This window comes from Falco cherrug, chromosome 6, assembly GCF_023634085.1.
Source record: "Falco cherrug isolate bFalChe1 chromosome 6, bFalChe1.pri, whole genome shotgun sequence".
NCBI lineage: Eukaryota > Metazoa > Chordata > Aves > Falconiformes > Falconidae > Falco > Falco cherrug.
Window position 1 is genome coordinate 89,016,235 of NC_073702.1, and position 124,933 is coordinate 89,141,167.

At 46.4% G+C, this 124,933-nt stretch overlaps 1 protein-coding gene and 2 long non-coding RNA genes across 7 annotated transcripts; 1 reads left to right on the plus strand and 2 right to left on the minus strand.

Moving 5' to 3' along the window:
• Positions 1–19,571: 19,571 nt before the first annotated feature.
• Positions 19,572–30,901, minus strand: LOC114015840 (uncharacterized). 2 transcript variants are annotated; one of them, XR_008732970.1, is made up of 4 exons: positions 29,505–30,901; positions 28,305–28,458; positions 27,491–27,582; positions 19,572–19,812 (listed from the first exon to the last, which is right to left on the minus strand). It is a non-coding gene; the product is annotated as an uncharacterized LOC114015840 (long non-coding RNA). The 2 variants fall into 2 exon arrangements; XR_003560004.2 differs by lacking the exon at positions 19,572–19,812 and adding an exon at positions 25,983–27,047.
• A 770-nt stretch (positions 30,902–31,671) lies between these two features.
• Positions 31,672–114,134, plus strand: SERTAD2 (SERTA domain containing 2). Of its 4 annotated transcripts, XM_055714120.1 has the most exons (4): positions 93,243–93,551; positions 93,811–93,938; positions 94,991–95,100; positions 110,977–114,134. In XM_055714120.1, the coding sequence occupies exon 4, from the start codon at positions 110,981–110,983 to the stop codon at positions 111,923–111,925; it is 945 nt and encodes a 314-aa protein (XP_055570095.1). In that variant the 5' UTR covers positions 93,243–93,551; positions 93,811–93,938; positions 94,991–95,100; positions 110,977–110,980; the 3' UTR covers positions 111,926–114,134. The 4 variants fall into 4 exon arrangements, with proteins under 4 accessions (XP_055570094.1, XP_055570095.1, XP_055570097.1 ...); XM_055714122.1 differs by lacking the exon at positions 94,991–95,100; XM_055714121.1 differs by lacking the exon at positions 93,811–93,938.
• An 827-nt stretch (positions 114,135–114,961) lies between these two features.
• On the minus strand, positions 114,962–119,241 carry LOC129736348 (uncharacterized). The gene is made up of 2 exons (XR_008732806.1): positions 118,510–119,241; positions 114,962–118,055 (listed from the first exon to the last, which is right to left on the minus strand). It is a non-coding gene; the product is annotated as an uncharacterized LOC129736348 (long non-coding RNA).
• Between the last annotated feature and the right edge of the window lie 5,692 nt (positions 119,242–124,933).

Here is a 124,933-nt window from a genome sequence, read left to right on the forward strand (position 1 = left end):
AAGCAGGTACCAGGCGCTCACCCGAAGGACTTGTGGATAAGAGAAAAACAGCAAAAGAAATTCCAAAAGAAGAATAAGGGAGGGAAAGAAAGCACTTACGGTCTCATTTCCAGGCTGTCATGGTGTGAGCCCTGCCGGGCCAACAAAGTCGGGGTTTGGAGGGATTTACCAAGGTGTGCTCACTCCAAACATAAGCTTTCCTTCAGCTACTGAACAGCAAAGCGAAGTTAATATACTCATGTAGTTGCATTTATATATGGATCCGTAGTATCGTTATTAACACAGTCAACCCCAGGAGCTCTATTACTTGATTCCCCTGGGAGGGACACGCGTCCCAAGGTGCCCTGGGCACAAACCCCATTAGCCTGGAGCTGCGGGTGGCTTCCCGCAGGGCTGGGAGGGCTACAAAGGGTGTCTGTGCTCGGGCTGACGGAGCAGACGGGGTAAACGCCCTCGGCCCCAACTATTATAGGAGAGGGTGAGCCCAGAGCCCTGACTCAGTCCCCAGGAGACACCCAGCAGAGGAGCTTGTGGTCACCCGTGCATCCCTCCTGCCCCACCGCTCGCCTTTGCTGTGGCTGCAGCTGGCCCCCTCCCAACGGCTGAGCCTCTCCGACCTCTGCTCCCGAGGGACTGTACCCCTCCTTTCCCAAATTCACCCCACTTGCCTCCTGCTCCTCCTCCCGGGCAGCCCCAGTTTCTCCTTTGGGTGCTCCCTTCTCCATAGCGGGGACTGGAGGTGATGGAGCTCCCTCCGGCCAGCCCCGGGTTAAGATTAGCCCATTGCTCCCTACTTGTAGTGTTTATCTTGCTGTGTGAGAGCTGAGGTGGAAAAAAATCACTGGAAATAAATCCAAGTTAACTCTCTAAACCCCCTCCCTGGTTTAAGCTTCTCCGTCAGCCCCACAGCCTTGCCAGCTTATTGAGCGACAGCCACACCATCGCGTCGGGATGGTCAGGAGGAGGAGGAAGGATGAGGGAGCAGTGCAGCAGATTTGTCCCAACAAAGCAAGTTTTTCCTCTGTGCCACCTTTGCTCCTGCTCCCCTCCTCCCGGCCCCTCAGCAGCCACGAGCTGAACCCCAAACCAGCCCCGAGGCTCTGTCCAAGGGAGCAGGAACCCGCTGGGAGAAGCACAAGTGTTGGGGTAAAGGCTGTCCTGGGTTCGGCTGGGATAGAGTTAATTTTCTTCTTAGTAGCTGGTGCAGCGCTGTTTTGGGTTTAGTGTGAAATAACCTTGGTAACACAGGGATGGTTCCGTTGTTGGGAGCAGTGCGTACTCTGAACCCAGGACTTTTCCAATGTCCCAGGCTCTGCCAGCGAGGGTGCACAAGGAGCAGGGAGGGGACACAGCCAGGACAGCTGACCCCAAGCAGCCAAAGGGATGCTCCATAACACAGAGCATCATGCTCAGTGTATAAACTGGGGGGAGCTGGCTGGGGGCCACCGATCGCTGCTGGGGGACTGGCTGGGCATCGCTCAGTGGCGGGGGAGCAACTGTACTGTGCATCACTTGGGTTTTTTCCCCTTGGGTTTTATTCTTCCGTCTCCCTCTCCTGCTTCATTACAATTATTGTTGTCACTACTATTTTTACTTTATTTCAATTACTATCTCAACACATGGGTTTTTCCTTTTTCCAGTTCTCCTTGTGCCACGGTGGGGGGTGAGCGGAGCGAGCAGCTGTGTGGTACTTAGCTGCTGGCTGGGGTTAAACCATGACAAGGGAGAAAGGATCTCTTAAAATTATTTTTAAAAGGTCAATTTACAAAAGGCTACTACTTAATTTAGAATATATTTCTAATGCAAATTGCCTGGGTATGTTGTACAGACTACTAGAAAGTCCCTTCTATACCTCACAGTTAGCCTGACTATTTAAAATCCCCTCTCTCCCCTCCCCAAATACCTCCTCGACTGCCACTGCTTGCAGGACATCTGCCAGGGAAGGATGATAAGACAAAGAAGCAAACATAAATCACAGCCGCTAATTGCAAAGCCATATGTATCTGTCCTTGCCCTTTTGTGCCTTCACCTTCAATCCACAGCTTGCCCATCCAATCCATCTCCCTGTCATTACTGCTTTTTCGCATCTCTCTGTGCTGTTCCCCTTTATGTTTTGAAGCACAGCCTCTTCTTCTCCGTAATCAGCTTGGCTTCGTGCGTTGCCATCCTTGAACACCTCTGGCCTTCCCTTTGCCAGCTCGTTCGCTCCTTTTACATTTCTCCTCTTCTTCCTCTAGCGTCACCCCCTTCCTTACCTCCCCGCTTGTCTCTCTGAGCAGATAACGTGAAACATTTTGCTGTTGCTGTGTTTCTTCATACATAAACTAATTATGGTCTACAAGCTAGCAGGTCAGCAGTATGATCCTTATTTTTGCAGCCCTTGATCCCACTATGGCAATGCAAACATGTGCACAGAGGAAGGATGAAGATCTTTCAGGGACATGGTCAAACCTGGCCACCAAAAACCTGTAAAACCAGTAAAAAGGCTGCTTCACACCTTAGAAGCACTCCCTTGTCAGCACAGGCTGCTCTTGGTGCTCAGGAGGAAAGCCACGTCAGCTGCAATTTAACGTCCAGAAATATTCTGGAGGCAAAGCTGCCAACCTTGGGGTCACCTCCTCATCCTTAAAACACGAGCCAGCTCCCAGATTTTGAGATACAGGGTTTTAACTGGCCAGAAGAGTGTTGGGAGACTATAAGAGGCCACAGTTTTACTTTCAAGTGATTTTTATATATATATATATATCAGGGATAGATCCAAGGGAAATAAGGAAACCCCTTAGGGATGGATGACGAGGGGTTAGTTTAGCGCGTCCCTGGGGGGAAAATAAATTGCTGGGCAAACCAAGAGCTGACTGTCTTCGTGGCTGTGTGTGACTACCCGCAGCAAACAGTGCCTGACATTTGCTGCCAGTGCTTTGTTCAAGCCTGAACTGCCTCCACCTGAGCAAAGTTGCTCTGCAGGTTTCAAACACTGAAAAATCAGAGGGAAAACAGGGTTAAAATACTTAGGGGAACAAAGCAAACCAGGGAAGTTCTTCCCTAAGCCAAATGCCACTCTGTTTTGCAGCATTGGTGGGAAACTTCTGGACTGTGGGACCTCAGCGTTAGCAAATCTTGTTAACAAGCTGCTCAAGTGTTCATGTGAGGCACCAGAAGAATGGGTTACATGTCTTATTGATTTAATGACAACTATCAGTGCTAGGAATTGATGCTTTCATTAGAAAAAGCAGATTAGCAAAAGGCTTGTGGATGTTTGGCCAACTCAGGAGATGGCAGGGTACGAATGGTTTCCCCTGTCGAAATATAACTTACAGGCAAGATGTAACGGAGGAAGGATGTAACCTGCTAATACCACAGTGCTGAGACACAGCCCTGCTTTAGTGGATTAAAAAATCCCATAGCTGCTGATACCCACTGAAGATTAGGATCCCATCCCTCCGGAGAAGAGTGGCAAAATCCCCGATGGAAGGTAGCGCTTGTTGCTAAATATCTGTCTTTGAAGCCCCAGGAACAGGATTCGGTTTCCCCATACTGGAAATCTTGGCTGATGATGCCTAGAAAAATATAGGCAATGTGAGGCAGAGGCAGCTTCCTCAGTCGGATAAAAAATAAATCAGAGAGTGACAGAGGGGTTGAGGTGGGAAGGGACCTCTGGGGGTCATCTGATCCAGCCCCCCTGCTCAAGCAGGGCCACCTAGAGCCAGTTGCCCAGGACTGTGCCCAGACAGCTTTTAAGCATGCCCAAGGATGGGGACTTCACAACCTCCCTTGGCAACCTGTGCCGGTGCCTGGTCACCCTCGCAGAGAAAAAGCACTTCCTGATGCTCAGGAGGAACCTCCTGCATTTCAGTTTATGCTCATTGCCTCTGGTCCTGTCCCAGGGCACCACTGAGAAGAGCCTGGCTCTGTCTTCTGTCCTCCCTCCCTTCAGGAATTCATACACACCGAAGAGATCCCCCCTGAGCCTTCCCTTCGCCAGGCTGCACAGTCCCAGCTCTCCCAGCCCTTCCTCATGTGAAAGATGCTCCAGTCCCTTCATCATCGGATTGGCCCCTTGCTGGACTCTCTCCAGTATGTCCATGTCTCTCATGTAGCGAGAAGCCCAGAACTGGACCCAGCGCTCACCAGTGCTGAGCAGAAGGGAAGGATCACCTCCCTCCACCTGCTGGAGGTGGATCCTCTCTTCCAGCCCAACCTGTTGGCTTGCTTGGGCACAAAGACACGTTGCTGGTTCATGTGCCACTTGGTGTCCACCAGGACCCCCGGGTTCTTCTCTGCAGAGGTGCTTTCCAGTCAGTCAGCCCCAGTATGTACTGGTGCCTGGGGTTATTCCTCCCCAGAGGCAGCACTTTGCATTTCCCCTTGTTGAACTTCATGGCAGCTCAGTTCTCCAGCCTGTTGAGGTCCCTCTGGATGGCAGCACAGCCATCTGGAGTATCAGCCACACCTCCTAGCTTTGTGTTGCCTGCAGATTCACTGCAGATGCACCCTGTTCTGTTCCTGAGGTCATTAACGAACAGCACTGGCCCCAGTGCCAACCCCTGGGGTGCACCTCTTGTGCACCCCCAGTAGACTTCGTGCCGCTGACCACAACCTCCTGGACCCAGCCATTCAGCTGGTTTCCAACCCACCCCACCAACCACTCATCTAACCTGTCTACGAGGGTGTTATGGGGTGTCAAAAGCCTTACTGGGGCAGACAACATCCATTGCTCCCCCGGCGTCCACCCAGCCACCTCACTGCAGAGGGCGACCAGGTTGGTTAAGCGCCATCTCCCCTTCGCATTCCCCTTTTTCTGCTGAAATAGTAGCAGAGCCCAAGGAGGTGGTATTTTAAGAAAACAATGAGATTAAAAGACTGACGCTAAGTGTTCACAGCACTTCTGACAGAGATAAACTGCGGTATCGGTTTCTATCAGATTGAGAGCACGCGGCCGCACTTCAGGGGAGAGGCTTAATGATTTAATAGGGCTTTCCCAACCCTCGCTATGAGCTTCAGCAGCACACATGGGTATGGGAGCATCAAGCAGTGACAATCGCAGATGTAAATAAATAATTAGAAGCACTCATTTGGAGACCAAGTGCTGAAGGTGTTGCTTGGGCGTATTTCACACAAGAAGCAAAGCAGGTTTCCCTGTGCCAGGTTATGTCCCACACCTCCTGGAGGGGGGATAACAGTTGGCTCTCGTCATCCATCTACCGGCCCTGGGGCTACAGCCTGTGTTTCGTTTGGTGTTTTGGGCTTTCACTGGCACATAGTGTTCATGTGAGTGCACAGTGATCACACACGTGGTGGGAAAAGGGTCAAAGATGAGTTTTCCAGCTCCTGCTTCCTCTCTTTCTTCTTTTTCTTGTCTACCTCTCTTCCCACTGTGGCCCCAGTTCCTGTTTCCCAGAGGAGCTACTCTACGTTACCCTGCCGAACAAGGACATCTAGGGTTCAGCTCTGAGTCGCCATGCATCTGTGGCCTCCACTCTAACATTCAGTTAGGTGGAAACCTTCTACCTTCAAATAGATGGAAAAGGAAGAAAGAAGAGAAAATTCCATGTGGTTGCTTGTGGTGCTGCCTGTACCATGTTTGCTGGGGGACAGGGACTTAAATCTCTGGCATCCTCACTGACCTCATTACTGAGGAGGGATGTCCTCTGCAAGCTTCATCTTCACTGCATGATACTGAGGCTTTGGCCACCAAGGGACAATGTTTAATCATTTAAACATGACAACACGTGTGGACCCAACAAGACCTACCGAGTTTTATCTGCAAGGAGAAGGGAAGCTCGCAACGGTACCAACTGCTCTATTTCCCCTTAACTCAGCATCATTGACAGGTATTTACTACAGCAGCTAAAAATCACACAGTTTTGCTTGATAAAATTAAGGAAGAGAAATGGAGAAGGACACAACTGAAGATCAAGATCAAGTATATAGATTGACAGAGAGTAAAAGTCCTGAAAATGCCACAAAGCTATCAGACTTCCTTATTGCTGCCACTGGGGAAGGTTTTTTTAAGTGCAATAGCAGCAAATAGACCAAAGAAGGAAAAGGAAAGATATGCCTTAAATGACCCCCAAAGAAATCCTCCTCCTTGCAGGAGTCTCTGTGAAGCTTCACCTTTCTGATTATTTTTTAACACCCTGCTTAGACCACCATACTGACTATGAACTTGATTAAGTTGCCCCCCAAACTTAAAACCAGGAGATCTGTGTTAATTAACACGCCAAAAAGCTCTAGTTCCAAATCCCACATAAGAGGCTCCGGCACCCACAAGTTTCACAGGATTTTTGGGTGCTCACCACCTCCCAGGCAGGGTGCGTCCTCAAATGACAGAGCTGAGAAGGAAAAAAAAAAAAAAAAAAAAAGAAGAAAGAAAGAAAAAAAATACTCTCAAAATACAAGTAAAACATGCTTCTGATGCAAAATTAGCATTTGGCAGAGAAGTGACTCACAGTGACTGAGGGCTTCATGCATCCCTCCTCTGAAGCAGCCAGGATCTTTTTCTGGCTTGTGAATCACCAGAAAATGGTAGATGAGCACGTCTTGACCTAAGCAAAAACTGAGGGTGTTAAAGAAGATGAACGGCTCTGCTCTGCTCTCTGAAAGAGCGCTGCTGGCAACTTCGCGGTGCCAGGAAGAGGGCGAACAGCATTTCCAGGAGTCAGTTAAAAGGCAGAGAGCCTCTTTTACAGTGAATTCTCAGGCTTTGGAAAGCCTGACTGTGAACTAAAGGTGGATTCAGCTCTACGTGGAGCAGGCTCCTGCACGTGAAGGGGATTTTTTTTTTTGCAGGACCCCATCCTTTAGAGGGTTTGAGGTGTTTTCCAGATGCTTTTGTGACCCATAACCCCCTCTCACAGTTTAAAAATCCCACTTTCAGGCTCCTCACAAAACCCCTTCAGACTCCTTGGAGAAGAAGCGGTGGGAGTGGGGACAGGGGAAGCAGCCGAGCATCACCTGAAAGCCCACCTGTGTGCTCCCCCTTCCCCACACAAGCAGCACTGGGGCAGCAGAGCCAGATACTCAAGGACAGGCCACATGAATTGCAGTTTTACCTGCTAAACTGCTACAGGTCAGAAGGAAGGAGACATCTATATGTTTATTAAGTGGAGCACATATATAATTAATTTGGGTTAGAGTCTGGCTGCATGAAACCAGGCAAGCACGGCACCTCCAGCTCCACAACATTTTGGCAAACCCTTTCTGACCAAGGCAGGGCACTGCATGAAGCTGACAGACACATCTGGCTGTGCAAACACTACCCTGACACCCCAGATGTGCTGCTCTCTTGCTTTTTGCCCCCGTGGGTGTGCTCTGTGGGGTGGCGGGGCAGTGACCGCAGGAGCCCTGGCTGTCCAGGCAAGGAGAGGTGTAGAAATACCTTCTGTTTGTGAACAAATAGCCGTCCTGACTGGGTTTTCTGATTGCTAAGGTGAAAACTTCAGCCCTTGTTCTGCTCCTTGTTTCATAATTATCCTTCTTGTCATACATTGTTCCTACATCTCCTTTAATTATTTTTTTAATCCAATTGACTCCTCACAGCAACATCTCTGACTTGAGCAGTCTCTCATCCTGCAGCACAGAGAAATGTTGACGATGATCTTTTTTGTTTCTCATCAAGTAGAATTAAGTGCCAGCTTTTGTCATGGCTGCAAAACAGTCTCTTCTCTCAGCAGAGGATTCCCTTCGGATAATTGCTCATCACAAAATAGTACCTTCCCAAGCATCCCTCATTAATTATCCCCCTGGTCAAGATTTCCAGGACCTACAAAAACATCATGACACCAATGTCATGGGTTAACCTGAACTCATCTTAAACAATCTAGCTCAGGTTTTGCAGGAAGCATAGCCACAACTATAGAGAAACACTGAGGGTAAATACTCCAGGTGGTGGTAGGGAAAATCTTAGCTGGGTTCTGTGCTATGGCAGCACTACGGTGTCGGTGCTGCTAGAGGCGCTTGAAGGATGCCCGGGCGAGCGGCTGGGTGCATCATTCCTTGTGACTCCAGACATCCAGGTGCAAAACCCATTTTTGCCACTTGTGTCGCGAACACAGGCAAGGGACTTCAGGCTTTTGGGCTTCCCTTCTTCAGGCTCTAAAGGAGGGTGAAAATCGCTTCCCGCACCGCAGAGAGCCGTACAACGCTGCTGCTGCAGGGGGCCCAAGGAGGAGCCCACAGAGGCTTTCCACAAGGATGCTGCTCGGTAGGATCATCCACTGCCCTAAGGTACCTGCTGAAGCTTTTTGTTGAGCAGCAAAGGAGTGATGCACAAGCGATGTCAGGGCAGCTGTGCAGATCTGAGCACAAAAAGCTGCCTTAGCAAGGCTGCCACGCTGAGCTCTTCAGCTAAGCATGGCAACAAAGACAGGCAAAGAAAGAAAAAAAAAAAAAAGGAGTAAAATTCAAATACTGCCATGGCTTTCATGGTAATCAGCACAGCATTATGCAGAATGATCTGTAATTTTACACTGACGGCTATTATCTTCTGACAGCCACCATGACTTAAACAAATGTCTGATATTGCAGAGGGCTGAGGGTTTTGTGCCTTTGACAAGAACCTCACCACAATAAGGAGCCCAAAGAGAGGGAAACGCTGTTCTGCAGCCTCCGTTTCTTTCCTGATGTATGAATCGTGGCAGTCCTTCCTTGGCGCTTATTAAGCTTGGTGCTTACGGTAGCGCTTTGATGTCAACCCCGCTTGAAGTGCCTTTTGCATAGCAATAGAAGAAACAAGCCCTGTGGACTCTGCTTGTAACATTCTCCCTTTCTTCAGATGGAGAAGCGCTCGGAGGGAGAGAGGATGCAAGGCCGAACTCCACAGCTTGACCCAACATGACACATTTTGAATATGAACAAGTAACGTCAAAACAATATTTAAATTATTTTTTTAATGCCTTCTAGATGGGCAAAGCAGGTAGCAAGTGCCTGGGTGATATGTAATTAAATAACTCTTCAGACGTACAGGTTCATGGCAAAGCATCTAATCTTCCTTGTAACTCATAAAACAAGGGAAGCAAGAAAGCAAGAGGCACGAAAGAATCCAGAGAATGAGAAATACTCTCATTTACCTTGACTTTTATGTTGTCATTTCAACCTAATTTCTTAGGAATCCAAATTGTGAACTGCCCCAGTGACTGGGAGAGCTTCAGACTCACAAGCTGTCTGGTCCTGGACACGGAATAGCATCGCTCACCAAATGGGACGGGGCGCCAGGGCCGGACTGCTCCACTTCTGCTTCATTTATAATAATAATATTTCTCCTGCCATCAGGTCTTGTTCATTCAAGATGCCAGGGTTGCTCAGGCTCTCCCAGCAACCACAAGAATACCCTGCCAATCCACAGGGATTTCCTTTAGCACTGTTTTTACAAAAAAATTAGAATTTTTAATCACAGAAAAACTGCTTAGGCCAGCGTTCCATCTGTGTCAAGCCTGGCTGGTTTTCAATCAATCTTTTGATTAAATTTTCAAGTTTTGATAGAAAAGAAAGAAGGATTGAGTACACTCTCTAGGAAAATTTCATAGGGAAAAATTTTGCCTTTCAAGCTAACCAGCTGTAATTTGCCCAGAGCTGATCCACACTCACAGAACTTCTTTGATTTCTGGGGATATTTCTAGTTTTTGTCTGGCTACTTTTCATGGTTTATTTAAGGTGTTGTTGGCACGAGTGAAGTATTTCTGGGCACTTTTTTTAAAGCTTTTAAGTTTGGGGTTTTTTTGCTTTTATTCTGGAAGCGTTCACATGCCCAACAGCTGACAAGCTGTTTCCAGCTCTAGTGGCTTGTCCAATAAAATATATTAACATCCCCTACGGCCTTGATACATTTCTGGGATGCTCAGAAAAATAAAGAGCTGGCATTCCCACCTCAAAGTCTCTTACCAAATACTCTGTTTGACATGTAAAAACCCCGCTGTCCTTAGGCATCTGTAATTTAAAACTGAGGGGATATAATGTACTATCCCCTTCAGTTCCCATTGGGCCAGATTCAAGTTCATCTCCCCAGTAGCTTCAGGAGTCCTTTGGTGCAAAGTCCATGGCTTCCTGTTTTATAATTATAAGCCCCTTCTGAAAATTTTGCCTGATACCACCCAACAGTCCTTAGCCCAAAGGAAGGTGTTTTGCAAAGTTGTTTTTTTCCTTGCAATGCTTTTTTTTTTTTTTTTTTTTTTTTCCCAGGTGGTTCTTTTTTAGGGCAGGGAAATATTAGCATCTTTTTGAGGTGTTGCATGCTGGCAAACACATGAAAGCCGAAGTGAGGTGGTTCAGTGGTCCCCCAAGGCAGAGGGACAGCCCTCCCAGGTGGCCACAGCACATCTGTCGGGAATTTTGTGCATGGTGGCCCCTTGGGTCTGCAGGCATGCAAGCCCAGCCAGCTGGTTGATCAACATCAAACCAGCCTCATCCAAGTAAAGTCATTTTTATTTATTATAAAGACGTGACCACTCTCCCCCGCTGCCGGCAGTAGGCACAGCTCCGTATCCTCTCCACCCCCCTCCTCCTCAAGCCTTGGCTGGGCCCTGAGGTCCTCTAATGTTTGAGATCTTCCTTTTGATCTCGGATTTAGCCTTGAGAAGAGTAAACTCTCTGCAGTCTGGCTGGAGCCGGCCAGGAGCTACTCCCCAATAAACATCTTCTCCTTTGTTTTGCCCAGGAATGTTATCTGGGTCATTGTTTCACCTTTCCTGCTCCTTCCAGCTCAAGGTAACCCGAAAACACATATAAACCATAACACCGGGAGCTCCTAGATTGCAGGGTCTGTGTTCACCTCCCCTTTGGATGCCTGCCTTGCCTTCATCATCCTATTTTCCACCACGTTGAGAGCTCGTGAGATTACTCACTCCTGGTGGCGAAGTCTCACCAATCCCCTCATGTGTAGGATTTGCTGGGATAACTCTGCACAGAGGATGTGGCCAGATCCTCATCCCTCTATGGCATTTGGTGGGGAGTTAGGATGTCCCTCATCCACCCGAACAGAGTCCCTGTAAAAAAAACCAAACCAACCCTAAGGCTCAGCTCCATAACAGCAAGCAGGTCTGTAAAGAAAAAATAAAAATACAAATTCAGAGAGAGCTGACTTTTATTTCTCTACTCAGTTTCGTGTTTACTTCTAACATCAGCACTCACGGCAGGGCTCCTTCTATATAACACACACACACACCCTGCCATAGATAATTACACTCACTTGCTAGTGTTGGTGGTGCAGATGTCTGCCAGGCTCCACCATGATTATGGCACTTGGCCCGTGAGCAGGTCCACCATGCATGGTCCAAGCTGCATCCCGAGGATGCTCTGCTCCACTGGCAGCTCTGGGAAAATCAGAACCACCCATGATCTGTTCCAGTAGGATGCAGAGGTCTGCCCCAGCATGCAGGCAACTGGGGCCAGTAGTTTTCTAGGAGGTGGGAATAGTCCCTTTCATCTCATCAAATTAACTCCAAAGGACAAGATGGTGACGGAGCCGAGAGCAGCTGAGTTTATCACAGCTTTTAATTTAGAAGAAACCGGCTAATGTGCGCTCTGAGAAGATGGATATGACAGGAGCCAGGGTTTTAGAAAGCATTCCCGATTTTTCCAGACTTCTCAAGACCTTCCCATTACCTTTTTTTAGCCTCATGGAGATTGGCAAGGGCCAAAGTGGGATGGTGGTGGAGTGGCAGCCAGGGAAATGTAGGAGGGACTGGCTGGCAGTCCTCCAACCAGGACAGGGAGCATGGAGGCTGGTGTAACACTTGCCCTGTGAGGATCTGCAATAGATAACCCCCTCCCATGGGCAGGGGATTTGGTGCTGGAGCTGTTGTTCCTGTGCTCACCTGCTTTTCTCCCCCAGAAAATGCCCTCTGTGAGGGAAGGACCTCACAGAGCTTTCTGAAGGCAATGGCCTGGCCCCAGCAGATAATGGAGATGCCAGGTTTGCAAAAGCCTCTAAAGCGTTTTTTTTCCTTCCTTGAATGGAATACGAAGAGAATTCCTATTTCTCTGTCTTATTTTTCAAGACCTTTGCTTGCTCTTAGATTAGTTTTCCAAATGGCCAACGCAGCAGGAAGTTTAGCTAGGGCTCGGTGTTCACCCCTTGGAGTACAAGCTGGGGCAAGTGGGCACACGATAACTCATTGCTTCCCTGCCTGGCTGCTCACTGAAGGACCTGCTCATCGATGCACACAGCACCAGGAATTAGGGCTTTATTGCCAAATCATCCTTCATTCTTGAAATCCTCTACCCCAGCACCCTGAAATATCAAGAGATAAATGCTAATTTTGGCGATACCCCGAGATGCGTTCACAGAGCTTGTTCACGGAGTTTATCTGTATCACTTCAGCCAAAAATTGTCATAATACTTCTTGGTAATTATTTGGAAAAGCCACCTGCCTCTCTGCACAATGTGCCTGTCCTGTTCTTTTACTGGCAGCTATAGGAACCAGACGCCAAGGTGCAGAAGGTAATTTCCCCATGGCAAGGAACACTTGGCTCTTCGGCAAACTCAAAAGACCATCATGCTGACCAGCCTCTCTGGTCTTGCTTTTGGTTGTACATGAGTTGGCAGTAAAATCTTGCTCTTCCAGGCACCTTCTGTCTTCAGGTGACTTTTGAATGTAGAGGATTTGTTGCCTTGCCCAAAGGACTTGGTGTCTTGAAAGCTTCTCAGCTTATCTGTGCCATCCTTGTTTCTCAGGTGAACATTTTTGCTATCCTCTAACCTAACCACCCTTCTGCTGCTTACAGTGGCCTGGTCTTTCTTTGTAAAAAGTTTGTTAAGTACTACACCAAGATTTGCTGACCTTTCCCCCCCGCACCTCACTTCTGCCTTGTTTGTCTCACCCATCTTCAAGCAGTTCTCTGAACAGCCTAAATAAAGAGTTTTGTCATCCTGGGTGGCCCTTGTAGTCAATGGCCCAGAAGACACAAGAGACATTTCTCCCAGCCGGAGTTACAGCTATGGGGGATTGTCTTCTATAGGGTTTCTCTTTTGACTGGGTCTAGGTGAGGCTTCCTAGATGCCAAGATGGTCATCACGGTCCCACCTTGGACAGCTTAGCGATATGCCATTAGCTAACTTGTAATTCACTTATGATCTGATGATACCAAAGATGCTTTGTCCAGACCTCAGCCAGGCATCACACAGGTATCTGGGCTGAGATCTGGGCTATGGACAGGGTGGGACTCTCCAGGTGTCAAATGAGAAAGATATTGTGGATATCTGCTTTGAGGATGCAGGAGGAGTTTAAAAGAGCCAACAGCCACATGAGGTGCAACGCAGTGAAGAAAGTCGCCTTATACTAATGTCATTTTTTGGCTGATGAAAAATATGCCTTCTGTCTTCTATCAAACACACTGAAATGTAGAGGTATTAAATTAAATAATCTTCTCCTCTTTTTTTTTTTCTTTTAATACCTAGCAGGTTTTTTCATATATTAACATTTGCTATAGTGGAGTGGTGAATTACTGTGGTAGAGCTGAACTGCTGTGGCTTGAAGAGTTTTGCAAAAATAGTTTTTTTATATTAGACAAACATGGAGTTTTGCTTAGTCTGAAGTAGCAGTGAACGAGGCAGAAATAAAAAACTTGGAAAGTTAAGAGACTGTGCGCTCTGTTCATTTTGCTACTTATGTAGGAGGCATTCTTGATTTTATAAGAAACCTTCTTTATGCCCCTCCTTAATCTGATGTTGTTCTTTGCTAGGACCTGGAACATGAAAATGAAAAATAATGGACTGTCCTGCATCAATTATGAGACATTTACACTTTGAACACAGCCTGTTGCTATTATTAATCTGTTATTAATCATCCTTTTCCCAGTACGGATCAGGAAAACCAGGCTGCTTTGAAAACAAGCTTCCCCTGCGTGTTGATGGAGTAGGGATACTGGATGTGGCTTGGGATCCACATCTTGTTGCTCCTGGGGCACCTCCTGCCTGTTCCTCCCGCCTGAAGGGGAGAAGAGGAGCCCAGGAGCACAACTGCCGGGCCAGAAGTCACAGTCTTCACTAGGTTCCTCCCCAGATCCACCAAGATGCTCATGCAGGAGGGTTTCTCCCTTGCAGCTGTCCTTTCGGCAGCTCTAGCTGAGCAAACAGAGAGGGCCCACCAGGTCCCTATCACAGCTGTGGGCAACAGCCCTGGGAGAGCAGGTCAGCGCAAAGCTAGGTGTGGGATAGCTGCTCTCGTGAAATGGCTGCGGGTTAAGCGTCTGAATGGAAAAACTTTACTAAGAGGTGTATTGTGCTGCCTAAAAATAGCTACCACTTCTTTATCCAAACCACATCCCTCCGGAGAGCTCCAGTATTTAAGCACATTTGGATGCTAAGAGGAATCCTAATCAGTGAGACATTTCTCTTTGGCCACAGACCTCTCTAAAGTCACTGGGAAGCGTCTGCAGAGGCGATGGGAGAACTTGGCCGGCACCCATGCCTATGCACGGCAGCAGCCAGTTTGCTGTTTTAGTGGTTTCCTTTAATTGGGGTGACCGCTCGCATGCAGAGAAGCAAATTAAAATCCCATGAACTCAGCTATATAAGGAAGCTCACGGCTACGTGGACAAGGCTGAACGGACTGCCTTGAACAGGAGGCATCGCTTGTCACCCCACCCTCTGTCCCGTAGGAGAAGATCCCCTCCAGACACCATGTTTCCCTTTCCAAGAGTGTTTTACCTGGAGGGAAGAGGCTTCCCAGCATGTGATGTCTCCCTGTGAGCTGTCCATGGCATACTGAGGAGACCACGACCCACCGCACTGAGCCTGTGCCTCCAATCTCACTTCTCATCTGCCTCCTGCATCGGCAGGAGTCCCGCATCTCGCCCTCCAGCAGGTGGATGGGATTTTGAACAGGAAGGGTCAAGGTCCAGTTGAATCCAGCAGCTCCCGTTCCTCCACCACCCTCACCCTGCCAGGGCTGCCCTTTGTGGAGCTCAGCTTTGCTCCTCCCACAACAGCAAGCGATTCAAACATTACTTAAAAAAACATAATAAAACTGTCCCACAACACTTCCACTCTCTAAAGCACCCCTTTTTCTTCCTTCCCAGTGACTTTCTTTCTTTAAATTTAAGATGGTGCTGGTCACCTTTGCTCCAAAAATACACAAAGCTGCTGCATAACTATTTTCCAAATAATTAATCTTTCCAGTGGAATAACTTAAAGCCCCACGTTTCCTGCTATGTTATACAGCTGCAATTTGTAATGAGAGATCCTGCGCTGTGCTACGTGGGCAGAGGGCCAAGGACGTGGCGCTTTACCTACACAAGAGCCCTACATAAATAATCCTCAGCCACAAGTTAAACAGTTAGGTACTGTTCGGTTCAAGAGAAAAGGAGAGGGAGAACAAAAGCCTTTCTTCTGGTTGTCACTTCACCGTTTTGTGTTAAATTTTCAGTGGTATTTTATTTTATTTTGTAAGCTTCAGGGGCTGGGAATGCTCCCTATTCACATGCCAGGGAGATACATGCTAAATTCCACCACCAAAAAGCAGTTTTATTGATTCATTCATGTTTCAAACAAATATTTTTTCTGCCATAAAGATTATAGCCTCCTATACTGCTAGGATCTCAGGATATGCCAAGCGTTAAGTGTAGTGATCCTTGCTTCTCTGCTCAAAACCAGGCTTGGGATGGAAACCATGGGAGATGGCCAGGAGATAAGGCAAGCACCCGGTGCCCTGGCTGGGACAGCCCTTGGAGGGCCACGAGAGCCAGGCATAAATCACAGTCTCCCTGAGACAGCAAGAAAGGATGCCAGGAGCAGCGCTGGTCCCCTGCCAGCTGCTGCACAGGGGCAGCCCCAAGATGATATAAAGACTCCGTTGGCAAGCCTTCGTCCCTCCTCCGCCTGGCACAATGGGCAGCACCGTCACGCTGGAGCATGGGAGGTCTGGATTCCCGAAATCTCTGAGTCTCGCTTGCCACGTGCATTTTATATATCCATAATAACAGCGTCGTATGTACTGGGCCGGCGGGAGGATGCAGGGTTTAGCTGCAACAGTAGCAGTGTTTATAGGTGTTATAAATCATTGTCGTCATCAGAATCATGCATACTGCTATTATATTTTCAGGATAATAGTGAGAAGGCCTGGGATATGGCAAAAATCTGTTGTTAATCATTGTATTCGCAAATTGAGGGAAAGCATTTCAAAGGCTTACACCCCCGGGCTCTAATGCAGCAAAACACATATGCATGGTGTGCATGCTCACGGGTCAGATTCCCAAGGCTATTTCATCCCTAAAGACAGAGCAAGGAGCTCAGCAGAAGCTGGCTGTAGGATGGGAAGGTCTAAAAGCATCTAAGCCAGTTCAGCACCTAACTCCCTGTGCTGTCAGTGGGATTTTAGGCATCTATTTGCACTTCCAGGCCCCTAAATACACTCGAAGCATCTAACCAGTGGTTAACGGGGGCTAACGTGAGGGGGGTTGGGATGGAGTGAAGGATGTGTCCAGTGTAAGAGCAGGCACTGGCTGCTTGCCTCCTCTTTTTGGCGAGGAGATGAGGATTTGAGTGCATTCCCTAAAATCACAGCTCGCCCAGCCCAGTGAGGGAGCAAGCTGGGAAAAACTACTTCCAGCACCTCACAGATTTGCAGGATATCCCTATTTTGAGGGGTACCGTCAGACCTCCAAGCAATGGAATGGGCTCGCGGGGAGAAGCGAGTGAGGAGACCGGAGGCTGTGGTTTCCCCTTGGCCTCATCCATGGCTCCTGCTCACACCGATGGGAATTATCCCAGGTGACAGAGAAGAGGCAGGTGCCCCTGTCAGGATCAGTCCCAGCTGGTCGATGTGCTGTCCTGGTGTCTGGGACATGTGGCGTCACATCAGCCACAACATACAGGAGTAACCCATCAAAAAGGAAACTATTCGAAATTAGGCAAACAGGAGAACAGCTTCCAAAAGGCGTGAAAATTATCTTGTTTCATGCTTAGAATAACCCCATTACTACAATATCCTGAGTGAATTATGCCAAACTTCCCATGCGCGCATACACACACAAAATCCCCTTTGGGCTGCACAACAACAGTGAGAAATTTCAGAATGGGAAGCTCCTGAAAAGAGGGAATTTGAATGAAAAGTGTCCTTTGGAATGTAACTACAAAGTGGATATCATCATGCTTTGATATTTATAATGGCAATTGTTCTCCTCATTGTGAAATACATTTCTTTTGTACCAGCAAATTCTTGAAAAAAGCATAATTTTGCACACATTGTGCATTAGGAAACTACTCAAATTAAGACCTCTTTGAGATGCTGATCAATGCAGTGGCTAGGAAGGCCAGGAGAAAAAAAAAAAAAAAGCAGCTCAGAGATGGAAAATTATTTCCTCCTGGCAAAAGAGGGTTATTTATTGTAAATACAGACGGGGATAGCTTACACTGCATTATGTGCCTTAACTTTTCCTATCTGAGACCATAGCTGGTGGATTTTCACCCAGGCAAGAAGCCCACAGAGGTAATCATGCTTCAAAAGCATTTTACATCTTCCTTGCACATGGGTAAATACCCCACATGCCATTAAACTCTGGGCATCTAATGGAGCTGATACCACAGAACTGGAGAAGTGATTAAATCACAGTTGTCGTTACCGTGTCTCAGTGGTCGACTGGGCTGTGATGACAGAAAAATGAAGCCCTTGCCAGCAGCCTGTGGAAAGAGATGGTCAGAAAAGAAGAATGAAACGTCACCTCGTTTCATTAGCTGGCTCTCGGCAGCTAACGAGAGGTGTCTATCCCATCAGCAGACTCGTCAAAATTCATAGGTGCTTCCTAAAGCTACCAAAATATTGAGAGGTTTTAATAGAAAAACCTCCTTGCTTTGTAGAAAGCTAATTTTGGGGGGCTGAGAGTGCAGATTCTCCAGGAACTGCCAGGCACAGCTGTGACCTCTTGGTTTCAGCAAAAATAAATAGCAACAGAGGGGAAATGTCTTGGAATTAACATCATGACCTAACACGGGTAAAATCAACCCTTCGGGGTGCAGGGTGGAGGCAGTGCCTGTATAATCAGGTATGTTTGACTGGTGTGTGAGCGCTGGGCTGCCCCTGCTCCATCCCGGGCTGAAATCCTGCTGGTGGAGAGGGACAGGCTGCAGGAGCAATTAATGGCAGTTGAGAAGAAGCCTAACTGCTAGTGATGAGCCGCCAGTATCAGCAAGTAAGTTCACAGGGGTTATTTTTAGTACCGCTACGGGGTTACTTTAGAGATGGGAGTGGGTGAGCATGCTAAGGAAGGATATGCCTTGTGAAATAAGGTGGCAAACTTGGCTGAAACACTGTGAGGCACCTTTGGGGTCAGCCATAAAAGTATCCTCTCACTTTCTTCTTTTGGCCAGTTGAACTTTTTTGAAAGTTTTCCTACAGAAAGGCACTTGCTCAGTCCTCAAGTGTGTGTCTCTCTCCTGACACATTCCCCTCACTCCCCGTTCAGTCCTGTACCCCCTGCAGAAACCAAATTCAGCGGATGGAGAAGGGACCCAAAGGCTGTGTCTATGCCGCTGGGTGGGATGTGGGCCTGGCAGAACTGCCTGGCTGTTAGCCGGTTCCCTGGCTCAAATGCTGTAGATGCTCTCCTGGGACAGACTCTGGCTGAACTCCAGCACCACTGGCCCCCCTCCTCCCACATTATCCCACTGAGGTTTTGCACCTGAACACCTTCATGCCACCCCCTGGGGCATTCAGAACCCCCTTCCTGCTCACGCCATGAAAACCTCTTGTTGGCAGGCTGCAACAGAGACCTGACGCTATTTTAAATACTGGGGGGAAAAACCCAAACACACACATGAAAAACAGTAAGAATGGCTTTGCACTATATGGGGTGCTGCACCGGGAACACACGGCCAACCTGGCGTTTGCCCTTGGGGCTGAAGGCTGCTCCCTGGCTCTCTTATTGAGCAATATATGAGATGAATGCACAAAAAAAAGCTTTTCCCCAAGGTTTTGGGTAGAAGACCTCCACTGAGGGAAAAGCTAATGAGCCAACATTTCCCTGTCTCCTCGGGGAGCCCCACAGATTCACGGTATTGCCTGCATTGGGAATGGCTCGCAATACAGCTGGGCGCTGGTTTAGGTGACCAGCAAAACACCGCATGTTTCTATTGCTGCATTTTTAGCGCAATCACAGCCTAAGCAAGTGCTGAGCAGCAGCTGCAGGCACGTGGGCTGCATGGGCAGCCTTGGCTCAACTGGTGGAGCAGCATTCGAGGGACCTCCCCAAGACGCAGGCAGCCCATGAGCTCCCCAAGCCCCTGGAAATCAGACTAGCAAGCAGGGGGCTGGCTGGCCACCCGGGCGAAAGCTGCCATCAGTGGTGCTCCTGACTGAGCATTTCCCATGGATGGCGAGGGTCGGAGCTAAGAGGTTGAGTCCACCCAAGTCCCTGAGCCAGCCTACAGGCAGATCTCACCGTGCCAGCATTCAGCTTGTGCCTGGAAACCACCCACAAGCAGTGTCAGCACTACACTGCAAGCAGGGGTGCTGGTCCATGCTATGCTTTCAGTTTAATGGAAGTATTCTGGTTTTCTGTGAAGCTTTTCTCACAAGTAACCAGTTTTCCTTCCTTTTTTTTTTTTTTTTTTTTAAATTTATTTAGCATCTTTTCTTTTTCAGCAAGGAAAAATGCAGAGGGAGAGAGAGGCCAAAGCAGGTGAATAAACAGAAACCAACATGCTTAAAAACCGGTTCATGGATGTTTTCTGTTTCAAAGCAAAATAAGCACAGAATAAAACATTGGACTTGCATGAAGTCCTTAACTTTTCCTCATTCTTGCTCGCAGTTTCTTCTTCACGTGTGACAAAACCATGAGTCCACTTTTTTCATCAGAGTCATCCTGAAGACCACGTACCACCTGGAAATAGCTTCGTGTCAGCGCAACTCTTCTTAGACACCAGAGCATCCCTACCAGCAAGTTGCCCCAACCCTGGAAAAAGTTCTGTCAGCTCTTGCATGGAAGAGACAGAAATCCAGGGTGAATTTGACTTTATTTCTTCTACCGCTTACAGAAATTCACAGTTTGGGTCGTTTCCCCCATGTTTGAAGCAATGGGTGGCAAACAGGCAGAGAAGGCTGGGGAAGAAATGGAAAAGGCAGGACGAGAGATCATAGATGGCTCAGGGAAAGGGACATTGCAGGAAAGGTGATGAATTGGTGAAAAAAAAAAGGAAACCAACCAAAAAGTAAAATAAACTTACAGAAACATGGAAGAGTTCCAGTAAAGGGGGAAAGAGAAACAATCTGGAAATGGCAGGCAGCGATGTGGATGGTATATTTAGTTAAGCCACTGGCACTTTCCTCTGGTGGGAAAAGTGACAATTGCAGCGTTTAGGTTTTAATCCAACGAGGGAATTTCAGCGTGGGCTTATTTTTAAACATGTGAGTAATCCTCATGATTTCAGTTCAGGAAAGTAGATCCCAGCTCATATCAAGCCTGTTGCCAGTGTGGACCTCACTGTTGAGAAAAAAAGATGTTTTGAACCTCTTTTACATCACGTTTTGTTTTTCCCTGTGAAAAGATGTACATATCCAAAATTACTTGGGAGAATGTGGAGGAGGCTGCTGTGAGATGGGGAAACAGGGTTTGAGGTTTCCCCGGGACGGGAACGGGTCTGCCTCAGGAGGCTGCTCTTGCCCTGGTTGCGTTTTGCTGAGAGCAGAGCTGGGGACCGAATCAGGCTGATGGAGATATTTTCAGCATGATGGAAAAACACAGGCAGCTGGTGGGACATGGGCACCCAAGACATCACATCCTCACAAATGGGATGTGCCTGGTGCAGAGAATCCATGGCAGGGCACAATCAGCTCCATCCCAGGCTCTAGCAACCTGCGTGGAGCTTGGCTTGGGTGCAGAGGGATGCAGAAGAGTGTGTCTGAGGGTGAGCCTGGCTCTCACACTCAGAGCTCAATTTATAAGAATTATATTTTATATGATGTAATATTATTATTATAATAATTTATTGATTATTCCCAAATCCACTGTCTCCTCTTAAAAGTCAACCTAGGCAGAAGTTTCACATCAATAATTTTATTTGCTGGGATTTAGGGTGTTTTTTTGGAGGGGAGGCAAGATTGCTAGTTCTTTCCGCACCCATCCTTTCAAAATGCTCACAAACCCAAGTGCTTTGAAGCTTAGACTTTTCAGACATTGAGAAAAGAGTGATGCTTGGAGTCAAACACAGCTTGGGAGTGAGTTGGTCCTATGTGGGGACGGTCCCACTCTCTCTCAGTGGCATTTTATCACTTGCTACAAGCACTGCAGCCTCTGCTGACACAGCAGAGCCCACCACGGGCTGATCCTTAAATGCCAGTCACCTCCGTTGATACCCAAACAGATTAACCAGCATCCTCACCCTCCTGTCTCTGTGCTGGGTTTTGTACTGACAAACCTGCTGGGTGTTCAAACACCCACAGAGAGTTGCACCTCTTCTTGCAGAAGCTGCCCTTAGCCAGCTCTACACCGCTCCCGGAGCTTCAACGTCTGGAAATGCAGGAAATTAGGATGCCTGGAGGGGTCTCCAGTTGCTGGGTGCAGTGTGATTTCACAGAGATGGTTGCTCTGCTGGATATGGATGAGGCACTGGTGGACCCCACGGAGATCCCCAAATCTGGGAGAAATCACCAGCTTCCTTGAACAGGAGCGTATCTCATGGCATTGGCTCGGCAGAGAGACCTGTCTGTGTCAGCCTGGCATCTTCTGGTTTAACAGGTCAATTTTTGAGCAAACAGACCCAGGCAGGAAGAATTTGCCTGTGGGTTACTCCACTTCTTTCCATCGGGTTGACGCGAGCAATTTCCACAGTGCTCCGTAATGAAAAATTTCTTTTGGAGGACGGTTGAAACCAGTGAGATTTGGCTAGTCTGTCCTCACCCTTTTATTAGTGGCATCATAACTCACTGAAACTGGTGTCTAATAAGGAGATCCCCATTAACTGCACTCCTACAAATACACATCAAGATGCATCTGAGTTTGCAAAACCTTCCAAGGAGCAATGAAGGAATACAAAGCAGATAGGGAAGAGAAATGACTGATAGGAAGCAGGTCAGGATGCTCAAGAAATACTGCAGTGTTGCAAAAAAAGGGAAAATGACTGAAGTCTCATTTTAATTAGTATCAAAAGTCCTCCCCCTATTTATGCAAGCATTTTATACTGCGTTAGATAGAGGTTCTTTGCAAGAAGTGCTTTACCACAGCTTGCTGCTATGGGGCCGATAGCTGGAGCTCAGAAAAGAAAGCACCAGGTCCTCCGGCACCCCAGCCCTGAAATCTGGATTTGACGGCAGTGTTCTAAAAAGACCAGGCAGAGCAGTAGCCTTATGTATGAGAGGGTTATCTACAGCGGTGAGGGGGGTGGTGACAGGCGTGGGGAATTTGCGTTAGAAATCCCCTCTAGTGTCCCACCTTTGAGAGCAACATTTAACCCCATGATAAGACATCGCTGGCTGGTAGCACTGAACCATCCTGCCCGTCTTGCCCAACTTACTCCACCACCTATTCTTCCTCCTCTGACCCTTACTATGGGGTGAGGAGGAGTGAGGTGGGGGAGAGAACAGCACGGCAGGACTTCAGAAATCCCCCCAACATCCGCATCAGGCAGAGACACAGACCTCAGACGCCCATTTATTCCAGTAAGAGGCATTTCCCCGGTGCCAACTGGGCAGCCACAAGAGCAAAACCTAGAATAAGCTTTGCAACACCCGGGCGAGGCGGGGAGGCTCGTAGGACGCGTGGCTCGTTTCTCGCCTCCTTTTCCCTGAGACAAGCTGCAGCAGAGAGCGCCAACCCCCCTGCACCTCCCGGCCCCCCTCTCCCAGCGCCGTGGGTGCCAAGCCCAGCTGCTCAGCTCTGGGTGCTGCTGCAGCTCCCGCCCCTGCTGGCACTGCTGCTGCCGAGCGGAGCCGGGGAGGGCCGTAATGACGCACCCTATTGGTATTAGAAGACTTCACCGGCTATTTATAGGCCCCCGCCGACCGCAGAAGGCTCTCGGCCTCTTTTTCTCCCTCCCTTCCTCCCTCCCTCTCGCTCACTGGCTTTAGCTCAGTGCAGGAGGGGGAGCAAAAGAAATGCTGTAAATAAACCAGTGGGTCCAAAAGCACGACATTCCCAAGCGCAGCAAAGTTGCTGCCCCTCCGTTATTGAAATCACCCAGCGGATTCAGTCTGAACAAATTATTTCCAGCACACCAGCTTTTTGCTCTGGTGTTCTTTCCTCCCAGCTTTTCAGCTTGGATTTCTTTTTTTTTTTTTTCCCCTTTTTTTTTTTATTCTTTTCCCTGTCTTTGCACAGTTTCACTTTCCAGTTCCTGGCATTGGCTTGGCTATTGCTCAGCAGGACTGGATAAAGCCCAGAGAGGGGGAGACCTCTCTATTGAGCTTGGCACATTTCCCCAGTTGCCACCAAGTGCTTCCCTGCGTGTCTGTTCCCAATACCCAGGCTGGTCCCTGACCCTTATTTTGGCCCATGACATATTCTGACACTGTCCTGACTGTGGGGCCAGGCTACAGCTCCCACGCACAATTCTGAGGGACACTGAGGGACAGACCCACCGGTCCAGCACTCTGGTCACCCACGCGTCTCTCCAGCCCCTGCCCTATTTCCGTGCCAGTGGGGAACAAGCCGAGCCGCAGATGGAAATGGTACCCATGCATCGATCCTGGGCGCTCCTGCGGCGTGGATAACCACAGCAATAAGTTCTGAATCACTGCTGCAGGAGCAGTCTGCCCCAGCTCGGGGGAAAGGCAGCATTTGGAAATGTGAATAAAACATTCAGCACACCTGGGTATGGACAGTGAGGTAAACACAATGAATAGTGTCCGCAGCAGAGGCATGATGGAGAAGTAAAGCCATTTATAATCACTTCAGTGGAGTGAAAAATAGAGGTCACTGAAGGTGCACATCCATTCTTTTTTAAACAAAACAATGCTGATTTTCAGAATATTTATTTGCAGAAGCATTTCTAACAGAAACACTCCCGCCTGCACGCAGGCCCTCGGGTTTACAACAGAGGTAAGACAGGACAACTGTAGGAATTAAAATTGTAGCAAGACATTTTCCTTCTGCTCTTACTGAATTAACCATTGCTCTACCTGAGACTCCACCCCTGCAGCTCCACCAGCACCACAGAGATAAAGCAATCAAGGTGTGTGTGTGTGGGGGGGATCTTCTGGCAGAGGTGAGTCTTATCCTGAAGTAAATCATTTTAGCCCTCTGGTTTTGTATGGTGCCCTGCTCCATGCTTATCTGTTGGGACTTGCAGGCTCCGGGGAAGCCTCCTGCTGCTGGGGAGGGCTGTACAGCACCAACCCCAGCCACGTCCCCCCAGGGGGTTGAGCCTTGCAGTGATGCTGGCAAACAAATAACGGGCCCTGGCTCCTTCTCCCTGGAGAGAAACCGCATACCCAACTGCAAACAGCTAGTCCCAAAGCTAACGTATTATGTGTTTTATTGTTATCATTATTATTATTATCTTTAGGAAATAGTTTATTGGAAAAAGACACAGGTAATTCAAGAGCTATATTTGAACTCGGGCATGGTGCTTAACATATGGCCTCAAAACAAGAGCACATCACCTTCTCTTTGACAAGCCCATCCCTTTGCAACTTTCTGATCTTTAAACCTTGATATGCAAGAGGCTCTTGCAAAAGTTGTCTTACTGGGAGCTGTATCATGACCTGGTCTTACGGGTCGTGTGGGACCAGGCCTGAAGACAGGGTAAAATAAAATATTTTTTTAAAAAAATAATTTAAAAAAGAAAATTATATTTAAAAAAAATTAAAAAATAGTCTTATTACCACTGTGCAACTCCTTCAGAGGTCTCACAAAATTGCATTGGCTGCCCCTGCTAAGGTGAGCAGGCGGCCACCAGTTAGAAAAAGTTGAGGGGAAATGTCCTGGTGCATGGAAAGCACCCCTTCTCCTCTGGCCACGCTGGAGGGTGAACAGTATGATACTGAAAAGCCACGTCAACCATCGTCTTCCCTCCTCTGCAGAGCAGAAAGCCTACAGACCCTTTTTCAGAGGCAGATCAGCCTGTACAGATTCCCCTTGGATTACCCTTAGCACGCCAAACGCTGTGCCACAACTGACAGTCAAGACACTTGGATTCTGCATCCTTCTCAACGTGGAGATGTTCCAGCCCTGCCTTGAGAACTGCATGGTCACCCTGGCAATGTGAGATAAGCCAGTAAGATTTCAGAATGCCTCTGGAAGGCTGGTTTAGAAGCAAATCAGAACCAACAGCCTACACAGGAAAATTTTATTTTCCAGTTGTTGGTTCTTCAGTTTTGGAGATGTACATTCGTAAACCATAAAAGCAAATTATCCCTCTGCCGGCACAGATCCAGCCTTGACCTTTCTGCAGCATAATTAAAATGTAAAAGCGCTGTGCCAGATTGCCATATGACTAAAATTGTTCCCTTCATTTATACCCTACTTTCTGCCAGCACCAACGTGTCAGGAATTGGTGGTTGCCACTCACAATAAATATCTGGTAGATCTCCTATAAAAATCCCGTTTGAGGAACTTGCAATTTGAGTTCAACAAACACCTCACAGGATATAACCTTCCCTTAAATTCACCATGCTTGTCCACATGCAGCTTAATTTTCTCAAGCTGTTGTGTTTGAAATTTTCTCACGGGATATTTCCTACAGCTAAATCTTGTTCTCATGGACCACACGAAAGCAGCCTGGCTATAAGTACTTGACACTTGGCATCTGACAGAGAAATTGTGCTTGGTTCATTGCTATTATTTATTGTATTTTTGTCTCTGCCACTCCATCCCTAAGCAGGAAAACCCATATGACTTCTGCCCTGAACGAGCTGTAGCCAGATGACAACTGGCAATACTGAGGTGCTGCAGGTAACCTTAATGCTTCTGACACGCTTGGTGCAGGAAGTTTGCAAATAAATACCCATTAGGCATTTAAGAGGCCCATGTAGAAGTTCTGCTAGCTTCTAGAATAAATGTAGGGGAAAAATTAAAAGAACATATTTAAACTGTGGTTTGGACTTTGGACTTAAAAGTGAAGCATTCAGGAGTGTATTTTAATATAATAAATGTTACATGGTTTCTAGTAATGGAATAATACAAGCAACTCTGCACATTACACATCCATGTATTGGATCAAAAATGTTCATAAACCAGGCAATAACGCTATTTGAGCAGAAGGACTTACAAGATATTACTGAAGTAATTTCAGTTTTAAAATTACAGGAAAAGTTGGTGTTTGACCGTGCTCTGTGGGGACAGTGACACGGAACAGCCCAAAGCGTTAACCAACAGCAGCAGCATGGTGTAAGGTGTAGGAGCAGTTTACAAATGCGCATGTAAATGGCACGCTTTAGGGATAAAAACCATTACAGATTTTTCTGCCTTTAGGTAAAGGAGGGTCTGTTTTCTTGCAACAGGAGCTCTGGATCTTCTCTCAGTCATTTGTGAAGCAAAGAGATTGGGAATGTAATGCTAAACTGCTGGAGCACGCACATTAGCCTGCTTATGATACGGTAGTAATGACATTAAATTTAAATTTCAGTCTTTTAAACTGCACAATTATACTGCATGTCCTGTAATAAACCTGATAATTTTCATGTAACTATTTAGAAAGATGAACCTCGTTTAAGAAAAGTAAGTATATTAAACTGGTATACCTTTGATCCTGATTTTACCTAACAATTGGCAACAGAGAAAGAATAAAAAGTATCTGAAGATCTAAATGAAATGCTTAAAATGGCAATTGGCTCTCTCTCAGCACACAGTATTGTTATTTCTTTGCTAAATTCAGATGGTCTCCAAGAATCTATAAGCTCATTGCAGCTGGACAGTGTTTATAGACATATGGCAGAGGATGGTTTTCAAAGGAATTTAAATATTGCAGGGAGTGGTTTCATATTCCAGGGCCCCAAGTTTGCTTTGTGATAGTGGTTTACTTTCACTGTTGCTCAAGAAAGGAGCCCTCTGTTCAGAGGGAAATGCAGGAGGTGTGAAGTGAACAAATAAAATGTTACGTTTTCCATCCCTGGCATAGCAGAGGAGTAGGAAGCAGCACGGCAGGAAGAGAGGAGACTGGACGAATGGGAGAGACACATGACCTGAACAAATCAGACATGTAATACTGGCTTGCATTTCCCGAGTTGACAAATATAAATTAACACTCAGTAAGATGACTGTGTTTTTGAGATAAAATTATAAAATTTTGCTTTCCATGAATACCCTCTAAAATGGGCTTAAAATTCTTTCCATAAACATTTCCAGCCACTAATCTAATTGACTGGAATGTTTTCAAAAAGCAAACACAGCTGAAGGAAATTCACTGCTTTCATTCAGATGTAAGTGAATATTTGCAGGTTTTTAAAGGTATTCCCCGAGTTTGATAACTAACTAAACAACTTTATTTTGTAAACAGCTATTGTGCTGAAAAAAACCCGAACAACAAGCTCAGAGGTCTTTGCGTGAAACTATCTACCAAATCACCTCAATTACGCTCAAAAGAACAAGTATTTTTAGCAAGCATTCCCTTGAACACGATACATACCTTCTGACGCTCCCTGGAAGATGCAGCTCGAAGTGAAGTTTACGTCACCAGGGCACCTGCACGGGTATCAAAGATTTCTGCTTGAGATGCCCCTGGATGCAAGCAGGGAGAGATCAGGCCCCTCTTTTGGGCTTTGAAACCTCAAATTCACAGGCTTCAGGGGAACTACTCTCCACTTACAAGGATGGGAGAGCTGCATCAAGCTCCTGGGACCTCACCTGGCTACAGGCGCACCTTGAGCAGGCCTGATTGCCTGAGCTCCTTTTACTTTGGGTTTTGTGGCTTGGTTCTTTCTCCCGAATGACTTGTGTAGCAGCAGCTGTGGAAACCTTCGTGCAAAGCCAGAGCCAAACACAAGATGCATGACCTTCCTCCAGAGTTTTGCACCACACAAATTACAGAGGGGGAGCTACTGAATTTCCAGGCCAGGGACAACAAGCATCCCTGCTGAGCTCATCCTTGTCTAAGCAGCACTAGTTTAGTCGTAAGCAGTTCTGAAGCAGTTCTGAGGAAACGCTGATTGCTAAACCCAGCCTAACTGAAGAGTAGCTTGGCTCAGTTCAGCTGAAGCAAACATGCTCCTCGACAACTGGCTCTAAAACAACCAAACTCACAAAACCAAAAACAAACCACCTCAAACTGAAACCTTCGGCAGCAGGCTGTGTTTTCAAACTTTTCTCTCTAACTGTGAAATTGAGATTTCAGAAGTAAAAGCCAAGATCTCCATCTAATCGCTTCCTTGCCAGCACTGGCCCTGAAGAAAAACTCTTGTATATTGGGAAACCTGCAGCACCGTGATGATATGAAATATTACCTTGGTTGCTGTCTCTGGAAGCGCACGCATGCGAAGCCCCCATAGTAGGTTGTAGCAGCAGAGCAGAATGATTGCTTGTAGACTTTTACCCTCCAGAAGCAATCGTGCCCAAATTCACGAGCTCAATTTCTGTCTCAATTCCCTTAGAATATTGCTGTTAAAGAAGATACAACTACAAAAGGACAATCATCTACCCTTAAATTCTCACCCCTTTCAGGTCTTTAAAGAGGATGTGTGTGTGTATATATATATTTCTCTCTCTATCATTGAATGGTAATACTCTTTTATTTTATTCACTAAATTGCACAGAATCTGATGCAAAGCCCTCTTTTGTGCAGCGTTCAGAAGTTGCTAAGCACAAATCAGTGCACGAGCACTGCTGATGGTTACAGAACCTGCAAGTATTTTAACCTCTTACTATGGCAGGAAAAATAAAGAGACAACAGATCTCATATTCTCTGCTTTTGCCATCAATTCAAATATGGGGATCACTTATAAAAATCCTTTGTTATTCCCAATGATTAGCCGAGATGAATCCCTTACGCCAAGGCAACTGCCTTGGGTTTCAGTGGAAACAGGTCTGTGACAAACAAAATGCACGTTCATATTCATAAATTCTAATGCAAACAGCCAATCACTCAGGAGAAGAGCAAAATGCAGTATGCGTAAAATAAAATGCAACAGAAGAACAATAGGGTGGATTCAGTTCATTCTAATCCAAGAGCAGTTAAAGCAAGAGCATTTACAATAGCAGAGCTCAGCAGATTCCAACACGAAAGGAAATATTAGTCAACAAATCCTCAAAGTTTTATGAACACGCCAGTCGGGGTGGGGAAGCCTTCAGATGCTTTCAAAGCAGACTGAAGAAACAGGGAAGATGTGGTAGTTATTAAACATTATTTTCCCAATAATATCTTAGAATGGAAGGGTTTATGGCTTCATGCAGCTGATGAGCAGAGCAGCGCCACTGCCCAAGGACTTCTGCATGTAAGAAACTCCCTGGGCCCTCAGCATGAAGGCGGCTAATTTCTTACAGCTCATTCTGTGCCAGTGCTAAATGCTCAGGAAGGCATAAGATCCCACTTCTCTTTCTTTGATGAAAGAAAAAGAAAAATCCCACTCAAATCCTGCATGTCTGTATGGCACCATTTCCCCCCCCCCCCCCCTTTTTTTTTATTTTTCATTACATGATGGCCTTACTGGTCTTATTTGTCCTTCCCCTTTCACACTAAAGCACTCTGAGCACCATTCATCCTGGATTTCTTGCAAGACACTGCGGATGATAGGACAGCTGGCAGGATGATGCCTTAGATGCTAAGAGACAACTCTGAAGGCCATTTCTTTGGTGTGATTTAACATTCCTGCTTCAAATGAGCAACTGTGAAATCTTCACTCCAGCTCCCTGGATCTCGATAAAAGCAAGCAGGAAAAAACTGTAATTAGTCCCATTATTTCTAAAGTGAAAACCAAGAACAAATTATTGCAGGTTATAGTTTTTCAGCTCTTCCATTACTGTGGATGCCAAAATAAGAAAAAGAAAAAAAAAAAACCAACCCTGTATTTATAGCACTCTGTCCAAAGAACAAGTTTTTAAAGCAAACAAAACTGTATTTTTGCAGCCTGGGAAAATGCCAATGTAGTCCCTTATTCTGATAGCATTATCTCATTACCTTACAGAAGTCTATCAGCTATTTTATGCTTTTACTGAAAAAAACCCAGGTCTTATTTTAACAGTTTGTATGTAGAGATGAAGAGGTGACACACAATTTGAGTATCTCATTTCCTTCACCAGGATTAAATTTTTGGTAGGGCTCCAGTATTTTGTTGGAAACTCTTTACAGGCATTACTTCCTCACTCTACCCAAAATAAATTCCTCCAATACTAATAATTTGTGAAAAGTGTTGCTTTTTTACACCGATACTGCTCCTATTTGTCAATCCCCCCCAGCAGCACAAAAGAAACTGCACTTTGTAATGCAACTGTCAGTGCTATTACTTTTATTTTTTCATTCATCTGGTCAAATTTTGACATCACACCGGAACTTGAGATGGGCTTTGTTCTCTAAAAATATCAGACAAGAAAACCCAAACCCGAAACACCCAAAAAAACAAACCAAAACAAAAACAAAAAAAAACCCTCAAAAAATCCACCCAAGAGGAAAAGGTGGACGAGAGAGCTGGAAATATTCAGCCTTTCAGCCGTGACACCTGTCAAACACGAGCAAACCCCAACTTCCCTCTTCCAAACCCCGCGGTCCTTTGGGGCCGAGGGAAGCCGAGGCTTTCACAGGCCAGGTTTTCCACCTCCCACCCGGCTGCCGGCCAGCCCTTCCCTGCCCGGTGCCAGCGGGGCCGCCCCGGTTTACCCCGGAGCAGGCCTCAGCCGCGCTCTCCTTCCTCCCGCGGGAAACGACCTTGGCTGCGCCGCGCTGCCCCGGGGCGAACCCCTCTCCGCCCCGGACAGCTCCCGGCCGCCGGCCCCGCTCCGCAGGCAACCCCGGGGCGAGTCCTTCCCCTCCCCGGGGTCTCAGAGGCGCCGGGCCCACTCCCTCCGCCCCGCCCGACCCCGCCTAGCTCGCTGAGGTAACTCCCGCCTCAGTGCCGTGCCCTCACCCCCCGCGCTGAGGTAACTCCCGCCTCAGTGCGTCTCCCCCTCAGAGGTAACTCCCGCCTCAGTATCGTCCCCCCTACAACGAGGTAACTCCCGCCTCAGTGTCCTACCCTCCCCCCCCCCCCCCCCCCCCCGCCCCCCGCTGAGGTAACTCCCGCCTTGGTGCCCCCTCACTGAGGTAACTCCCGCCTCCAGGGCCCCCCTCCGCCGCTCGCTGAGGTAACTCCCACCCGAGCCCTCACACCGGTGCCGCCCCGACGCCCCCGCCCGCCGCCCTCGGGGCCCGCTGGATGCCCGCTCCCCTCCCCTGGGCCGCCCGCCCTCCAGCTCCAGTCACGCTCGCTCCCTCCCCCGCCCTCCGCGCTCTGCGTGAGCAGCTCCCGGCAAGAGGGCGGGAACAGGCTCCTCTCCCCCTCCCCCCCCCCTTCCCCCGCAATCCTGATTGGGTCGCGCCTCGACGCCCATCAAGCCAAGCCTCAATTCTGATTGGCCGCGGCGGCAGGCCAGTGCACAATTCCCGCCCCGCGGGGTGTCCCTCCAGCCCTCCCCAACACTTCGCGGCAGTGTCCTCAGAAGACTCATTGGGCGGACGGGGCCGCTCCACCGCTGGCGGCAGATCCGCGCGTTCATTGGCTGGACGCCACGCCAATCCGCCGGACCGCGGCATTCTGTAGGCTGGCGGGGCGCCCGGGGGGCGGGGCGGGGCGGTGTCCTCCCCCCCCCCTCCCCGGTCCCGCCCTGTGACTAACTCCCGTGTGTGAGTCACGGCGCGGCCCGTCAGCGCCGTTAAATGCCGTGTGCGGGCGGGCGGTGCTGCCTGGGCTGCCCCGGCCCCCTACGCGCGGGTGGCCGCCTCCCCCGCCTCCTCCCCCGGTACATGGCTGGCGGGCCGTACTTGTCACGGTGTCACATCCTCCCCGCCGGCTGCGGCCCCAACTTCCCCCCCAGCTCGGCTGCCGCCGCCGCCCGGGGCCACCGCAGCGGCATGGGATAGAGCACAGCCGCCTCAGCGCCCCGGCCGCCGCCTCCGTCGCGCAGCCCGGCGCCTCGCCGCACGCTCATTTTTACATTAATTTCCCCCCTCCGGTTTAAATTCTTAACCCGCGCGTACCCCCCCTCCCCTCACCGCCTCCCCTCCGCGTCCCATCTTGCCGTTGACCCCCCGCTCCCCTCAGCGCTTCCCTCAGCGGTCCTCAACGGCCCTCGCCGCGGAGCCCCCCGGAGCGGGTGAGTGCCGGGCACGGCCTTCCCGGGCTCGCTCCTTTCTGCCGGCCCGGGGCTGGGGAGGGGGGGTTGTGTGTGCGGGAGTGGGCAGCGGGTGGGCGGCGGGCTGGGGCAGCCCCCGGTGGCTCAGGGAGGCGGCGGGCCGGGTGCCTCCGGTGCCTGCCAACTGTTGGAAAGTTGGGGGCATTCTCCTCACGGCGCAGCCTGGCACCGGCCGCCGAGGTACTTTCCCCCTCGGGCTGGAAAAGAAGCGGGGGGGGGGGGGGGGGATTAAAAAAAATATAGAAACCCGCCGTCGTTGCCGGCTACAGATGCGTGTCATGCTGCCGGTGATATGTTTGATTTTTTTTTTTTTTATTTTTTTTTTTTTGTTATTTTACATCCTCTCCCCCCACCCCCCTTCGCTGAGGCTGTGGTGAAGGTTGATGTGAGGGGCAAGCTGCCCGGGTCGAGTGGTGGGCCAGACCCCTCCAGACTGGTCTCTGGCCACTGTCCTTGGAAAATCAGGGAAACCCACCTTTTTTACTTCCAGATGCACCATCCTTCCCACCTTGTCGTGCCTGGATCTTTCAGTATTACCTGAGCTTGACTTGGTATGGCAGGAGACTTTGTGTATCCTAGGGTGAAGCCGTGGTCTGCAGTGGGCAGTCTTGGTGGCTTGGATTGATACTGGGAGTGCTTATTGTAAAATGGTTATGTCTCTATTTCATTGCTATTGATTTTTATTTTTTTTCCCTTAATGTATTTTTCTCGTGTGCCATACGTTCAGAGTAGCTAAAATAAAACAGTTACGTGGAAACCCCCAGCAAGGACAGCAGTGTTTCCATACACAGGGCATCTGAAGTCTTGGTACTTTGCTGGGTTTAGTTATTAATATTAATTGCTCGATCTTTGTAATTCATATCATATGGAAACTAATTGCTGAATTGAAGGTTTACCAAACCCCACAGCGCTCCAAAATCATCTTTCCCAGACATCTGACAAATAAATGTGCTGAACTTTAGTGAAGAGGAAAGGCCAGCATCATTCTGAGAGTCTTCCACATGAAGTTTATTGTTTTAAGCTAAGCACTCTTGTGAATAAGAAGTAGTAAAGTATGGCTTTACTCAGAGACTATTAAAGCGTAGTCTTAAGTATGCTGAAGATCAGTAAATTTCTAGAGGAAACGAAGTATTTAACAAATCTTGTCTTGCCTTTATCTAGAAAGAGAGTGAGGGGAACAGCCCTGAGATTGATACCATACAGAAGATCAGTCCTTATCCCAAGGAGTAACTTGCCTGGTGTATCCCCGGGGCTTCTTAAATGCCTGATTTTTTGCCTTTGGGGGGCGGGTGGTCCTTGAGATGTGGACTCTTAGATTAATCTGAAGTAGACTGCTGCCTCTGGTACTAGTTTAGCACCAGTGTAACTTCATTAACTTTAACGGGGTGGATTTGCATTAATGTGAAAAGTAATCAAGAAATGCATGTTTTCAGAAAGGCCCCTATAATAGTGACGTGACAAGCTCTGATTCCTTCTCTCATCAGACCCAATTACGCCACCCTTACTCACGCTGAGTGGTACTTTACTGCGCAAGTGCTCCCTACGATGCTTGTATGACTACTTGTGTACTACAGTATCAATCTGGGTGAGGTACAGTGGCACTTATTTTTTCATAACTATTTTTTTCCCTTCCCTTGAAATAAGAATATATTGGATAACTATTTTTCTTGGGTCATGAAGAAAACTGCTGAGGATTAAATGTAAAGCTGCTGTGTTAGGTGACCATACAAAAAAACCTCCTGTGCTACCAGTGAAACAGGCAGGTAAGTTTTCTGCATGTTTAGCTTTCCCTTGTTGCTATGGAAAGTAGGAAAATATTGTTGAAAAATTCATTATCTTGTCCTGAAATTCCTCTGTGCCTGAGGGAATCCATACCTACATGCAGTGTTCAAGTTGGAGTTGTTTTTTTTTCCTTCCCCTCCTTCTCCAGACCCCCCCCCAAACATTAACATCACATTGTTTAAATGTTTGCTAATGAAATCACTGGCAGCAGGATCAGGCCCTCAGTTGTTTTTCTTTGAAGCAGTTGATAGTGGCTTGGATGTGATGTTGTAGAAAGATAATATTATCTCGTGTGTCCACAGCTCAGATCCACTGTCTTATTAGTCTCAGAAGAAAGCTCTGTACTAAGGAGCCTGTAAAGAAAATACGTGTAACAAAGCACAACTGTCTTTTGCCTTTCTGTTCTTATTTGTAAATCTCTTGAAAGTTTGCTTCATACTCTTTCAGAACAAGACATAATCTTTTCATGTTTTGTTTCATGTTTTCACTTCCTAGTATGACTGTGTTCATTGCTAAGCTTTTGTGTCACTGATTGAGATGTTATTGTAATTAACATTAATTATGCAAACTAGATTGTTTTTAGAGGCTCTCCAACTCTGTATTGATACTGTCAACTTGTTTGTTTGTGGAACAAAAATCCACACATTTCACCATTCTCAGAGGAAATAGATAAACTGATTCCAAATTAATAGATGCATGGGAAACCATACCAAAATTAGGCTATTTTAGCTCAAATGGCACATTGAATCTTGATGGAGATGGTGAATACAGTATGGTTGGTACTGAAATATCAAGGCAGGGTAAACAAGGGGGAGCAAGAAAGGGGACTAGGTACGGCAGTTCCAGGAGGGTATTTACACTGCAGAGTTCCACCACATTCTTTCCAGATAGACAGTACTAAATTAATTGGGCCAAATTCTGCAGTCCCTAATTGAGTAAAACTCTCACTAAAGTGTACTGGAGCTGTCTGCTTGGTTGTGGGCTGCTGAATTTGTTTGAGAAATGGAGAAAAATGGCAGAGTTTACTTCATTAATTATTTAGGACATTTTTGATCTTAGACTTGGAGAAGATAGCTTTAATTTAGTTTATAAGGTGTTCTATTTTTTTTATAAGAAGAACTTTTTAAAAAAAAACTTTGAAATGCACATTCACTCTATAAAATAGTCCCTATAGCAATGGAAACATTTTACAGGTTTTTATAGTGTTAATTATAGTGACATTCACAAAAATCTCTGTCTGATTCTGAATCACCCCTTTGAAACACTTATGATCTGACAAGGGCTTTAGAATCTATCCCTAGAAATCATAATTGTTGCAATATTTATATGTTGTATTGTTTTGTACGCTCAGGAAGGAAAAAAAGGGGAGGTGGGGAGAGTTTAAATGAGAATTTGTTGTCATGATATCAAATCTGAAAATATATGCAGACGGGCAGATTATTCCCTGTCTTAAAAATTAAGTCTCTCTAATTTCCCATTTATGTAAGCAAAATTTGGTTTGCATTTTGCTTTGGGTAATGAAAGAGAGGTTTTTTTGTTTCTACTTTCAGTGCAGTGGTCCTCTGGAAAGTTAGAAACAGCGCCCTGGGGCTCAGCGAAGTGGAGGGTGTACAATTATATGGGAAGGCTCCATAGCATCAGTGAATTAACGTTAGCAGCTGACTGAGTTTTTTAAGCTGTAGAGATGGTATTATGGAAATCAATAAAATGCTGATTTCTTTTTCTTATTGCAGATTCTGTGTTAAAAGGAAAAGATGCTGTTTGTTTGTCTGCCTTTCATTTAGGCTTGCCAAACCGTTGGTTGATTTGGGAAGGCAGGTTTTCCAGTTAAAATAAAATCTGACTACTTATTGTTTTATTTTATCTCTTTAAAATCTTCATTTATTAGATTGCCTTGCAGAAATCACACTTAACAACCTGGCTTGCAAGTGGCTTCAAGTGTGTCTGTCAGCAGAGGCAAGAGTGAAGGTCACTTATATTTCTTATGACATGCTGGTGTGGCATTGTTTGTTGTAGCCCAGATGCTGTATGTTCCTGATGTGCTTGTTTCTGCTTTAAATTAAATTATCTCAAGTATTTGGAGGGTTCTGAGGAGGTGTACTGAAATCCATGGTAAAAATAGAAGAGGAATAGTGACCTTAACTGTTTTTCAGAGATGCGAGTCAGGCGGGCTGATATTAATCACTGTAAGATCTGTAATATGCATTGGCCTTTATTTCTTTGTCTCAGAGCTTCTCTCGCTTTTATACTAGAAAGACTAGTAACCTGATCATTCATCACATTAAACGCTTACAGAGAAATGACAGATCGACAGCCTTATGTTCAGCACTGTGTAACATGTATGATGCATTAAGTTCTGATGATCTATATGAAACATTTTAATTGTGAAGAACAGTAAATGGGAATGGCTGTCTTCTAATCCAAGGACTTGTGTTTTTTTCCTTTCTGATTAAAATTAAACTTAACCCCATAATCAAATTATTTTAAAATACCTGTATGCTATGGCCCTTGATAAAATCCTCTGGAACGTTTTATTCAAGCTAAGATACACTGAGGGCTTTGGGGGAACCTGGGAAACCTGGCTGCCTTAGTGGTGGGTAGCGTAACTGGTGGTAATCCAGTGGACTTTGTGGAACCAGGAAGGTCCAACTTGGCAGCTTCTTTAGGTGGGCTGCAGCGAGCATCTGTTTTGTGATATGCAGGCAGCTGCGTACAGAGTTCAGATATCGTGAGGCGTGCAGAGCATGTTCTTGTATGAATAGAAACAGTTCAAAATGCAGGATTTATGATGCAGGCAACAGTAAAGGTCAGCAACTTGGAAAAATAATAATATGGTTCGTGTTGACATTTCAGAGGGAATTCTGATGGGGGTGTGGTTCCAGTGAATGTAAACTCGTCGGTCCGGCTGCACAGATAAAATAGGCAGCCATCCTCTTATCTGTTTGGTAACCAAAACCTTTTTACTGAAAAACTGGCAAAATTATGTTTATATTCTCCCTATGTTTTATTGTTTCTGCTAATCTCTAATTAAATAGAGCCAGTGAGGGCCAGCATGGTGCTTTTAGTGCTCAACTCCAGCTTAGAAATGACACTCTGCTTTCTAATGATTATGAGCAGGTGGTCATAGGAAAGGTTGGGGGAGTTGGAGTAATGTAGTATGCAAGTAAATTCCCAGTTCTCTAAAACATTTGCCTGTAGTTGTCACGATCCACAGTACTTCATATCTCTGTCATTGCCACAGGTGTCCAGTTAAGGACACTTTAAGAACACAGAAATGAAAAAAAAAAAAGGGATGAAGAGATGTCAACTGAACCTGAACAGAACTTTTTAGCTCCTACCCTGTGAAATAGGGAGGAAGGCCCCAAGACGTAACAAGGGTAAAGTGTTTCATAACTGCAAAATCACAGTAGTGATGGTGACTCTGAAAAAGTAGCTTCGAGATAGGGAAGGAACTGTAGTCAGTTTGTTGTCTTTTCATAAGCTGTTACTAATGTGGTTAAAGCATTAGTTCTGAGAACAAGTGCATTGAGAACTTAGATGCTTCCTCTTTAAAAATAAGTGTCTATTTTTATGTATTTACTGTGGGGGAAAATAAAATACTGCTCGTTTGGTTATCCAAATTCAACATTCTCATGAAAAAAACCACCTTTTTTTTTTTTGTTAAAATGAAGTTAGCTCTTTCTGTGGAAGCCTTTTTCACTTTTGGGTATCTTTATCTGGTTTCCTTTCGTGTAAGTATCTTTTCATTATCTGTTTTCCTTTTTTTCTGTCATACTGAATTCCTTTTTCTGTTGTTGTTTTTGTTTCCCTCCACTTCTTTCCAGCCAATTTTTTTTCCCCCCATTTTGTTGTTTTTCATTCCAGTCTTAATCAACTACCGGTGTTGCTGCTTGCTTATAGAATCGCATTTAACAGCTCTGAACTACACTGCTCTACACAGGGTGCAATAAATAGCAACTGATCCTTCCTTAAAAAGCTCACAGTGGGAATGTGAAAACTGGGGGACTGGCATCCAGTTTTTGTTTTTTTGTGGCCCACATTGGTTTTGTATGGAGAGTGGTTGTGCTGCTGTCATGCAGTGTGAAGGCACATGTTGAGGTGTGGGTTGCCAGTAATATTTAGTGTCCTCTGCCCTTGGCAAGGAAAAGGTTCGCCACCACTGACCTATAGTCCAGAAGGAAAATGTGAGGGGAGAGCCTGTTGGAGGTGTGACATGAGTTGGTGCAGTCATCCAGGAGTCAGGACCACAGTCAGGAATAATACCCAGGTGTCATCAGCTTCAGACATGTGCCCTGTGCTGTAGCAAAGCAAGTTTTTTGCTGTTTCTGTTCTTTGTGGAGCTCAGTTCTAGCTTTTTTTTTTGGTTCTTCTGCTTCTGTTTATTTGGTTGTCTTCTCTGTTTTAGTCTTTTCTCACCTCCAGTATGTCATGGCTAATAGTGACCTCTCAGACTGCATCACGAGGATGTTATTAAGATTTAGTGGCTTTTCCCTCTTCCTGTGCTGGAATATTTGGCCATTGCCAAAGGACTTGAGGTCAGAGTCAGGGCCTTTTTAGTACCATGCACCAAAAAGTAGGTACGTATGCACTGAAGGTACTAAAATACTCTTAAAAAGAAAAAAACCAACAAAAAAATCACCCTAAAACAAAGATTGTAAAGTTAAAAAAGCTAGTATGTGGTTCATGATGCAAGGTGAGAACTAGGCTTCCAATGGTGATGTAAAGGTAAAAGGTGCAGCCTTTTTAAGAGAACCTTTAAATAATTACACCTTTTTAAAGGAACACACTAATCCTTTGCTGAACCTGCTAATTTGAAGGTTTTGGAAGGTAAAGAGGCCCTCTTTCCTGTGACAGGAACATACCTGGTAGGTAAGTTTCTAAACAGAGCTTAAGTCTCTAGGCCTGGTGGTGGTGATAGACAGTGGGAACATGCCCTGGAACAGGGCATCCTTCCAGCGTTCAGCCAACACAAGGAGGGCTGTTTAAACTGCTCTTTGATTTGGCATATTTAAATTTATTCCCTGTTTCAGTGCAAATTCTTGGAAAAGGCAGTTTCTGTCTTTTCAGATTGGCAGATTTTTGTGTCATTCCTACCTTGGAAAGTCCAAAAGAGGGTTGAGGGGGGAACCCCAACAAAACAAAACCAAACAAAACACCAACCCCCCCCCTCAGGTATAGGTTTCTACTCTTCCCCTGCCATGTTCAAAATAAGGTAGTCTTCCCTTGTTCAGAATAAAAGCTGTGATAATCCATTGTCTGAATGTTCTGGTAGCATGATTTGATTGTGGTGCTTGGACAGCTATCATATCGTTCCTATAAAAAAAACAGTGTTTGAAATGATACAATCCAAGAAATCCAGAGTTAAAGTGCTTACAGCAATGACTAATTGTGTAATATTGAGTATTACTCTATCTTCCCGATTTATGTCCCTCATTGGCCAAGACAGACTTGCAGGTGAGTTCTTAACGTACTATTTAACAAGACTGTAATGCTCTGTGCTTAAATTGCTTGTTGTGGTTTTTTTATTCTCTCCCTCCCCAGTGTGGGGTTCAGACCTCATTAGTTTTATGGGAAAGCCACAGATCCAGATTCCTTCTGGAGCTGTTGCAGCCTGAGTGAACAAACTGCATGAGGTTTCCTGTTTTAAGAGCTACAAAAGTAGCCCGTGCTCCTTACCAAGAAAAGAATCTGTATTATCTGTGTGACTTTTCTGTTTTTTTGTTTTATTTTTCCTTCTTCCTTTCCCTTTCCTCCCCACTTGAACCCTGATTCTGAAGCAGCTGGAGCAATTACCCAGCCTATCTTGCATCTTTCTATTCAAAAGAGGGTGGGGTGGGAAGGAAGGTCTGCATTGGACTGCAAATGTTCTCTCTAGCCCCTTTACCACCCCCAAGTCACACTTCTTCAACCTGAAAAACAGCAGATGAAACATTCCCACTTGAACACTTTTTCCCTGGTTTTATTGAGAAAATAAGAAAAAAAAATATCTTACTTTTACAAAGAGAGGAAGTAGCATTGGTAAGTGCGTCTAGTGTCCTTTAGGAAAGGATCACCACCATGGGGGTGCTGCTAAGAAAGGTTGCCAAATCCTCCTGGACTATGCACCAGGCTGTTCTGAAAGCCTCCTGTGAAATGAAGTGGCTATATAGCCAGTGTATGCATGCGTATTTCTGAAGGTTATGCTGGATTTCTGCCATGCCACAATACTGATTAGAATAATTTATTATAAAAGTGGGACATGGATTTCAGAAATGGATAATGTGATGGGGGAAGGAGAGAAGTGGGTGGCAGGGAAAGCAAACCTGAAGGTTTTCCTGGTTAGTGGGTGTACCCCAAAGCATAGATTTTCTACCACTGTCTGTAGGAAGAAGCTACCACCCTCACTTTTGTTGTCAGAGGTGACTGTTATATGCTTAGCTTAATGTATGTATAGCATGCTTGTGCATTGCTGTTTATTTACTTGCAGTAGGACTCAAGATATTCCAGGTGCTTTCCAGATGCTTATGGATAATCTCTGCTGCAAGGACTTCACAAATCGGAGAGAGACCAGAGGAAAGTAAATAGGTGGGAATTTGCACGTTAGTAGTGAGAAACAGAATGAGATTCACAGGACACAGGGCCCTTGAGAGGAGTGAGAGTGCGGCAGAGGTGCTGTGCAGGTGAGGTGGGGAGGAGGTGTGCAGTGGCCTCCTTGAAAGAAGCAGGCGTGATGCAGACAAGTGCGCAGACTGCTGAGCCTTCTGTCTATTCTGCATTTATCAGCCATCTAGGCCTACTAAATGTGTGCGTTTTGGTCCCTGGTGTTTCTGGGAAGAAAAGAGATCCTTTGCTTTGCTTCTGCATTACAAGTCAGGCCTTGGTCAGCTTAGAGCTCCCGACACCTGATCCATCTCTTGGATGCTTTCCCCTGTATTTGTCATTGCGTGATGTGACAGCTGTGTAAGTGGAGTTATTCTGTCACGGTCTGTGCAGAGAAATGCTGCGGAAATGAGAAAGCGGGGGAATGAGGCATGTGAGGTGTGTGCATACAACATGAGGCTTGACAAGGCTAGTGAGAAGTAGCATTGGGGCTTTGCACATGCATTCCTTGGGGCACAAAGTGTCATAGTCTTCAATTTTTGCTGCGATTAAGGCCCCTGAGCATGTCTGTGACACAAACCAGAAAGAAAATGTTTTCTCTTCAGCTGTCATTCTAGCGTTGCTTATGTGTGTATGAATCATTCCTCCTCCATCTGGAAGGATGAGATGCAGAGCTCTTTTCTAAGGAGGTATCTAACATACATCCTCATAGAAGCCAGCAATTGGCATGACAAAAGGGTTACAGCTAGTAGCTGGCATTTTTCCCATCCATCTTGCCACTGGAAACATTATGCTTTTGCAATGTGCTTGTTCTTCAGGCACCAGCGTGCAGAGCCGGTCCTTGGGACATGCAAACAGAGCATGTTCGCTTTTGTTTGTGGTACCTCCTCAGAGGCCCAAGAACTGGGAAGTGGGAGTAACAGCGATGAATTGGTTTTCTTCAATAGTTTGACATGGAGTGGATGGGAACAGTGAGGTACTCCTGGAACATCCTCAGGTGTGGGAAGATGAGCAGCAAGACATTCAGCATTGCCAGTGTAACATCAAGTGTGGGAGAAGACCTTGTTTTGCTTCTAACCTTGTATGCTTTGTACAGGACAATGCAGAATTTAGTAGTATTGAGTGTGCAAGGGAAGCCTGATTTTTTTTAAAATGTCATACATTGTTCATGTAAACTACCTTGTATATATTCTGTCCTTCACTTGATTTGCAAGACCAAGGCCCCAAGTCAACTACGTTAGTCTCAAGTGTTCCTTGATGTCAAAAAAGAATTTTATTGCCCATCTTTTTGTAGAGAGGTGTTTAATGTGGTGTCGGAATGGGTAGTGGAAAGAAGGGCCCTTTAATCTCAGTACTGTGCTTTAACAAATCCATTGTTATCTTTCTCTGTTGTTGAGCATGACTGGAAATGTCCTCATCTTGCAGCAGTGAACAGCTCAATATGCAATTCAAACCTAAATGTAGAAGCTGGATGTTCTGCTGCTGAAGCTCTTGAAACTCAGCAAACGCATGCCCATGGGATTGGACATGTCTTTGCTGCTTCCCTCTTTTGAAGGACAGTTGGAGATGAGGTGGAAGAGAGTCCAGCATACACTGTCTGACCCCAGGGCCTTTACATTTAATGAGGTGATGTTTGGACTACCTCATCTTGGAGCTGAGACCAGTGGCTCTTTCTCCCTGAGGAGGAGCACCTGTGTGAACAGGATGAGCCTCTCTGCTCCCGATTCCTGCTCTGCATTTTAACCAGGATCTGTTCTGCAAGGCAGGCTTATTTTTGCTGCAGGAGCTGGGAGTCATCTCTCCATCTCACACAGGACAGTGTGAAGGTTTAGGGCACCACTCCTGCGAGACCTGTGCCAGCTTGGGTTGGGGTAGGAATGGCAGGTAGGAAATAATCAGTCTGCTTCACCTGAGGGAGCAAAGTCCTGCTCAGCTGTGTGGAGGATACAGACTTGTCACCACTGCTATGCCCTGTATATGAAGGGAAGAACTTTGGCTTTCTGAAGGACAGGTTCCTGCCTTAGTGTGTGGATGGAGAAGCCTCCTTTCTGCTTCTTTGTGATGGATGGGTTTAAGTTGCAGCCCTGTTCTTAACATCTCTTACTAGCTGACTCTAGACAGTGACACGCTGAGCTCAGGAGTGCAGAGTACTGGTGTGTCCCCTAGTGCACTTTGGGCTTGGGGAAGAAGGACATGGCTGACAGGGTCTGTAGGCTTTCTGCAGCAGAGTTCTTGTCCTGAGGTGAGAACAGCTGTGCCCCTTTCCTTTGGAGCTGTTGTGACTCAGGCAGGGACTGTGAAACCCTCCTGTGCTGCTGAAGCTGAAAGCTGCATGAGAGAGACTGTAACTGCTCCCTCCCAAAGTGCGCTCAGGGAGACGTTTTGGAGTTGGGATGTGAAACAGTGTTGAAGAAGGCCACTCTGCCCCAGAGAATGAAATACTCCTGCATATTAGGGCTCAGTGCTGGACTTCGTATGTGAGGGGAGCTTTTCTTCTACTATGTCTCAAGCTTCTGCTTTTATCTTTCCTCTGATACAGGACAGCCTGGAGAAGACCCTTCAGGCAGGGATGCTCTGTTACTTTCTTTAGCTTCATGATTGCTGTTTATACTGTAGTGTAATAAACATGATTAGCATTTCTGGCTTATTTCAGGGTGTGTGCTTGCATGTGAAAAGATTTGGATATGTTAACTCTGCCATCTTTCTTACCTGTGCCTGAGATACTATCTGCTCACGATCCTTCCTGATACATAACAGCTATGGAAAGGAAATAACACTCCCCATTGTCTTGGAAACATTTCAGTAGCTTGACTTGGGTAAGCTGTACAGTGGCAATAGGAATGAGGGGTGATACGTACACTCTCTTGCTTTGAAAACTGGCTTCTGGATCCTGCAGAGCATGGTCAGCAGGTGGAGGTTGTTCACATTGCAAACTGTACCTGCAGTGTCCAGTTGGAACATGCTCCATGTATATAAATTCAGTTCTGCTTTTCTTTGTGTGACAGTTCAAAGCCTGGGGACCCCCAGGGCAGAATTATTGCATTGTTGTGTGTGTGTGTATGTGTATGCTCAGCAGGTGTATTTCTTCTGCAGTGTATTTAATATTTTCCAGGCTGCGCCAGCTGTGGGTATTTCCACTTGCTGGGAGACTGAAGACCAGGTTCTCATGGCCTAAATTCTACCTAAGGCTCTCTGCTTGAAGGCCAGGAGTCAGCTGGAAGGAAAGAAAAGATACAGGAACTTAGGTACAACTTAGGACATCTGAATCTGGCTCATTCTCTCCTGCAATACCAGTGTGGCATAAGCATCTACTGTAGCAGTGAACATGCCAGGCCAACGATCGTATTTTCACTTTCCAGAGTGTTTCTAGACAAACCAAACTGGACTCCCCACCTCTAACCCAGGTTCGATTTGAATTCTCAAGCCAGTCCTATCAGTGTTTGGCAGAGCAAAGAACCTGATCCAAGCAGTGCTGCTTATTCCTGGAAAGGTCCTGACATCTCACAGCATTCACCTTCTGGAGGATAACTGGAGGGGAGATGCCTGGAGCTGTGCTGGTGCACGTGTTGTTTTCTGGCTGTGGGGTTTTATTGTTGTTGTTTTCATGGATTCTTTTGTTTTTCCCTCTTACAAAGTTTCAAAGCTTGCATTGCACCTGTGGCCTAGAAGGACTAGGCAATGCTGTTACCAGTCAGCGCCAGGTAGATCTGGTGTTGAACAGGGGAGGCACTTGAGCTCTCAAGCAAGGGGTGCTGAGGGTGCTTTGCTGCGTAGTCCGCATGCTCAGCTGCGGGGGAACTGAGTCCTCCCTGGCTTGCTTGTGGCCATAGTGATCTCTCACTATGTTGGCCCTAGTAATCCCTGACTATCAATCATCCTCTTCTCATTTGGTAGAACTTTGACTTAATAATAATGAGAGATACATCAGCTTGAGTAATTTCTGTTTGAAGATATTAAGCTCTGTGAATACTGAAGAATATCACATCCTAAGCTTTTGAATGGTTCTGACTGTAATGCAGTGCTGTTCTTGGAATGATTTGTTTCAACTATAGGGCCAGTTTAAATAGAGCTATTTAAGTATATGTTGCTGTTCCTCATACATCAAAAAGTGAAGTTCAGCGAGTAATGAGTTATCATGGGGGACCACAATGAGATAAGAACTCATCATAGCTTTGCAATAAATGGCAATGTCATTAAAGGAAAAAAGGCTTTTTGTCTATAAGCTTAATTGGTCAGCATGCTAAAAATCTCCACTCAAGATTTCTGGCTTTTCCAACTAGAATATATTGTAATAAGAGCAAATTTCTGTGTGCAGAGAGCGTCCAAGATCTTGCTTGCTGTGTGAGCCACATGGCTGTAGGATATTTTCCTGTGTGTGCCTTTTACATAGATAAGCGACAGTACCTGATATCTGGTCCTGGAGGGGAAATGTAGTACCTTATTACTGAACAGCTTTCCAAGATGCAGCAGTTGTCATTAAAACTCAGCAGTGGACAGTGGAGCTGTATTTGGCAGGTGTGGACTCTTTATTTTTTTTAAACTTTTAATGGCAATGACTTGCAGTTATGTCATGCTGTAGTTTTAAACTGTGCAGGGCAGTTTGACTCGTTTATGTTCTCATTCAGGTCTTTAATGTGCACGCAGAAGAAGCTGGTTTCTGGGATTGCTGATCGTACTGACTGGAGGTAGGAATGATCAGCCCTGGTGTACAGGGGTGTTAGGCACTCGCTTCTTCAGCTGAGTTTTGTAACTAAGCCGCTATTCTCAGATTTCCAGTCTGCAGAATATGGGTCCATCCTGCAGTTAATAAAAGAATTTTAGGAGGAATGATGTGCAAGATTCATGTCACTTTTCTTCCCTTTGTGGTGCTTACTTTAACTTACTGCTTTTAGTAAGCAGAATCATTGTACTGCTGTGGTCTCAGTGATAGTTAGCAGGACACCACGATCTGCCCATCTGCAACAGCTCTGCTGGAAAGGTCTAATCTGCAGGAGCCCTTGTTTGCTCTTAAGGATGAAATGCGATTGAGCATCTGGTGAAGCCTGTTCTATGGTAGAAATTAACTATAAATATTTACCTGGGGATTTTTTAATCATTAGGCTTAAATTGATTATTTCCTACCAGTTGTAGGACTTCTAAAAGCTGTTTTTTTCTCTTTCCATAAAAAAATACCAGTTTGGTGGGCAAATGCTATGCTATGGGTAAGATGTAGCAACAATAATGCATGAGGAGCAGTGTGAGGGGAAAAAGACAACTTCCTGCTCTGTGGTGGTTCTGATTTTTTTTTTTTTTTTTTTTTCCCCCCCCCTTCCTAATTATGTGGAGTTGGAAGAATGATCTGGTAGGATGTGAATGTTGCCATCCCATAATGAGAGTTGTGGTCATGGGTGCCATGCAGGCATGAAGCTTCAAGAAACTGATGTGTTTTGAAGACAGACGAGGAATAATTCAGTTCTGCACATGGCTTTCTCAGGTAGAAGGTAAGCTAAGGGAATGTCTACAAAGCTAATGCCCAAAGCTGGAATTGTGCTCCCTGTTCCAGTTAAACCAATACATAAACAAACCAGTTCACTTGATGTTCCCATTAATTTGGACTGCTTACCTTTCCAGTTTTTCCAGCTTGTGATTTGAGCAGAATGAGCCAGTAGGAAAAATGGCAGTCTGGAACTGGCTTAACTTGTCTCTGTCTCTCCCCAGAAAGCTAGGTTCTTTTCTACCACCAAAACAGGGACTGGCTCCACAGCTATTGTTACGACACCTGAGACTCCACAGCAAAATCATCTGCCACTGCCCAGACAAGGGACAGCAAAGGAAAACTTGCAATCCTTTGCCAGCTCCTTCTGCGCCTCTCTACCTACTCGGGCTTTTCTCCACTGTACAAATGGTGCAGCAGCTGTGGCTTGAAAATCACTGGGGCCTTCCCCTCACCCTGGGGTATTTAACTGTATCCAGCCCTGGCACCTTTACAAGCACAGACAGCAGAAGCTGCGTGTGGGGCCAGTGTCACGTCTGTGCTGAACGCGCTGCTTCTGATGGCCGTGCTCTGCCAGTGTCTCCTTCCAGCATGGCCACAGCATATAAAGCGAGTTGGCCCATGGAAGGACAAGTTGCACTGTTCTCCTGACTTGAGGCCTTCAGGCCTGTGATGACCTGGAGCTTCTTGTCCCTGAAGATAAAAGGGAGTAGCATGAATAAAAGCCTTTCCTTTTTAGTGGAGAACCAGTCATTTGCGTTGCTGAGGGATCTCTGGGACTGGTTGGAGTAGGTTTTCCCACTGTGTGTGTAACAGGGGACATGGTAGGGAGAAGGAGACTGTGTACTCGGTACAACATTTAATTTGATTGTGTAACTCCACCGCAGCATGCTCATGACGTCTGTTTCTGATTTAACTAAGAACCACTGAAGGTGCAAAGCCCCTCGTTGTCTTCCCTATTCCAGGAAGTCCTGACAAGCTTCTGGCTAAACAGGCACTAAGTCCACTGAGTCCCTTTGGTGTTTTGATGCCTGTGGAAAGAGGAGTTGGCAGTGGGAGAAATGTTCTGGCTTGTGTTGCTGACTGACGCAAAAGTCAGCTTTCTTGCCCTGGAACAATGCTGAGGCTGCGTGCCGGCTGGAGAATACAGCCAGTGGTCTTTCCCTCATGCCTTTTGAAAGAGATTTCTTTGGTATCAGGGTAGACCATAACCTTCTATGAGATCTCCTGGTTGAATTCAGAGGTCCGTAGCTGAGATCTGAGGCCTGCTTTCTCCTCAGGCTCACTTTGCTGTCAGTGTTTATACTCGTGCCTCATGCAGAGCTACATAGACTTCGTATTGTATTCTCACCTGTCACTAAGGGCTCCGTGCTTTTGTATGCTGCCTGCGTATCAGTGGATATATATGGTATGCTCACCTACCAAGTGTTCCTTTGTTTCCTTGATACTGCTAGAAGCTGTTCTCAAGTACATTCTGCCAGACAAAATAAAACTAAACCTGTGAATCTCTAAACCTTGGAATCTCAAAGACTACCAAGTTGGGAAATTGTATTTTTGGCAGCACCATCAAGGCCCTCTGACCCAAGATCACAGCAGTGATCCATGTCTGTTGAGCCTTTGGAGATCAGGGGCTGGATTTCTCTTTGTCAGCGGTTGGCAACCTTCAGTATAAAACAGAGTTGTGGGGGGAGGAAAGAAATATGTGTTTGTTTCATTGGAAAAAGAAAAAGGAATATCCTGAAAACCTGTAACTGAATTGGCTTGAGTTTATGATCTAAACTCTTGCAACAATTAACTATGATCTACTGTAATGTTCACACATTTTACTGGAGTGGGGGTTTTGTATGCTGGCTTGCCTTTTGGTCTTGTGTGTGCGTGAAGAGTACAGAATAGTGTGTCAGGTGGCAGGAAAAAATCCCTTTACATGTGCATCTAAGGGACTGTTGTTCAGTGACGAGTTGGGGGTAAACCACACCTTAGACCAGGAAAAAAATAAACTTGAGTAAATGAAGCTGCTAAAGTTGTTTAGTGCGTGGAACAGAGTCTGGCAGAGGAGATGCAGACTGCAGCATTGCACATCTTCCTGGCCTGAGTGATGTTGTGTCAGGGAATTGGAGAGGCTGAAATTCTCAGTGTTGGTTCTGAAGCTGGCATATGTGATAACTGAGATTTACCGTAGGCTCCAGTAGAAGGAATGGAGAGGACTTCAAACTCCCAGAAGGTTGTTTGAATGCTGTGTGTACTTGTATGAGAAATACCACCTGGGAGGGAGGTATTCCTGCTTCTTTAGAAGGAACTAGAAGTCACCTGAAACCATTTGCTCTAGCATTACATGGTAGTGTAAAACGCCATCATGGCAATTTTATTTTCGAATAGTTAGCAAACTAGGGAGTAGTAATAGAAGTGGTTAGTCATGAGTAACTGTGTTGCTTTGGATTTTGTGGCTGAACCAAAAATGTGGGTTGGTTTGAACTGAAAGATTAAAAATTTCTTTTGCTAGCATGAAAAATTAAGATTTTGGGTAATCCGAAAACCCAGGTATTTTGGATTGTCTAAACTCCATTAAGTTAGAGTAAGTGTTTGAAAACAGTTTTTTAGTTTTAGAGAAAAGGGAATCTTGAGGGCTGTTAATGGATTTCAAATTTTTCAGTCCTCCTGAATCAATGTTTTGCTGAATATAACATGGGAGAGATGCACCTGCAGAGGGAAAGGGAGCTGTAGTGCCCCCCCGCTCATACACTAGCAGCTAGAATCTCTCCTGTATCATGGGGGTGTAACCACAACTGTTTAGTTCCCTTATTCAAAGCAGTGCTGTGCACAACCTCGAAATAGTTCTCCAGACCAAAAACCTTCCCAGTATCTATAACAGACAGAACAGAAAGTCAGTCACTATGAGAAGCAGTGCTGTTTGTTTTTTTCCAAAGAGCTCTGTGTGTGTGTGTGTAAGGCAAGCGAAAATTATTCCCTAATGAAAAAGCAGTAAAAGAGCTGAAGAGCACAGCTAAACAAAGGTCAAACTGTGTTGACTGAATGCAGACAGAGGCTAAACCTATTTGCAATACATACAGAGAATGCAGTATAAAATGAAGGTGGCCAGCCCAAGGAATATTACCATGCATAGATAATACATATATATGTAGATGATATATGCAATCATATATTCTGAAAGCCTGTTATCAGAACAAATTGCAAAGCACGGAACACGCACAGGAGTTCAAAAAGACGTAGCTGGAGAGCATAATACCAAGATCACCACAGAAACAGTGTTCCTTGGGGGTCACTTTGTTTAAAGCAGCCCTTTAAGGCTCTACAATGCATTGGCAAGCTAATTCACAAAGTGAATTTCCAAATAGGTGCTGGAGTTAGGTACAGTGAAATTTCAAGTGAATGAATGCAGAAAGGATTGGTGCCAGCCTTATAAAAGCAAAAAAATAAACCCCCCTCAGATTCACTTGCTGGGCACAAGATCAGCCCTGTGGCAAAGCCCATGTTGGCATTTCTATATAATAAAGTTCGATACTATTCAGTAGTGCTTTGCTGTGGAACAGAAAGTCTTATTAACCTGATCAAAATTGTGTTTGCAGAGTGCTTCCACAAATGTATGTACAGAGCAGCATTTTTAAAGAATATAAGAGGCATTTCAAGGAAGAGTGGATTAAGGAAGTTGTGGGAGATACTGATACAGGTCTTTGCATCCCAACAGTGTGTATGATCCATACTGTGTCCCCCTTGTCCCTGAGGTGTAAAGCAAAAGGTGAAAGTGTTAGAATTAAATGTTGCTGATTCAATGTAGTTATCGACCAAGTTACTAGGGTATGGTTCTGGTTTAAAGAAACAAATGCTATTTTGAACTGTTGTTTCTATACAGCAGGTCTAAATGAGGCCACCTTGAGAACTCTTTACCTCAGCGTGGTTACTTGAGGAAGGTACAGAGATGAGCAGGCTTCCAAAAGAGGAAATCACGTCTAGACTTCAAAATGCCAGTTCTCGGTTTTGTTTTAGGTGCTGATAGCCTGTCTGGTATCTTTGAGCCTGTATGGAGGAGAAATAGTTTGACTGAGAGAAGGAAACAGTAACATAAGGAGATGCCATGTATCATTTCAGAGTAAAAGTTCCAAACTTTCATATTGAAAATTGTCACCAACCTTCAGAATTTGTCGCAGACTAGAAGGGCAGTATGCATTTTACTATCTGATGGAGTATCAATTTAATACTGCTGGCCAGCAGTGATGGATAGTGTTCTTGTAAAGGCAGTCTGCAAGGTCTTGACTAACTTGCATGCTGTAGCCAGTTGCTGCCTTCATACATTTTATGTTAAAGGTTAAATATTTTTGCTTGTTCCATGTTTTAGCCATCTTGGGAGTTGATGGATGTGCTATTTCCCAGCTTTTTTAAATAGGTGACTTGTTAAATGTAAATACAGGACATTGGAGCCAAGTTCACTATTTCTGGTGGTTCAAACTAAGTTCCTGAAGTTTTGCATATTTTCTGTGTGTACTGTGCTATTGATGTTGAGTGGGGATCTCAGACTTGGAAGTTTCTTAAACAAGGAAGAAAACAATTATTTATGTTGTTTGTGGTTAACCTACAGAGCAATGTTAATGGTCTGTAAAACCTCTGCAGATAGTTGACTCAATAGAAACTTTTGAGAAACTATTTAAACTTGAAAGAGAAGTTCCATGAGAAGGTAGGATAAGATGGAGTTAAAATCAGGAGGGTGAGTTGGTGTGCATATGAAGATCGTCTTGTGATGCATTTGTGGGAAGTAAGAAGGCAGAGGAGCGTGTACTTAGGTGCTGAGCGGAAGAAGCCATTAAGTGGAACCAAAAATCTTCAGTACAGTTACTTCTCAGATGACAGTAGCAGTCCATGCTTGGATGCAAATACTGGAAACTTCACTTGAGGTGCAAATAATTGCATTTTGTATTCCTCAAATTCAAATATACTGGAGCGTTTTTCCAGGCAGAAAGGATAGTGTAAAACTTAAAATGTCAAATGGATGCTTACAGCCATTGAGATAATTATATTTGTAATGTGTAAAAGATGTGCCTGAAAACAGGACTTGATGCTGTCATGTATCTTCTGTCCCTGCCCATCTGCACACATTCACTCACAAATGAAGTCTGCCTCTTCACAGGGAATAACATAAGTGAAGAAATCTTACAAAGAAGTCAGACTTGGTTAGATTTTTTCTTTCCCTCTGGACTGTTAATATGTTTTAGCATCTTTTCATATAGCAAATTTTAATTAAGTACTCTTACTTAACACTGAAATGGGGCTTTCCTACCCTTAGAGGAAGGCAATGCGGTAACTCTGAAAACTTAAGTAGGCCTAGTAAAACTTCCATTTCTTCTGTGCTGTCAAGTGTTCAGATTTTCATCTCAGTCCTTTTATTGATGGTCAGGCGTTTTTTTTTTTAATTACGTAAGCTTCTTTGTAGGGATTTTAGGGGTATCCCAAGCTTTCTTTTACTCCGTTATGTTTTCATGAATGTTGTCATCCATACTGTGATAGTTCTTGCAATAAGATTGTTAGTGTTTCCCTTTCTCTCCTTTGCAGTTTCTCAGAGAAGATGGAGTGTTGTATTTTTGTTGGTTTTACTTCTGGTTTCACAGTGGAAAATAAAAGCAAGTTGCTTTCCCCCCACATTTGTGTGTGCTCATAAATAGACACACATGCACACTCTCTCTCCCACATGCGTGCATGCATGCAAACACACACAAGGAGTTTGTTCTTGCCTGTGTACAGCCAAAAGAGGCTGGACATGGCTGTCTTCAGCTCAGTGGAAATTGGCACCATCCCATCTCCAGTAAACAACAGCCTGACGTCAGCTCACGCAGTGGTGATAGCAGTATAACTCGAGAGATTTTTCAACTGGCCAAGCTGTTGAAAGGCTATCGCTAAGTTTGATAATCTCTGGCTGCACTTGAGAGGAATTGGTGCAAAGGTGGGGGGAGGAATGGTTGCTTAATGACAGAAATAATAGAGCAATTCCTGATAACTTCATATGGGATGGAGAGATGATTTTTAAGTCTTACACCAAAGTGTATTTTGATTCCCACCTCGTCAGCTGCAGTTGTTCTCTCCAGTGTTATTCCAGGTTCTTAAATCCTGGCTGCTCTGTAGAATTCACAGTCGTTCTGTGTTGTAAGTCGGAGAACAATTAAAGTGCCATATAACAGTCAATCAAGCAGATGATGGAATTTGACTTTTCTATTGTGTTGAATTATGATTTCAATTCCTGATGTTTGCTTTATTCAGTTGTAGATATAGTTCAAAGAACTGAGCCTGGCGATGCTAAGATTTTCTCTAGGTTTTGTACATTAGGTTTCTATTACTGGGGTATAAGTTCTTGAGGCCCCACATTGTGACCACAACACTTAGAAAAGGTTTACTTGAAAGATACTTGATTGTTCATCATTATCAAATTAGGCTAGAATAAAGGTATCATTTTGTGGTGCTGGTTTCAGATTAGGCCTTTAGAAAAGTAGCTGGTTTTCATTCAATGTTACAAATGCCTTGACGGCAAAGTTAGTGAAGCCTCCATTGCGTTTCTGAAACAGAGCCACTGTGACTTAAATTTAATAACAGATGGTTCTCCTCATAACCCGACAGTTGAAAGAGACTTTTCTATTGTTCAGTACTACCGCTGAAAACACATTTTCATTATGAACTTACAGTACTCTTATGCCAAAACCAACAGTTAAAAATGAATGGTTTGCTCTGGTAACAGGACAAAACAAACATGAAAATCATTGTGTGGTGTGACAGAAAAATCAGAACGTTAGAGAAGTTGATAAACCTACCAGAATAATTATTTGATGGGCTATTCTTGGATCAATGACACTTCCAAGCAAATATTTCAAGGATATAAAGAACAGTGCATCGGCTTCTGGTTTGTTTCTTATAGTGCTACAAAGATAGAAAAAAGTTCCTGTTCCATTTAGGTCCTGTCACAAGGGATTTACGGAGTTTTGTGAAATCCTGGAAGGGAATGTGAATAACTACTAATATTAACATTTTCTAACGTACACGTTTTTACATCTGCTTTTAGGGTATATTCAGACTAGGTTAACCATAAAATCTGTCTTAAGAGAGAGGGACAAGAATGCAAGAGGGAAAGAAAAACTGGACTTCTTCTAGGATGATGTCTGTCTGTAAGTAGCTTTTGAGCCTTTTGACCAAATCTGATGAAGATGCACAAGTCTCAAAAGTTTCACAGCTTCTGTGAAAGTGGGTTAGAAAGCCAGGATCTGTCGTGAGTCATGCTTCTCAATGAATTCATAGAGATCAAAGGCAAGTGTGGGATAGATCTGTGCATCTTGAACGATGCAACTGGGACTGCTGATCTTGCAGAGGGGAAGGAAAGGGTGAACAGCAGCTCTTTCAAAACCAGGAAGGTCCTGACTTTCTGTGAGTCTGACTGTCCTTGGAGACTCCTGTGGCTGCTTGACATCCTGCTCCCCAGAGGGGCTGGCATGTGGCAGGGCCTGACTGTTCTTGATTTATAAGAAAAGCCCAGGATTATTTCGGAAGAGACCAGAAGCCAAGCTGTCGGAAAGCTTGTACTTGAGAGCTTGCAGTAGCACAAGAGCTGACAGCTCAGGTAAGAAATTTGTTCAAGAAGAATTGGCTGGAGCAAAACTTCCCAAAATCTCAGGCTAAATAGTCAGGCTGGCCGTGGATGAGCTGTTAGCTGTCTGTGGGCAGAATTGGAGCTCTGCTGCAGTGCAGGAGACGTGTGAGATGGGTGCTGAGGCCCCCGGAGCCACATTGGTGTGGCGAGGTAACCTTTCCCCAGCTGCAGGCTTCTTGTGCTTCAGGGCCTGTGGGCAGCTCCAGCGTTACAACTTCAGCTCCATGCAAATGTAAACTTGCCAGTGTGTAGGAGAAAGGCAGGCCTCTTCAGTTGTCCTTCCCAAGCAGGTGTGACACAGGTTGGGTAGTGTTACCTGCATACAAAGTTTGGAGCAGGATTGCCTTAGGTCTGTTCGTTATTTCTTTCCTTCTGTGGGGTCTGGCTTGTGACTGGGGATGTGTGAACTTGTGACTTGCAAGACTGAAACTCTTGCAGTGGACTTAGCTGAGCAGGGATCTTGTCCTAGGCCATTTCAGCAGCACTGTGCATTGCACAGGGCTTGTCACAACCCCCAGCAGAACTTCCCTTTCCAAAAACTGTACCAGCAACTAGCAAAGGCAGTTAATCTCTCAGCTGCAGCCTCACTGAAGATCTGTTATGATCTGTTATGCCATGAATGGGAGGAGGCGTGCAGTAGGAAAGTTACTTTATGTTCTTTTTTTTTTTTTTTTGGTTGTGGGTTTTTTTTTTTGCCTGCCTTTACTGCCTCTCATCTTGTTCAACCAGCCTGCTACTGCTCTAAGTAGGGAGATGAGCTGGTGGGAAGGGCCTGTGCACTTTGCCTTTATCTCCAAGTGGGTAACATTTGCATTTGCTGCTAGTGGTAAGTTAGCAGAACTGCTCGCGCTAGCCTTGACTTAAACCACAAGCTAGAGACATGTTGCAGTGTGTTTCCTCTTGCTGGGAACCTGCAGAATGGCCTTCTGGATAGCCAGCTCTGCTTGGTTCTTTTCTGTGTAATAAAGTTTACTTGGATGGCTGTTGAGGTTATGGTTCGCTTTGTATTGAGCAAAGCATTAAGTTTAGCTTTAATGTGGCCAGGGATCCAATAATACGGAACTTTAACCAGTTGCAAAAAAATGTTGAATTTGCTTTTGGTTTTATAGAGATAGTCCTAGAAAGGCTCCCAAATAGGCTGGTCTGCTATGAAGGTGTAATTTTGCTACAATTTGGTCATGCATCTTAAAAGGAATTATCCTTCCTCAAAGATTCAGAAAAATCTTGAGGTCAGCTCTTTCAAAGTAATGTTGTAAGGCTTCTAAAGAAATGATGCTGAATACTTTTTGTTTTCAGATTATTTTTTGATCCTTGCCGGTTGATAATTTCAGGATTTCTGTGTAACATAAGGGGCTAAAGACCAAAAGGAAAAAGAGTAAAGTTGAAGTTCTTATTTAATCACTTCTCAGTACTTGGCAACACTGCATGCTCCTGCCATTGCTCCTCCTGTGCTTCTATAATGGTTGCAACTTTTCTGAATAGTAAAGAATCATTATAAGGATGGCCTCTCCCCATACTTGATTGCAATGTGAGATGGGAGCAGACTGCACAAACAGCTCTGGGCGAGACGGAGGGAGGGAGGATTCTTACCAGAATTTACCACCAGAGCTTTGCTGCTTTATAAGGCAAGAGCTGCTCCCTGACCTGTTCTGTGTCTGCTACAACACATACATCAGCAAGTTTCATAAGGTGGAGGACAGTCCCCGGTAGATGTTGGGGATTTGGGGTTTTCTTGTTTGTTTTAAGACAATCCTACAAAGTAAAGGAGCAGAATAATTCTGCAACTTACACCCGCTCTGTGTAAACTCAAAAACCCAAGAACAATTTCCAGGTTGGGTTTCATACCTTGGCCAGGTCCTTATAGCTTATTGGCATAAAGTCTGGATTTGTAGCAAAAGGAGACCAGCAAGAGCAAAAAGGAAGGGAGCCAAAGTGATCCAGTTTCATAGCTTAGAGATAGCCATCATGACCTGCTCTTTTTTAAATTTTTTTTTCTATAATTCTTATTATTACCCACTCCTGCAATGGGCAGAAGGTCCTGTGAAGCATGTGATGCCTTCACATCCCCTCCCTTGCTCATGTCTTACTGAACAGAAGACCAGTCCTACCCAGAGGGATCCCAAAGTTCCCCACAGCTGCCTTCTCAGACTGGAAAGGTTCTCCTTCGTTCAGTCTTTTTAAGTGTAGTACCAAGCACAGAAAACTTACTGATTTCTTCTTGTTGGCAACGCCACAGAAGCCCAACAAGGAGGAAGAAATCAAGAAACCAGAACAGAGGGTGGGGTAAACTGGTGAGCAGGAGGAATTGGGCTTTTATGGGTCTAAACAGAACAAACCAGGGATTTGTGTGCTATTGGACAGTCAGGTAAAGCACACAGCCCACTGTTCAGCTCTGTGGTACTGTTGCTCCCTGTTGAGGCCCCCCAGTTTCACCTGTGCAAATGCCTTGTGGATTTTTTCACCCTGGAAAAAAATAGTATGGTTTTAAAAGAAAACAACAAAACAATTAAAAAAAAAAAACAAAACAAACACAAAAAAAGACCTTGCAACTGAAATGCCTGTTTCTACTGCAAAAAAATTTTTCTAATTACTACAATAATGTATTGAATTAAAGTGGCTGAAGACCTTCTTTAATACTAATTTTATTTTTCTTTTTGGTAGCAATAATACTCAAGCAATGGCATGCCAACAAAGAGAGCTTTGAATGCGTAGCAGTCCTGAGGGGTGCCATCCTGCTCCCTTCCCCCACCAGTTCCACCTCTCAATTCTTGACAAAGAAAACAAGTTGCTGCCTCTTCAAGATTTTTCTTGTCCTTTCTGTTGGTGACAGGCATTAAGTGTTAGTAACATCTGCTGGCCTGAGCTTGCTTCCTCCTGCAGCGCTGGTCTCTGGCAGGGCTGTGTGGAGGAGACAGGAGCTACGGGTGCCTTGTGCGAAGCACCCGGTGTGGCTTCACCAACCAAAGCTGCCAGCAGAACTGCTTCTGTGATAGCAGCAGCGCAGGCTTGACATGACTGGCAGGGCTCTGCTTATCTTGTGGTAGCTCTTGGGCCCTAACTCTCAAGTGGCAGGTTTTTTGTTGTGTTTGGAGTTTTTTTTGTCTTTTCAAATAATGAACGTTATTTTAAGCAAAATAGCCAAGGGGGATAAACTGATCAACATGTGAATCTGGAAACATTTTCTGTTAGCTTTGGCTTAGAAAGTTACTATAAATGACAGATACTACAGAGAAGACTTTTTCTTTCGCGATACATTCTTTAACTTGTTTCTGCCTTTCAACAGCGTTTTGCGAGTCACTAGGTTTTCTTTTTTTAATTTGCTCTGTCAGGTTTCCTTGATGGTGGCAGTATTTTCCGGAGCAACTGGGAGGAAAATATATCTGTATCTATTTTAACAGGAACATGGTATCTGTAAAGTCACAAGAAAACGAGCAGACTGTAAAGACAGATGCAGACCCTGCTTTATTTATTTTGTAGTTGTTTGCTCCAGAGCTGGCTGGGTTTTCCTTTGGATGAAAGGGACAAAATGTATTTTGTTTGTTTTGCTTTTTTTAAAGCAAGGCATAGGTTTTTCTGCTGCTTCCTAAGACTGGCTGGTTGTTTACTTCTAATTTTTTCATGAAATTAAAAAACCCAAACAAAACCAGCTAAAGGAATATGTGGAGATTTGGTCTATTTCATGTCACATGTGAAGTCAATGGAAAAAAATTATGTGCGTTTTAAGAGTGAAATTTCTCATACTTGTCACCTCCTAAGTAGTAGTGATCTTGCTGCTTGCTCTTAGGTTGTACAGTACCTGTGATATACAGAGGAAAAATGGGCAGTAATGCAATACTGTGCTTCAGATCCGTTATTGGGGGGAGGGTGGGGGGTTCCTGAGGTTATTACATGTGCAGTTTCCTGATGTGAGAATTTTTAAAGACTTCTGTAATGATTTATCTGGAGATTTTCTTCGAACAGCATCAAGAGGCAGCCTGAAGTTGTACTATCCTGTATTTCCCTCTAATCAGCCTTTGCAATAATCCAGTTGTTTCTTCCTCCTACATACGCACAGAGTGTGTGCAATGATGATCCTGGAGTCTGCAGGCAGCTGTGACAGAAAAGGACTTTTGTGGTTTGCTTTTGCTTTCTCTTCCTGTCCCCTCCATTTTCACATATGTTTTTTAGAAGGCTGAGTTTCTGATGGACTTACTGCAAGAGCAGTGGGAAGTGAAACTGTGTTTTAGGGCTTGTTTTCTTAGTTCTTTTGGTTTTCATATAGCACTCTATCAAAGACACTGTCCTTAATATTAAAAACAACCCAGTGGACTAAGAAATTAAAAATGTCAATTGATAAAAATGAAAATCTGAACTTTATCTGTAGAAAATATTAGTAAAAGAAGCAGAGTGTATCATCCCCCCCAACCCTGCCCCCTGCAGAATGCCAAGCGTGGTCACTTTGCATCATTTAGGAGTAACCCTGAAGTACCTCTAAGCAGCTGAAAGTGGAAAGATTAGAAATCAAGTTGATAATAGTTTCTCTTCAGATGCGTCCTCTAAATGTTTAATAATGTGTCCCTGAGGAAGTCCCATTATTAAAGCTGCGTGACTATGAAATCACCTTGACTCTAAGGGGTAGATATTTGAGAGTTCTGGGGATTTTCCTTATCTGACTTACAGCTTCCTTTCATTGCAATGGTTACCAAGTTCCTTGCAAAATGTGTCCCTCAGAGTTCATATTCTCTCTGGTCAAGTCAAATTGATGGGGGTGGCAGGAACTACTGCAGGTACTCCAGGCATATAAACCCAGTTATGGTACTAACTGATACTAACAGTTCCTGTAAACTTTTTTCCAAAGGCTGTTAGAGCTTGTCACAGATAAATGCTGAAGAGTTTTGGTGCTTTTCGGACACCTTTTTCCCGTGTTGCATTAATAACACTAACAAAAATAACGCAATAGTGTTTACTTCTAATAGATGTAATTGCAGAAGATCCTAACACAATTTGCAAATGATACATGCTTGAACACAGGAGCTGTTCCATTCTCCTCTGACATAGCCTGGGGTGGAACGCAGCAGCTGTTTGACAGAATGACAGCACACGCGACATTGGGATGAGAAGTAGGAGAACTTCACTGTGTTCTGTAGAAACTGTGAAGGATTTAGGGTAACCCAAAATGGAAGCTGATCAGGACATGAGGGTTTTAACAGTTGGCTGATTGATAAATTTCATTTCACTGCAAAGTGTGGACTGTTGGTTTGTTGGTTTTTCTTCCTGAGAGATGAAAACCTGCTCGTTCTTTGGTTCAACTTGACTTACTCCAGGTTTGGGTATAGGGCAGTTAGTGAGCCAAGGCATGGGGTATGCAAGGCAGTGTACAAGGTGCTTTGCCATATCCCCTCCTGTATGGATAATGTTGTATCTGCTTTGAAAGTGGTTACCTGTGTTGCATAAGGGCACCTTATGGCTCCTTCGATATCTGCACAGAGTTAGGTATAAGATACGGTGCTGTAGATACACAGCCGGGTGACTGTATAGCAGCTTCCCTGGGGGTAGGCAGTCCATGGGAGGGAAGTGCAGTACTGGTACATCACTCCCAGTTCTAGTATCTGCAGCACTTGGATCTTTCCCTGGGGGCCTCTCCTTTTTGTATTGACCCAACCTGACCCTGCTTGCCTTGCAGGAGCTGCTTAGATCACAGCTAAAGGTGGTATGGCTGTAGGCATGAACGTGTAAGGTCTGACACTGATTGTATCAATGAGCAGGAAGCCTTATACTGCTCTGTGTTTTTAATGAATGCTGAAGCCAAAACATTCATGCATTTCTCTTTTCATCTCTTTTCAGTACAGCATATTTAACAGTTGTTTGAAAACTACATGATTTAAAAAAAAAAAGGGGGGGAGGGGAAGTGCCAAACCCCTTAATGAAACTATTTCCAAAGCATTCTTATTCTGGATGGGCATAAGCAGGGGCAGAATACTAGCATGGTTTTCTGACAGGATCATTCAGCCTTAAACTGAAGTGACCTCATTCTGGAGGGATGCAAGGAGCTCAAGCTCTGAATTTTTTCTTGCCATGGTCGCTGATGATTTCTATACTGTTACCAAGACTTTTGGTTGATGATGTACCAGAAGCCTGCAGGGATAAAAATTACCTATGAATTCACCAAAGCGAAACTATGTGTGTGTCGGTTCCAAGGAGTAGAGGGTGTCTTTGGATTTTGATTATTTCAGCTTGGGCTTTGGTGTGTAGTTTCAGTCAGGTCCCTGGAGCTGCCACTCTCCTGACAGTAAATTCACATTTCTGCCTTTTTTTTTTTCTTTTTTTTCAGTTGATTTGATTTTGCGTAATGGGTCAAACTTTTTCCTTAGTTATGATCAGATAGTGCTGATGGGTTTAGTAGGGGGCTGCTTTTGGGGTATAACTCAAGATATAATGTGGTTCTTTGTGTTTAGGTATATGTGAGCACAGAAATATTTTTAGTGACTGTGTTCCCACTTGAAGTGCATGCTCTTCTTAAAACGTTGGTTTTGCTTGGTTATATATACCAAAAATACTTTCTTTTCTGTTTTCCTCTTTCTGTTGCAGAAACTGACTGGTCAAAGATCTGTTTGAATTCAGGTTTTCTTTTTCATAAATTTTCCATTACTATTTCTTGGGGTGTACTGGGCAAATTTCAGCAGTGATTTAAATGAGCCTGGGATAGAAGTTAGGCATAAATATCACAAAATTCAGTATTTGTGCATGATTTCAAAACTAAACCAAGCAAATCTGAGAAGCTTTGTTTTCAGATCTGAAGACAACTCAAACTGCAAAGCAAGGGAAAAAGGAAGTCTGGTACTTCTAATGCTGTTGAAGTTAGTGCAGCTTTTGGAACTGCCAGCCATTAGAATATGCTAATTACTCCAAGGAGATGATAATGTTTTTGGAAGTCTGCTGAACAGTTGGTATGAAACTTGGGCCCTGGAAAGTCAGCTGCTACTGACTGTAATGGAGCCAGTGTCACCTGCTGACCCTTTTTTAAAGAGTTCAGGCTCAGTGTGTAAAGGGGGTAGAAGACATTTCCCTTCATGTAACTGGAGATACGGGTGTGTAACTATAAGAGTTGTCACTGCCCAGAGGCAGAGACTTGGGGTAATTAAGCAGGGGCACAGACACCTAAAGACAGGGAGGATTACCAATAACTAGACATATGAAATTAAACCAAACTGGTGATTCTAGTTTCAGGTAGTAGCTGTACTGGTTTTGCATGGCAGAGAACAGTGTACACAGGGAGTGTTGGGTTATAGTGCCAGCAATAGCTTTCTAAGTACCACTCAAGCAGCCACAATTGATTGATTTTGACTTGGATTTTTGACTACTTTTGATCAGCAGGAAGAACAGATTCCTCGAGACCAAGGGACCAAACCCCACGATCTTGCAGTTGTGAGTAAAGCCTGGTTCACTCCAGACTGCGTTGCAAGTTGTTGTATCATGTGTGACTCATGGCCTAATTAAACAGTCTCAAAAAGAATACAATCTCAGCATTAGGTGTGTTTTCACTAAGCGTATTGGAAAGTCAGATATGCGGTGTTAAATCATCTGCTTGCCTAACATCAGAATGCCAAACCAAAGTGGTATGTCATGAACGTGCAGGACTGGGTTTGTCCTGTGAGCATGTTGGATGGCTGCCTAGGATGGCTGGTTTGGAGGGAGAAATTTCTAGAACTTATCAGTAAGTACCCGCACCTAAATGTTAGTTGGGCCCTCACTTTTTAGATGTGCATGTCTGTGTGAGTGTATGAGAAAAAACAGCTATGGAAAGTAAAGCTTGTGACTCTGTGAGTATAATGGAGGAAGGAAGCAGCAAAATGTATTTGGCTTAGCAGAATAACGTGAGGAGGCTCAGCCTTGTGTTTTCAGCGAATAACTACTTGGTAGTGAAGTAAAGAATGAAAAATGTTCAATTTTGGGAGGCACTGTACATGTGAAACACAACATCTTGGCCTATTGAGTAGGCTGCTCCATGAGATTCATAGTCTTAGTGCCTTTTTTTTTTTTTTAAATATGGTCCTTGGTGAAGAGCCAGACCTGCGACAGGTAAACTTTCCATCTTTGCCCCTCTTGCTTCTCACTTCTTAGATCTGCTAACTCGTAGCTTTGAGTCTCTGCCTGTGGCACAGAGCTGTTTGTGCATCTTGCACTCCTGTTCATTCATCAAAAAACAGTTAGTGCTCACAGAAGAATCTTTCCAGGCTGAGGCGCTCTTAAATGAAACACCTAACTTTTATTGTTTGGTACCTAATGTTTTATGACTACAAACTGTTGTAAAAATATCAATGACTTCAGAGACTTTCATCCCTTTGAATTATCCTCTTATTGGAAGTGTTTGCTTTTAACTTTTGCCTGTGCTATACCAACTTACATCTTGTTTCTGCTGCTCCAAATTTGTCATAATTAGGCTGCACTAATACATTTTTTGGCTTTCAAAGCTGGCTTGTGTTGCTTTTTCATTTGGGTTTACTGGTTTCTTTAGAGGGGAAGATTTATTTGTTAATACTTAACCCTATGCAATAGCTTAGCTTCTTTGCTGAATATTTTTTTTTTTAAAAGCCTCACAAAACAGGTGTCTTCCAGTGGACAGGAATGCAGGAGAGGAGAGCAGGGGGTGTGCAGGATGGGAGGGCAACTCGGGAGACCCGAGTTGAGCATTCAGCCCTTAAACATTCCCTTTGCTGTATTGCATTTGCTGTTCCCTTTTCTCTGTTTAATTCCTTATTATTACATTTCCTTTTCCCAACCCTCTGACATACCTGCTTAGCTTCTAAGATGTGTGGCACAGGATTGGGTGTCCAGGCACGGATGTATGTACTGAGCAGGACCCTAGAGAATCTCCCAGCTCGGGGGGAGGACAGTAGTGACAGCATTACCATCGTGCAACTGCAGTGATTATATTCCCACCTTGGGAGCTCGTGCATTTGAAGTTGCTTGTCTCTAGATTCATACACTAGGTAACTCCTCAGTGTGGGAACAAGAGAACCATGCTCCTCTGCAAGTTGCTGCAGCACATATAACCTCCTAGGAGCATCCTGCTGCTTCTTCCCTGAGGCTCCGTGATGGCTTTGGCCCATATTACGCACACCACCAGAGGAGATGCAGTGCTGGTTACCCGGAGCCCCAACCTCCATTAAATGGACTCACTGGTGTGCCTTTGCTGTCACTGCTTTTCTGGTGAGGTTTAGGGGTTTCGCTGGCCTGTCTGCAGGTGTTAAAAGGCTTTGCTACTTCACTTCTGTCTCAGCAGATTCCCTCTGAAAGTGATGTAGCACTGCAGCTGCATCTGGCTCAGGGTGGTGTTGCCTAATCTGTGTGCTGCTATGAAGCCTCCTGACTTCTGCTATCTCCAGGAAAAAAACTCTGTAAGAATAATCTGCTGTATCTGACTTAACGCTGCAGTGTGCTTTCTTTTTTCCTTCCTGCTGCATCCTTCTTACCTTTATACAATAACTAGAGAGTAGGTGCTTTCTGTAGTTGGTGCTTTCATCCCCTGTTCCTTGCTATCAAGCGCACATCACATGATAGCAGGCCTCACCCAGACCCAAGCGGCTGCCTATCACAGCGTGTCGTCAGCTGGCACTGTTCCCAATTCTCCAGAGCTGGCAACTGTCCTCTTTTCTTTGAGCTCTGATAACGGGAACAGATTAGCGGTGGGAGCAGCCAGAGCACTGCTTTATGGGGCTTTACTCCAGTATACCTCCGGTTTTCCACAGATCGTGCCAAGTGAGTTTCCTGATCATGGGCTATGTCATTTGCTGTGCTCCCCTTCCCTGCCCCCACCCATTTCCTGACATCACTTTAAATCCTTCTGTAGCCGTGGTCCAGTTCTGCTGGAGCACTCCACCCAGGACTTCCTAGTGCAGTAAATCTTGCTGATTGAGGGGCTCATACGGTGTACCGAGCTAGAGAAGTTACAAAGCTTAGGAAAGAAATCCTAATAAAATGAAGAGTATTGTACATTTTTCTTTTTTTTTTTCTTCTTCCCATGCTGTGTAAAACCTCACTTGATGCAGCTGCTCTACCCTAAGTAGAAACAAACAAACAGAAATCTTAGTTTGTCTCTACTGCAGTCTTCTGCAGCAGCTTTTAAATGATCTAGCATAAAGGAATAAATAAAATACATTCTCATTGCTTTATGTGGTCCCCATGTGGTGCCTTCCTAGACTGTCATCATCATATTATGAAATGCTATGGGCACTGTTCAGTTTGCCAGTGGCTATACAGTCTGGCCTCAGAGGTAGGAGCTGGTCGTTCTGGGGCTGGCAGTCCAAAGCAGAGGTTTGTAGTGCTGGTGATACTCTCTTGGCAATCTTACTGCCATATACCACGCTAAAGGAGGCTTTTTATTCATAAGGAAAATATTGGAGCTCCCAATGGTATTATGACCAGCTACTTTTCTGCTGGAGGTCCCTAGGATCCAGGATTTCCTTACTTTCCTGGCATTTGGGCTTGTCCCATGTGCCTGCTGATTCAAATCATAAAAGTAGATAAAGGCTGGGCTTTGTTCTTTGCTTTTCTGTTAAGCATGGACAATGGGAGTAAAAGGACATGTCAAATTTTGACCATCTTTTTTCCCAGTGTAAAGTCAAAGTCTTTCCAGCTGCATAACAGGGGGAGGGATCAGGTGGATTTGAGTTTATAACTGGTCCCAGCATGCTCCTGTTCTTAAGAAAACTAATTTATTTAAACAGTGGGCAATTGATGGAATTTGTAGCCTAGTGCTATGTGCTACAGGATTCATAAGCAGTGTCCTGTAGGACACCTGCAATTTGCTACCCTGAAACACTGCTTGGGATCAAAGCACCCTTCTGCCATATTGCCCATGGGCTACGTATGGATGGTGACCAGACACTCTTCAGCCCAGGGCATGTTTGCTGCTCTTTCACAGGGAGGAAAGGAAACCTGAGGGGGAGTAAGTTGTGTGTGAAATGCCCTCGGGTTCTTCCAGATCAGTTGTCTGACTTGACCATAGCTGCCCCTCCTGCCTGTCTGTGCCTTCTTGCCTTTAGCCACAGTTGAATTTTTGCTCACTCTGTATCGGTCTAAAGATACCTGCTGTCATAGCGTAGCATCAAAGCCCTAGAGAGAAGCTATGCCTGGTGGAAAAGATGTCTTGTGTGGATTTAACTGGCTTTGAATACTGCAGAAGGAGTGATGCTTGCTGGTGACAGTTTTTAGGGGAGCATCCTGTTTCTTGGCTGGGGATGTCACAGTTCTGGATGTTCCACCATTGGGATCAGGAAAATGTGCCTTTTTAATTTTTATCTTGCTGAGGCTTTTGCACCATTTTTGTTTTGTTTTGTTTTTTTTTTTAATCAGTTGTGGTTATCTCCCTCACACTGGGTTGAAGTGCAACATGGCTCTTGATCAGAATTGGTTTTATGTCCTGAGCACAGTGGTCCATTGTGAGCAGAGTATGTTTGCATGATACTCCTGACACCCTCGTCTTATTGTGGCTTTCAGGTTGCTTCCAGGGGGAATTCCAGGGACTGGCCATTGTGGGGTGCAATGTCACGAACATACTAGGACCAGTCTGTGTCCACACTGGTCAATTTCTGTGTGTCCTCCCATAAGTGATGTGCTGTGGGAATTTTTCTGCTGTGGATCCTAATGATGCTTACGAATGATACTGACATGGGAGGAGCTCTGAGCTTTCTGGAGAACAGAGTTAGGACTCAAAATGGAGAAATCACCTGGAAAAAATGAGGCAATTCAGCAAAGGGTGAGCACAAAGTTGTAAACTTAAGTGAGAATAATGGACTGGCCAGATACAAAATGGGAGATGTCTGGCTGAGCAGCAGCTCTGCAGAAAGGGACTGGAGTTGATGGTGGATTCCAGGCTGGCCATGAGTCATCAGGCTCATATCGTGAAAAAGGCAGGCTGGGGTTTTGAAGCAAGAGTGTGCAGCAATCCTTCCACTCACCTTGGTGTGGTAAGGTCTCAGCTGGAGTCTTGAACCAGTTTTCGACTCACAGCCTTCAAAAACAGCAAAACAACCCAAAAGTGTGTGTGTGTGTGTGAGCCTAGAGGAAAACAGTGTGAATGGGTGATTTAACAGACATGACCTGTGAGGAGAAAATGAAGGTATTGGGGTTGTTCAGTCCAAGGAAGAAGAAGAGGGGGTGGATGGGCGTGATAGCACCTGTAAAAATGTAGGAAGAAATAAGCTGTTTAGCATGTACCTTGGGAACAAGACTGTATACTTGTGTTTTGTGGGAGCATTGTGCAGAGCAGTCCTGGTGAGGCTGTCACCAGAAATCCACAGCAGCCTCTTTCTCTTTTAAGTAAATGTGTTTATCTGGGTGTGTGTTTCTGTGGTGATGTTCCTTCTTTTTTCCTGTTTGATGGTGGCCAGCCTGAGAACCGTGCAGTGCGAAGGGCACCTGTGCTTCCCATTGCAGGAGATCTTGTCCTGTGAGCCGAGGAGAGCCGGCCAGCTGCAGAGCTGACCTGCACCTCTGATCAATACGTGTCATGGCAAAGCTCGCCCCGTGCTTTCATGCTGAGAAGGCAGTGGATTAGTATCCAGGTGTGGCTCCACAAATGCTTGGTCAGAGGTATGCTCTGACATCAGGCAGTGAGATTTTTGGTTCCTGATGCAGGGAAGTTGAATGTTCACATTTCGCTTGCACCAGAAGGCCAGTCGTGTTTCTCTGGGAGTCTGAAGGCAGGGGAGGGGACCAGGGTGCAAGCAAGATTGCTGCTTTAGACTTGGTGGCCCTGCAGGAGCACCAGATACAAGGTCTCAGGATATGACAGACACATCCCGACAGTTGACCTTTTAGCACTGGTAGTCAAAGAAATGATGGTGGTTGCATTGTTGCGAGGGGTTGATTCCCTTCTTTTAGGGAGGTTTTTGTCTTGGGGATAGACTTGCTCTCCTCCATCATGTGGCAGCTACTGCAGCAAAGCAATATTAGGAAATAACATTTTAGCTGTCTTCCACGTGATTAGTCCTGCTTGAGGGAGGGGGAAGGGCCTCACACTCTCTATTAATCATTTCTTCTTCCCTCCTCCCATCTGCTCAGTGATTCTGTTGCTCTTGCATACACCACTAATACTTGATCGCTTCATCTCTCTCTCCCTCTCCTTGTTGGTTCTTTCTTGAGTCTCTGCCCTCCTTGCTCCCAGCTTCTTGCAGAGATGCTGCCCAATGATCTGATTCTCTTTCCTAGCTCCCTATAAAAAAAAGGGGGGGAAAAAAGACAAAGAAGGAAGAAAAGGAAAACACTCCAAAGTGTCCAGTGCCTAATTCACCTCTCCCTGGACATTATGCCTTTGCCTAGTGGTCAGCACCTTCAGCCAAAGTTGTGGAGCACGTGTGGGCAGTGCCTGCTTCCCTCTCCTCCTCTTCGTGCCCTCCCCAGAGGCAGCAAGCCTGACTCCTCCACCTCCTTCTCTTCCAGCTGCTTTCACTAGCCTCCTAGCTCTTCTTGGCAATGAGGAGCCTGGACATCTGTAGAAGCAGCTGGAAGCAAGATGGAGAGCCAATATCCTGCAGCTCACCAGATCTCTACAAACCTCAGCTCAGGAACCAACTGCTTAATTCACTGTGTTTTCGTACTATTTCGTTTGCACTACACACTGCTTGTTTCTCACCGTCACGACAAAGCTATAGCTTTATTGATGTGTCATTTCATAGCTATAGCTTTTTTTTAATTTTGTAGCCAATCAGTAACAATACATGCTTTTATTCTGTAGTGGAAGAAGGCAAAGTTAAGCTTTGTTTCCCCTTGAGTCTTCAATGTTACCTGCCAGTATCATAGTATATTATTATGGACAGGATTTAATCCTGCATCAACTAAAATTTGACCTCTGTGAAACAACCAATGGTACCACAAACTCATATTCCTGAAAATGCAGCAAAAGTATTTTTGCTGGTTCCCTGTTGCTTTCCCACCTGATTTACATCAAAATCTTCTTGTGAAGGCGACTCCAATGATATTCTGAAAGGTGATGGTTATCTTCCCCTATAAACTGGGAGCCGGTGTTAAACCAAGCTCGGCAGGGCTGACCCTCTTGTGAAAAGGAGCACGAGAGGTGCAGGATTCCTGCTACTGTTCACGCAGAGGTGGGGGAAGCTGGCGGGTGTCAGGAGTTACAGCACTTCGTAGCAGGGCTTTTGGGGATGGGCCCCCGAAGGGAAGCTTGCGAGTCATGTTGCCGTGAAAAGCCTCCCAGCATGTTACATGATGCAAGCTACTTGGCAAACGCTGTAATTGTGTCACTGAAATGGCTGAGCCACAACGCTCAGGGAGAAGGTTTTGCCTTGTGAGCCTGTGAACACATTATCCCCTTCCCTGGTGCATGAGGGCAGTCTGGGAGCGCTGGTTGTGCTGCAAACTGCTGCGAGTGCTGTGCTTGTGTGGGGTTTCTTATACTCCGTTTTGGGATTTGAAATTTGCCAGTTGTGTGTCTGAGAGCATGTAACAAGATGTATAACTAAAGTGATGCTTTAAAGATATTTTTCAAAGGACTTGGAAGATGAGCGTGACTATTAGGGACAACGTTTTTATAAAGCCTTCAGCCCCGCATCCTGTTTTATTCTTCCAACAAACTGCAGTTATGCAGAAAGCAGCTATTGGTGGTGTTAATGTCCCATTCCCTCAGCAGCTAGCAGTAGCTGTTTGCTTTCAGATGTCATCATTCTTTGCGCCCAAAACAGTTGGAGCAGAGAGGTACGAAGTAAAGGGAATCACTTCAGATACCAGGCTTCAGTCCTGATTCATATTCAGGCTTCGGACCACCAGCCCTGACTGGGGCTGAGCTGTGCTTTGTAGCAAGGGTGCAGGTATGTTATGTGTGGGTACACAGAGCGTACGTGTGTTGTTCCTGTCAGGTGTTAAAAGTCCACTGTAAAGCAAATACCATTTGCAAGTAGCCCTGAGATGTCTTTTTTTTTTTTTTTTTTTTTTTTCCTACACACATACACCACCACCCCCCAAACCTTTGCTGCGAAACAGAGCTCTCATATTTTCCATTCCTAATTCAAGAGCTGGAGGGATGGCTAAAGCCAGGTGTCAAATTACAAGAGAAAGAGCGAAGACATTTGGTTGCAGCTTCATCGGCTCACACGTACACCCAGGCAATCATTTTCATCAGCCCCCAAGTCAGTGTAAAAACTGCGTAAGGGAAATCATCTTTGCTCTTTAAGTCTGTCCTTGGGAAGGACACTGTCTGCAAGGAAAGTTCCCACCAATAGAGGTGTGTGAGGGCTGGGAAGAGGAGGAAGGAAAACCCTGTAATGTTCAAAAAAGCATCTCATCCGTAGTACAGGAAATGTTGTTCCTACTCATCTGAGCTACTAAAAGAAAAAACCCAACAGGTTTCAACAATAACAATTTTCAAATGAAATCTTTTGAATGGGTAATGTGTGTAGCTTAAAAGGAAAATGTGACTCAGCCAGGAATTGTTACTATTACTGGTACTATTTTAGTTTTTTAAACCAAGTCTGCTTCAGATATTTGGCATGTCCTTGGTTGTGATAGGAGGCTGGGTAGAGGTGGTGGCAAAATACCCTTTATGGGCTAATTCAAACTTGGATCTCTTCTGCTGAAATTGGTTTGAGACTGTCTTCTTGAAGTTAGACATGAACTTGAGTGAAGATTTCAATGTGTAAAAGAAAGCCAAAGCCCTGTATTCTATTTTTTTCTTTCTCATTACCTTTTTCCCACCTCCTTGCTAGCATTTATTTTCTTGTTGGCGTTCTCCAGACCGTGGTTTTTCCTCAGGCACAGCCTATTCTCTTCGTGCTTGGATGCTTTCTTCAAACCTTCAGCTGCTTCTCTTTGATTCTCAAACTAGTATATGTGTTTGGCTGTTCCCTCAGTAGTTTTTCCCACCGAAAGAAGAGCCTCCTTGCCCTGTTTACCTTTCCTATGTATTCTCTTGGTCTTTCCCGTGTGTTGGTGTTCCTTTCCCTGATCTCCGTGTGTTACTCCTTTTTGTTCTTCAGTTGCACTTGACTGACTGGAAGAGATGTGAAGCTAGCTCCTCTACCATTTCCCCACCATGTCTTTCCTCCAGAAGAGCTGATGGGAAATGCCGTATTTCCCCCTTCTCGCCTCTCACCGCCCTCTTCCTCTCCTGCTTCTCTTTCTTTTATAGCTCAGTGAAAAAGGCTTAATGAAAAGGACTTTGGCTAAGAGAGGAGCAGCGCAAACTCAAGTTATTTCCCTGTGTGTATTTCTCCTGCCTGCCTGTTCTGGTGAGCAGGCACTCAGCCTTTGAAGCTGGATATTCTTGGGAGTCAGTAGAGAGGTTCATTTTGGAAAGGGTAGTAGTGGACAGGCATTTGATTTCCTTATTTAAGTGTGACTGTTACCCATGTGCTGGAGAGACCACATGTGACTTACAACACCCACTTTCTACGCTTCCTCAGTTTTTCTGCCCAACCTTCAGTTCACATTTTGGTGGCCATCTTCATCACGAGAAGGAACTGTGTTCCCTTTCACACTGAAAGCTTAGGTTAAGATTAAAACATGTACAGAGCTGCAGAAGCTCAGGAGCTCATCTCCCACAGCTCCAAAGGCTGCCTTGTACTTGGTGCAGGGGCTTTTCAGAGAGCTGAAAAGGGGAATTTCAGTCTTATACACAAGCATTTTGCTTCCTGCTGCTTATGTGGCAGTTGTGAAGGTGCCCCTAAACCGTAGTAGTTGTCAGTGTGTGATTGCTATATTGAGATACTCTGTGAACTGTGTGAACCCTAAATGTGAACCAAATACTTAAAAGCATGCTGAGATGAGAGGGGAAATGTAAATGATTCTGCATATTTTCAGTTTATCTGTCTTTATTTTTACCAGTGTAGCAGTGATTTGTTGTGTGTTGCTTGTGTACTGTGTAACATGAACAAAGACCGTCCATGCAGTATGAAGGACACAAATTGAATTAAAACTGTCAAGCTCTTCCCCTCCTCCTGCCACTTCTTCAGGCCAATTTTTTCCTGTGTGGGCTGTGTTGCTTGCGTGCTTCCAGGGCTCAATGAAACATGCAGCACTTCTGGATAACAGACAGAAAAGAACTAGGTGCTTTGTTGTTACCCATATGCCCAAGACTAAGGGTAAGAAAAGACTTGTCTCTTCCCTCGTCTCTTCCCTCCCTTCTCTCCACAGAGCTTCAGTGCAAGGAGTCAGAGTTTGAAGAAGTTGAGTGAAAACCTCAAGGGAGTCCAAGTTCTTCTTATGTCTATGTAATTCATGGTAGGAGTGATGTGATGTAACGCTGAGCAGAGGTGCTGTGCTCATGTAACTTTGGACCTGGGCAAGAGGAAGGAATGCTGTGAGACAGCCTCTTGTCAGGAGCTTCTTCCTGCAGTCCTCCAGACAGGCTGGCTGTATTCCTGAAAGACAGGTCATATCCTGCCAGACATGAGAGGCACTGAGTGAGGCAGTACAGCCTGTGTTCTGCAGGTCTGCAGACTAGATAGGCCCTTGGAGCCTTTGCCGGTGAATACAGCAAGGACACACTATAAAAGGTCCTTTATGCAGGTGCCTTCATATAGGTGAGGAAAAAGGAAGCCTAAGTAACCTGCCTCTTCTTCCATCTTGCCCTACAAATGCCTCCCATGATTGCTAGCCCTTTACTGGGCAGTATGAGACCATTCCCTCCAAGGGGCTGTGGATTGGAGGTGGTGAGTGCTTGCACTAGGGCAGTCTGAAGAGCCAAGTCATCTTTAAGAACAAGAGGAGGACATATGGATGATGCTGGCATACCCTGTCATGTACCCTGGTGCTCAGGAAGAGATATGACTAAAGAGCTCTAACAGACAAAGCTCAGATGTGCAAATACAGATGTCAAACATTTTCTAGCTATTCAAGTTGCCCTTTACTATAATAGAGGCATCAGAAGGAAATGTGCATCTGTGGCTTCTGCAACTGAAAATGTGGCCCCAAGCTCCAAAGTGCTGGTTTAGCCACTGTGTCAGTTGGGTAGTGTGAGATACATGCACGCATCATCTTCTGTCAGGATGGGAGGCTCCTGTTGCAAGGTGGAAAGGGTGCTTGGGGTGGGACAGCTTAAAAAGGCTCCTCAGAGCTCATCTACCTGTGCTGTTAGTCACTGTTCGTCATTTACTCACGCAAAGTTGTGCAGGACTTCCAGGCTAGCTGCTGTAGCTGACAGTCTGATCCCAGATGTGCAAATCTTGCCCTGGCACAGCCAAATGGGAATAGTGCCGTCGTATTTCCTCGGTGCTACCTCTTGATTTCTGCACCAGCAGTACTTGGCTTACCAGCTTAAAACCCTGATTCTAACTACTTATGAGGTGTCAGCTGCTATAAGCAACTACCAGCTGCCTAAGTGCAGCAGCATCTTTCCCTAGCCCTGAGCCTGGCTCGCAAGCTCTGCAGGCCCTGTTTTGCTCCCTGTTGGCCCCGGTGTCTCAGGCAGTGTGAAAGCAAAGTGTTGCACTTAAAAGACTGATTAGCTGTGCTAGAGATGGCATGAGGGCAGGTAGGGCACAGCTGTGGGAGGCTGGCCCTGCAAAGATTGCTCCTGGTCGTGTGGCCATTGGGTAGGACACGCGGGACAGGGAACAGCCACCTCCTACTTCAAACGTGAGGGAGAGATGGACAGGAGCAGGCAATAGCACAATTGCATGTTAAGCTTCACAAACATTATGCGCATTGTTCAGATATTTATGGGAGTGGTTTTTATTTTCAGACCCCTACAGAATTGCTGCATTGGGGTCCTAATCATTTGTTTTCCTACACGTGATGGTCGTAAGAAGAGCCTACCAAGCACAGTGTGTGCTTGAGGGCAGTGATTTTGAGGCAAGTTGTTGAGATTGTCTGATGTTTCACATTTTCTGTAATTTAGTGTGTGTGTGAAGGGAGTATTTAAAACTTGTAGACAATAGTTTGCTGGGTTACAGGGAATGAAATCCCTAATGAATAGTCCATTGTTTACAACCATTTGAGGCTGTTTCTTTGCTGAACTAGTGTAGCTTGCAACTCTGTTGTTTTTAACTCCTCTCTTCTTACCCATCCCCTTTCCCATTCCTTATGGTTGCTAAATCCTGCCGTTATCTTCTCTACACAAGTTTCCAAACTTCCTTCTCTCCTCTTGATTTCCCTCTGCTTAAACCCCTTGTCCAAATGGTAATCTTTTGCTTCCAGTTTAGCAATTTTTCCTGTCTTTGCCCTCTTGGACTTGCACCTCACTCCTTAGTATTTTTACTCAAATGAATGGGGTGGGGAGGGACCAGACACACAAAACCTTTTTCCTGCTGCCATAGTCAGGTCTAGATCCTCCTTTTCCCTTTACCTTTCCATCCCCACCTCCTTGCTTTGGAGCTCTTCCTGCACCAGTTTGCAGCTGTGTATATATATTTTCATCTGATACTTGCCTGCAAGCCCCCTGCCCAATTTCTAGCCCTTACTTCCCCCTCTATTGAAGTGCTTTCCTCCCTTGCTCTGTCCGTACTGCTCCGTGCTCTGATCTCTGTGTCTTCTGGTGACCCATACAATTTGAGGTATGGCTCAAGCATACTGGCCTTGCGACTGCCCCTCTGCCTGTCAGCCAGAGCGTTTACACAGCTTCTTCGCACGGCTTACGGACAGCTGCAGTCAGGGCATGATGACTGCCTTGCTAAGTGGTTTTGTCCCTTGTCTGGTGCTTTTTCTGCCATTGAAACTCCTAAAAGTGGAACCTGGTCTCACTGCTTGTCTTGGGCAGCATCTGCTGGGGGGGAGGTAGCTGCCTTTTACTCCTCTTTAAACAGATAAGCATGGCTGGTTGGTGAAGTTGTAAGTTGTTAGTGTTGTGTTTTGGTGGTTTGTTTTTTTTTCTTTTCCTGTGCTCAGTTTGTAGATGACCCTTTTTTTGCTAATTGAGTCTGTGTAGCTGTTTACCTGCATGACTTGCTGGAGCAATTGCTCGGACTGATGCATACCACACTCTGGGACTGTTTCTTATCTCTCCAGCCCTGATTTATAGATAACTGGAGAAGGGAATTCTTGGCTGCCCTGTTTTCAAAACTATTACACTACAGAAAAACTCATCAAATGAACATAGCAACTGATATAAAACCAGCTCTATTCAGTTTTCTGGTTTTCCCCATCAAAAAAAGCTTCCCTTTATTATTTAAACAATTTCCCTCAAATTATATTGTAAGGGCTGTAGGCACAAAGGCTTGCTTGCTTTTCCAGGAGTTCCTGGAAATTGGAACTGGGTAATTTCCATAATCAATAGAGGGAGTGGGGTATTTTGGAGAGGTGTTATTTGTTGGTTGATGTTTTATTTTTTTTTTTCACACACCACATAGTACAAACCAACCACAGCTCAGTAGAGGTTGTGTGTGCATACTGAAGCACGAGGACAGCTTATCTACAGGGATCTGCAGAGCCTTCCCTATGGCTGAAGAGATTAGCAGATGGGGAGGTTTGGAAGGCCCCAAAGATTTTAAGAAAGTATGTACAGACCAACTGAGAGTCTCCTTTAATTAAAGAAGCGCTAAGTGTTGTGCAGAACAACAGCTTTTGCTTCCCTTTTCTGCACAGCCTCTGTGGGATGCCCTCTGGATTGTGACGAGGGCAACAGTATAAGTTTTGAAATACTGTTTGTATGTGTAGGACAGCGCTGGCATCCTTTTGGGTTGGAGGAGCTGCTCTAAAATATGTCAAAATCGTCAAGTGACAAGAAAACCATTGATGCTTCAACCCATGCCAAAGAAAATCCTGCAAGAGGAAGAGTTAGCTGTGAAAATTTACCTTGTTGCTACAGTGCTCCTTTGGTTGCACGTATCATGTGAGAGAGGAATGACTGAAGAAGTACTCTGCTTGGTAAATGAACAGAGAATACATTTGCAGCAGTTACAGGGCAGCTTATATGTGCGTAAAACCCGAGACACCTGGTAGTGGTGCTAGGCAGGTACTGTCTATTAATGGTCAGGTGGGGACACAGATTGTTTTTGAATGAATGGGCTTGTTGGAAGGCAGGGGACAAGGGAATTACCTATCTGTCTAAAGTATTTCTCCTTTTTGATGCCATGTACTGTAAAGGAAACCAGATTTTAGGGACATTAGTTCTGTAAGCAGCAAAAGTTTCTACTTCCCATAGTGGGGATGCTTTCTCCTCCTTACTTCCACTCCAGAACAATGGTGAGGTCCTGAGGCTGTGACACTGTGCTTTCGTTTTGGCCTCTTGCTTCTCTCTGAAAACACAGAGCCAATACATAGCATTTATACATCCTCACTTTCTTAAAACGATTTGTTCCTCCTCCCACCTCTGTCACTAGAAATTGCACGTTCCTCCCAAACCAAACTTCTGTAGGCCAGAAATAGGTCACACACCACCAGCTGGACAACAGGCATCGCTTGCGTCATCTGTTGGCGTGACGTCCAGTGAGATGTGGAGTGTGCTGCGTGAGCGCTTGGTTAGCAGGACCAGCTTTGTTGGAGAGCGGGCTGTGACAACGTCCCTTATGATACCTGCCATCTGGGCATTCAGAGATGACAGGGAAGAGAACTCTGTTTACAAAGGGGAAGGAAAAAAAGAGGTATAAGCTAACTCCATCAGCGCACAGATTTTCTGCTGGCTGGTTTGGATGATTTATAATGGTATACAGAGCTTTGTCACCTTTATGCTGACTCGTTCCAATGCTGCCCAGAGGTCAGCCTGTTGGCCTGTAAAAAATGAGTTGTTGATCTATGTTGCTTTCCCTAGTGGCCACGGTACTGGAGCTGTCAGTCCTGCTGCAGAGCTCAACTAGGCGCTGAAGAGGGCTGCCCAGGTTACCTGGCTTCTCAACACTGGTCACTTCATTTTAGGCATCCTTCTAACATGAACCTATGTAGGGCATAAGCAAATCTCCTTTTTGCTTAGTAGGTAGAGGAGCAGCAATGCCAGCGGTTAGACTTGCAGCCTTTGCGCAAGAATGTGATTTCTTGTCTACGTGGTTACTTTGGAAAGCTCGCAGGAGAGGAGGGCACTTTCCGTTTTTTTCAGATTGGGTTAGCATGGAGTAACAGGGCCAGTTGCCGCAACAGATTAGCTGCAAAGGGGATGAACGCAATGCAATTAGTAGCAGAGCCAGAGGTGTCTGCGAGCATGCAAACATTTTGTTAGGATGTATGTTGTGCTTCTGCCTAAGAAGTGCTGAAAACAAATTGTCATAGAAATACAAAATACATCCAGTCTGTTTGGGATTGAGGCAAGATGAGGGCCCTATAGCCTGGAGAAACATGTATGAGTCTGCATGGGGAAAATGCACCTTAATTAGATGGGTTGACAGATCCTGTTTCTCCTGCTCCTGCAGTTTGCAGCGTTCAGTCTAGGAAGTGCCTCCTGAATTCGTCCACCGGTGCCCTTATGGTGGGCCTGGCACACTCACCTGGAGTCCTCCATGCTGTACGGCCGGACGTCACGGAGACCCAGCTCGTGACCTGTTTGGCTGGATGGACAACTTCACCCTGGGAGGGGAGCCCAGCACATCCCATGCCTTCCACACACCGTGTTCTTTAATGCTGCTTCCCAGCAGCTGGCTGGGTTTTGGTGTGGAGAGGATGGCGCATCTCCTGGCAGGGCTTGGCTGGGTGCTGGGGCTGTGCCTGTGCCGGAGGCTGTGTCCCCTCCTCTCATGCTGTGGAGCTTGCAGCGCTGCTGTTTTGAGCAGTGCTTCTCTGAAAGGTGCTTAATAGACATGCTAGGCTCTAATTTTTCTTGACAATACACCCTTTTCTTGAGAGGAATGGGAAGTTTCCATTTCAGTCACTAGCCTGTTTTTCATTAACCTGTTTTAGTCAGCAAGTCATGTCTTTACTGTGCCACTCTCTCAATCTGCTGCTCATAAGCCTAAAGAGACAGTGGAGCAAAACTCCTGTCCTCTGCAGAAAATGCAGAGAGAGAAGAAGCAGTTTTACCCGGAACACGAGTCGAGACTTGGTCAAGTTAATACTATAGTAAATGTCAAATATTTTGAATTTACAGGGTACTTTAAGCCGCAAGTGGGGGGCAAGGGGGAGGAAAGGGAGAAAGGGATTGGAGTGAAGTTAATAAACCTTTTAAAACTTTTGACTTAATCTTGTATTCAGTGTTTATATCACTTAGTTATCTGCTAGTTAATACTAGTATTTTTGATACCTCTCCAGAGCCAATATACAGCAAACCTTCAGCCCTGTTGGGTATTTGTGCTACAGCATATTTAATAGCCATGACAACAATTCAACAATTGTATAGCAGCCTCCCCTCCCTGTCTGAGTGTTGCAGGCACCAGAGTGTCTCCATTGGAAAACCCCTAAACATACAGTTTCAGCCAAAACTGGTTTAATGATAGTCTACTGAGAGCTTGACAGACTTTAAAAAAAAAAAAAAGGCACTTTTTTCCCTTCTCCTGCCTGCCCCCAATTTTTTCTTAACTTCTTTGCTTCTTTTGAAAATCTTTTGAAAAAGCTGCTGCTGTAAAATACAAGGCAAATTTAAAAAAATAAATTGCTTTAAATTGCTTAACAGGCTTGATGAGACAAAGGCTGGTGTGTTGGAGTGGCTGCAGGGAGCTCTGCGGCTGCTTTTGTATGATTTCAGAGGTGAATTTAGATGGCTGGAAGATAGATGGGTGCCAGATGCAGTTTGACACAGATTCCAGCAGCTGCTCCTGCGCGAGGTTTCATTAGCGGTGAGTTAGCCAGCAGCAGAGCTCCGGCGAGGCCCTGAACACTGAAATGACAGCGAGAACAGTGAAACAATACAATACTCACTAAGTGATTTTAATCTAGGAGATTAAATGACACCCAGTCGGTTTCCCGACTTAGAAAGCCAACACAGTATAAAGCTGTTCATGGCACTCACTCTACTCAGGCTCTTGTCAAATATATTTATGTCGCGAGTGCTTCCCTAATCCTGCCCCCACCCCCCCCCGCCCTCTGAAATGGGAAGAGAAGGGTTGATTTTGTGTCACAGTCATATTTTTCCATCCTAACTGTATAATGTGTTTTTAACTGCAGCAGGAAATATTGGCCTCGCTTAGACAGATGCTTACCTTGGACTGAAGTGCTCACATGCTCCTGCTAAGCACAGGCGTAACTGTTTGAAAGATTAGGGCCATGGTGTGTAAAGCAAACGGCTTCCTTTTTAATAGATGGGCAAGTCCCAAAATCAGGAAGTCATCAGTATTTACGGGCTCAGGGAATTGGGTTTGGTTTTAAGTAAACCAGTGTACTACGATGGATGAGTGGATAGAAACAGTGATGGAGCTGCTGTTCTCCAGGCAGCCAAAGTTTTATTTGTGGAGGAACACTAAATGGTTGGGATTTTGTGAAGCGAGGGAAAATGTAATCAAACTTATTTGCAATACAACCTAGGCTGACTGTGGTTAAAGATTCTTCTAGGGGGAGTTTCGTGGGCTGTGTTTTGGGAACTCTCATTATGGCATGCTTACTATGTGGTTATTTGGTCTTTGTATGAACTTTGTGTATTTCTGATTGCTTTAACAAGTGAATCCCTGACTAGAAGAAGAGGTTTTCCCTCTGTTAGTTGAGGGAAAGTACATAGGGCACTATGTAACTATTATAGTATGTTGTATGTAACAAACAAAATCTCTTTTCTTCCATATGGGCCACCTGAATATTGCCATTGCATATTTAACTGCTGATGTCAAACTTCTCTGTTCACTTTGAGTCATTTACTCTCCTTGCAGTAAGCAAACAAACCAGGTTCCCCCCCCCCTTAATATGCAAGTTGGATGTGTACGGGTTGTCTTTCGATCTCAACTGTTGTTTGTTTGTGAATGTTACAATTCTGTGTCTACATGCCTTTGGTAAGTACCCCATGCGTGGCTTCAATTAAGCTTTCTATATCAAGAAAGTATGCCTTAATTTATCAGGTTAAAGATATCTCTGTTACATCAGTTTGTTCACAGTGTGTTGTGACCTAATCAACTAGGGATGTAAGCCATTTCATGAGGAGTAATTGCTCAACAACAAAAAATGTCTCTCTTTCCTAATAGCCATGAGTGAGTTGGCTAATTGGAATCCATTTTGGTAGTGGCAGGTCAGCAATCAGGAGGTGACTTTCCTGACTGGCTTCTAGGTGGGAGGGAAAAGCCAGCAGAAGGTAAAACACAGAGCTATGGCTTCCTGAGGCAGCTGCAAAAGCATTGCTGCTGTTTGAGAGCTTCGCTGCTGTTCATGTTGACGCCCTGTGCACGGAGAGTGTGGTGCCCCAGTGCACTCCTTTACTGATGATGCTGTGACACTGTTTGGTCAAAACCCTTTCCTGGATGTTTTTGAGGGAAAGAATCTGAGTGGGTTGGAAATGCCAGATCTACTCTGAAGACTTGCAAAAAAGCTCTGAATTTATTGTTATTACTGGGGGTAGGGGGTTGCAGTGATGACATTATCATGTGACATCTTCTCCCTTGCCTGGTTAGGCCTTGGTCGGGAGATGTGAAGTTTAGGGGTGTTGGTTCCTTATGTCTCTACTTGGAATAACTTATGACAGTGACAGAGCAATTTTTGCTGTCAGTGCTTCATCGCATAGGAGCATGGGCTGCAAAATCCTGCCAGAGGTGCCATGCTGAGGCATCTTTCAGATGACCCCACTGGTTGATGTCCTGTTTCTTCACTTCACCAAGAGACAGATCATGGAGATGCATTCAGATTTCCCCACCCCCCTGGCCTTGGCTTCAAACCTTGCTGAGAGGGAGGTGGAGAGGAAAATCCTCATGAATTAACATTATTTCCCTAGTGGGCTTTGCTGCCATTTTATCTAATTACGCCTGCTGTTTTCCAGATCACATTGTAAGCATTTGCATGAAGGGGCTTTCACTTACCTCCTCAAGTAAATTAAATAACAGCCCTTAGGCTGGGCTGACAGCATAATGCATTTTCATGTGGGAGATCAACAGCTCCCGTACCTTGAGATGGGAAACGCTGAAATGACAGGGAAGCTCTGCACTTCTTGAATTAGGGCAACTAGACTGAGTTAGGGCTACTTTGAAAATGCCTGCTGCTGACTCTGATGGTGTGTAGGGATCAGCAGGAAGAGAGGGACGCATGGGAATGTGCAGCAAGGGCCACAGAGAACAGACCATAGTTTTTGGCTCACAAGGATCCACAGTCTACGTGCAAGATGTGCAGGAAAGCCTGGGAAAGCAAGCCTGTTGTCAGCAGGTTTAAATGCATAGCCCTATTGGAAAGCGTGAAGGGATCTGCAAACCAGGAAAGATTGGAAGCCACAGACATAAAGCAAATGAGAGGTGCAGGCCCTGCCCTGAGGATGTTTACAATGTGACTTCGTGGATGAGGAAGGCTGGACTTGTGTTGGGTGCTCTGGAAATCAAAACACACAGCCTTGACTTTAATTTCCACAATAAGCCATCCTGTAGTTTCCTTGTGCTTCATTTCTTCAATTTGCAAAATGAGGCAGTAGCCCATCTGCTGAAATGACAGTCCGCTGCTCGCTTTGCCTGACCCGTTACTCCCAACGAGTATCCAGCCCCAGGAACTATCCTCCTGCAAATGTTTCAGAGCTGCTAGAGCCCTTCGTGGTATCAGCCTCATGGGATGATCCCGTTCCTTCCCATTCATGTGTGGTATACATCAGAGACGTACATCAGCCCTTCCCTGGCTCTGGTCACTCTTCCATTTCTTTGATAGAGCTGACAGCTGAGCAGGAGAAGGGATCAGGAACATATTTCTTCAGCATCTGCTCAGCCCAGGCTTGTCCTAGCAGAAGAGAGGATATTGGTGGAAAGGCAGAGAGAGGAACTCCACCTCCCCCCAACCATTAGACTAGGACAACCCTGGGTGGCTCAAAACTCTGATGTCCTCTTGGGCTCTGCCTTTGCAGGATGGTTAAGTGTGCCTGAACTGGGGACGTGCTAGTGAGCAGCCTGCTGCTGCATGGCCAGACTGAGTGAGCATTCAGTGAGTGAAGAGGAGGAGGATATGGGCCTCTATTGCAAGTAGGGAATTTCAGTCTCCACTCTGGCTTGCTCATGTTGCTTGTGAATGGAGGTCAGCAACAGGAGAGGCTGCTTAGCTCCATGTGTGCGTGTGTCTTATGTGGTGGGGAGCCTTGTGTGCCTGTTCTGTGTAAAGGAAGAAAGACTGTATGTGTCCTCTTAGCACAGTAGCTCTGTGGTGACAGCAACCCTCTCAGTGTTGTATCTGTAATGCTGAACTATCTTCTAGCTTTTGGTGCCAGTTCTTCTTTCCCTGTGTCATCGGTTAGCATGATTTCCTTAATCCCTAAGATCACTAAGATCTGCTTGAAGGAGTCTGCAGTGACTCACTTTTGTCTGGGGACATTTGCTGAAGAAATGCAATTGGCTTCTTTTCCTTTTGAAAATCAAGATTTCTATTCTATTAAAACATAGTTCCAGGTTGAAGGTGGGGGAGAGCTAAGAAACATTAGTGTGGTAGGGGTGTAAACACCTTTTAACTTACAAGTAACTAGAGAACTACTTTGTGATGCATTCCTGTGTCTGAGATGAGTTTCGAATGCCAGCGAGATAATGAGATTTATCAAATAAAAAGCCTGTCTTTCACTTTGTTCAAGCTTGGCCTCATGCCTCAAATACATGGAGTTTAGCTCAGAAGCAGCTTGTAATTTGTATCACAAAACCACTGCGTGTAATTCATGATGGATGGTAGCCACTGGATACAAGAGGTTTGCAGTTGGGACGTGCTAACAGCTTTGGCTGACATTTGTGCTTGGTCAAAGTCACTGCAACAGGAGAGAGGACAAGTGCATGGTCACTACGAGGTTACTGTGGGAGGGGCTGAGGAGGTATCTGCCTTCATAAATCAGGGATTCAGATTTAATGTCAATCATTTTTTAGCATGAACATGCATGATACTCCAGATGCAAGGCACATTGCTGCTTTTAACATGTTAGGGCAAGATGATTCAGGATTGACACAGCTTCTTCAGTGATCTGGTAGTATACATCCCATTATTAGTATTATTCACTCCTTGTAGATGTTAGAAAGCTTTCTAACAATTACTGATACCTCTCCAGCTCTCATCCCCTCCTCAGTCTTTAAAAAAAAAAAAAAATTTAATTTTATCATTATTATTCAAACTCCTGCTGTACACATCCCCCAAGCAGGTGGGAGGGTGAGTTGGTGGGAGATGACTTGGCTTTGTTGGAACTTCACTTAATGCAGGGTGGGGGCAGAGAAAATGAAGCTAAATTACGCAGATCCTGAAGGCACAGCAAGTGTGCTACATCACTTGTGAGCATGACTAGAACTGAAAATGAATCACAGCCTTGTTAGACACCGTATGTGTCAGTGCATGTGGGCAGAAATATCATTCAGCGAGAGAAAAAGACAGAGACTACATCTTTCAAAGTGTGCTGGTCCCACTGAAATCATTGTAGTATTTAACCTAATGAGAGAGCTGTGAAATGGTGGGACAGCTGCTCTAGGATACTTTGCTACGTCGATTTTACTTCCTTTCTGAAGGTTCAGGAGAAGCCTGGGCCTCTCAGCAGTGACATCTGTTTTCTAAACCAGAAAAGGCTATAATTGCAAGTTTAGGTTTGAACCCACTTTTGAGGACTTCATAATACAACCACCAGGACTTATTCTGGGCTAGATTTGAATGTGGAGTTGCTTCAGCTTGTGTGTTCATTTTGCATTAGGAAGCAAATTTTATATGTTCTTCCTGTAAACTTTTGATGGTGCATGTGCATACAAACACACACGTGCACACTGAGCTAGTTCACGTATTCCAGCTACAAAAATCCAGTCTGGACCTGTAACCTTGATTCTTGCAGCTGTATAATTCAAACAGGACTTATTTCTAAAAGGGAAATTGATTTTACAGTTAGGTTGTAATGTGACAGAGCCACATCAAGTGATTTGATGGAGGGATGCTGGAATCGGATGCCCACTAATATCTGCTATGTGCATGTTTGTATTCCAGAAGATACTTGACACAAATGATAGCCATGTTCTCAAAGAAGCTCTTCTGCCTCTGCAGAGGCCTAGCCATGGCAGCTAACGAGCAGCAGCCATCTTAAAATTCCCTCCCCCTGCACACCAAAACCACACTTTTTTTGAAGCCAGATGGAGTCAACTAGTGCATTGTTTCAGGGATTTCAGTTACGCATTTCTGTATGTTGTGATCGATCCTGCAATCTCCATTTTTTTTTTTTTTTTTTTTCCACTAGCCCTAACCCTGTTACTTCTCCAGCAAAGCAATGGGACCCATTTGTGGACTATCAACCAGGTTGCCAGAAGCATGTCTTCTGGTCTGATACTGCCAGCCTTGTATGGAGGGAGTCTTGTTCCATTTCTTACGAACTGAAGTGTGTCTGCTGCCTCCTAATAGAGATTAATCTGGCCCGAGTCCGCAATATGCATATTTTGGAGTTGTACTTCTCCACTGAGGCAGCACTTCTACCTCTTTAAGAGGGATTTCAGGTTAAGTTTTTTTGAGGTTGAAGAGGAGACTTTCACTTTTCTTGAAATCTGGGATCATCTTTGCTCAGCATAAATTGGAAGCTGTGGTAGGGCTGAGGTATGTTCTGAAATGACACTCAATGGAAGAGTTTGGTTGTTGACAGCACTGGGCTACCAGTGAAAACTTTAAGGAATTTAAAAAAAACCCCAACACACACACACAAAACACCAACAAAACCCACAGATTGTTAATACTGGTTTTCCTGAAAGCTCTGTTACAAGAATATAGAGCGGTTTGTATAGCTATTGTGAGCACTATAGGCTATAGACAGACTCCTGTGAAAGCAGCTTTAGATGCTGTTTCACAGCCTAACGTTTAACCAGAACAAACTCTTGTGTTATATTTTGTGGTTCTTTTTTTCTCTTCTCCTCTTTATATTCCCTTGCTTTCTCATCCATTGAGCGTTGGTATGGCTGTTTCTTGTTAATTGGAGTTTTATGTTCTGTCCCTGGTTGGCCTGTGCTGCTTTTGTCCCCAGCCTGCTTTCTGGTATTTTCTAAAGGCTTTTATCCTACTTGCCCTTCTGCCTGAGTCCATATTAGATAGGATTTCCTCCTAGACCATGTCAAAGCACCTTGTCTTGAGTAGAACAAGGTGCATCTTCTTGTACTCTCTTGCCTGAAGAGGCTGAACACGTTCAGCTCCAACCACCTTTGCTAACAGCTCAGCTCTCTCCTGTAGCCAGGCATGATTGCTGTTTTCCTACCAAGAGGATGAGCCACAGGCTGGAAGGAGGAAAAGAATTGAGGAGTGGAATCAGCAGGGATGCTGTAGTACTATCTGCCTGACCTGTGCAGTCAAGGCAGGAGTAGCCCGTCAACCCAGGTAGGTTAATTTGAACCGTAAAAACTCCAGAATTCTTGGGGTCATGGTTGACAAAGTTTCCTCCGCAAAGCACAGCTAGTGCTTCCCGTGGCTGGCACTTGTCTTATGGCTGGGTCAGGTCCCAGTGCCAGGCCCTGCTGCTGAATTTGGGAAGACTGTATGCAGGAGAAGACAGGTGGTCTTTGCTGGTAATGTTTGCAGGCATTGGCCCGTGATGTCTTACGTAATTTAAAAGCTGATGATTCTAGACAGTTTTTAAAAAAGTGGCTAGAGATGGGTGATTTCTCCTTTATCCTCCTCCCCACAGACCAGGTGCTCTGTACTTTCTGAACATGCAGTGGTTTCTGAACGTTAAGAAGGATGTAAACTGTTTGCAGCTGATGACACAACAGTGCACCTCCCCCTGTCAAAAAAAAAAAAAAAAAAAAAGAGGAAAAAAAGGAGGAAAAACCACCATCAGTAACTTTTGAAAATCCTGGTCATCATGCGGTGTTCCTAGAATGTCCTTACTTATGAAATGGGAATAGCTTGTGGTTTTCTGACTCTTAAATGTGACTGGGGAGAAAGGCAGGGAAGGGATCCGTAGTTGTGACAAGAAAAAAAAAGTTTTAATTACTTAGAGCAGGAACATGTTCTGAAAAGTAAAGATTTTGGACTTAATGTGCATGGAACAAAAGGCCGTTGTGAGCTATGTACGAGAGTTGCTGAGAGTTTGTATTCTGCCCTTTTTTTCTGTGGGAGTTATTTCCTGTTGTTGACTAGAGTTCTTTATTTAGAACCACCTAGCTACTGAATGACGGCTCGCTTGCAAGAAGAAAGTGTGATTAAAACTTCCTAGGGCTTATTTCAAGATCTCCCTGCTTCCATTTATTTGAGGGGAATCTTTGCTAAATGAAAGAAAAAAGTTCAGAACAAATGCATTTCCTTCTCATGATTTCGCTCACATCAGCTGTTGACATCTAGAAAAAAACCGTAAGTTGGGAGTCTGAGGTCTTTCACCTGAACATCTCATGGAAGACAATGTTTCTCTAACAGAGGTGGTTTGGTTTAGGTTGTTCTGGTTTTAAAACCAAAACAAACCCGTGAAATGACAGGTGTCCCTTCTTGCTGGTTAAGAGCAATGCACCGGCATTCTTGGGGGGCAGCTCTTTGTACACACCCCACAACTAGAGGAGGAGTATGCACTTGCACTTTCCCAGCTGCTCAGATGAGAAAGTTTCCTTTGAAGAGCACTGCCAGCAAAAAGAGGTTTCTGTCTGCTGACCTGCATGGGAATAGTATTTGGGTATGTGTATGGAATCGAATGGTTAGCACTTTGTCATCTGCTTAACTTCTTTTGCTCTTATGGCAGGGCCTGAACATCCAGTTAAGAGTAAGGGACAGTTAGCAAAAGAGTTGGGAGTGGGAGGAATTAGCAAAAAAAAAAAAAGCCCACGTGAAAGGTTTACACTACTGGACTATAGGTGCAGGTAAGCAAGCAAAGTAACTAGGGTTTATTATGACTTTTTTTGCTTGTCAGGAATCACACTAGGGATGTCCTCTGGGTGTGGGTGATTAGAGAGTGCTCTGGGGCATGAGGTATAGCAGATGGGCAATCATCCCTCCTTGACGTGGCTGGCCCCTGGCTGTGAGCTTCTCGCAGAGGGTGCCGGTTCCTGCCCAGCCGTGGCAGATAGGCTGGTGCCTTTCTGTGAGACACCAGGCTGCTGGCTGCCCTGGCAGGCAGGTCGTGGAACAAGATTTACGGCTCAAGACAGCCATTCCCATCTTCCCTTCAACAAATAAAGCTGAGAGAAGCTGGTTTGTAAAGCTTAACCTCTTTTCAGGTGATCTCTCTGTGAAAGAAAGAGGAGTGTGGGAGCCCTCTGCCCATCCCTTTGTACTGGGAAAGTTCATGGATGGGAGAAGAAGCAGGGAGAGCCTCAGTGCTACTCCTTGTGGTATGTTCTTCTCCTGGCTGTCCAGGGGTCAAACCAGAGAATGCCCTGGATTCATTAATAGCACCATCGATGGGGATGCAGCTGTTCCTCCTGGTTTCTCGGGGTCTACTCCTCTCCCTTGGATTGTTCCCCTCTGTACTCTCATCATGTCTCTGCTTTGGTCCCTCGCTAGGGCTAAAGGTAAAAAAAGGGAGCATTATTACTGTTTGAGAGCTGCATGTGGCTGTCTCAGAAAGCTGCTACGGGCTTTGGGAAGCAGCAGTGTGCCACATGCAGTGTCTGTGCCATCCTGTCCACAACATCATCCCACCCCCTCTTTTCTTCTCCCTCCCATTCTTACACATGCTGTGTGTGAGATGGGAGTGACCAGGCAGGAGATCTGCCTCTTCCCTCTTCCAGACCCCCTGCCCCATTTCAAGGACATTAGCACCCCAAAGCCCCTGTGGGAGGAAGAAAGCAAGCATTAGAGGTGTGAAAGGAAGGGAAAGACAGACCTTGATGAGAAGTAGTGGATTTTCAGGGTTTTTCTTTGTCCTGTTGGTAGACCCTAAATACTGGGTGGGTTTGCAGTGATTTAGTGTTTCTTCTTTGCTTGGGAATACTAATTAGGTGTAAACCTCTTTTAGCCTTTGGCTAATGGTCACTAAAAATGAACAGCTTCCTTTAAAGTGAGAGAGCATAAAAAAGGTTAGAGGAGAACTTAAATTAACTTGTGCAGTTCCCTTTTTATTCAGAAAGCTAAAATGCCTTTCTGACCGTTACAGGGGTGGTTTTAGGCAGAATTGAGAAATACATACTTCACCCACAGTCTGTTTACCTGCATATACAGTACAAGCTTTTGCTGACTCTTACCCATGCTAGCACGAGGGAATGTAGAGAGGCAAAATGAATCATTACCACGGGCATAGTCAGTAAAAGCATATGATGTACTCATTCACTCTTCTTCTTTTTTCTTTTTTTAAATCTCTTCTACATATAATCTAAGAAATCACACATTTTGTGAAGGGTTAAAACAGAAAGACTTGTGCATTCACTGCGTTGACTCAATGAGTTGAGTTCTATATGATCTTCTTTTATTTGTAGTGGAACAGAATGGCAGTGGGAGTTTATGCTACATTTGATGTTCTTGTGCTAGGTTTTTTGCCAGCTCCATTCCCCCCCCCCCCTTCTATATTTGGCCCTACAGATTCAACTTCTGTTTTATTGGAACTTGTTGTTTTGGGGGTTTTAGTGGTTGGTTGTTGTGGGGTTTTTTAAGAAGTGGTGTAGGTCACTCACTGTTTACTTAAAATTAGACCCTCAGAAACCTCTGTGAAAGGAGTACAGATAAACGTAGTCTGTAAAGAATTTTGTACATGGGACAGAGGAGGGATTTATCATTGCCAATTTACCTTGAAAACGCCTCTATCTTTGTTGTAAGCATTGCTTGAATCTAGTGGCTCTAAGAAGCTACAGAAACTAGTTCTAAATAAAATGCCATGCCCAAGCCCCCCAAATGGTGTTAAACGTGCTGTGTAGGTTGTATTCCAGCCAGCAGAAGCAGCTAAAGGTGGAAGCATTCATTTGGATGTCTTTGTATTGAATCCTGTTTTCATGTAGATAAGAATTGAAATAGTTCTGTTGTGGGGTTTTTTATTTTTTTTTCTTTCCCCTCCTCTCTGGTTAATGCATCTGAGCATGAACACATTAAACTCCAGTGACATGGTATTTAAGTCCTATATAACATATTGCAATGCTATATGACACCCTACATCAACACCATAGCCACAACACTGTTTTGGTTTTGCCCTCCCAGCCTCACATTGCAACTGTTGTACGATGCTTTAATGTGACAAATCTGAGCAGGAACATGCACTTCTAGAAACCTCTGGTCACCCTACTTGTGGCCCCATTTGGTCTATCAAGCCGTTGGCATCTCAGCAAGGTTGAGCAGTGCTAAACATATTCCAGCTTACCTATGCAGCCAGGCCTTTTGCAGGTTTCAAGAGTGTTTAAGAAGAGTGCAGGGGGCATCTGCACTCCAGAAATGCATGGCTTCACACAGCGCTCTGTTGGAGTAGCTTTGCTTCAGAAAAGGTCTGTTATATGTGCAGCGCATGTGCTAAGCCGGATCAGCAGAGCTGCTCTCCCTTGGTAAACAAGGAGCAGGTAGTCCATCAGCATAAGGGAGATGGTGGCGACCTCTGTATTGAAGCGTGTGTGTGGTTCACATTTTTGACAGCCCCATGCTGTTAAGATTTTTCAGGCTCATGTTGGGTTTGTGCTCGAGACTAGTGGGTGGCCGAAGTCTTCTGGCTTGATTGCAGCGACATCTGTTTACACCAGTGGTTAATTAGGCTGAAGACTGCCCATCTCTCTGTATCCACCCCCCCACCCCCCCCCCCCCCCGTGTTTTTTCTCTGTTTAAAGTATTCCCTCCTTGGTTGTTAAACTGAGCCTTTGGTTTTATCTGCAGATATTATTTTTTTCCCTCTTAATCCACTGCCCCCAGTATGAGATGAATATCAGGACATCAGCGTAGCCTCTCTTCAAAGAAGTAACCAAGTGTTCCAGAGAAGAATGACTTGTGCTTGTGATAGAGACTGAACACTGAAAGGGAGAGAAAAGCAGCCTAAATTTGTTTGAAACTCAGCTCAATGCAAAGTACAATCCACTGTGTCTCGAGAAGAAAAGCAGAAAGGGGAGACTGTTTTAGGAGCCTGTGTGCCATGTGGACGGCGTCAGTGTGAACAGTCTGGCCTGGGTCAAAAATGAGGCACATCTTGCAGGTGATAGAGCCTGAATGGGATTTGAGAAAGAACACAGATGTTTATTAAAAGACAGAAAGATGTCAGAAGACACACAGCAATGGTAGGCAGCCTGAAACTTTCAGAGGACAGAGTGTTTCAGCTGGAGAGAGGATGATGCACACCAGCAGTCTCCAGAGGACTGGGAGTGCACAGGGAATTACAGGGGGAGGGAGTCATCTCTGTGCAAGAGGAATGCAGCAAAACCTCCTCTGACTAAGCCAGCTAATGCACACTGCGTTTTTTTCCTTTCCTGATAATCCTGTTCCATAATATTTCCTTAATAATTTAATATGCGAAGAGTAGCCCTTTTGAAAAGCCTCTAAATCACTGAGTCTTACTTTCAGACGAAACCTTGCCACCTTTGTCCTTGACATGCACTGGGGATTTTTACTGGGTATGGCTATTTGAGAGCCATCTTGGAGTTAAGGGTTTTTTTTCTTAATTACTTAATGAATTTACCATGTGGTTCAACCCTTGGTACTGCCAAGCAACAGCTTTCTATTACTGGACTGCACGGGCCCAATCCTGCGTTACTGAAGCCAAAAGCAGTATTTGGGAACAGACGTTGGCATCGAAATCTGTAGGAAGGCTTAGAATAACTATACAAAAGGGGTTAGTTGCACTCAGAATATTGATTCATGAGCTCCATGGTTTTTTGCATCTCTGTTCATTTTACCCAAGTAAGATCAACTGCCCAACTGGACATATAATATATGATACTGCATTAGAACTAAGGCTGCATTTGGTCATACTCATTAATTAAACTGATTTCTCCTGTAGTTTTTTTTTTTTCCTAGAGAACTAACAGAGAATGATAATTAAGCATATTATGCATTCTAGGGAACGGAGTTTCTCCTACTGCCACAAAAACATTAAAGGAGAAAAACTATGAACCAAAGCAAAAAATGAAGGGGGGGGGGGGGGAAGAGCTAAAATTGGAGTGTGAAGGGGGGGGAAACATTCCTTCCTTCATTTTTAACAGCCTACTTCTCTCTGTGCCTTGGGACGTGTGGGGTAGCCTTGCTGCAGTGAAGAGTTGCACCAGCAAAAAAAGAAGAAAAGCAATTGAAATCTCAAGGAAAGCAGCCCCACCTCACAGGTGCAGCTCCCTCCCTGCTAATGTACAGATGCAGACTGCAGTAATGCAGCACCCCAGTTTTTTTTGAGGAGCTTGCTTTTATTTGTGGCAGAGCCTTTCAATGAAAAGGGCCTTGCTCCAGAAGGTCAGTATTGATGTCTGAGCTGGCCTAAACGGAGATGGCATGAAGGTCTCGGTGATGTTTAATCACACCTTTGCTTGTAGTGTGCTTGCTTCTTACCCATGAGGACCTGTGTTGCTCGGTGGGGAGCACTGCTTTAGTGGAACGAGCATCCTTGGCTGTAGGCAGGCCCCGTGCTTAGCTTTTCCCAAGTTACTGTGCTGATGGGGTCTTTATTTGCAAAAAGTTGTCTCTCTTCAGGCGGTATTAGTTACTTGCCTGCCAGCTCCTGCATGTACTGAAGCAAAAACATCCAGGAGAAAATGAAGATGTGTTGTACAGTTGCCTGATGAAATCTCATTGTATTAATGTGTGCTGCAGTTAGAAAGAAAAAGGCCAAGGATGCAATTAGAAACATAGGAGGCAGTTCACTGCTGCTTTTTTTTGAAAAACATGAGGGATGCTGATGTTTCAGCACACCAAATGTTGCTTCTTTTTCCTAATTAGCACACGTGTAGGCAGAGATTACCTGGCAGTCTAATGAATTGCCCTATGAAGTCTGGTGTCTGTTCCCCCCCCCCCCCCCCAACCTTTCTAATCTTGATTTCTGTGTGTTTGCTTATTTATCTTTAACACAGGACGGTTTTTGAAGGATCTGCAGGAGACCTGGCCTCAGTCAGGCAAGCTTTGACCATCCGTGCTCAAAGACAAGGCTATGCTTAGCCTATGGTCCATGTCAAGTCAGTACCGTTGTAGAAAAATGCAGTTTGGTTCCTTCTCTTTTAGTTTGTGTCCTCATGTGTGAGCAGTTCGAGGGCCTGTGTCAAGGCTACGACTGCACAGTTAACCTCTGTGCTGCTGCTCCTTGGGAGGCCCTTGCATGTACCATTCCAAAATGGGATGCGTTTTGGGTGGCTCCTCCTTGCAGACACACAGACCTCTTCCCCTCGCTCCTGCAGGCTCTGGAAGCCTCTGCTGACACACTTCCTTGTACAGCATTTTGTGCTCAGTTGCAGGCTGTTCCTCTGCGCTTACTAACGTGTTCAGGCAAACTGCATTTGGGCCTTGCAGACACCTTCTGGTCAGATTGCTTGGGAGCTGCAGAGCAGAGCTTCTGAGGAGGCCAGGAAGGCCTCATTAAATCAGGCACGAGGCAATGTGAGGAGCCGTGGCGGTAGGATTATTTGCCTTGCCTAGCCTAACCTTGTCCCGCCGCAACGGAGCCTCTGCTGTGCACAAAACGGAGGAAGAGGCTTTGCTTGTATCTATTTGTATCGTGACCTGTGCTCAGTTGAGAGTGCTTCTGAGTGTGGATGCAGGTTGTACTAGTTTGTGTTTGGAGGAACAATCTGAGTTACAGCGTGACTAAAAACTCCTGCCAAGAAAGGCCCAGGGGAGTTACAGTAGGAAACAGAAGGGGCGGTGAGTTTTCTCTTATGCTAGTGTAAAATTGGAGCAACCTAACAAAGTCAGAAGCATTTAAAACTCAGACGATACTGAGTTTAAAAGGCTCAGGCCTTTTACTACCGAGCATAACATGGCAAGATTGGAGCTGTGGATATCGGACTGGAGCCCAGCTGCTTATTTAGCAAATGTTTGTGGGTATGCCCATGGTGCCAGTGATAGTGTGCACACACCCAGGCACAGGGACTGTAAACCTGCTGCGGACTTTGAGCTCCGGAAGGCAGGCACTGCTCGGCCGGGTGCATCCGCAGCACAATTACGCAAGGCCGATCCTGCTGTGTTACAAATCTGGTGTAAAGGAGGGCAGAATGTGCCCCTGACATTCAGTGGATATGCATGCAAAAAAACCCCAGTAAAAAATGTTGCAAATATTACAAATATTCTGGTGGGTTTTGGGTAGGCTGGTACCACTCAAGCCCTAAAGAAAATGGGTATGTTCCTTTTTAGTGATTTTTTTCATTATTATTATTGACTCTTGTAATTTCTACAAAAAAGAAAGGACTTGGTTTCCCAGAGTAGAAGGACCAAATTTCAGTACCTTGCTGCTGCAAAGTATCTAGCCAGGGAAAGTTCTGGTTTAATTTTCGCTACTTCCTCAGCAATTCGCAAGTCACTTGTCAAAATTCAGGTGAAGGAATGGTTCGTGATTTGCTTTGCAAATTTGGTTCAGGGCTACCTCTGCACAGCAGAGAGAGGGTGAGAGAGCTGGATCTCCTGAAAGGAATGGGTGGTGGTGCGGTGGAAGGGGAGAGTGTGCCAAGGCCTCAAGAACTGGCAAAGTCAAACGGTGGGTTTTAGATCTGACGCCCTTTCCTCCTGTTTCAGTGACTTCAGAGTATTAGTTGGAATACCAGTATGGGTATTTAAAACTCAGTTAGATGGGGTCTTTTCGATAATAATTTTAGGAATCCATAAAATCATCACTTAATCTCTTCCTGTTAAGGCAGATTCACTATTTTAATTGTTTTTTTTTTCTTTGTGGATTTTGACAGGTATAATTTTCAGGTTAAAGAGATCTTCCTCTAAAAGTATCCTACTTTTCCTTTTGGGTTTTCTAGCTGAAAATGGAACTTAATTTCTAACAAGGCCATCAGCTTGATGGATCGCAAATCATTACAGACCATTTCGAGCATAATACCTAAATGAGTCGTGATATTAACGACTAATAATCGCCTTTATGTTAGGTCTTAAAGCTTTATTGTCACGAAGTACAACCGGTTTAGTGGAACATGAAAGGCAGAATGAGCCGAGATGCTGCTGGGGCTGCAGCCAAGACTGTTGGAATCGCCGTTCCAGCACCGGCTGGGCTTGCAGTGCCTTTCGGAACACAAATCATGGAGGTAACTTAAAATAATCGTCGTCTTTCCAGATAGCGCCTGGTGCCGAGCTCCCCCCCCCCCCCCCCCCCCCCCCCCCCCCCCCCCAGTCTTCGTGCGCTCGAACATCTCCGTTGGCCTCATTTCTGTGCTTCAGCGGTATCCGCACAGCCCGAATTAGCAGCGAGGATCCGCGGAGGGGGGCGGCTGCCGGCCTCGGCTCCCAGGTGAGCTCCAGGCGGGGGCGGCCGGCACCCCCCGCCCCGCTCGGCCCGGCCGGGGGGGCAGCTCCGCGGGGGGCCGGGCTGGCCGGGACAACCGAGCCCCCCCGGTGCCCCGGCCGGGTCCCCGCCGCCGGATAGCAGGGATACTTGTCATATTTGCGGTCGGGGCGCGCTGGCACCCGCCTTTGTCCCGGCCCGGGGCCCCGGCGCTCCCCGGGGAAGCCCCGGCGGCCGCTCTGCGGGGCCGCGCCGCCCGCCCGGGGCCCGGGGCAGAGGCACGCGTGGGCAGCGCGGGGAGCCGCGGCGGGGCGGGGGGAGCGGGGGAGGGGCGGGGGCGGGGGGGGGCAGGCCGGGGCCGAGGCGGAGCTTTGACGCGGGCCGGAGGGCGAGGAGCTCGCCGGAGCCGCCCCTGTCGTCAGTGCTGGCGGCAAGTGCTGGGAGCCGGGGCTGGTGCCTCCTCCCTCTCCTCCTCCTCCTCCATTGTATAATGCTGCGTGATCGCAGCCGCCGGGGCAGAGCGGAGGCTTAAATCCTCACGCCGCCTGCGCCTGCCGCTGCCGCCGCCGCCATCCTCCTCCTCCTCCTCCCCCCCCCTCTGCATCCCACCCGGCCCCTCCCCGGAGCGGCGCGGCGAGGGAGCGACATATGGAGCTGCTCTAGGGCGAGAGTTCGCGACCTCCCCCCCTCCATGCTTTAGTTCTCAGGTGGAGCTGCATGTGGTGAGTGGGGCTGGGGGCTGCGGGGAGCGGCGTGCCGCTCGGGGGGAGCAGGGGGCCGCGATTTCCCCCCCTACCCTCCCCCCCAGCTTTGCGAGCTGGCGGGGCGCGTTTTATCTCTGCCTTTAAATTCGTGCTCGGGGCGGGTGTCCTCCCCCTCTCCTCTGGGGAGGATCGTGCTGAGATGAGCAGAGGAGGAGAGCCGTGGAGTTGCTCTTAAAATACCATTAACCGCCCCCCCCCCCCCCCCCCCCCCTCCCAGCTTCACGGCGATGCGGGGGGATCCCGGCCCCGAGCAGGTGCGTGTTAGTTGGACATAAGAGTTTTCATCGGGGCTGCCGGGCTCGCAGGAGCCGGGCTCCTCCGGCTGGAGGAACCGGCTTTGCAGCGGTAAGTTCGCCTGAGCGCCGGGAGCCCCCGAAGCCGACAGGCTACCGCCTTCTGCTCCGTTTTCCCCGGCAAGAGCGGGGACTTTCGGGTACCCCTAGAAGTGTGTGCTGTAGTGCCGGGAGAACTGAAAGGGCCGGGGGGGGGGGGGCACACACTTTCCCTCCGCTGGAGCAAAGCTGACATATGGCTGGGCAGGACCCGCCTGGCCCCCGGCCGGACCCTTCCCGGGTTGGTGCCGGGGCGGCCCTAGGGCCGGGATCAGCCTGTGACCCTGAGCCATAGCGAGCCCCGCCAGCACGCAGGAACAGGCGTCGGGGGGGCTTTCTGGAGCAGGATGGTTCATCTTTTAGGAGCCGTGGTGAAAAAAACTGTTTATTGCGATTTCCCTCAGGGTGAGGAAATGCTTTAAAAAGAAATAAATAGCGTTTTGGGATGCTGCTTTCATTTAGAGCTTTACTCATGTCAGTGTATCAGGATCTGGAAAGCTAAGTTCTCGTTAAGTATGAAAATAGGAGTGCAGTTACCTGCTGTCACTGCTTGCATTTTGTGAAGCACAGCTGGAAAACCCATGGCCACTTCTGCTGAAAATCCGTGGAGGGGTTTGTGTGCTGTCCCCTGGGACCCTTGGTGGCTGATTTACAGCTACGGGTCGGCTGCTGGTGTAAAATACACTGAATCTGCCCGTTTCACCCTCCATCTGGGGGGGCTGTGAGCCCCTTTTTTTTACCCAAACTTCAGCAGAGCATGCCAGACCTGTTGCGTGTGACAGTCTGTTCAGACAAGTCCAGAGGTCTTAGGATGAGAAAAGTCCAGGCTTTTTCAGCTAGTGCCCAGTGAAGTCAGCAGGGTGGCTCTCGCTGCCGTCAGTGGGTGCTGGATTTGGCCACCATAGAATGTGCTATTGCACAAACAATGGTGGTAGAGGGTTTGGCCGCCCCCTAACATCAGTTTTATGCTTGTCTCTCAAATGGAGGAAAGAGTTTTTCTGTTTCTGTGAGTTGAAATGACACTTCCTACCTTTTTATTCTGATTTTTTTTTTTTTTTTTTTTAGGGATTCACCTGCACAAATGAAGGTGCCTGTGTCTTACAGGCTTCTCACAGGGTACAAAATTGACAGAGGCACCTCAGTTTCCATTTAAGTGCACAGGAAGCTTTCACATGGTAAAATGAACTGTAAAAACGAATTATGTTTTCTGAAAAGTTCCTGCTGCTGCTTAAATTGCTGTAAGAAATTAAGCAGTTGATTAAGCAGGCTAAATTGAAAGTAGCCCTTTCTGCTTCAAGGTAAAATGCATACATTTTTACATAATAAGATGGTATCTTTGGTGTCTGATTTGACAAAGTGAGCTAGTGGTGGTGATAGAGATGGGAGGAGGATTAGCAGTTTGTGCTGCCAGGCAGGTATCTGAGAGCATGTCCTAGGGAATACTTCCATTGTCCAGGGAAGTATTGCAGCATCTAACGTAGCAGCTGTGGATCTTCCTCCTTTCGTGACTGATCCTACTTCCATTTAAGTTGGTAGCAAAAACCACCCACTTCTTTTCTGCAGGAACTGGATTGGACTGTTAACAAATGAGCTAGACTTCGTGCATATTAAAACACAGCTTTGATTTTCATGTCAAGCTGATTTCTTTTTCTCTGAAGCCGATTAAAAACAAACAAAAAGAAACTTGCTAGCTGTAGGTACTTCAGGTTTTGTCTGTAGATGAAGCAGTCTTAAAGAGCATTAAATATGTCTGTAGGTGCTGATTTATAAAGAATTGTAATTGTATTCCTTTATACACCTGCTCTTTTTAATGGGAAAGATGAAATAATGAAAGCCACTCAGTGTTTTGGTGGAAATAATATAAATAATCTAAGCACTTGTAATTGTCTACCTGAGAGGCATCAAGGAGTTTGAGGTAATGCCCTAATATCAAGGAAAGCCTCAAATTTCGTATTCTAAATTATTTTGTTTTAGCTTTCATGAGGTGCAACAATCTTATGCGATGTCTGGTTTGAAGGATTTTGCCATCATTTACACAAGATGCTTTTATTTTTCCAATAAATAATTCATAGGGAAAAAAAATTTGTAGGAACCCTGACTTTTTTCGCGCTGTTGTAAAACACTCCTGGCATAGTTCATCTCTGGCAGTGCTAACACTAGACAGGTGATCCAAAATACTTGTGACTATTTTTGCTTTTATGTAACATCTTAAAATGTAATCTGTCAAGCAAGGAGAATGCAGTACTTTGAAAGTGTAAGTAGTCTTCTGGTGCTCTACTTCTTGTAAGGACTGGGTAGTAAGAGAGACACCTTCTTTTAACTCTGCTTTGTATGTGTAACTGGCTCGTGAGGAGACAGCTCCCGTTGCAACAGTTCCTTAACATGAACACGCACACAAATCGGTACCAGAAATGGCAGCTTTCAGTTACCAAGTCCAAAGATCAGGAGTGTTCCAAAGGAGAGAGCAAGGTCCAGCTTAAGTGTAAGCAGGTTGGCAGTAAGCAAAGATCTTTAGTGTAGATGAACACTTTGCTAATTACTAGTTTGTAGGAAATGGAATTTGCCGATCTGAGAACAGCGCTCACTTTCTTCAGGGGGATATAATTGCATGTTTTCTGCCACTTGTTTTATTTGTTAAACTTCTATCAGTCAGAGAAACTGTGCTGTCACAAAGAAGCATCTGGTTTTTGTAAGTGGGGAGAGACCCTCAACATGTGTTGGTTCTTTAATTCTTTTATAAACAAAGACAATTTTTCTGTTTGCTGTAGCGGAGGATTCAGGTTTGTTCAGCATTACCAATGCAAACACTCTGACAAAAAATAAGATAACAATGCTGATGCTTCACACAAGTGGGCAAAGAAGGCCTTGTAAATGCAGTGCTCACTCTGCCATTGGGTGTGCTGAAGTCGAGCAAAAGAGGCCGAAGCGAATGTGTGGCTGGGAGACAGCAGAAGTTTTGCGGTGGACGTGGGCCTGTATGTCCTGCTGCGTGTACAGCAGCAGCCACAGCAGGGGTCCCTACCCTCCGTCTCGTGGCTGCGTGGGTATTAAATGGCACGTTGTTGTGCAGAATAGAAACTGCATTTTGTGTGATGTTGGCTTTGCTGGTGGCTCCTGGTGAATGTGTCAGATGCTCAGTGTCATTGTAAAGTGGCCAGGAGGAGCTGTGAAGACATGCTAGACCTGCAGCTGGGAGATTCCTCCAGCACACAGGGGAATTCCTGGGTGGGGAAGGGCTGATTTGAGGGGCATTTCCCAAGGGGGAGCTGGGGGTGGTCTCCAGGGGCATCGGGCAGCTGGTAGGTACAGCCTCGTTGGTCTTCTTCAGAAATGGTTTTAAGTTGTGACAAGGAGCAAGATGGGTTGAAAGGACTGAAGAAGCTGTCAAGTCATCAGAGAGTGAGTTTTCGGTTTTAACGTGTCCCTCTGAGGCTGGGCGCTCCGCTAGCTCAAGTGAGGCTGCGGCCACCACCACATCAGAGTGACTGGATTCAAGCTGCTGCAGTGATATTAAGAACATGCTTAGATCCCTGCGTTGGGCAAGTTCAGACCATTATTCTTCCACATTAAGGGGCCAGGTTCAGTACTCTGCTCCGCTTGGTGCGTAAAGCCATATAATGTCTGAAGTTCCCAACCTGTATAACATGATCAGTATTTTGAGGAGCAGTGGGCTTAAGGAGGAATTTCTCATTAATATCACTCTGGAACAGAGTTTTAAGTGGCATTGAATGACAGGAGTCTCTGTCTGTGTAATTATTGGGAACCACGGGCTGTTTACTTTGCTTCTACACCAGTGAGATGTATTGGATTTCATCTGACAGCTTCTGTTTCCAGTAAAGTTAGAATAAAATTTTTATTCTTAATACAACAAAATACAAAGAGAAAAGTGCAAATGTGGGTTATTTTCTTTTAATGTTATTTTTAAAATTGGGCAGTATATGGAAGTAGCAGAAGAAAGAAGTTCCCCTTTTCAAAGGAACCCTGAGTTGCTGGAAAGATCTAAATTTGCCCTGAAACTTGCTCGGATGATCTGTAACAAGTAAAACTGTTTTCTTGATCCCAGATTTTCCAGTCCCCTAGGAAACCCTTGTGCTCTCTGAGGCACACTCACCTTTTAATGGAACTGTGACAATTATCAGCTGCTTTCTTACAGTTTCTTATAGTAGCCTGTAACATTAGTCTTCTAAAAACTCCTGTCATGCCAGGCAGGCAATGAGGTTGAGTGAACTGCACTACAGAAAGAACCACCCATGATTGGAGGTAAACTATGCGGATATATGTTGGGGTGGAGGTTGAAAGGAGCGTGGAGGGCATATTTGAAGCAGACTGTGCAACTGCTACAGCAGGTCTGACTAGTTTGAGATGCCTAAAGGCAGCTTTGTCTTAAATTCAGGTAGCTGCAAAATGAAGTTTTAAAACCTAATTCAGAAATACATCATCATCTTCCGGTGCCTCCGCAAACTCTTGACTTCTCATGTGTTTTTACAGGCGCTCTTTCACCTTGGAAGAAACATTTAATAGATACACATACACGTGCATGCATATCACTTGCATATTTTTAAAATACATGTTTCATCAAGATAGGAAACAGGCGTTCATACTCAAACCACAGTGGTTTTTTTAAACAGTGGTAACATTTTGCTTTCTTATCACGCTCTGTGCGTGTGTATGTGTGTGCATGTGAGAGAGAAGCCTCTCTATTTAAGCATTTTTGACATGGCATGATTTGTTGCCTGTTGGTTCTTGTGCCTTCGCCTGTCCCTGTGTAGGAGGAGTGACTTACACTTCATTAGTCTGTGCTGCGGTCAGAAGGATTTTGACCAGAGTACTCTCATGCCGGCTGTCCCAGGAGTACAATAACCTGCTTAGGTTACCCTCCTGTCATCTAGCTCACGGTCTCCCTTACCCTCCTCCTCCATCTGTTTGGCATAACTGGCTCTTCTCAACAGCTCTTCCCCTTTCCTCCCCTAACTAAAGTATTCCACAAATAACTTGCAAATGAATAGAAGAGAGAGAATATTTTCTGTGTGTGTAACGTACAGTGTAGAGCTTCCTGTTGCTGCTGTGCTTTCCCTCACTGGCAGTGGAACATACGTGATACATATGTGCTCTTATGTGTTGAGTTTTTCTGTTTGATTGTTTTTTTTTGTTTGTTTTTTTTTTTAATTTGGGGAATATCGGTATAATACTGTCTTGGGTGAGGTGAACGGGTTGTGCTTGAGTGAATATGAAATGAAGTTTGGGCCATTTTCAGTTTCCTGATCTCTTCTTCTGTATTTTCCACTCCCAATTTCCAAAGACTCGGTTTGTGGGTTAAGTTTGTTCCATGTTAATTGACATGTACTAAGCCTGCTTTGAAATACAGGTTTAATGCACATGTTGTTAAAATATGCTGTTAAAATGGTGTCCCCATATAAATTTAAATGATTTATTTGAGAATGTTTAATTTACTACGTAGAAGTTCTGTGGATCCCATGGTGGCTGTTTTAAAGGGTATCGCTTTGGTGTAGTAGTATTTGTTGTGAAATCAAGCAGATGCCATGAAAAATGGGATCTCTTTTTGTCTCTTAACTTGTGGCTGTTGCAGTTTGAGAGTAGTTCAAGGCTGGCCAAAGTTCCCTTTATCAGTTTTCAGGCGACTTCGTAGGATGTGAGAACACATGCTGTATTTCAACAAACACAAAAGCTTTAGTACCCTGGACTGAAAGGCCAGCAGTTATCATCTTGTCTAACATCACTTAACACCATCTTAGCAAACTTTCATGTCAAACTTTAACTACCTTTTTTTTTTTGTTTGTTTTGTTTTCACTGGTGGTGGAGAAATGTCCAACAGCTTTTCCACCTCTTTAAGAAAAACATGGGGGTGAGTGGGCGCTTTTTCACAGAATATACTTGTTTTCAGGGCTGTGTTCACTTCAGTTAAGCAAAAATGTTGAAAACGACTCATATGCTGTGTAGCTACTTAAAAAAATGCCAGGGAAACACCTTTCCTTTCTCTTAACTCTCAGTAGTGAGAAACTGGTTAGCAAATAAAATCTGCAGGCCAGGAACTAAACATGACTTGTCATTGCTGGGATGTATGTTGCATTTTGCAGTATACGTTATTTTAAGAGGTTGGGTTTTTTCCCCCCTTCCTCTTCTTCCCCCATGCCATTCGCTGCTTTTCAGTTTGACTGTGATAATTTATTCAACACTGTTTTCAGAGCAATAACCTACTTTTTGGCAAACGATTCGGTTCTTTCCACAGTAGCACGGGTATTTTTTTCCCCCCCATGTGTTTATTAAAGGTCTACAACAAGAGGGGAAAAAATAAGGGGTATCTTTGGGGAAAAGATGCTATGATACGCTTGAAAGCGAGGATTCAATCCAAGTAATTATACATACATGAGAAAAAACTCTTCTCTTATTATACACAAAGGGGTCTCGTCTCTCTTGGATGCATGCACAGTTCTCATTAACCTTAGTAGAAATTATACCCATCGAGTGAAGATGGGTCTACAATACCCGGTCCCTACGCATGCTAAAAATATCAGCTAGACCGTGACATGCGTGTGCCAATGGAGATGTCTTGTACAATATAACACAATGTTGCTGTAATACACTGTTCAGAGCGATGTTGTGGCGGAGGAGGGATGCATAGCCAATCTTGCTATTTCATCATTCTCCCTTAGAGTCTGACCAGTAGCATCTTGTTATTACAGGCATGTAATTTTAGCAGTGAAAAGGGAGCGTGCGTTTGCTAGCCTGTGTCACTTTCTGGTGGCCGTGCTAGCTCTTTCAGATTGTTTTGAATTTAATTTACAAGTAAGGTGCCTCTTTTTAGCCAGCACTTTCGCTGTGCCGATGCCTGCCGGCTCTGCAGTGGGGAGAAATGGAAGGCAGTCAGCCCTTGGCTGAATTGGGCCCTGAAGCAGTACACAGTCGTCCTAATTGCTGCTGCTCCTCTGCTTGAAGAGATTACGGCTCTGGTTCTCCCAGCATGGAGCTGCGTGCACCAGCTCTGGCGTGGCTCCTTGCCTGCTGGTGGGGAGATCTCACTGTGCTGTGGTCTTGCTCGTGGGACCTCCTGCTCATGTGCAGGGAGGCCCAGAGTGCCAGACTTGGGGGGGGGGGGGGGGGGGGACACACACCGAACAAAACCCCAAAATATGAATGTGGAGCAGAGGGAGCTTCTTGGCTGATCCCGGGGAGGCATGTGTGTAGAGGCCCTCACATATTTTTTGGGTGACAACAAGCAGAGTCTGCTGAATAATCAGCTAATCACGTAGTAAAGTCAGAGGATCTGGCCTGGTGCTGTGCCTGCTTTTCTTTACTGCAGCTCCGATTTCCTACTGCTGATGCCCAGGTGTGTAATGCAGCTCCTGGTCCTTGAGCTTTTGATGTTGGCAGCAGAGTTGCTCAGCCCATGTGTACACAGCAGTATAATTTCATTCATGCTTGACGGGCCTGGCTGCTTCCTTAACACTGCCACGTGGAGACCCGAATTTCAGAATAACCTCAGCCCAGCTTTTTTGGGTGGCTTTTTGAAGCAGAGTCTCAGCCAAGGTGATCCCCAGCAAGGAGGCTCCTGTGTGGTGGCACGGGCACTGTTGTGAGTAGCTGGTGTGTGTAGCCATCCTGGGGAAGGGTGTAAAGAGGATTTGGCACAGAGATGACCCAAGGAGAGGGGCAGCTTTGCCCTCTTGCTGAAAATCCCTCACCCCCCAGTGACTATCCCTAACAAACAGTTCCCGATAGTGGGAAGGGGGGAATCCTCCACCCTGGTTTGGCTCAAAGCAGGTACTGCCTGGGGTTGGTGGTCAGTGTGGCTGTGTCTACACCAGGTCTGCGAGGGGTTGAGGTGGCGTTAGCAATCATCGAAAGCCTGTTTCATAAAACTTCCAGTTAAGGACAAGACCAAAAAAGGGCAGGCTGGCGTTCCTGGTTGCATCTGCTGGGCGCTGGCGTAAGGATGCTGATGGGACGTCCTGTCTGAAGCAGAACATGTGAGAATTGTCTCACACGGCCAAGACGTCCTTTGAGATAGAAATTACTTCTGTTGGACAATCCAAACCTGTTCTTTCTTCCAGTAAAGACCAACTGCCTTCCTGTATGTGAATAAAACCTCTTTTGAATAAATGTTTTCTAGCCCCGGTATGTCACAAAGCTATATTCCCCCCCCTCTTGCTTCGTACTGAGAAGAAGTTGCCAGAGTTGCTCTGAGCTTTTGCTCTTGACTTCAGCCTCACAGCTGGTTTGAAATAAGCCTAGCTAGCTTTCCATGCACAGAACCTGTGCGGTCTTGTTCACCTTCTAATTCTGCCAGGGCAGTCTTTAATGGTTTAACGAGCTAACAAGTGCTCGTCTGATTTAAACTTGCATTATGTTCTGCTACCCTGATAGAATTCCTAATATTATAAACACCCTTAATAACATAGCTATAATCTAGAAAACCTGCTCTCCTTTTTCCAAACAATTACTTAATGAGGCAGTAATTTATTCTAAGCTGTATTTATTGGAGCCCATTCCAGCTTTATCAGACATACTCTGTTTGGTGTGTGCAGTTAGTCAAAAACATTAAAACTGCTCCACTCCTTCCAAGGGAACATGTTACATTTAGCAAACTGACAGCATTAGAAACTGTTTCCAATTTAATAGAAGCATATGTTTCCTGCAAGACTTAACACACTACAGAGTCGGAGATTGCCTTAGACTGCGGCTTTGCCTTTTTTTAGCATGGTGAAAAGGAGCTGAAAACTGAAGGCAGAAGTGGAGTTTGTAGTCATGTTTTTGGTTGTTTTGCCCGCTTTTGTTTTTTGGAGAGCCTTGTAGCAGGGCTTCGGCAGGCTGCAAGTTTAAGAAACTATCAAGAAAGTAGTGTGGGCGGTGCACGGAGAGCTCTCGCTCCAAACGCAGTTTCTGATCATTAACAAACAGCAAGAGCTTGCTTTGCCCTCTGGGCCTCAAATAGTACAGTATGCAACAAGGGAGCGCAGGCAAGGCACGGGGATGGAAACAGTAGGATCAGATTACAGTTTCAAAATATCGCTGGAACACGTTGGCTGGCGTTTACACTATTGACTGGCTTTATAATTGCATTGCTTATTTGCTGGGGAAGGCTTCACCTTACTTTCTGATTAACACAGACACTCCTTGGGGAACCTGGGGACTCCAGGCTCTGAGTACTGAAGTCAACCCCCACGAGAGCTGCATGACTTCAGATGCTCTTCAGATGAGAGCCTGAGCTTCCTCTGATGTCTTGTCTCCTATTTGCCAGGAGGTTTCCTTGCACAGTCCTTAACTAAGTCCTGCTTAGATTAGCCTCTGAAAGTCGCCCACTTAGGTTTTCCTTTCTTATTTCTATTTTAACTTGAGACTAGAAAAGACCCCTGTCGCCCAGCTGAACTGCTCTCCCCCAGTCTTCACTTGCGGGTGCCTAGAGCGGGGGGCCAAGGCTGCCTTCCTGTAGGAAGGAGGGAAGTGCCTGCCTTGCTGAATGCAGGAGTGGGGTGCTGAGCAGCTTTGCTTGCCTCTCTGCTGCTTCTGGAAGAGCCAAGGTTTGCCCATCCACCACAGGAGATGGGAAGAGTTAGGTCCCCATAAAATGTATGTGAGAAATACCTGCCACTTAGAGTTACTGCTGGCAGTGACAGCCTTGCAGCAAAGGCTTGCAAACAAAAACAATTCCCTGTACTCTCTGGAAGCACAGAGCTACCCAGGAGGCCAATTTTTTGATACAGCTCTAAAGGAGAGTTTTATAAGTGCTTATTAAACCTCACTCAGGTTAAAAAAAAAAAAAAAAGGCAGCCAAAATTAATGTGAAATGTGTGTTGGGGAAAACAAACCTTGTAAATGGTGAATGTCTGAGCACTGGGTCTGGAGTGGACAAGAAACCCCAGCATAGCTCTGCTCCCTGTAATTCTTGTCTAGGGTTGGGGGGTTTGTTTTCAAATTTGCATGTGACATGAGACCCAGTTCTTAGCAGGCAGCGGTTGTCAGGAGTCCTTTCTAGCCAGGCAACATGGACGCATTACACTTCAACAAGTAAAATCTGCATCAGATCCTAGAGAAGCAGCTTTGCAAAAAAAACCCCAACAAAAAACAACAAACCCACACCACCCGTCAGTGTACAAATTGCAAGCCAGCTGCAGCATATTGAACGTAGCTGTGCGTTACTGCGTGGTACATGCTGTACTAGCTCCCGGGGATGCTGCCGTGCCAGGATTTAAAGACCCTGGTGTCAACAGATGAACTCTTCAGGGAGGGGTGATTTTCATCATGCTGTGGCTGTCGCCTCTGAAAGTCCATGTTGCTTGTTTGCTCCAGTCCTGGAGTTAAACCTTGACACCTGGGCTGTACAGCTTTCTTCCTTGTTTTTAGCGAGGTTGGGAGAGGGTGCCAGATTTATGCTGGCGCTCCCTCCGCTGTTTCTCTTCCTTTCCAGCTTCGAATGGGAGGAGGATGCTTGCGCTCTGGGAGGGCAGGCCAGCTCCCAGCTGCCAGGGCAGGTTTGCTGTGCTTTGCCAGGATCCTGCAGGCCAAGGAGCATTGTTCTGCAGTGGGTGAGCCCATGGTCCAGCCCTGAGGGGGTCTTCCCAAGACACCAATGCTCTCCCTCCCTCTGCCATGGCCTTGGGGATGTGGGAACAGGGATGGGGAGAGAGAGGTTTACCTGCTTGCCTCCCAGGATCTAGGGGACAGATACTTTGAAGTTGAGTTGTGGAGACTGATTACAAGTTCAGGTGGTCCCTCAGGCTGGATCTGGCAGCACTGAAATGCCTCACGGCAGCCCATCCTGCCTCTGCTAGCTTAGAGGATCTAGCCCTTGTCTTGCCAGTTGAACCCAGTTGGCACAAAAGGCCTTTTTATTTTGGTCCTGCAGCTATCTATGCCAAATTCTGATCCTGCTGAAGTCAGTAACAAAACACTCATTGACTACCGTTGGGCCAGGATACAGCCAACGCAGCCCTCAAGGATGAGGAGCGAGGGATGGAGGAGAGGAAAATAATATTTCATGTGCCAGAAGTGACACAGAAAATGCTTTTGTAATTTACTGGGTAGAGTCTCCAAGAAACCCTGGTGAGGCTCATTTACACCTGAGGTTTGGGGAAACTTCGTTTTGCAAATGAAATGTGCAAATTCAGTACTCCTTGCTGTTCAGGCTTTTATGGGGGGCTTTTGTGTGGGTTTTTTTTTTTTTTCTCTGTGCACATGTGTCTGTGAAGTTGTGGTTTATTTTAATCTCAAGTTGCCTTTTTCTTTCTTTTTTTCCTCTTTCTCATCTTTCTCTCTTTTATTTCATTTTTTTTCTCCCCCCCTCCCCCTCCCCCTTTTGGTTTTAATTACCCAAGATTTCAGAAAGTAACCAGTCCTGCTTTCAACTCCACTTTTTACACGAGCCCCTGCTGTTCATGTCTGTCTTTCGTCTTTTGGCTACATGGGGAGGAATTGTTGCCTGTGGACTCTGGAGTTTGATGCTTTTACCTTTTTGAGCAACGTCGTGTTCATTCTAAAACTGAACCTCACTGTATGAAGCTGTTCATCCTCTAGACTGACTGATAGGGTGGTGTAAATATGAGTGGAAATGTAACTTTTTAAAAATCCTTTTCTGCTGTCCCTCTTGGTGTTTGGTTCCTCTTTTTCCTTCCTGTCCGCCTTGATGAGCGGGGAGGGACTAGTGGGTTGTGGAATTGTCTTCCAAGAAAAGCCCTTGGCATTTTAAACTAAACTGTTAAAAATCTTTGAGAATTAACATTAAAGGGTGTTTTTGTTATTGGTGCGATAACCAAATCACTTTCCCCTTCCGTTTTTTATATATCTAGTGCTTCCCTATGCCAAACTCCTAATTATTAAAGACTTCAGAAGTAGTCCAGCAGTGACAAGAGACAACGTCCCAAGTACAATCAATAAATACAATACTTCTTTCATGATGTGCAGGTACCTCTGTCCTCTGGAGAGCGAAGGATCGTCACTAAGTAGGCTCAGAGACACAGTCAGGCATTGCACAAGCTTTTTCTGTGTTTAATCGATGACGGTTGACTCCAGAGAACCACCCGCTCCAGGCTGATTATCTCTTCTACTGAGCCCCAACTGCATTTTTTTCCAGCTCTGTCTGAAGAGAATGCAGAGCCAATAAAAGGAAGCTAAATGACATGCAAATGAAAAAAATATATATTACTTTTGTTTTTCAATTAAGAAAAGCCAACTCCCAAACAATGCTAGGGTTTCTCTGGCTCTGAGGCGCGTGCAGTTGCCCTAAATGGGCAAAAAAGCAAGTTGAATCTTTCTCAGGAACAATGGTTCAGCTTTTGGGCCTGGGTCTTCCAGAGCTGGAGCCAACTGGTGGAGAATATTGGGGAAGATCTCCAAGTAACTCCCCTGGCCCCAGTCCCTGGATAAATGCAGTTTTTCCATTGCCTTTCTTCAGCTTTCTGGTTCCACATACCTAAGTAACATTGAAAACTAACTTGCATACCAAACCCCTGCAACACCCTTTATTAAAACAACAACAACAACAAAGCGATATCCCATCTCAGCTCTTAACAGTTGGCCCCAAAATGACTTTTGCTGGCAGATGGGTGGAAATGCAGCAGTAATACATCTGGCTGGGATTGCTGCTCAGCCAAAATAGATGCACGAAAGACCCTCTGTGGACATGACCCTTTGTCGCTGCCTGTCCAGGCTTGCATTTTGGTGGGTTGCTGTTGTCTGACTGTCCCCATTACGGCCATATGACTTGGTAGGCCAACTGTCCTCTGACACTTGAGAGGATGCGGGTGTATCTCGTTTTGTACTGATCTTTGGCCAAGCCAATCTGTAAGTTTGGCGGTTTTGTTTTCCTAGCAGGAGCTTTGGCTGGAAAGGCTAGGAGCAGTTTTTTGAGATGTACAGAACCAAACCAGATCAAATGTTGGCATTGTACAGCTTAGTTTTTTGGGGGTTTTGTTATGTTCAGTATCTGGAGATATACGACATTGATCTCTTTAATGTAGGTATGAAGCTGTTGATGGAAGGAGAGAAGAGATGGTTTGAACTGTAAAGAACAAATGGGCAACGTTGTCTTAAGCTCTGGGGTGGTCAGAAACTAAAATTCCTTTAAGGAGACCCAGAGAAAGTCTTGCAAGCCTGAAAGCGTGTCTGGTTTTATTGACTCTGTCAGTTGGTCTAAAAGATACTGCCTCCTTGCTTTGCGTCAAATGAATCAAGTGATTTATGGAAACTGGAGGAAAATGGTTTTACAGTTCCCATTTGCATGCCAGAGGAGAAGGGAAGAAAATAAAACTTTATAAAACTGAGAGTCTAGTGGTGCTCATTTGGGCCCACTCTTTGGGGGAATAAACACCCCTTGCTTAGGCTGGCATCCTGCTTTGCTGCTTGAATAGTTAAACCAGCTTCAGTTCAGAGAGCTTTACTGGGGAAAAGGAAACCGAAAGCTGTGCTGAAGAGCAAGTAGGTGAAATTGGGAGTTGCCTGATCTATTTTATCTTTTAAAAGGACAAGCTCTGAACCAAGCTGTGTGAAGATCAAGTGAAATATGAAAGCTTGACAGTGATACATGCAGGAAACCTTGAATCATTTCTAAGCTTCCTGGAAAATGATGTAGTGATGTTATTGTCATGTTTACTAGTGATGATCCCATACCTCTTACTGATCAGCTTAAAAAATGTCTTAACTACCAGCTCCTCAATCCTGGATGCAAACGGGCTCAACTGGATTCATTTGAAATGCTTGTTGACGCCCCCAACAATAATAATTAATAATCCAGTGCAGAGAATGGAGTGTGGCCACCCAATTGGTCTGTTTTCTTTATCATGGGGAAAAAGGTTTGCTTTGTAGAGTGAATATTTCTATACATGCCTGGCAGAGCCTGACAAACTTCAAAACTCTCATAGTCCCTAAGACATTTAAAATTTTTTCCTTCACACAGAGCATTGCTGTATCTTTAGGACAGAGTCTGTCTTTTTTTCAGGGGGAGGAGATAGGAAGGGATGGGAAGCTGCTAGCTCTCCTCCTGACCCATTGCTGCTGTGAAAACATGCTGGACTGGGGTAGGGGTTTCGGTTCTTGCTAGCCCAGTCCTCCCTTTCTTGCCCTATCTGGCCAAAGTGGAAGGAAGCATGTCTGTCGTGAACATCTGAACAGCAGAGCCCCCCGTCATACCCCAACCCCCGTGCACGGCTCTGGAGTAGTCCGTGGAAGTGACACTAGGGAGCAGAGAAAAACCAGACTTCGGCAGTAGTGCTAAATTTCAGAGGTTTTGTTCACCCAAGATTCCAGGCGCGGGGATTGCTGGTAGCTGGCCAAGGAGCTTGGATGACAGCCTACCTGTTCCTCAGCTCCGCTCAGCTTGCTCCCTCCCCCCTGCCTTTCTTTTTTTAATTGCATAATATGCTAGAAAATGATCTGGATTTGGGACTTATTTTTAACAGAAGAGGCTCACTTCACCCGATCTGATTTTGGATTTAATGTCCAGCAAATGCTTTCTGAATTATTTTTTTTGTCTTTTGCCATTGAAACCCTGATTTCTTCTGCCCCCTCTCCCACTTTGCAAGTGGTCTTTGCTTTTAAATTTTTGTCAGCCATTCTTGGGGATGTTTGCCAGTCCTTAGCTACGTTGTCTTTCTGCAGAACCAGTATATGATGATCAAATTGGTGTTAGACCTGCCTGGTGCAGTCATTTTGCAGGCATGGATCCCGTGGGGGGAACAGGGAATTGTACTCAAATAAAAGGAAGGCAAGTTTTGTCTCCTAGACGATAGCTGCATAATAAAACTGCATACAAGAGGAGTCAGATTTGGGGTTAAAAAATATACGCTTGTTGCAACTTCTGTCTGGGCATTTTTCACTTTTTTCTTTTAAACAGAAAAAACAAGGCAGAAATCTTCATGCCATTTTATTAGTGTTTTGTTAAATGGAGGGGAGGGATGCAGGCGTGGCCGGGGGCTGTCTGTGATCCTACGAAAAGGGTGACTGGGTTAGCGCTCCAGCACCTCACCGCTCTGCCTGGGAAGAGAGAGAGGAAACCCGAGTGTTTGCCCGAAGATGTGGAAACAGGCCGAGCATGGGGTGCTGTTCTGCCGGGCCTGCGATCGTACCCCCGTCTCCGTAGGACTTCTCCTTGGCTGATTTGATGCAGCCCATGGGACAGGCACCTGAAGTGTTAGTACGGCCTCTGCTCCTCCTAGATTTGATTTAGATGTCATAAAATAGCTTGTCTGGTAAACTGGGTCCATGCAGGTCGCGGGGGAGAGAGTTGGGGGGAAGCTGCCGTCTCACAAGCACCAAAAGAAGTGCCTGGCACAGGGGCTGTGCTGTTTCACCTGATTAGTTGCTGGTATTTCAACAAACCAGACCCTGGCTACTTAGTGAAGGTGGGGGGTAGAGTGATGCAGAGGGTTTCTGACCCTAATGCCCTCCCAGTTCAGATGCATAATGTTAGGTCGTGCCTCTGTCACAGCACAGCACAGCAGTTCCTTCATTCCTCTGTGTTTGGGGGCATCTTTGTGTCACAAAAATAATGGTGACAAAATGAGGCTGGGACTGTGCTGTGTAGAGGAGCATTTCCAGGCACTCTGAAACATCCTGGAAGAGACAGCACCAGGGATTGAACTGCCCTACTTACTCTTAGCCCAGAAATTATTTATGATGTGGGGCAAGTTTGGTATAATTCCCTTTGTTTCCTTCTGCAAAATCTGCCATCTGACTGGGAGAAAAGCACATGCATTTATGCTGATTTGTGTTCTTTGGAAAGCCCTACAGCATTCTTTTGTTCTCAAATGAGACCTGACATGGATGTAGTCCTGAGTGAGGAACACGCTTTGATGGGGGAGAAGTGAAGACAAATGGTGCATCTGGAGCGATGCATCCTTGCTGTGGTGCGAAAGCTGTTCTGCCTGTGGCGAGCAAGTTCCTGAAAACCTTACCAGAGGAAGCAAAGGCTGCCGGTGTTGCCTTAGCCAGGCGGAGGCTGAGGAAAGGGTTTCAGACCCCATCATATAAAAACGCTTCCCGCAGCCAGAAGCGCAGGGGCTGCAAGCCCAGCCCGCCCCAGCCCGCTGCCAGGGCTTGCTGTGGGGGTGGGGACGTAGCGCACCCCCCAGTCCAAGGTGCAGCGGGGCCCACGCTCCCCACGTGGATTCGGAGCGCAGGACTAGAGGTGCTGCTGGGCGCCTGGTTCCGGGGGGGGGTGCTCAGCTCTTCAGGAGGTACCCAACCCCTGTGAAGTTTCCTGAAGAAGATGCCCCCAGCCTCAAAGCGGGACCCAGGCGCTGTCGGGGTTGAAGGCCCTGGCTGCAGCAGCAGAGTGTAGCGCAGAGAGTGGTCTTGGGGAGTAGACTAAAAGACCTGATGGATCATCTTCTTCATCTGTAATCTCTCTAATTCCGAGTGTAATAACTGCATTGCCTGCTCTAGTACATTCCTTAGGCGATCAGTTAAATAAACCCACGCGGTCAGGTACATGCATATATCCTGGCGTGCTAAGGGGTTGGATCTCCTGACTTCCCTGGAAGGCTTCTCTCAGCAACTGCGCGAGCCTCGCTCCCCTTCCCACCGGCAACGTGCTTTTAGACGAAAAAGGGAAATGCATTGTGAGAACCTCGGTGCGTTACATGTGTGTTCGCAGGCAGAGTACTGCATCAGTCGGGAAATGGAAAGGAGCGCTCAGTATAGCGTCTGTAGCTTGTGCACCTAGGTGTAGATACTTGGGGACCATATGCTTAATGTATGCGAGAGGGAAATTTGCTGCCAGGCGCGTAAGGGCTTGAGTTTTATAGATGCTGGTTGAATTTCGGCTTGGAATTTACCAGCGTGGCTATGCTTAAACACAGCGGGCCAGAGCACCATGTTAAGGCGGCTGCTGCCTCCTCATCCCGCTGCTATGAGCCGAGAGTGAGTTGTTCGTGGGACGGGTTTCCAGTTGTGACCGTCAGGGGTAAGCAAGGAGGGGACGGAGCCGCCAGTCTGTCCACACCACGCGTGTGAGGGAGTGGGTGGGCCAGGGTGGCGAGTCTGGTGCGAGGGACGGGCTTCAGGCTTCGCCCGCTTCATCAGTCTCGTCTCTTTCCTTTCAGATATATGTTGGGGAAAGGAGGAAAGCGGAAGTTTGACGAGCATGAAGATGGGTTGGAAGGCAAAGTGGTGTCTCCTACTGACGGTCCCTCTAGGGTGTCTTACACCTTACAGCGTCAGACTATCTTCAACATTTCCCTTATGAAACTTTATAACCACAGGCCATTAACTGAGCCGAGCTTGCAAAAGACAGTTTTAATTAACAACATGTTGAGGCGAATCCAGGAAGAACTCAAACAAGAAGGCAGCTTGAGGCCCGTGTTCGTGACCGCTTCGCAGCCCGCCGACCCTCTCAGCGACAACTTCCGCGAGGCCCAGCCGGCGTTCAGCCATCTCGCTTCCCAGCCCCTTCTCCCCACTGACTTCGTAAGCACTATGCCCCTGGAGTCCTGCCTCACCCCAGCCTCTTTGCTCGAGGACGACACTTTTTGCACTTCCCCGACTGTCCAGCACGATGGTCCGACAAAACCACCACCTCCTGCTCTCCAACCAGTAAAGGACAGCTTCTCCTCAGCCTTGGACGAAATCGAGGAGCTTTGTCCAGCACCTACCTCCGCAGAGGCAGTAGCAGCCGAAACGGCAGCCGGCGACTCCAAAGCCCACCCCAGTGAGTCCAACGTTCAAAAGCCCGAGGGCCTCCCGGAGAGCAGAACAGCCGAATCGAAACTCATGGACTCGCTACCTGGCAACTTCGAGATAACAACTTCCACAGGTTTCCTCACAGACTTGACCCTGGATGATATTCTGTTCGCTGACATTGATACGTCCATGTATGATTTTGACCCCTGCACGTCTGCCACGGGGGCTGCCTCAAAAATGGCTCCTGTCTCCGCAGATGAGCTCCTAAAAACTCTCGCTCCGTACAGCAGTCAGCCAGTAACTCCAAATCAGCCTTTCAAAATGGACCTCACAGAACTGGATCACATCATGGAGGTGCTTGTTGGGTCTTAAAATATAGAAATATAGCAATTTTTTTTTTTTTTTTAATTTTAAGTACCAGTATATACACTTGGTAGTATTTCCATAGTCCCTCCCACCCCCGATTCACAGCACTGTGCATGCGTCCTTGCTTGCCTTTTTTGAAAAGAAAAGGATCACACTAGTTTTTGCTTCAAGCAGAGTTGGAGTGCCTTCATCCATGTATGACCACTTCTAATGTATTTTTTTTTTAAAGTGGTTCCTCAAGGAAGACCGAATATCCTGGTATAGGAAAGAGTATGTATTGTAGACAATGTTATGTTACTACAAAAAAAAAGAAAAAAAAAAAAAAAAAAAGAAAAAAAATTGTAAAAGCTAAGCACAAGGATTATGTTGGGGAAAGCTGTAAATTGCATGTGCATATTTGTCTATTTTTTCTATAAGTTTTATTGCAAGAGGTAAAAAATTTTATTATTTAGATAATCTCAATACCATTTTAGCCCTGTATAGGTTGATTTAGCAATTCAGCCTTTTGGAGGCATTAACCTGCTCCTCTTTAAGTGTTGCATTTACATGGCTGTTTAGAAACTGCTGCCCAAATTTATTTTATATTTTTGTACAGATTCTGCAGTTTATGATATTGTTTTTTCTAAAAACAAATGCTGTTTATACACACAAAAAATAGCTATTTTGATAGGATTTGCTCACATAGTTCCTGCATAATTCAGATGTACAAGAACCACTTGTACTTTTATACAGAGTTGTAATGTTTTATATGTGTATGGTGCAAAGAGAAAATTGGATCAAATAAGCCTGCAGTCGGTTTCCCTGAATGCAAACAAAAAAAGTGCTTTAAGAAAGGGCTGGGAGCTGCTTCTGTAGGAGTTTCACAAGTGTTTGCTCCCTGCTGTACCCACTGCGCGCTACTGTGATTCCTGAAACTTAGAGCCATGTCCTTTTCCAACACGTATGTGAAGCAGTTGGCAGGAAACAGTTGTGGAACTTCACCCAAAGAGGTCCTGAGCACCACCGCGGCCGCAGCCTCCCTGCCCCGGCGCCAGGCTGGTGCCCCCAAGCCCACCTGCGTCCCCTTGCCGAGGCGTCCATCCTGCGTGACGTGGAGCGCCTTAACACGGCGGCAGATCAGCGCTTCCTCACCCGAAGCTCCTGGGAGTGGTTTTGAGGGAGAACATGCCCGTTGCCTGCCGAGAGCCGACCTCTCACGGAGACCTTCCTGACTGATGGGCACACACGGAGCAGGCGGAAGACTGGTGTTGACAGCGTCCACTCGCCCTTTCTTGGAGCATTTCTCCTTCCTCCCCTCTCCCCACCTCACTGTGCTAAGTGCTGAAAAAGGTAACTTCAGTATTACTGCAGTGAAGCTCATCTCTTAACCTGCACTGGATGGACTTGCTTTAATATCCATTGCTGTTGGAACTGGAGCCAGTCACGTTCCATCACTTGGCATCTCGTATAGGGTTGGTTTCTTGTATCAACTGTGTTACCTGCTTTACACTTTATAGACCCGTTTTACAACGAATATACAGACACAGCTTTCTATGCATGGTCCCGTTCCCTGTAACACCTGAGAAATCTTCTCCTTACTGCACCAATAGCATTTTTTTAAGTTCATGATGGTGTACATTTAATTTAAAAAAAAACCAATGTTTGCAATGTATCATGCCTATTGCTGAAGTTGCTATGGCATTTTAGTTTTTCAATGGTACTTTAGCTGTTGAGTGCCGGTTACAACCTATATTGTTGACATGCCTATGGCTTCTTTAGGAATAACTTTTATATTTATTTAAGAAATTTTAAATTATGTTTTACGTCATTTGGCAATATTCAGTCAGTTCTGCTCCCTTCTTGTCATGGATGAAATTGGGTCTTGCCTGCCTTTTAAGGAGGCAGCTTTTTATAAATTGGCACTTTAAAACAGGCCATATATATTTATTAGTATATAGATAGATAGATGTAACATAGATATGCACACAGACACAGTATAAAAGCAAATACATTTTGCAATGAAGGAACTCCTAATTGAAATGAAATGCGTCATGTACAATTACGAAACGCGCTTCTGGCTCCTAATTCATCTGCCAGGGTGAGATGCGTGGTAGGGGAGGGGGGACTTGTGGAGCGGGTGGGTTTGCTTGCTTCTTTTTTCCAAGCTGAACTCAGTGAAGCAGTGGGATTGCTGAAGGATTTGCAGTTGTTTCCTTACATGGACTAAAAAAAAATATAGTAATAATAAAAAAAATTAATTGCTTTGAACAGAAAACTGTTGACCAAGTGTAGCTTTAGGGACCATCAGAGGCGAGGGGGTGGGTAAGGAGGGGGGGCGGTGCTGTCTCACGCCCAGCAGGACCAGCCCTTGCCTCAGCCACAGCCCTCGGCCCTTGTCGGGAAACAGTCGGCTCTGCCCATTGCGCGTTTCTGGTGACTGGGGCGATGGCACCACGCCAGGGTGCCGGGGCTGTCCCCGCAAACCTGCAGGCGCACGGTCACATCAGCAGTTCCACACGGTGACTGGGTAAGCACTTGCCTTACCAGGGCTAAAACCCAACTGACGGCACGCTGGATGGAACTGCCTGTTTTTTTGGGAATACTTACGCATTTAAACAAGTACCATATGCTAGGCAAGAGTTCGCATCGATGCGGTTTGTGGAGAGCTGTGCTGTTAAGTGGGGTTGAAGTTTTTATGTCCACAGAACAGGAGCTTGAGCTCTAAATCCACGTTACCACTCGTAAGATGATGTCTGTGTATCCTTGGTGCTGAAGCGCACGTCCTGCGGGGTATCCGTGCAGGAATCCCGTAGGACATAAGCCTGCCTGACTTACGGGACTAGGCGAAAGGGCGGCGAGGCTGGCGCAGGCTGCGGAGGGAAGGGCTCTGCGGCCCTTGCTCCCCGCACAGTCACTTCCCGCCTGTAGCGTGGCCTTTGCCCTGGTCCTAACAGCAGCCACGTTCGGAATTTCTGAGACCTACACCAGGGATGGAGGTTGACATTAATGTGCAATGAAGTGACAAGATGGGAGCAGAATTAAAGAGCTTTGGATTTGAAGTGATTTTTTTTTTTCATAAATTATTTATTCTTTTTTTTTTTTCCTTCTGTAAATATATTTATTTTATTGTGAAGCTAACAACATCTGGATTGTAACATGTACAGAATGTATGGTAGGAATGTATTCTCTTGTAGGAATGTAAATCTGTATGAAAAAGGGTACGGGAGCCAGATTCAGAGAAAATGAATTGAGTTCCAGTCAGGATATGCATGGCTCACATGACTTACCCCCACCCCACCCCTTTTTTTCTAATATGGGTCCGGTTTGAAATATGCAAAAAAAGTATGGATGAGGGGCAGTTTTATGTTCAAAATTAGTCCTAGCCGGGCTCCTACCCCATCAGCCTCGTGAGCCGGGCGTCCCTTGGGAGCTGCAGCAGAAGGCAGGAGCAAGCGCCGTCCCCTCCGTCGCGCTGGGCTGGCCGGTGTAGGAAAAGGTGGCGTTTGTAACGCCTGCGGGAAGCCGCGCTCGAGCCCCCGGTGCTGGACGGCTGGAGAAGGTGGCAGGATGTCACCTCCAGCCCCAGAAGCTGCGGCAGCCAGTGCCACCTCGCTGCCCTGCCTGTCCCACCGGCCGGTCCCTGGACACCACGGGTCCCCTCCAGAGCCCGGCGGCACCGCACGGCCCGCTGTGCGATGGGGAGCTTCCCTCGGCGAGAGCACGGCTTGGAGCAGTGTCGTCCCTGAGCACATCCGCCTGGCGCGGGCCTGGCAGCCAGCTGGGCACACCAGGCCTGCCAGCCAAGCTGGACCCTCGCAAAGGGGATTCGGTTTTTCCTCAGCGCTGTGTGGTCATAGCCCGGGTTGTTTAAAACTGATGTTCTGAATTTAAAAGTTTACACTTTGATCACCATTAAGTTGAGTAAATGGTAATGGGTCCTGTCCGACAAACGGTTTAATTCACTCCGGCATATTGTGACCTTTTGGTTCTTGTTACAGGGTTTCTTTTGGGTTTGTGTCCCCCCCCAGCCCCCTACCAGGTTTCAGTATCCTGCTTCTGTGCAAGTTGCTTTCAGTGCTTCTATTAATTAATGAGACTGAACATTTTTAAAGTCATTAATTCTTTTTTAAGCACTTTTTCTGAAAATAAGCCTAATGCAAGTTCTGGAACCTCTTTAAAAACACAAATTGCAGATAAAATCCCAGCCTTGACTCCTGTCTAGTTCTGAGCGTAATCCATACTAGCGCCTGTAAAGGCCAAGATTCTGGAAAAGGTGTAAATAGTGTGACATGTTCAGTGCATGGTTGTTTGAACAGGGCTTGTTATTGTCAAAAAAAAAAAAAAAAAAAAAGAAAAAAAAGAAAAAAAAAAGAAAAAAAGGCTGTATTTCCCCTTCCCCTCCCACAGACCTTAGAGCTGTGCCTTTTCTATGCAATATTACAGACATATACATCTGAAACCAGATTACTGTATTCACATGTAGGTATGGGCTGTAATCAAAAAAACAATGGGACAAATGTACATGGAAATGAGCAGTCTTACTTTTGTAGTTTTATATTATACAATAAACAATTAAAATAAATTCTGGCTTCATTCTTTCCCTCCACAGATGAGGACAGTAAGGGGGAGACGGACCCCACGGGGGGAGTGGCAGGGGGCAAGGGACCGCCCGGTCCCACCCTGCTCTTCTGTACAAACAAGAGAAATGTCACCTTGTGTGAGGCGTTTGTTGCTGACGGAGAGGTGCCCTGGGTGGCCGTGTCCCTCCGTGGCTGCTCTTGGACTCGGAGGACCGGGGGCTGCTCAGCTCCACCACGGTGCGATCTGCGGCTCTTGACTCGGGCCACCTGGAGCGTGCAGCTTGCCAGGTGCCACCAGGCTACCAGAGAGGAATCCGTCCAGGTTTGATACATATAGTGCACTGGCCTTCAGGGCATTAAATCCCAGCAGGAAACATCTGATACCTTAATCCATCCCTCCATTAACCAGTGCCCTCTGCCCCCCAGGTGGCTGGGCCAGCCGGGAGGGAGATCTCGCCCCGCTTTGGCTCAAGCCTTTTGCGGCAATGAAGCGGCACCGCTGGGGCGCAAATGAGTCACCCCCTGCGGCCCCCCAGCCTCCAACACCCACAGGAACACGACTGCTCCATTGGGATTTACAGCCGAACCAAAAAGCAGACAGTTGAAAAGCAGCAAGTTTTCCCTACGCTGACGCACCGCACAAAGCATCGTGGCGGCGGCGAGCTGGCTCCTGTGACTGGTGCGGCGGTGGCAGCATGCGGCATGGGGCTCTAGGCACCAGCGGCCGCTCGGGGACAAATGGCTGCGGGGACACAAGAAAGGCAAGGAAAGGAGAGGTTGGAAGAGTTAAAAGCCAGCCCAGGGATTGAATTTCTGTGTGCTCAGCTCAGAGGGCGAAATGCACCCAGGGCTACGGTGCAAACGCTTTCCCCAGCGGCTCCGCTCCTGGCCAGGCCACAGGGTGTTCACCCCGCGCCGGTGGCTGCCGGCGGCTGCCGGCACGTCTCCATTGCCGCTGCATCGACCTGGCGCAGGACACGTGGAGGTGCCACCGCTGACGCTCCCAAAGCCACTGCGGTTTGGTAGCCACGTACCTTTGAAGAGCTCCTTTTCTCACTTGTGACTTGGTACCAGGTGCCACCAGCCCCAAAGGCCAAGGCTGCGCCAGAGCCGCACTTACCCCCCTCCCTGGGTGAGCGGCTTCCCACCCGCTCCAACCCCCCAGCTCAACAGCAACCCAGTGCTCGGGGCTTGTGCAACGGGGCTACGTGTGCAGGGAGCTGCCAAGCGTTGGTGGCGTTGAGTTCTGGGGTACCCCACACCGGAGGGGTAAGGCACTCACCTTGTTTCTCGGGGTGACAGGAGCCTGGGGTGCCCTCAGGACTGAAGGACCGTCCCTCCCTCGCTGAGGTGCCCCAGGAGGGGGGCTTACAGGCAAAGGAGCCATCATGGTGCTGAGCGGCGGCTCCTTGCCAGCAGCACCAGCCCAGGTCTGCACTCAGCTCCGCCGCTGCTCAGGACCACCACGAGCCGGTGCAGCAGCTCCACAGCCGACAGCAGCCACGAAGCTCCTCCCTGGGCCCAAAGCACTGGGAGATCGGGGCGTTGCGGCCGGGTGGGCACCAGCTTTCACTGCCCTGGCTCAAATACACGCCACGAGGGCAAGAAACACGCTGAAACGCAGCACCGAGGCAAGGAGGGCAGAGCGAAAGGCAGCCCAGTCCCACCGCACTCCCAGTGCCCTCACCCAGAAGGGAGGGTGCTCCCAGCCCCCAGCCCTGACCCAGGAGCGGAGGGACACGTGTCCCCCCCCCACACACTGGCGGCGGGGGCGAGCCCTGCCCTCGCAGCACTGCCAGCTCCCCCGCATCTTGTACTCACCAGGGAAACCACATGCGGGAAAAGCCACTGGGGGAAAAACCACCCCCCTCCGGCCCCAGGTAGGACTTCATAGAGCTGCTCTGAACCACAGCAGAGACGGGTCCGTAGGGATGCTGGCTCCACGGCTGAGCTCTGCGAGGAGCCGCTTCTCCCTTCCCACTTCACCCCTTTTTTCACCTCCCTCCCGCTGAGCCCCCCCATCCCACTCACCTCCATCACTGGCGCTCACAGGCTCCTCTCTCCGCCTGGTCCCTGCGCATCATCTGCCTCCTCTCCAGGCAGCTCCCTCCTTCCACAGCTCCTCTCGCTTCGGAAGAAACTGCCTTAGCAACTGGCAGCAGGCCAGCAGGATCATGGGTTTTTCCTCCAGCCCCCTCCTCCTCCTCCAAATAACGAGATGGCCAAGGAGGGGGCCGGGGCTGCAGGGCCCCGTGTGCTGTGGCTGCGGGGGCTGCGTGCGGCAGTGGGCTGGGCACAGCCACCCGCTCCCAAAACCTCTGTAACCAAGGCCCCAGGTACACCAGCTGCTGCAGGGTCACGGGGCAGGGAGGTTTCTGGTCCTCCTGCCCTCTCCCTTTTCCAACCGACACGTGCCCAAAAGCCGGCCAGCTCCTCCCCAAACACCTCCCGATCCAGAGCATCTGCCAGGAGAAGGCACATCGCGGGGAACAGGAGGAACACGTTTCAGATCGCCCGTTTCTGCAAGGATTTCCTTCCATTCTTCTGGCCCTGCTTACTCACCTCAGGCTACTCTCCCCGGACTCTTTCCTCTGCCGTTTCCTCTCCTTTTCCCCCTATTCAAGGGGCTTCCTCCCCCTCCCCGTTCCTCCTCTTGCCTTCTCTCCCTTGTGCAGTTTGGTGCCACTTGCTGCCTGTACATCTCCCTTCCTGGTGCGAGCGGGGATGACATGGGTTCTGTGCTTGTGCCAGGCTCTGCGTTTATTAGAAAGGGGGGGGGGGGGGGGGGGGGGAGCAAAAAAAAAAAAAGCCCCAGAAGGCTGGAAGTTTGCTAGCAGACAATACCCAGGCAGGGTAACAGCAGTCCCGCTTTCCCGCTTTCCCAGCACGGCTGCTCCAGTTCACTGCGTTGCGCATCGGAGGTAACAGCCCAGTAATGCCAGTTCCTGCTGCCCGCTCCTGCCTGCCGGGGGGGCCGCACTGCGGGAGGCACGGAGGGATGAAACCCCTGCCCCTCTGCTCTGTCCCCGCCTGCCCCAGCTGGGGGAAAGCCTGGGGAAGCAGATCTGCCCGATGTAACCTGGAATTAAGGGTGGGGGAGCAGGAGACTCCACCGGGAAAATTCCAGAGAACTTCAGCATGAGGGGCCACACACCCGGGGTGGGGGGCTTCCAGTCCTGCGGGTTTTCCTGGAGAGTGGTGCCGCCAGGTGCGTCCGGGCAGCTGGCTCGGAGCACGACGGTTTCAGGACAGCCGTTTTTAAGCACAGCCCTCTGCTTTCACACCTCTCGCCTCCAGCCAACGTCAAGGAGCTGCTTCTGCCACCCTGCATGGGACCGGGGGTGCCCTCAGCCACTGACGGCTGCCCCCAGCTTGAGAAGACAAAGTTAACACCCTCATTTCAGGGCTGAGGAGCACCTACTGAACACCCACCCGGTACGTGCCTCCGTAGGGCGGCACAGACCACCTGGTGCGTGTGCCCCCCAGGCTGCCGGTGTGGACCCCTGTGAGTACAGCTGCAAGGACCCGGTTTAGGTTCCACCAGGGTTTGAGGAAGGTCTGGTGAGCTGAGCTGAGCTGCCAGACCTCAGCTTTCACTGGAAGCAGCAGCGACACCCAAACCCACGCAGGGGCTGGCCAGCCCGGAGATAATCCAGCTCCAGCAGCAAGGCTTGATCCCAGCTGTCAGCTTTCATCCCAGGAGGGGCTTGGGGGTCAGGAGCAGCTCAGCTCCAGATCTCAGAAGCCTTTCAGGGGCTACCTGTGCATCCTAGTGGCCTCCACAAGCAGCAGCTGCTCTACCTCCTGCCCCCCCAACACCGTCAAACGGGGAGAAAGCAAAGCACAGGGCCCCCCCAGCAGGGACCGAGCTGGCCGTGCTCCGACAGGGCCACGGTCACGCTCCTCAGACCAGTCCCTCCCGTGACGAACCTCACGGGCAGCACACCGACTCACAGCCGCCTTAGCCAGGGAGGGAAAATGGGATTTCGCTGCTCTGGGAGCCAGGTTGCTCCCACTTTGGAAAGGAAAAGGGTTCAGGGAAGCAATAGGGCAGGGAGCTGGGGAAGAGCTGAGCTTGCAGTTTGCTCTTTTGGAGACCTCAGATGCAGGCGACAGCTCTGGCAGACACGATGCTGGCAGTGAAGCCGCCCCTGTTTAGATGACCCCCCTTCCCCCGCCACCACTTGGCACCAGCCTCAAATACAGAGTGGAAGCAGCTCAGAAGCAGCTCAAAACACCACCTCCATCCCTCCAGCGTGACAGATCACCCCCAAACACTGCCAGCATCGCTGCTTGTTCCTGCAAACCCGTTCTGGATGGTTACATTTGTCCTCTCCAAGTGAATAACCCTAATGCAACAACAACAACAACATCACCATCACCTAATCACCTCCTAATCACCTCTGCCACTCAAATGAGGTTATTGAAAAGCCTCAATTTACGGGTCAGGGATCACTGGGACACCTGGAATTACTTGCAGGAAGGAATATGATCACGGTTGGTACGTCCCTGTGGTGTGACTGGGCAGCGCCCGGTGCCTGGCAGGGGCTCCCGGGACAGCAGCGATACGGAATGACAGCCAGCACGTCCGTGAAAACCGCGAGCTGCTGGCAGACGCTGCCCGAGCAAAGCAAGGGCCAAAACGGGCCCAGTGAATCATCCGCTACCAGTTGGTTCAACCAGTTTGAAGTCCCGCACCCAAAAGCTAAGACAACCCCGGACTGTGTAATCCCAGGCGAAGGAGCGGGGGAGAAAGGGAGAGAAACGTGCTGGGCAGGAGGGACGGCTCTCCCGTCTGGCCCTGGGGGTGAGCTCGGCAAGGCGGCGAGTCCCAGCTTGCTCCCTCCTGCCAGAAACTGATTCCTGCCTCCCCTCCCACGCTGCGTGCTCCTGCCGAGACCTCCCTCCCGGCACAGCTGCCGCGTGCTCCCTCCCGGCACCCGGAGACCGAACGGGAGCCGAGACCACAGGTCCCCGTGGGGAGCAGAGGGGCAGGGGGTGAAGCCAATGAGACCAGGGAAGGAGAAGGGCTCCGAGGGCTCAGGGCTTGCCGAACTGAAGCGTCCTCAGAAGCGGGGGGAACGGGGGGAACTGGCCTTTCCACAGTCCACGGGGGCTGCTCCTGGTGGGCAGTGAATCCACTTGGCTCCGACTCACTGCATTGCATGCCTCGACAGGAGTCAGGGCCAGTGCTCTCCAAAGGTGAGGATAAAAAAAATAGTTAAAAAAAAAATAGTAAAAATAAAGATCGCCTGTCTCCAGTTAACCCCAGCCCTCCCGCCGGGTTCAGAGCGGGCAGCACGAAGCAAACTCGGCTGCATCGCAGTTCTGGGGGGACAGCTGCACAAAGGGAAACCTGCACCCCCAGGAGCGCTGAACACATGGAGCCTGCTCTCTTATGCTGCTCTAAATGCTAAAAGGCCTTCAACTGAAAGGCATCACAATTAAAGCTTAAATTAGGATTTATGATAAACAGCAGGAACAAAGCTATCGGGCCCGACTCCTTTATCTCCAGCAGACTTGCAACCCGCACCAGGCGGGCAGGACCAACAATTTCTGGTTATGGTGTCTGCTCTGCAGGAATTAATCCAAACCTTCTCCGCACCAGCTCCAGCAAACCTCGTTGTTCCAGACTGCCCTGTGCCACCTGCAGGTAACGCACCCTGCTGCAAAGGGTTAAAATAACCCGTTCCGAACAAATACCTTCCAGTTATATATAATCTATCGCCCAGAGCAACTATAGGAAAAACACATTTTAAATGTGGTTTTTGACTACGGTTAAGCCTGAAATGAGGGACTTTATCTTTTTTTTTTTTCGGTTGTTCTGCTCATCTTTTCGAAGCGCAGCTGCCCCCAAAGCCGAGCTCCTCTCTGCCTCTTTACAACAGCTCCGAATGCGACGTGTCCCCCGGCCCAGCTGTGTCCCCCCAGAGGTTAACGCGCCTTCCGCACAGAACACGTCCTGCAACCGCACATCGGCCAGCAGAGCCGATACCTGCAGCGCAACGAGAATAGAAGTTAGAAACGTGTTTTGTAAAACACTGCCTCCTTGTTAACCCGAGGGAGAAAAACCAGGCGCTGACTATCTCACACAACCCTGAGAAGCATAATAATTTACCAACATACAAACGGAGGGCTTAGCGGCAGCTGCACTACATAAACAGTCACTGGGGTGCTCTGAAGTTTCTGTCGGTATATGGTATATAAAGCTGGGTGAATAACTGATTTTTCGGTTCACTGGCAATCCTGAAAAAAAGTTTTTTTAAAAAAATTCATTTGGGGTCAGACTGAAACAAATGTTTCACTTTGACTCTTCAGCCCTTTACAAAAGTTAGCTCCGAAGATCATTCGAAATGAAAAGTGGCTTCAAAGAGAAAAATCCCAAAGCCTTTCGTTTGGAAAATGCTGTAGCAAAGTAGTTTTTTTTCTTTTCTCTCCAGAAAAAAAACCCACAAACAAACCAACCAACTTTGGCAAATCAAAACAACTCATAATTTTTTCATTTTTCCAAAATTTGCTTTCCCCCCCCCCCTCAAGATTTTACCCAGCTCCAGCACAACCAATTTACATTCATAATAACTTCAACAGAGACATTAGTAATCCTGATGAAATACAGGCTTAAATAAAAGGTCTCAGCCACTGCATAAATGTCCCGAAACTGAAACCCAGAAGAAGAAAGTAAGCTACAAACCACTAAGCTTTTCTTGGCTTGGCAGGAGAATCTTATTAAGTCTCTGAATCGTATAGCCACAGATTTGGGACGTTGTAAAAATTAAATTAGTCTTACTTCTTATTAGCAAGGCAAGAAAGGAACCAGGAGATTATGATACAGCAACTGCTATGGTGAGCCAATTTTTCAGCGTGTTTCTGCTTTTCTCCTGTAAACCAACAATTAGCAGGCGTTCTCGCTGCTCTCATAAAGGCAGAGTTATTTTTAATCTCAGGATGCACGTTTCTGACTTTCCACTCAGCCCAATGCAGTTCAAGGATTCAACGCCGCGCCACAGCGAGATTCTCGTTTCACTTCCCCACTTGTTTCATTTGAAGCCTGGGCTCACTCGTGCCTGTAGCTGCTTCTCTCTACGCGGCCGGCAAACCTGCGGGCCAGGGCAGCCCGGAGTTAAACCCTCGGGATACAGAGGAAGAAGAGGCATCCATGCACAGCAGTCCAGAGATGGAAAGCGGGATGGCCTCCCCCCTCCTGGTTTGCCTTTTGCCGGGAGTTTAATACTTGAGTTTAACGGCTGCTCGATGGCTCTGATGCCTTTGGGGACACAGGCTGGCCAGCTGGGACAGGAACAGTGCCCTGCACGCGGGCCCAGGGGAATAGATGGGATTTATCCAGATTTATCCACGTTTTCATTCAGAATACGATTGCTTCAGGTGCTGGGGAAGAAGTGGGAGCGAGGTGATGTGTTTTTAAGTGAAGCCGGGCTTTAGCAGAGCTCCCTTCGTAACTCCCAGCTCCCAGGCATCCCACCACGCTCCTCAATGGAAACGGCAGAAAGCAAAGAGCAGATATTCCAAACGTCACACCCAAGCCTGGTTTTAAAACAGTAGAAAAGAAAATAAAAGTGGTTTTCCTATTTCATAAACACAGAAGGACGGGTAGTGACAGTTTGCTGGAAATTATTTTAACAGCTCACAACGGAAAGCGGCTTTGAATCCAGAGAAATCCTTGGAAGAGAAAAAACCAAACCAAGACACAAACGAAATCAAAGCAGAACTTGGACTGTCTCAAATCACCACTACACTATGAAACCATAGCCTTCCCAAGGGCAAACTCCAAAGCAATATTTAATGTATTTAATGGCCCAATACTTTCCATTTATCATGAGTTCATTTGAATACCGGAGTCCCCGCGTTACACTGCAGGCAGGTTTGATTTATTTATTTATTTATTTATTTTTAAACAGCACCTTTAATCCCCAGACAGCTGGCTATCAGCACTACAGCAGCACGGCAGGGCTGGAGGCGAGCAGCACGGCACCTCCGCTCCGTAGGGCCATGGTGCTCCCAGCGGGTGAGGCGTGACGGGCTGTCCTGCTTGTCCATCCTCAGCTCTCCCAGGAAACGGCACTCACAGGAGGGAGAAACCAGGCACGGCCAGCCCCGCTCCAGCCACGGCCATCTCCTCCAACCATCGCCATTGCTTCCAACCCTGGCTCCAGCCATCGCCATCTCCAAACCTGCTCCAAATGAGAGGAGCTGGAAATCCCTCCAAGAGAATGTTGCTCTTAGCCCCGCACACTCAGTGGAAGCCCAGGGAGCTCTAGCCCCGGACAGCTCCAGCGACCGCTTCTGTCCTTCAGCCAGACGACAGGACCCCATCCCTTCCTCCCTCCAGTTTACAGCACCCCACAAACACCCAGGTTTTACACAGCGCCTTGCTAGCCTGAGTTAAACGGAATAGGAAAGCTTGGCTCTGTGCAGGAGTATGGAGAGCTGGGCTTCC

Excerpts from the sequence above, each read along its gene's own strand:
- SERTAD2 (XM_055714119.1), top strand. The coding sequence starts at position 110,981 with ATGTTGGGGAAAGGAGGAAAGCGGAAGTTTGACGAGCATGAAGATGGG.